Source organism: Onychostruthus taczanowskii, unplaced genomic scaffold, assembly GCF_017590055.1.
Source record: "Onychostruthus taczanowskii isolate IOZ18803 unplaced genomic scaffold, ASM1759005v1 scaffold96, whole genome shotgun sequence".
In the NCBI taxonomy this organism is placed as follows: Eukaryota; Metazoa; Chordata; class Aves; order Passeriformes; family Passeridae; genus Onychostruthus; species Onychostruthus taczanowskii.
In genome coordinates this window covers 1,347,052-1,464,902 of record NW_024507657.1, presented here as the reverse complement: position 1 = coordinate 1,464,902, position 117,851 = coordinate 1,347,052, and the positions used below count along the sequence as shown (strand labels likewise).

The following is a 117,851-nucleotide window of genomic DNA, read 5'->3' as shown; positions in this document are numbered from 1 at the left end:
AAATCCACCAGACACCTTTCTTAGAATTCCAGCAAACACACTCAGAGTCTGATTGCTCTTTGATGTCTAGGAAAACTGATACTAAGGTCCTTGACCCCATCTTGTCAGCAGCTCCTGTAGTTTATCCCATAGAGCAATAAGAGAGTGCTGTCTCCAGCCAGGTAAGTGGATGATTTTTTAGCTTGTCTAGCAGCGGAATTTCCTGGAAAACTTTTGAGAAAAGTCTCCTGAATTTTTTCTCTTTCTTGTTCTTAACACTTTCTTATTAGTAGGAGGAGCTGTGAGGAAGGGTAGGAGGCCAAATACACTCTTAAGAATAATTTCCTTAAAACTGGTGGTTTTAAAGAGGTCATAGTCACTCCTAATTGAGACACAAGAGAATGTAGTGTCCCTTCCCTGACCACTGTTTCAGTTCTTCAGTTTCAGAGCATGATCTGTAGCTTCAAAGGTTTTGTGATCACTCCTCCATCCAAATTCCTGTATGAGCTTCTCTCAACAGGCATCAGCTCTTGGGATCTTCACTACATAACCAAGGAGAAATGTGTAATATTGTTATTGTTGGCCTCTTGGCAGCACAAGGAGCCTGTTTCTGTGGGCACGTCCACCCTCCCTCCCCCAGCCTGCTGGTAGATACAGCAGCTTGCTGCAGCTCAATTAGCATTAGCAGCCTGCCAGCTGCTGTGTCCCTGCTGTCTCACAGGGTTGGCTTCACTTCCCCCACAACTACCCCCTTTCCCATTTATTTAGACTTAACTATTACAGCAATAGGAGAAAAAAAAAAAATCCTCCTGTGAGCTCTGAGTAGCCTGCTAATGAATATTATAGGTTGCCTCTTTGTTTTATTCCAGGCATGTGGGTTGGAATCCTCTGACCACAGTTCAAAGCATTAACTTAAACCAGTAGATACAACCTTTCTCTGCTTTTACCCTAGTCTCCTCTCATATCCCCCTCTGCCTTTGGGAGAAGGGGATTTCTTTGCAAAATACTTTGCAGGCAGCAAATCAGATTCATCAGCCAGATGAAGGACATCAAACCCAAGACCTGCAGCAGAGGATCCAGATTATTTGTGACATGAACCAAAAGCCAAGCCCTCTAATTTATCTGTCCCCTTGGTATCACCCTGAGTGAGATACTGGTTTTGACACTTTGACCAGCTGGACCAGCTGCGCTCTAGGGACCTTCTTCCCCTTAAGTATTCCCCAGCTAAGTATTCCTCCATGGTCCAGTACTGTACTGCTCCTCCCCACCACAGGTTTCACCATGGTCTCAACAGCGAGCAGTTTCTAATGTTTTGTCTGGTTGAAGTGTTTTCACACCCAGCAAATCCTTACATGTCCAGTACATGTACCTGCACCCCCCTCAAATCTCCACCAATCCTCATTGCTTGTTCTTTTGATCTTACCTGTGATTCCCTTAAAGTTCCTACTATGTATATCACATTCATTTGTTCTCCTTTTCCATGTCTCTGCCCTGCATCCACATCTCAGTGGTGCAAGCAGCTTGGGGTGCCAAGTGCTTGGGCACCCTGAGGTTTGAGGACTGTGGGTACAGCTGAATCTCAAGATGCTCAAAACATGTATTAGCAAAGGAAGCTTGAGGGAGGGGAAGAAGGTACTCTCCTCTTTGGTGCCCTCTCCTACCTGCTGGCTTTGAGCAAGGTCAACAATAAGACAAGTTGGGAGATAAGCTAATTCAGAGACCAGTGCTGTTCAGGCATATGCTTGTCTTCCCTAGGAAGACACGCTCTATACCGAACGCAACAGCATGAAAAATTAACAGAATGTCAACTAACTTGGCTTAACTTTCCTTCTTTTCTCCTTCCCACTCCAGGAAATCTAAGACTTGATTATTTGCCCCCTTGTATAAATCATGTTGCACACAGCACCTGTTTTTTTACCTGCTTGCTGAATTACTCTTAAAAAAGAAGTTTGAAGCAGCATCTAGGAGTGGAACTGGGCCCCAAGTAGTCAAAGCCTTTCAGTCCAGATGTCTGCAGCCATGTATGCTCTGCTGTGTTCGCCATCGCCTGCTGTGATGCAGCTGTCCACATTTAAAAGGAGGAGGGGCAGGGAAGTCATAAAGCTTCTTTTGATCTGCTGCTGCTTAAATGTGAGCTCTGATGCTAAGAGAAGAGTGTGGATGTGTATATCTGCATATTAAAAAAAATAGCTTTGTGTTCTACAAACAAAAAAGCTCTGAGTTCATCCAGCCCTGCTCCCTGATTCTTGATTTGATGTTTGATGCAAGCTCACAACCCAATAAGCACTTTCTCACTAGGATGCTCTCAAGCTTTTTGAAGCTTTTCTGGTTCTTGCTGTCCTGTTTCAAACAGCTGTCTAGACCTTTACATACACGAATAGGACTGGCTAAATACTTCCTGGAGGGGACAGACCAAAATGTTTCTTAGTAGTAACACTAGCTCATATTTTTGGAACATCTCTCCTAGAAGTGTTCCTTCACATCCTGTTTTCGTTTGACTACCACTGTGATTAGGATTAAAGCTATTGCAGTTTTTCCCTTGTCAGTGTATTTCTAAATCACAGTAGTGCATCTTTCTTCTTGCAAGTTTTTGAATAATTTCAAAATTTCCTCATTCTCCTGGTGTTTTTGTTGCTAAAGGCTGGGGAAAATCTCCCATTGCTATAAGCAGTAGTGCATTGCCTAGTGACTGAGCTGTGATGAGCAGCCCAAATAATACCTAACTGATAGTGTGCATGGTACAGCATTGCCAGACTTGTACATGCCAAGCAGTGTGAAAAGCTCTCCCATGTTTTTCCAAGTCTGGGAGAGACCCTTCAACAATACTAGCCAAAAGAAACAGAGGCCAATACAAACACAAAGCCTGCTTGGTATGTTGGTAAGAATTTGGCTGCTCTTAAAAGACAATAAGCAGCATCCCAATTCAAACCCATGGCAGACACCAAATATGCTGCTGCTGAGGCAAGCAAATAAGTAACTCTTCCTCCCTTGAGTGTTACTGGCAGAACAGTTCCAGCAAAGCACTGAAGGTCATTATCCATTATTCACAAGAAGAAAATTACATATTTATACAGCTTGAGCTTGCAGCTCAAATAAATGTTGCCAGAAGCCTTGCACAGATGGGCCATATTTATGGTAACACCTGACCTTGCCAAGACATGGTTACAAGATGCTTTCAGACTGGGTCATATGTTGTGTTCTACACACAGTGCTGGTGTCAAGCACCTGTTCATTCCCTAAGTGGCCTGTCCCAGCTGTTTGCCTGCCCATCCCAGAGTTCTCTGGTCACCGTTAAATGATAGGACTAGGATGATGACGCTTGCCAACTTTGGGTGAAGATTGACTGGTACAAGGGGATTTCTAACCTGAGCAGTCATCACTGTGCTGTTGAGACAGACAGAAGACAGCCTGGGGCACAGGATGGCAAGTGTCCTCTCTTCCCCTGCCTCCTCAGGAAGCTGGAGTCAACAGTTACAAAAAGGAGTTGCACCACTGATTTAAAAGGATGCAAGATCTGGTCTGCTAAACAACATCCACTTTTGCTGAGGTTCCTGGGTCAGTTTATGTACAAACTACAATTCAGCCCTGCAAAGTATATTTGAATATTTGAGCACATCTGTGGAGAGTAAATTTACCTTTCCAGAAATTTAATGATAGGAACTGTTGAGATGAGGAAAAGGATTTTCAACTGTAGAAGAGAAACTGCTGCTATACTGCTGACAACCTGAACTTTTGACAGTGACTCTTTCACAATAAAATCATGGAATATGAAGTATAGGTCAAAAATTAGTGACAAACCATTAATTCAAAAGTAACTTTAGATGCTAAATGTGGTAGAAATCTGTGCCACCTACTCTGCATCAGTGTCCTCACAGAAATCAAAGTGGTCACTGAACTCAGCTAGCAATTGCATAATACTGAGTCATGCTACTCTTAAACCTTTCTGATGAGCTCACGTCCATTCTACCCATTCCAAATTGAAAATGCCCCAGGCACAGAAAGAACCGTAGAATTAGAGCCCCAATGACAAGCACAGGGCAAAATTCAGCTTCCAATATGTCTTGCTTATTGCAAATCTTGACAATTCCTCCCTTAAGTGATTTGGGCAAAGAAATTTTCAAGTCTGTTCTGATCCTTACACAGGGTTACTCCTGGTATAATTTCATGTTTGGAAACTGTAAATTCTCTCTGGGTATACTGACTTGCACTCTTGACGAGGGTTCATATTAAGTATTTAATTGGCTCAGTGGTTCAGTTTACCTTCAGCTGTTAGGAAAGTAACACAGGTGAGCAGAGGTAAAATAACATGAAGTTTGTAAAAGCTCAATCAAAATTATTTTCTGGACCTTAACAGGTACAGAGGATGCAACTCGAGTGCATATAGGAATTGTTATGTATGTTTAGCTTTGTTTGTATTAGAGCATATGCTCCAGTTATTTAAATTTTTTTTTCTGTGTGATTCACAAGCACAGGTGATGGACCAATCTGCAGTAGATGTGTAAATTATGCCATGCAATTGTTTTAGCAGTGGAGCTGGCATCAGATGCACAGTCAACCTCCACCTTGCCAGCAATTCATACTGGGGCTGGTAATGCAGGAATTGTTGAAGTGTAGAGAAGCAGGTGGTAATGATCCGTGAGGACCAGCGAAAAATGCTTGTGCAGACTATAGTACCTGCTGATTTAGTTCTGCATTTTTCCTCTGGATTTCATATCTGGTGGAAATGATGCTGAACATAACAGTCAGAAACCAGCAAATCTTCAGCTATCATGAGGGCAGTCAGCATTATGCAGCTTCTGGTAGTTTTAGACTCAATGTGAATCACAGAATCACAGAACTAACTAGCTTGCAAAAGGTTTGAGAAATAGGCTTTGAGATTAGCAAATCCAATGATGACCTAATACCATCTTGTCCACTAGACAGTGGCACTATGTGCCACATCCAGTCTTTTTTTGAACATCTCCAGGGAAAGTGACTCCACAACCTTCCTGGGAATTCTAATGCCCAATCACCCTTTCTGTGAAGAAATGCCTTTTTATGTCCAATGTAAACCTCTCCTGATGCAGTTTAGGACTCTGTCCTCCTGCTTTGTCACTGGATGCCTGGGAAAAGAGCTCAGCTCCCACCTGGCTACACCCTCTTTCAGGGAGTTGTAGAGAGGGAAAAGCCTCCTCTTCTCCAGGCTAAACAAGCTCAGCTGCCTCAGTTGCTCCTCACAGGGCTTGAGCTCCAGACCCTTTCGCCAGCCTTGTTGACCTTCTCTGAACATGCTCCAGCACCTCAATGTCCTTCCTAAATTGAGGGGCTCAGAACTGGATGCAGGATTTGAGGTGCAGCCTCCCCAGTGCTGAGTACAGGGGACAATCCCTGCCCTGCTCCTGCTGGCCACACCATTGCTGGTGCAGGACAGGATGCCACTGGCCTTCTTGGCCAGCTGGCCACTGCTGGCTCATGTTCAGCTGCTGTCAGCAGCACCCCCAGGCCCCTTTCTGCCTGGACTCTGTCTCCAGCCTGGAGCTCTGCCTGAGGTTTTTGTGGCCAAAGTGCAGGACCCCAAACTTGGTCTTGTTAAACCTCAAATTGTTGGTTTCTGCCCATCAATCCAGCGTGTCCAGGTCCTTCTCCAGTGCCCTCCTACCCTCCAACTGATTGACACTCGCTTCCAGCTTGGTATCATCTACAAATTTGATCATGGTAGGCTCAATCCCCTCATCAAGTTCATCAATAAAAATACTAAACAGAACTGGGCCCCAACACTGATCCCTGTGGGACACCACTAGAGCACAACTGGATACAGCACCATTCACCAGCACTCTCTGGGCCTGGCCATCCAGCCAATTCTTAGGAAAGGGTGCACCTGTCCAAGCTGTGGGCTTCCAGGTTTTCCAGGAGTGTGCTGCGGGAGATGGTGTCAAAGAAGGCACACATAGCACAACAGAGGATGGTGCATGTTAGTGCAGACTAGTCACATCTGTGGAAGATGAACAGTGATTACAACAGCAGGCAGTGGTCAAAAACTGCTTGCTGAATGAAGGACATGGGCAGTGCTTACCAGCTCAGAGATGCTTTAGAAAGCATCAAAGGAGTTTTGTTGCAATGTTGGGCACAAGCTGGATCTATGGCTTATCACTGTAGTTGTTAATCAGAGACTCCTCAACACCTCTTTTTTGCCACATCCTGGGTGTCATAGGTTGCAAATGCCGGATGTGGCTGGGGTGTGTATTCTATTGCTGTCTGTTAGAGGTGGGGCAGTTATCTTCTGGCAATTGGGCCACCTGTTAAAACCATGTGGGCCAGTTTTCTTTATCTCTTCCACAACCAATCCTTCCTGATATCTTCTGTTAATGGGCCCTTGAGTGCCACTGCATGACTGATAAAATTACACCATCCCATTGTGAGATGCTCTGCCCCAGGGGAGGAGCCAAGCATTCCTACCTGGATATAATCTGACATTTGGAACACCACAGGCAGTCTTTTCCCACTGGATTCCCAGAGGCATAGCTGTCCTCTCCACTGGATTTCCAGAGGAAGACCAGGCCCATCTACACCACCACTGGACCTTCAGAGGAAATGTACTCCCTTTCTATAGGCTCATTGTTTCAACAGAGTGACATCTGTCACTATAGGAGGACTGGAGCCGACATCTAATCAGACTGCTACCAACACCCTGGTCATATTTTGACTCTGTCAGTGTTGTTTTGTATTACTGCTTTTTTTTTTTTTTTTTTTTTTTTTTTTTTTTTTTGTTTTTTTTTTTTTTTTTTTTTTTTTTTTTTTTTTTTTTTTTTTTTTTTTTTTTTTTTTGGGGTTTTTTTTTTTTTTGTTTTGTTTTGTTTTGTTTTGTTTTGTTTTGTTTTTTGGGGTTTTTTTTTGTTTTTCTAATAAAGAACTGTCATTCCTCCTCCCATACCTTTGGCTGAGAGCCCCTTAATTTCAAAATTATAATAATTCTGAGGGAGGGGGTTTACATTTTCCATTCCAAGGGAAGCTCCTGCCTTCTTTAGCAGACACCTGTCTTTTCAAACCAAGACACTGGGAACAATGAAAAGCTAAAATTTCCTCCCATCCACAGAACACTAGAAATCAAGAATGAATAGTCTACTAGTCTAGGATGCCACAAGACAGAACTCCCAGGTTTTGTAGACTGAAAAGATCTGAGGAACCATCATGTTTCCATGGAATCTGAAATAATACCTCATAAACTGATTGAATTTGTTAAGCCGTGTTGAAGAAAGGAGCTTTCATGTGGCATCTAGAAGCAGCAAGTCAAACACCACACACCAGGCAGGCCTGGCCCCTGTTAGACCTAAGCAACTCCAGAAACTTTGCTAAGCTGTAAGTACATGACTGGGATTGAAGCTTGACCTGGTCTTCTTTGCACAATCATTTTAATATATTTTGAGTAGCATCAGTTACTCTACAACAAAGTTTAGAAAACCTTGATGTACACATATGCAGAATTATACTTAGGATATAAGATTTGCAGCACTTGACTTCCCTCATCTAGTCATCATTTTCCCCTATTTCACCACGCTCAGTCCATTTCAAGCAAACTACAGCATTTCTTATTGTCATAAGAAGCTAGAAAGAAACCCTTGGACTTTGGAGATGAATAAGGGCCTGCAAAAGAAGACTGCTGTCTGAGGGTGAAGGAAATCCCACAGGATCTCTGCTTCTCCTGGGAGTGAGCACCCCTTGCATTTTGCTGCCCCAATCTTTACCTGCTTTCATGCCATCACCATTGACTGTGGCAATGTCAGTACAGCAGGCATTGTACACAGCAAGCAACTACAAAGGCAGCAAGCCTGATGTTACAGCATCCCTCAACAGCAGTAGAAGAATTTTAACATTTATAGAGTAAATAACTGAACTGAGGGCTCAGCTTCCCCACATGCTTTGTCCCCTCTAACCAAGACGAATGGGCAGTGATGGTCAGGAAGGGTCCATGACTACTGGAGACAAGCTACACACTCTTGTGGAACTGCTACAACTTTGGAAAAGACCTCACGGTGGGCTCAGTTTGGTGTTACTTTACTTGGCATCATCTGTGACTGTGTACTTACTGAAAATGAGGTGTTTTCTCATTCTGCTGGATGAGAACAACAATGAGAAGCCATGTCATGGTACATCATGGTAATGTTTCACACCACAAGATAAAAGTATCCTTCCACATTTATTTTCCAATTACTAAAGAGAGATCGGGGTTTGTCTGGCATTCAAATAATCACTCATCTTCAGAGAAAAACCCCCACAGACTAGGTAATCGTGACTAAGAGAAAGGGAGAACTTAAAAATACACACATACACAAAGACAAGAAACATGTCAACACCACTTTACCACTTTTGTATTTTATTGTGGAACTGAGTTTGATTCCTTTACATCAAATATCCTCAATGGAAGAGGGGATATTGCACACAAATATCATAAAAGCACTACATATTACTTTCACTGGAAACTAATTTTCTACATTAGATATGACTGGATAGAATAGAAGTGATGCAGGATTATAAGACATAATACCATACACAGCTGCAGACTGACACAAACACCATTCAGAACAAGAGAGAGGAGGTGTGTGAGGTGCTTCTCAGCCAGCCACAAGACTTTCTTTCCATAGTTTGGAAGATAATGGCTGCATGCAAATGCGTGAAAGCATATTTCAGATTTTGTCTTTTACACTGAGATTACAGCCCAGTCTTGAAGAGGTAGCTCCTGCCTTCTGGAGCGCTTAGTTAGCCTAGTAGAGAGAAGCTGTTTCTTAAATTTTTTTTCTTTCTTTCTATATTTTATGCCATTGTTTTATCTAGTTACTCTTTTTTTAGAATTTTTTTGTAAAGTCACAACAAACAAGAGTTTTTTCTTTTTTTTTTAAATTTTAAATAGCAAACATTTTTAAACCAGGTGAATTATATAATTGCATTCTAAGAAATGCTTACCTCTAGTTGATTTTAGTGTTTTGTTCAATTATTAAGTGAAAAGATGAAAGCTTTTCTTTCAAGTGTAAACATATTTTTTCATATTCTAGTAAATCCACACCAAGAAAATTACTATTTCTCTCAAAAACATCACTACTGAGCAAGAACCTCTGGCGACAGATGAACAAAGAGAAGCGCATGACAGAAATGTTCCAAATGCACAGCAAGTGCTCTTTGGAACTCATTTGCTTGTGTTGGGAGGGATTGAAAATTCAATTAACAAATTTATTAAATCTTAGTAAAAGAGTACCAGAACTCTCCTAAAATGCATAAGCTATCATAGACAATTAAAAAAACCTCAACATTCATATACACAGTTATCTCCATTCACCACAGTATGTAAAATAAGTAAAAAAAAAATCAAAAGTGATTTCTATGAAAGATGGGGTGAAAATAGAGGTCAATGAGTCAGGCCCACCACAGGACTTTGAAAAGGCATGCAAGAGAGGCCCTGTCGAAGTTCAAGAGTGGGATGGGATCCCCAAAGTTAATTCTTCATTGAATTATATGAAGCATTATATTAATAGCATAAAGATCATGACTGGGAATGCTGTTATGGGTAATACCATCATTGAAATGGAGTGTTCTTTGCACTCAGATATTGAATCTTTACAATTAGAGTAATCAATAACAAACCATGCTCCTAGAAATCTATGCTGATCAACAGCACTCATCGTTAATGTACACAGTACATTTTGATGACTGTTACACTAAACTAGTTGTGTAGTACTAGGATTAGCACAGGTAGATTAGATCCACAGGCAGGAAAGTCATTAAGGGCAAGAGGAGCCAATGGAGGAGCTCATTGCTGTGTTGAATCTAGGTGCCATTGCCATTTGGAAGGGAGTGGATGGAACAGGCATTACAATACCTCAGAAGTGCCAGACCATGGTTTTAATATTCTTGTAGCAGCAAAAAAAGCAAATGTACATGTAACTGTCTAATTATTATTATTATTTCAGAAGTAAACCAAATGTTTCAGCCATCATAAACTTGCTTGGGCATATTTAAGGCTTGATTCCAATTTAATTTACAGTAGGATCAGATGACTGTAACTTCCCTGACAGTAGTGAAATTGCTCCTGATTCACAGGAGTAAGTGGCATATGTGAGATTAGTCACAAAACCACTGCTGTACTTAAAACAAGTTTCTACCAGAGCAGAGATACAAACCATTTCAGGTGTTGTCAGAAAATCAGAAAATCTGTTCCCACCCACTCAAAATGTTTGAATTCTGAACTATATAATAAAATAGATAAATCAGAAAGAATTCTAGAAACAGTACAACTGTTCTGCCAAAATTTTTACAGAACATATCTGCAAAATTATACAACAGTCTGCAAAGATATCCCATATCTTTGTAGACTGTGTATTACAAAAGCATTTTAAGTGAATGATATGAGCCCAGCAAACATGCTTGTCTTCACAATACATTTCCATCTGCCTTTTGTGCCATAGTCACTCTGAGTTATTCTTAACGACTTAAAAGGTATAGCAATAAATAAAACAGGATTGCTAGAGAAACCTAAAAAAGAGAAGACATTAAAAATAAATCAAAACCCCAACCACTGACAAACAGAAATTCACAGCATTAAATGGGCAAGAGAAGCCCACATTTACAAGACCCTAAACCAGTATTAAAAACCCTCATAAAAATTAGGAGTGCAAACTTACACCTATTAAACAAAACTATCCTAACAATGTAAAATTGAAATAAATTATAGGTAGAGAAAATAAAATGAGGTCATAGTTCACTACATTGTAAAACTTAACAGCCATAATGGTGATTCATACAACCAGCACATAACTCCGTGCTGTATGCCTTCGCACCTTCTTAAATTCAGATTTGCAGACCTTCTGCCATACAACAAGACTTTTTAATTGGGGTAAAATTTCTGAGACTAAAAAATCCAAACTGTCTTAAATCACAAAGCAGTTGTGCTGTTCTTCTGCAAGCAGGCTTAGAGAAGGAAAAGAAGGGAGACATGAAGAAGGAAAGGAAAACAAGAAAAAAAGAATAGTAAAGGAAGAGGCAATGAGAGGAAGAGGAAAGGAAGTGAAAGAGTAAAAAAAAGAGGAAATGAGAGGAGGAGAGAGGAGTAAAGGAAAGAAAAGGAGGAAGGGAAAGAATAGAGGAAAGAGGAAAGCAAAGGGGAAGAGAAGGGAAAGGAAGTGAAGGAAAAGGGAAGAGAAAGGACTTTTAGCTTATTGCTTGTTCTATCCTCTTCCAAGATCTTGTGAGGGTTGAGAATGTAGGTTATAACCTTTAAGTTGATTGGACAATCAACTTCTCAAATCCCATTTTCTGTCACCATCAACAGAATAATTTTATGAGGGTATCCTTCCATATCCGTCTCCTGAAAAAGGTATTGACAGTTGACTGTTTTCAATAAATTTTACCTCAATATCAATTCTCACTAGAATCTTAAACAACACTACTCATTTATCTTACAAAACTACTAAAAAGAATGCCTTCACCTGAAAAATTTTTCTTTGCATTTACCTGTAAATGAAAATGTTTGTTACAAATCATGTATTAAAAGTTCATGCAGCACTAAAAGGAAAAGCTTCTGTACATTTGTTCCCATGTTCACTCTTTTGTGATTACACAAATAAAATCAGCTAAGACAAAGGAAGGCTGAATACTGTACAGGCTCACAGGTAACCTTTTCCATCATTCTGAATGTTTCACTAAGTTTTGTAACTCTGATACTAGACACCACTTCAATCTTGCTTCCACAGTACAAAAGGTGCCTTCACAAAAAAGCTCATCTTGCCTTGTTGAGCTGTCCAGGTGCATCTATGAAGTGTTCACATAACTGATATATGTAATTCATAGCACCAAACCATTTGACCAGTCAGATAAGTTCCTAATACCACACATGCACACTCGTGCTTCTTTACTGGTGTAACTATGATCCACAGTTGTTTTATAAATTTGCTGTCTCAGCATTAAAAAATAAGTGCATCAAGTTTCTTTGTACATTCAAGTCACTTTCTAAGGCAAATTGTCTACTGTATGTACTCCCGACCGCTTTGGTATTTTGCTTCATTTAATCGACAGTGGACATGGGTGTTCAAGCATGTGGACTGGTCAGTTCTGGCTGGAGTGAGTGGGCTTTCGCTGGAAGCATGCCTTAGACCAACAATTCTGCATGTTGTAAGGTTTTATACTTCTGGATGGGGTGCAGGCTATATGCATATTTGGCCTATGGTTGTTATGGTGTGTTAGTATGCAGAGTTCAAATTAAAGTGGAAAGCTGCTGATGAGTGATTAGGTCATACATCCCTTCCTAGCCATGTTCTCTTTCATTTTATGTTTGAGCTAACTTAATTCTTTAAAAAAAGGATCCCCATAGTGATAGCTCATATTGATAAAAATTTAAAACTTTCTTCTCATGTGAGAACATAAGCAGACTGTACTAAGCGATACATCTATTGCCATGAGACTAATGCAGACCTAATTATTTACTACTTTCTCCTCCTACCCCGCTCTCTCTTTCTCTCTTTGTGTTTCTTTAGAGGGCAAATGCCTCTACCTGGCAAAAGTCAATTGGGGTTGCTAGTGCATGGTTTCAAAACGTTCAGTGGAGATGCAACTGGATCTGTATTTTCGCAGTAATTTGTACTCTACTATGGGAAGACTGTTATTTTCCCTTAGCAACCAACAAAGACTGAAAAATATATTAGTGATTTGCATCACTGTGACACAGTATAGCATTTGGCAGGTATATAGTTCAGCAGTTGAAATAGATGACTTGAATTTTCAGGAAAGGTGTTTTTATACTGAAGAATTTCTGGAAACAAAGCTTAATCTTGTGATGCTCGGTCTTGATCTTACAGCTCAATCTTGCATGCAGGAAAAGACTCATCTTGCATAACAACAGTGCTGCTGCTTGCCAAAACCATGATGTTGAGATCCTGCTGTTTCTCATGGGTCTCTTGATACCATTCCCTCATCACTTCTGAGTCATGGGTTGGGATTAAAGTCACCTGCAATATGAAATAAAAGTCCTATTGAATGGACCACATAAACAGTTGATATGCAAAATGTCTTTTTAAGAAGCCCCAAAAAGTATATTTCCCTTTTGGAAAGAGTGAATTTTTATGCAATAAATACTTGAATAAATGGATGGATAAAAAGAAATCAACATGTAGGTAAGGCAGAATGACTGAAAATAAGGTTTATGAAAATAAAATGTGGGTTTTGTAAGGTGCTGTTATAAATAAACATGTAGTTCTTGGCTTTCACTATTATGTATTGGCTTTTGCAAATTATTGTTCATCATTGCGATTTTGATATAGTACAATTTGTAATCACTTTTAAGTGCATTTAATATAGTATAATTTCAGCTTTTTCTGGCCAGTGCCTTGGTCCCTGTGTAACTTGTATATTTTAGTGTGATAAACATAAATTATAGTTTAGGCTTTTGCAAAATATTAAAGTGGATGCTACGTGTTACTTTGGAGAAGTAACTGTAGTTGCGGAAAAATAATTAATGCCTTTACAGAAGTGAGAATAAGACATGAATTTGTGAAATAGGTAATGTTGATTTAAAATACTTGTGGAAATAGCTAAAATGGTCTGCATGGTCAGATAACATTTGAGGAACAGATGTAAAGACCCCTGCCACTGACCCTTTGACTATCAATCACTATTGCCTGCTGAAACCACAGAAGTGAGACACAACTCTCAAACTCACATCCATGATTACTGCACAGACTCTAAAAAGATGGGTCAGGGTTCGAACCAAGCTATAGAATCCCCAGAACATGTAAACAAGTTTAAAGAAATGTTTGAATGTGTTTAACCTTTACAAATATGTTTTTGACTAATGCAATGAAAAAGTACATAAGAAGACTTGCTATGATTAGCCAGTGTGCCTCTAGCTATGGCTATGCACCCATCACTGTTTACTGTCCCTTTTATCCCTCACTAAACTTTTAAAAATGTTGAAGAGTGGAGCTCGTTTCTCACAGTGCTGAGATGCAGCTTTCAAGAGAAGTATAATGTTGTAATCTGCACTGATAACTCTTCAGATTACAGACTGATATTTTGTTCACTTATTCATCATAATGGAAAGGCATTACATGCATTTTCACACATTTGGAAACATCAAGTTTCCAAATGCACGTAATTACTCTATAAAATGTGAAACATTTCTTCCCTCCTTAAAACTGCAACAATGCCAAACTCAGATCATATATGTGGTGCAGTAAAATTATGAGATGTCCAGCTGGCCCTATAAGCCAGCTCTCAGCTGTTTTATAAACCAGGAACTGGTCTGAACGGAGCACAGTACAGCTCTGTGCTTCACACATCGTCAGTAGTTTCACTGGTGCCCAGTCTGGGGGTCTGCTGGGGTTTAGGATTCTTCCTTTTGTTTCTTTCTCTCAAGGAATTTTCTCCCACACATGTTGGTAGGAGACAATAACGATGGGGTACTTAAGAGAGGCAAAAGAAGTTGCCATTCCTCAGGGGAAGAGTGCAGCTAGCTATTCTCTTTTTACCTGGGGGTTTAGCTGGGAAGGACAGAGATACTGGGAGAATTGGTCTGGGTGAAAGGTGTGTGCAGGTCCTCTTTCCTGTGATCATATTCTCCATTCCAAAGGAGGTTCCTGCCTTCCTTGGCAGACACCTGTCTTTCAAACCAAGACAGGGCCCCATTCTCTGGCATCTGCCATCCCTGCCAGAGGTGCTCTAGTTTCTCATAGCTGAGAAAGGTTAGATTTCCAGGTTGAGATGAAATGAAATAGAAATGAAGAGCCTACCTGCATGTTACTCTCCCACTGCGCCTTGCCCTCCAGCAGGGAGTCCAGAACAGCCCTACTTGGCTCCTCAGCCGCAGCATCATTCCCGCTCACCACATAGTAGGATGACCGCACCCTCTTGAAAAACTCAACATCAACATTCTTGCTGTTGCTGTGGTTGGGAATGTACACCATATCCAAATACACTGGAGGTCCTGGAGGCACTGCTGTAGATTTTGCCACCTTAGTATTCCCAGGTCCTTTGGAAACCAAACAGCAAAAGAATATATCACAGGCTGGTTAAAAGCATGCATTTATTAATTACTGTTATAACCACTGAAGTGAGATGTGACCAATTATGGAATTACCCTCCTACATATAACGACATGTTACAGCTTTGTTGTACCCCAATTATGATTGTAATGGAAGGAAAAACCTGAAAAACTGGAACTATATAATACAATAAAAAATCACTACCATATAACAAAAATTTGGCTGAACCTTTTCCAGTAATATACTACTATTATGCAACAATTACTATACAGGGCTGTGATTATTGAATTACCATTCAGTAAATGGTGCTATTATTTTCCTGATGAAGAAGTGCAGCTTTTTGAAAGTCTAGGGTATGACTGATTATAAAATCTAGTATCATACAGGAAGCCATGAAAATCTGAAGCTGTCCTGAAATCTGAGGTACACAGCAAGACATGATAGCAATTGATGTGCTCAGGCTGCCTTAGAGATGCATCAGAAAGCTACTACACATGAGCACCAAGAGGGTCAAGGAGGAACTTGGAAGGAGAAAGTTGCCAAGCAATTCAAGAAACAGAGTCAAGTATTTGTCTGCCTGCTGTATCCTGATTTGCATACACAAATTAGCCACTTATTGCAAAAAGTAGGGGGAAGCATTCCTTTGCTGCTGTACATAGTATATACAGTACTTGCTCTAAGAAGAAGAGCTTCAGTCAAAATCAAGTGCAACACGTAAACACATTAAAACTATCACACAAAAAATTACATCTTTTGTTCTAAAATCATGGTGCAAACTAAAAATCAGGCTTCAGCCAGTAATTTTACCCAGATGATCAACATTTATGGTTTTTTAGCTTTCTCATGTTGATTAAGCTTGGTAAACAATTATCTGAGCAATATGATAAATTTAGGGTTAAACAGCTGAAGTGCTGCAGAAATGCACAGCATGAATAACTACATTGCTGCTTTGAAATGTATATTCTGACAGACAAATGCAAATGAATGGTGTGAGAAGGGAACAGTGGACAACCAAAAACGGGAACATAAGGACAGTTGAATACTGGCTTGTTTGTGCTGAATCCTAGAACTGCTCCTTGTAAAGAAGCTTTCAACAGAACATCAGTCCTCACAGCAGAAAAATCAAAGTATCCCCCAAATAGTCCCCAACAAGGTCTGCTGGAAAGAACAGATCACTGCAATACCTCCTTCAGTAATCTAATTCACACTTTTTAGCTACTTAGAATGTATAACAGACATTCAAAATTACAATAACTTCCTGTATGTTTAGTCTTCAGTGATGGCATAAAACCAGATTATGTGATGTACGTGCCTACTTCACTCAAAATGCTTTTACTAATGTTAATTTTTTTTAAATGCTGCTTTTAAAATCAATCCAGCAAAGTAATAAGAGCATCCAAAGAGAGACAGTAACTTTGCCTCCCACAATATTAAATTGCATTAATTTATGTTAAAGAGAATTGTATCTACTTATTTCTCACAATGAATAAAGCTCCACCTTGCTACTGATTTTACTTCACCTACAAAAGTGGTACTTTCAGTTCTACTAGGTGGTTAACTGTTTAGAAGCTTGTATTAAATTCTTTCTATTTCATGTACTCTCTGGGCAAACTGACATCAATTGTCTTAGATTATAGAAGTAGAACTAGTGACTTTCATGCATTTAAATGCTGGATTTGTACTTAAAACCTGAACTTTCTTTGAGGATATGACACAAACCACACTCTCAGCTGATATAATGGCAAACTAACTACGCTGCAACAACTAAGCAAACAGGGCATTACTATTTGTCTTTACCTGTGGTTGCAGTCTTTGCCGACTTGGATGTTGTTGTATTTGCTGCATTCTTGGTATCCTTATCTTTCTCTTCCACTCGAGACTTCAGCTCTGGATTAGAGATATTTTTGGTTGCCTTCTCCACAGATTCCTTCTTTTTTGGAGAAGCTGTTCTGGAAATTTTGTCTAAAGATTCTTTTGTAGCTGGCTTTGGTGAAGCCACTTGTTTTGATTTACCATCACTTTTTTTAACAGGAGAAGATGACTTGGTCTTGGTACCCTGCTTTTTTGTCTTTGTCTTTTCTTTGAGGTCCTTCTTCAAAGGTTTACCTAAATTCTGTTCAACTGGCAGAGCCTCTGGATCAACCATGGTAACATCAGGGTGCCTGGGGGAAGGGCTGCGATCCTGCATTGGGACAGGTGGTGGGTCAATGTGTTTGTAGGTAATTGTCTTGTCCGTTGGAATGGTTTCTGACTCATCTTCTGAGTCAATGTTAGCATCTGCAGTGATGGAAGGGCACTCCTCAGTCTCCGGGGGAACATCCGAATCGGTCTGAGATGGGGCAGACTCGCTCACAGATGTGGGAGGAGTTTCATCACACTGCCGTGCTTGCGGCTTTCCCCCAGAAGGAGGCTGAGCTCCCCCAGATTGAGTTAGTGGCTTCTCTTGATCTTGAGACTGTTCTTCACTTGCAAACCACTCAAGGGGATTTGGGTTGATAAATGAAGGTGAAAGTTCAGTTTTGGGATGTTTATATTCACAAGAAGACACAAGGCATAAGTCAACATCTTGACGGGATTCTGCTAACAATTTACTTGGAGTAAAATGTGCACTTGCTTCATAGGAATAGCTGGTAGCTTCAGGTGACCTCCCAGGGGTAGCTCTCCCAGTTGTCTCAAACGAGTAATCTGTGGCTTCAGGTGAACTGGAGGCTTTCTCAGTTGTCTCATAAGAGTAAGTCATGGCCTCTGATGACCTGGTGGTTCTCCCAGTTGTCTCATAGCAGTAGCCAACAGCTTCTGGTGACTTAGAGGCTTTCCTTGTTGTCTCATAGGAATAATCCATAGTATCGGGTGACCTGGTAGCTTTCCCAGTTAACTCATAGGAATAATCTGTGGCTTCAGGTGATTTGGTGGTTTTCCCAGCTGTCTCATAGGAGTAATCTGTGGCCCCTGGTGACCTGGTGGTTTTCCCTGTTATCTGATAAGAATAATCTGTGACCTCAGATGACCCCATATTTTTTGCAATTATCTCGTATGAATAGTCTGTACCCTCGGGTGATCTAGTAGTGTTCCTGGTGATCTCATAGGAATAATCTGTGGTCTCAGGAGACCTAGTAGTTTTTCTGCTTGTCTCATAGGAATAATCCATGGCTTGAGGTGATCTAGTAGATTTTCCGACTGCCTCATAGGAATAGCTGATATTCTCTGGTGACCTTGTACTTTTCTCTCTGGCCTCATATGAATAACTAAGTTCTTCTGGTGACCTGCTGCTTTTCTCTGAATCTTCTTTATCTGGGCTGAGTAAAGGTTCTGGACTGTGCTTTGATAGGGGTTCCTGACAACCAAAGGCTTTGACAGAAGACACTTGTGACAGCAGAGGTGTGTGACTAGCTGACACTGCTTCTGTGATTGCAGGAGGTGAATCTGGAAAAGTAGGAGAATACAGGGGAGAAGATTCCCTTGGAGTTAGTGGAGACAGGTCAGATTTTGGTGACAGCTTTTCTCCCAGGCTCTGCACCTTTTCTGAGGTAAAAGAAGAATGCAGTGACATCTCTCTGGGTGTAACACCACCTGAAAAAGCTTCCTCTGGCAGTGGTGAAGCTACCTGGGAAGGTGTGTGAGCTGATGAAGTTGAGGATGAAGCTTCAATTTGAGAAACTGAAATAATTTCTGAAATATCTTTCTCTTGAGAGTAAGATGACTGTTCCACAGGTGAAATCTTCTGCGCAAAAGGAGACTCCTGTGTATCTGAAGGGCTATAATCTACTTCCGTTGGTCCGTTTTCAGAGATATGGTGTACACTAGTGCCTAGAGCAGGATATTCTGGAGACTGCCTACTAAAATCCATTGCTAAAGACTGCTCAGGTGACTCCTGACCATATTCTACTGACATAGCTGACTGCTCAGGAGATCTGTGATCAAGCACTGGTGTTCTTGATTTTGCAGTTTTAGGTGAGAAATCCGGTGGAGAAATTGACATAGGCCTTGGGCACTCTTCTTTAGATGGAGACATTTCTGTTTCCTGAAAAGTTGTTGGTGTTTGTACAACTGACACGGAAAGGGAATCATCAACTTCAGTAGAGTGGGGAGAACCAACCTCAGCGTGCAAGGAAGGAGATACATCATCAGTAGTTGGTTCTGGAAATGAACTAGTGGCAACAGATGCTGTAGAGACAGAAGCTACTCCTTCTATATGGGAATAGGTGTCTTCTGCAACAACCTCATCAACAGGAGTTGCAGACTTGTCAGAGACAGTGCCTTCAGAAATTGACATTTTAGTATCTTCTTTTAAAGAGCCAAACTGACTGATATCTATTTGAGTTGGTGAGAGATCACCTGCTAACTTCCGCTCATCCAAGACCAGTGAAGACTGGGAGCTGCTAGGTTCTGTATCCTCCATTTTCCTTTCCAGGCTGAAGCCTTCCTTAATTACCATAAACTCCATGCTTTTTTCATCTTGTTTTTCTTGGAAGAGGCCCACAGAGCTTGCTTCAGAAGCTGGGCTCATCTGAACAGGTGATTTTTCTTTTTCAGGTTTCCCCTCAGAAGGACTTCCATAGTCTCTGGTGGGAGACTTTAAATCAGCGCTCAAAAATGTATCGTAAGCGGTCTCTGAACCTATCAGTGGAGGACTCCGCAGAGGTGAGAGAACCTTTTCAATGGGAGATTCTGAATCTGGCACAGGCTCATCCATAGGGCTTATTCTGCATTTTGCAGACTCATCTTTGTCTTCACTGAACTCAAAGCTAACAGGGGCTTCTGTTGACTTTTCACTGGTTTCAGAGGGAAGCTGACTGGACTTTTCATCAGTGGGAGACTGATAATAAGGTGTGTGGCCAGCACTACCAGCAGCAGACTGTGATGGAGATGCTACTTCTAATGTTTTATCTTCAGGGCTCGTGCAGTGCTCTTCAGCAACTTCTTGGTGTACATCAGGCAATTTAGCAGTAGGGACAGACTCAGAAGGAGCCTTGATCTCATTGGGAGTGAGTGAAAAGTTCACTCTACGTTCACTCAGTGGTGTTTTGGCAACAGGCGATGGAGGGGACAAACTGTCAGCTGGACTCTTGGCTGAACTATGTTTTCCACCATCTTCTTGGTAGGGTTCTCTGATTTCTAATTTGTCAGTGCCTTGGATTTCACTTTCTCTTTGCCGGTATACATCTTGGAATGCAGATTTGCAGAATTTGTCTTCTTCTAATGAAGAGGGTGGTGAGATGGTGGAAGCTGAGGCATTATAATCCTTACCTTCTGTGGCCTCTGTCTTGGATCCTTCAGATAACCCATTAAAAGCATCTGGAAGTGGAGAAAGTTTAGCTCTGCTGAACTCTTGAGAGTAGAGTGATGTCTCATACTTGGTAATGTTCACATACTCCTGAGAGGGTGACTCGCTTTCCTCATTGTTAGTTTCATCACTCATAACATCTCGGGGTGTTGACATTTCATCCATTGGAGTTGGTTCACTGGATATTTCAATGGTGGACTGTGTGTAACCTGAAGTAGCAGTGAATTCCTCAGGTTGATCTTCTCTATTTTCTTCATCAGAAACAGTGGCTTCACTTTCTGAACCACCAGGCAGTGTCTCATCATGGATAGAAGAAGCTGGTTCAATCACAGGAGACTGAGACTCTGAGCGTTTGGTTGGTGTAATTATGAGTAGGCCATACTTATCCTCAGTTTCACCAGATTCTGCAGCTTTGTCTACCACAGCCATCACGTAATCTTCTTCAGCTTCTGTTTTTTCAGTTTCTTCTTCATCTCTGATGTCTTCTGCTTTGTCTTCCTCATCTTCTTCAGTCTCTTCAGTTTCTGCCTTTTCTATCGCTTCTTCCCTGTCTTCTTCAGCTCGTTCATCAGATGCCTCATAATCTGCCTTTTCAATATAATTTTCATCTTTAATGTTAGTATCTACTTGAGTCATTACTTTTTCTGAGCCACCTGGAATTTTTCTTGATTCTTCCACATATGGTTTTGTGGCATCCAGTTGTGTTTTTTCTACTTCATTTTCATCTCGTTCTTCAGCTTCTTCTGTTTCTGCCTTTTCTTCATAATCTGCTTCAGATGATTCTTCCAAGCCAGTTCCCTCATCTTCAAACTTTTCATTGTCATCAACCTTGTGTTTTCCCACAGGTTCCAATTCTTCAGGTGTCTGTTCACACTCACCCTCAGCCTCTGTGGTTGTTATGCCTTCATCAGATGACTCAGCAGGTCCTTCATTATCCAGTTTTTCTTTTTGTACTTCAAAGGTGTCTTTTTGTACTGTGCCAGTGAGCTTCAGATCATCCTTTATAAGTGCAACTTCAGATTTTGTTTCTTTTATTGTTTCTACTTCTTCAGCTTTTAATTCCTCAAAATCCTTTGTTAAATCCTCTGGTGAAGACATAAGGGATCTTTCTGCCTCAAGCTCCTTTCCACCGGCTGTAATTTCTGCAGCTGCTACAGTTGTGGCTCCAACTGCTGCAAGGGCAGCTTGTGCTCCACTGACTTTGAGGTCCTTCTTCACACTTTTAACTTTTCCTTTTTCCTTTGGCTTTCCAGCAGGTATTGCTTCTTTTTTAGCAGGTTCCTCCTTCTTTTGTGGTTTAGGCTTTGCTGCTGGCTTTTTGGCTTCATTTGAAGGAGTAGCTGTCTTCTTTGTTTCTTTAGGAACCTTCTTGATGTCCTTTTTGGCTTCTTTGTCTTCCTTCTTGATCTCCTTCTTCTCTTCTTTTTTAGCTTCTTTTTTAGCTTCTTTTGTTGAAGCTTCTTTCTTTATTTCCTTTTTAGCTTCCTTCTTGTCTTCCTTTTTCACCTCTTTCTTAACTTCTTTCTTGATCTCTTCTTTTTTTGGTTTTTCCTCTTTTTTGATGGGTGTTTTCTCTTCTCTTTTAGAAACCTCTTTCTTTGGTTTTTCTTTGTCCTCCTTCTTTTCTTCAGGTTTTGGTTTGACTTCCTTTTTCACTGTCTTCTCCTTCGACAGTTTTGGTTTTACATCTGTACTTTGTTTTTCAGGATTTTCAGATTTCACTAGTTGTTCTTCCTTACTTGCTATGTCTTTTTCCACCACTATTGGTTTGGTCTCTACTTTTGCTGGTTTTTCTTTTTTAACTGGAACTTTTTCTTTGCTTTCCAGCTTCTGAGGCTTTTCTGGTACTGGACTTGGCTTCACAGGCTCTGGTGTTTCTTCTTTAGATTCCTTTCTGACAGGCTTACTTGGTGGTGTCTTTGCAGCAGGCTTCAGACTCTCCTTGCTATCTGTTCGTTGTTTCAATTTCGCTTGTTTCACAGCTGGACTAGCAATGTTCCCAGTTAGGTCTTTTTGTGTAACCATTGGCTGTTTAAGGAAGTCTAAATGTTTGAGTTTTTCTAGTCCCTCTAGAATATTATACTGGGTGCTGTTTCCAGGAAACAGAACTCTGATTATTTTTTCTGCAGGATTAGCTGGATGCCACACAATCAGGGACGAGACAGAGGTGAAATAGGATAATGGAATGTCTAGCTCTTGGCCATTTGGTAGCAGGAATTCAGCTTTATCTTTGTTAGTACCACTCCACTGCTGCATAAAATATTGCATTTCTTTGCTATTTTTGACAGGATTAAGCACATACATCTCAAGTTTGCCAACTCCCATTTTCTGAAATAAAATTATAGGGTCAATGGTATTTCCTGTATTTCTGAAAAGAGGTTCTGGTTTCATAGACAATTTATTTAAATATTGGAGAGTAAAACAAGCTTCTTCCACACTCCTTTTTACTCTAAAATTAGGATCCAGGTTCTTCAGGTTCTCAGGTACATTAAGGAACACAACTCCTAAATCAGGTGAGATCAGATTTTTCATCCAGTCACTGTTGGTAGTAGACCCTTGAGACTGTTCCTCTTCTAGTTCAGCTATCTTTCGCTGAAGCATGCTATTGATTCCTGGCAGATTGTCATCTCCGATGTGAGTGAGCAGAATAGAATCCACCCTGTCCAAGTGCCGGATAAGTTTCCAAAAACAAGATTTTCTTTCAGATCCTCCATTGATAAGCATATTGAATCCATTCACTGCGAACAATGCAGAGTCCCCTCTTCCCCCTGGGAAAATGTAACAGCAGGGTTTGGAGAGCTTCAAGAAACCTCCTGAGGTTGGAGGTTCCAAAATGTCGAAAGGTGATGGCACTTCTACTGATTCTGACAGATACTCTGTGAATTCAGAGAGTCCTTCCATCTCAGGCAATATGGAAGCTGAGTTGAGTTTAATATTAATGAAGTCTTGAAGGTTGTGTCTGTCAAGGTTGGAATTTTTCCAGTCCCCTTCCTCAGGGCAGAAAAGAGTTAGGCTGGCTTTGTTGGCAGGATGTGTGGTGCTCAACAATTCACCAATCTAGGGTTATAAAACAAAAACACAAGAAGATGCACACAAATTTATTTTTTAATGACAATTAATGTCAACAAATGTTTCCTGATCAGACAGATAAAACCTTTTTCATTTGGTTCTGCACTGGTGAGTCTCCATTCTACACGCTAAAGTAAGCTGGTATCACAATTATTTCACTGCCTTATTTTTTTAAAATACAAAGGAGGACCTTTTTTCTGGTCAGTACTGCCTAAAGGACAACAGGATACAAGGTTCCCCCTTCCCTCCTCCATACTTTATAGAAGGATGGTCCTAACTATTACACTGAGAGGGTATGAGGACTGTGGGGATAATGCAGCCTGAGCTGCCGCTGTATGTCTACCATGACATACAGGCTCTCCCAGCTGGTCCAGTCCATCCAGAAGAGACAGCCAAGTATCTAAAGGACAAAGTACAACCTCTTAACAGGCAGAGAGCAACTGCAACACAGAGGAGGCCAGCATCCTCCCCCAGGCAGTTGCCATCCTTTCTGCTTCTCTCATGGGATATATTCCACCACACCACTGTTTGTGCGGGTCTTTTTGTGGCTCCTGAAAAGCCAGTATTGCTCCTGGATTTATCAAGTTTGGCTGCAGGAGAGTTTTTCAGAACAGTGATCATGAGATGGTGGAAGTCAGAATCTTGAAGCAAAGCAGTAAGCAGGACTAGAATCCTGAACTTAGACCTCTTCAAAGAGTACTTGGAGGAATTCCATGGTTTAGGGTTCTGGAAAATATAGGGATCCAAGAGAGTTGGTCAGTATTCAAGCATCCTTCCTTCAAGCTCAAGACCAGTATATTCCCATGAGCAATAAATCAGCCAAAGGAGTCAGGAGACCTGCATGGATAAGCAGGGAGCTTCTAGTAAATCTCAAATGGAAGGAAGAAATTTATGAGATGTGGAAAAAGGCACAGACCACATGGAAGAACTATAGGAACATTGTCAAAATATGCAGGGATGTAACAAGGAAGGTCAAGGCCCACCTAGAATTGAGTTTGGTAAGGGCCATCAAGGACAGCAAGAAGGACTTCTACAAGTACATCAGCCACAAAAGGAAGAATAAGGAAAATATGGGTCACTGATAAATCAGATTGGTCTCCTGGTCATGGAAGACTTAGAGAAGGTGGAATTACTGAATACCTTCTTTGCCTCAGTCTTTATTGAGGCCAGCCCTCAGATCTTGGAGATAAGGGAGGCTGGAGGAAAGGAAGAATTTTCTTGGTTCTAGGGGGTTGCATTAGAATCAGCTGGGCAGACACAACATCCATAAAGCCATGGGTCCTGATGAGATGCACCCACAGGTGCTGAAGTAGCTGGTAGATGTTGCTAAGACACTCTTTGAAAAATCATGGAGAAAAGGAGAGGTGGATGATGACTGATGACTGGAGGAAAGTCAGTGGTCCTCCTCTATTCAAAAATGGGAAAGAAAAAGGATCCAGGAAACTACTGGCCAGTCAGTCTCACTTCCACTCCTCGGAAGGTGATGGAACAGATCATTCTGGAGGTATCACCAAGCAAATAAAAGAAAGAAGGTCATCAGGAGCAGTCAGCAAGGATTCCCCAAGGGAAAATCATGCTGACCAATTTGACAGCCTTCTATGATGGCAGGGCAGGATGGGTCAGTGAGGGGAGAGCAGTGGATGTTGTCTGCCTCCACTTCAGCAAGGCTTTGGACACCATTTTCCATAACATCTTCGTAAGTAAAGCTCAGGAGATGTGGGTTAGATGAACCGACAAAAAGGTGTATCAAGGACTGGCTGAATGGCAGAGCCCAGAGAGTTGTGATCAGCTGAGGAGAATCCAGTCTTATTCAAACTGTTTATCAACAACCTGAATGAAGGAATGGAACGCACCCTGAGCAAGTTTGCTGATGATACCGTGGGGAGCGGCTGATACACCTGAAGGCTGGGCTGCCATTCGGCATGACCTCAAAAGTCTGGAGAACTGAGTGCAGAGGATGAAGTTCAACAAAGGCAATTACAGGGTTCTGTACCTGGGGAGGTATAACCCCAAGTACCAGTAACAGGCTGGGGGCTGAATTGCTGGGAAGCATTCCTGCAGAGAATGACCTGAGAATCCTGGTGGGTGGCAAGTTGACTATTTGCCAGCAAAGTGTCCCCATGGCCAAGATGGTCAATTGTATCCCTAGAGGATACCATTCCTGAAAAGCCAGCACCATTCCTTCCATCAGGAAGAATATAGCCAGCAGGCTGGAGGAGATGATCTCTACTCAGCCTTAGTGAGACCACATCTGGAGTGCTGTTTACAATTCTGGTCTCCATAGACCATGAAAGACAAAGATCTACAGAGGGTCCAGCAGAAGCCACAGAGATGATGAAGGGACTGAAACATCTTTCTTAGGAGGTGAGAACGTGGGAGCTGGGCCTGTTAGTCCAGAGAAGTCTGAGAGGTGTTCTTGTCAATACATATTAACTATCTCAAAGGCAGGTGTCAAGAGGATGGTGCCAGACTCTCTTCAGTGGTGGCCAGTGACAGGACCAGGAGCAATGGCCATAAGCTAAAACACAAGTTCCACTTCAAAGTGAGGAAGAACTTCATTATACTGAGGATGGCAGAACACTGGAACAGGATGCCCAGGGAGGCTGTGAAGTTTGCCTCTCTGGAGATATTCAAAATCCACTTGGACATGTTTCTGTGTCAACTGCTCTGGGTGACCCTGCTCTGGCAGGGGGCTTGAACTGGTAATCTTCAGACATTCCTTCTAACCCCTGTTCTGTGATTCTGTGATTAAGAAACAAGTTAATACTTCAGATATGAAAACAACTGTAAGTTTTTGGGCCCCTCTCTCCAAGGAAGACACTGGGGAGCTTGAGCTTTTCTTTGAGAGAAAGACAACAGAGTTGGTGAAGGGCCTGGAGGGCAAGTCTGACAAGGAGTGGCAGAGTGAGCTGAGGCTGTTTAGCCTGGAAAAAAGGAGGCTCGGGGGATCTCACTGCTCTCTGCAATTGCCTATAAGGAGGGTGTAGCCAGGTGGGGGCTTGGTCTGTTCTCACAAGTTACAAATGACAGAAGGATAAGGAATGGTTTCAAATTGCACCAGAGGAAGTTCAGATTGAGTAAGAGGGAAAATTTCTTCCCCAAATGGGTTGTCAAACACTGAACCAGGCTGCCTAGGGAAGTGGTTGAGTCACCATCCCTGCAGGTATTTAAGATCTGTTGATGGTGCTTGAGGGCAGAGTTTAGTGTTGAATTAGGAAGTGTTGGGTAAGAGATGGACTTGATGATCTTTGAGATTTTTTGCAACCCAAACAATTCTGTGAATTTGTCTTTTCCAATCCTAACAATTCTATGAATCTATGATTCTAAGTTTTGTACTTCTGAGATTCCAAGGTCCAGAGCCAAAGAAAGATCAAGGAAAAGAAACAGGATTAAAAATGCTCATCACTAGTTTGATTTAAAATTCATGGACCACAAAATTTGAAATCTAGAGTAATTCTATTAATTTTGACAGTATTACTTAATATTCTAGTATCAAAACCAACTGCTGCAATAAAGGCACAGAAAATACAACTTTCCATGCCATAGTACAAAGAGCCATTTTTTATTCCAGGGTTCTGAACTAAAAACCAGTATTTGATGGTCCAAGATACATAGACAAACATGAAAAAGTATGACATATTTTACCTTATCTCAGTGTCACAGATACTTTCATTTGACTTTTTTAAACTGACAATTCAGTTAAATGTAGCTTATTTCTGTTCAACTTGCCCTTAAGAAAGAGACCACCAAACTTCTATTAAGAAGTAATTCAGATATAAAATGTCAGTGGAAAATGTGCCAGCATATCATCATGCAAAGTATCATAACCTTCTTTGCAGAGATTCAGTTGTCAGTTCAAGATTTAAACAAGATTTAAGAACATTTTTCTTAATGATGATATAGATAACACTACAGCTGAATAATTGGGAATTCTTGGACCACAAGCTGTATCAACAGAGGAAACTAATCTATGAAACATTAATGATGGTCAGTTGTGTTGGATCTCTTTGGGCCTCTCTGTGTGTAGGTCTCACTTTTTTCTTTGTGTTATGTAACTTATTTTTTAGCATTTACCAAACATAGAACTCAAAAAAGATGCAGTGGCTGTTTTAAAAATACCAGTCCAACCAAGAGATAAATAAAGCCCAAAACAAATATTTTCTACCTTCCTGTATCCTTGTTATTGAATAGCTAAACCATTTGATGGGAGTATAAATAAATCTCACCCATATGTCAGGTATGGCCCTATCTGCATGACAGCAAATAAAAAAACAAAGCAGAAAGAATAAATGGAGAAAAGGCTGAAAAGGCTGAAAAGGATAAGAACAATAAGGGAACCATTACTGTTGTTTATTGCAGAATTAAGAAAAGAGGGGCAGCAAAGATGATGGCTTTGAAATGGATTTAGATTGTCAAAAGTACTCCTTATGGTATGTCTCTGATCAGGGTTGAAAGCACATTATTAGGGAGAGCCAAATGTAATAAAAAAAATCCTTTCCTCTGAATAAATAAATCCAAGTCTGTTGCATGCATAAGGAAATAAAACTGGAGTACAGACGGTTTCTCATAAAGAGCTGATTTTCTGTCTAGATAAAAAAAAACCCCTATATGGTAGCACACTGGGCTAATGAATATACTGTGTCAAGGTTCGGGGTGAGTCCTCTCCAGTTTCCATTATACCATATTTAGTTTTCTGCTTCATACTTCTAAATTCTGACTTTTTTGCTCCTTAAAGTTGGCATGCAGAATACAGATGGTGTTAAGCCACTGGAAGTCCAGGCTAATGAAAAATTAAAGGAAGTTTATTCCAGGCACAGATTTTATCTGTTAAGAATAGCAAATTCAGTCATGCCTCAGGAAAGAAGTATCAATGGATTTGAATTTCAAATGATGACACTAGGGATAAACAGTAACACAAAGATGTAGCCACTCCTCCAAATTCAAAACTGTGTGAGCAAAGAAATATACCTGTAAATCTGAATAAACTTTTTTAAACATTGAGAGACATCTGTTGAGGAATGCTTGAGTTTTAAAGGTGTCACAGCCAGTGAAGACAAATAGGAAGTTGGCTGCCCAGAGAAAATGCGGTTATTACTTCCTGCCCTGAATCACAAAGGTACAAAGAAAGACTTTCCTGTTCTAGCTGTTGTTGCAGAAGCAGGGGAATGGGACATTTCCACCTTCCCACATAAGAAAAATTGAATCCTCTTTCAGGCTTTTCCTGAAGAGAGTTCCTCATGCTAGAGACAGATTTCTGAATTAGACTTTATACAAGTATCTCCTGAAGTGTATTTACTTATTTGCAAGCACTTTCCTTGACCTTAGTTAAGGTTTGGCTCAGTGAAGTAAAAATGGGCAGAGGCCAGAAACACTTACTCCCACCCTACATGGTCCTAGAATGGTAGAATTGTTTAGGTTGCCAAAGACCCTTAAGATCATTGAGTCCAACTGTAAATCTGGCACTGCCAAGTCCACTAGGATCAGGACAGTACAGTAATTCTTTCATCTCATCACCACATAGAAAACCAGCAGCTACTTTTTCTAGACCCTTTTCCTAATTATTTTTTTCAATTTTTAAAAAATGTTTCACACATGAACTGCAGCATGACAACCATGATCTTTCTTTGGTTTTGTGAAAGTTTGCAGACACACTGAGACCCCAGAGCTTCAGAAACAATAGGCTGGAAGCCAGCATTTGCTGAGAGCCATGGCAGCTGGCTGGTGAGCACGCTGCCAGCCACAGAGATGAACCAAATGAGCCTTACTCATAGCCCATGGGAGTGTGTCCTGAACACCCACTACTGCAGCAATCCCACGGCATCTGCAACTCATGGCCAACCCCCCCCTTCCACTTTCCAAGCAATAATTTTGTTTCCTAATGGTAATGGTAGCATTTGCCACTAGTTTTTCATGTAGTCATAAAGTAATTATGTGTCGCTAATTAGGCAGACATAAGGAACTTGAATTTGTCATTTCAAAGAAAAGTAACTCTGAGAAGTGCCAGTGAATTTTAGGTGCCAGGACTGCCTCAGAGAGCAGGAATCCAGCTCTTTCCTCAAACCCTTGCTGAACAAATAGGCTTTGAGAACAGATCACATGGATACAGTAAGGTCAAACTAGAGCTCATGCAAACTATGCTATTTCAGTGCTGAACTTTCAAACCTCAGTCTACTGACATGTTTCTAATTAATTGTGGAAACTAAATTTGTATGGATGCAGCCATACAGTTTATTTAAGTATGTACTTTACATGGCAGCCAAATTAAGTATGACAGCTTGTTTACTATGGATTCCTGCCCTATGGGAGCTTTCAGACACAGTACATTAAGGAAGAGAACAAAGTAACAAGTCATGAAACAAATGCTAAATACTGGTATATCTAATGCTTATCATTTTGGATGTAAAAACCACAAGTTTTACAGATTCACTGGCCATATTTTAGACATTACTATAAAAAAGTTAAGCGGGTAGATGGTGCAAAAAAATACAGTTCTTCTAACAACCACCCTCTGTCTTATTAATGCCACTTGCTAATTAGCCACAGGCAAGAACCTGGTGTCAAGTTCAATTCAACTACTTTATTGCACCTTATATTAATAACCTGTGTATTTTAAACACAGCACTGTCTCCTTCCATTGTTAAGCGTTCCTTGATTTTTTTCTTTTTGAAAGCTGTAATTTAATTTCCCAAATTAATATTTAATTATTTTGTTAGGCAATTTATATTGACTCCAAAGTAAAATAAATGAATGTTTTGCAAGAAAGCCTATAAAAAAGAGTAAAGAGCAGAAGCACCAGGCTGCCTATGGTAACTCTAACAAGACAATTTTAGTCTTCTAGGAATCTCTGCCAGCATGTAACAATGCATGGAAGACATTCTTCTAAACATACCTCTTGATCCGTGAAAATCTCAATGAAGTTCTGGAAGGAGAAGGACCCTGACTGAAGAATGAGCTCTCCTGTGTTTTCAAAGCACTGGCCAGTTAGAACAAGGAGCTTGTGCCTTGCAGCATCTGTGATCATTAAGCGCACCTTGAGTGAAGAAGAGAAATACATCAATAATGGGAGTGACCACATGTTTCAATAGTCCACTGAGAACACACACTTTATCTCTCCTAATTTACAACCAGTCTTTGGAACAGGACTCTCAAAACTCTCAAAAGACAATGAGAAGGGGAAAACATGAAAAAAAAGGAGGGGCACAATGCAGTTACAAGATCTGAAGAATAAAACAAATTAATGACATGGAAAAAAACAGCAAGGAGCAGAACAGAATACAACTTGAATGAAGAAATAATTATTTTAGCAACAACCTTATTCATAGTATAGTTCTTGGCATACTTTTATGGAATTGTATCAGGACAACCTTGGTAAACTATTTAAGAGCACATGCTTGTTGCTTTACTTGACCCTCACTACAGCTACTAGTTGTTCTTGCTTACCACTCCCAAGGGAGAGATTTATGTGCATGCTAAGAGAATGCCATATATTCTAAACTTAGGAACAAAACTAACAAAACCTGTGTAAGATTCTATACTGTTGAGTAAATGATTTGCAAATACTTCAAAAGTCTTACCAAACACTGAAATACCAATTCAGTCTATGGTAAGCTATGAATTTCAAGTACACTAATTCCTCTATTAAGGAAGAATGAAATCAAACCAGAACAGTGATTTCAGAACAAGGCTATCCACATATTAAACTAATGGAGTAAATGAGCAGAGTCCACCTGGGACAGCTCCACATGATAATGCACCAAGCTCCATCTCCATGGAGATGACACAATCAACTCAGCTCTCCTAGCAAGATATTCTTTTCAAGGTTTATATTGATTGTTAAGCAATCAATTTTTCTAAATAACCCTTGTGAATGCCGGGAGGCCGAGCCAGGGAGGCTTAATTTGAATCTCTGCTGAACAGCTCACGTTTCCAGTACAACGAGAAAACACACACTGGAGAGTATGTATCTCAAAGAAGATCCCAACTCTATCATGTCTTCACTGTTATTTTATCAAATAATGACCCTAATACTGAGAAGAAGAAAGTTCCTTTAACTAAATGTAGGACTAATGCTGGTCTGCCACTAATTGCACTAAATAATTACATATTCAGAAATATCATGTATGGATTGAATGTATCTATTTCTATTTCAGACAAAATATAGATAAATGCAAACATTTGTCTGACGTGCATTACTCAAATCTTTCACTCTATTAAAACGGTATCAGAACTGGCTTCCTCTTCTGAGTTTTCTTTTGTTGCTGCCAGCAGTGCTTATCAGTCCGACAACTTTTGTGTAAACTCATCACGTTTTCCAACAGCAAAACTACTTCCTGACTTGTGAATCACTGATATTTGACTGTCATATAATTCCCCTTCTATTTTATTAATTGACAATAAAGCACATTCTGCAGAGTTAGCAAACTATGCCAAGAAAGTAAGTAAATAAATATTTGCAGATCACAGATCATAATGTGTACACATGGAAGACCATAAAAGACTCATAAATTCTGTGTATTGGTACAAATAAGTTTTTTTGAAGGATGACCAGAAATTTGTCTCCTGATTTCAAGACCACTTAATTTTAGAAGAAATTCTGCAAGGTGATGATTCCATTCAGTTTAACTGCTGGGTAAAGTTCAAAACTTGCTGAAGGAAGTGCACAGCAAGATGTAGGCTCAGTCAAAACAGAGATTAAGATGGAGTGTGAACAGAGACCAGCACATCAGCAGAGCAGTTGTTTCCCATGATATGGTACATACGATATGGTACAGTCACAGGAACATTAAAGCAATGAGTGGGAACTTCCTAAAAAGGAAGTAAATGTTCATCAGGGTTTTCTTCAGGAAATAACACTCTCTCTTTGGGCCTCTTTCTTATGGGAGGTGTTTGGCATTTGATAGGACATGACAGGAGCTTTGGCCACCATCATGTGTGGACTACCACCAGGTAAGGCTATTATCAGCCAGGTTACCAGGTATATTGTATTTCTTTCTAATTTGTTTTTGTTTGCTTGTTTGGCTTGGTTTTCTTTTTTATGCTGTTGTTTTACTTTTGTTTGTTTTTTGTTTCTTTGTGTGTTTTGTTTTTTTCCTGAGTGAATAGATTCCAGTTCCTCTTCTGGTGAAGTCAGAGCTTCATGGTATACGTATATCTCTGCCTCCCCTAGATCCACCCTGGAAATCTCTGGTATATGAAATTAAGTTCTATTTGCCATAGTGAACAGACAATGTCTGCTCCAACCTCTGATTTAATTCTGCCACCTCTTTTTGGTGGTCTCTTTCTGAATTGTGCCTATTCAGAGCCTTGCTTAGCCAGCCAAGTTAAAGCTCATCTGTCTGACTGGGACCAGTTTGGCAGGATGAAAGCAAAGATCACCTCCCACAGTTTTTTGAGATGAAATTTATGGTAACATAGCCAAACATCTTCCAGAGCCAGCTCAGTAAGCCCAGGGTTCAGAAATCATTAATGGGTGTCACATCGTGTTCTTCCATGTAGTCATCCATCAAAGGAAGGACAAGCAGCAATAATAGAAATAGTATTTCCCAGCTTTTGGCAGTTTTTCATCTCTTCCACCCCTTCACACATGCACACACTTGATGGCTTTTTACTTAGAATGAATGCATAGAGTTGCTACCCTGGTGACCCCCTTGTCCTTACCAAGCACCTCTAATGCCTTGTAAGAGATTTTCACGCACTGTATTTTAGTAAGTTCCCACTGACTAAGGTGGCTTTTAAACTTCTACAGGTTCAGAAATTCTGTTTGTTTTGGAGTACTTTCTTCTGTTTGTGTTCAACATCATTTAACAACTGACAGCAAAATAGTTTTTTCACCAGTGACCACCAGCAGAACTGCTTTATCTCCCAAAAGAAATTAGACTCTGGCAGTGCTTCCCAGCACAGACCAGCAATGCAATTATCCCTATTATTTCAACCTTCTCATTAGCTAAATAAATTAATTTTGTCTTTGAGCTACACAATCAGTTCTTTGATTCTGCAGAGTTCATAAGGAATTGGCAGTCCTCTTATGGGCACTCTCCAGGGTTCACTAATCATGCCACATGCTTGTTGAAGGACAGACAGATCAACCGAGTCACCACCACAGAGCTGGTAATTCTCTCAGACCCAAATTTGTCCCTGGGCACCTTCAGACATTTTCTTCATATGTAAAATAGGCACCTAGAGCTACCAAACAATGGCAAAGCAAACGAAAATCTTAACCACAGCTGCCTCCACTCCATCAAGAAGAGAATTTCATGCATTATGAGTAATGAAACACTGGGATCAGAGGCATGTTTCTGTCCCATGCTTCTGACAATTTGTTAGGAGTCTGGGAAACCAGGGAAAAGATCAAGGGATGGGTGACATTATTCATAATATTTATTCCAAATATACCCTTTCATTCGCAGTCAGGACCTGCTCTAATCATCTGCTAAGACTTTGAAAAATAGTATTTTCTGAGTTTGTCAGCCTCTAAGCTGGCAGGCAATGACTGATGCTCCATAATCACCTCAGCTACATCTGCCTCAGTGCCCTCATCATGCCTATTTAGTGCAGCTTTCATGAAATGTTCAACAAAGTATTTCTTACTTACCTCAGTACTAACTGCTTCATCTGAGGGATTGATGAGGACTACAGTTTCTAAGACATCACTTCTGTGGTGAAGAATCTTCTGACCTGCAAGTGCAGAGAGGAAAAAAGAAAAAATAAATTCAACCATCATAGGATAGACCAGGATGTTCCAAGAGTTTGCTGTATCACAGCCCTCCGGCTGACCTGTCTGAAGGAGTATCCATAACTCACATTGTTTCACAGAGCTGGTGCTGGTAAGGGAGTAACCATCATCAGCTGAGCATCTGGCCCTGACATATCAAGTGGAAACTAGAACCCACGCTGCCAAAATGCTCCCTTTAGCCTTCCACTGGCATTGATTAACTTTGGGACACTGCAAAAAGTTCCCTATGGGGATGGTTAGACATTTGCCATGCTGCCCTACTTTATCTCACTCCTGCTTACAAAAGCTGTAGCAAGCAAAGTCAAGCAACAGGAGTGACAGAGCACACAAATAACATCTAGATCCTGAATTAGTAAAGTCTGGGCAAGTCTGGAGCAGCCTCACAGCCTACTGGCTTTCATACTTACTCTGTCTCTGTATTTAATAGTGATATTCATCTGACTGGGAGTGAATGCCAGAAAAACAAAATAGGACTGTTGATTTTTTCCCCCCCTTATGTTAATTGGCAAGTTCTTATCAGGGTCTCTTTCTGTGAGAATTGCAGTGAGATTAATTAGCGCTGGATTGTCATTCAGAAATCCAGACTAGTAATTAGTCAAAAAACCAGAAGAGCTGTCCCTTCTGAGCAAACTGATTGGCGCAGTATTAATCAATTAAAATAATTAATTAGGCTTAAAAGGGAGTACGGGACACAGACCTATTTGCCAACTTAGAAAACCTCCCCTGTAAAAAGACATAATTTAACAAGGCTGAGGACAGTCAGGCTGAAAGGAGCTCCACATGCCTGAGAGCGTCGTGTGAGAGAAAGGGCAGCCAGCCATTCCCAAAGTGTCCCTGGCTGGGGCGGGCTCGGTGCTGCCCTACCTGCCCCAGCGATGTCCTCTTCCTTCCTCACTGACCTGCCTGCACCAGTCCTGTCTTCTTCCTCCTCCTTGACCCCTGAGCTCCCATTGCGCTGCATCTGTCACTGTTGCTCTGGGGAATATCTACATTTATAAGCATGTGAGCATAAAACCAAATGATGGAAAGTGATGGAGAAGGAAAGTAGTGCTCTGAAGTAAAATATGAGATAGGGTTGTAATCTATTCTCTTGTGCATGACAGTGCCTAGACACTTAGGGATAAATATCTACTTAGTTTGAAGAAACCTAGTTTTTTTTAAACATATATTCTTTCTGCTATACTTCCTTGAAAGAGGGATACAAATTTTATATTACAAAAGTTGTGATATTACCTTTTGCAATTCAATTTATTTTTAAAGTTTTGCTTCCTTGCCTATCAGAAATGCACATATAAAGCTACAGTCAATAAAACATCCGGATGGTTCTGTTACCACATACTCCTTCAGAAGATGCTCTGTGCTCTGATATTTTATTTGTTTGTCAAATTTCCCTTAAATTAAGAGATTAGGTGGAGTTTATTGAATCTTATCATTAAGGAAATGAAAGGAACCCTTTAGCAGACACTGAAATTTCTTGCTTAATAGTTGGTGAGCACATACATTGCTTCAGGCTAGACTAAGCCTCATATATCATCAGCCATGAACACATTAAACACAGGTAGAAAAGAAATGCAATTAGCCACACGCAAATTTAGACAAAAATCCACAGCTTTAATTGGGCTCAAAGCACATACTTTGGACTTAACTGAAGCTGCTCCAAGTGGTGTGTCTGTGTAGCTAGGAATGATTTTACCTGAGGAGTCACAGATCCTGCAGACCAGCCCCAGCGGTGGTTACTTACATCCTACCAGACACCCTGCTCTAGTGCTTGTGCAGGTTCATAGGCCCTGAGACTGATCTCCAGAGGCAGGCAAGCTGTCTGCACCATGTGCATGGTGCCCACTCAAAGATGCACGTGTGACTTTCTCCCTCTTCAGCTCCTTGAGATAAACATGTTACTGATTACCATACAGGTTACTGATTACCACCTGGCACTGACAGGGTGTGAGTCACTATGAGAGCTCCCATCCCAGGAACATCTGGGAAGTTTCCAGATACTTGCTGATGTCAGCAACATGATCCCATGTCACTACTTGACAAATAGGAAAGACTTTGAAAAACTATTTGCAATTTTGTAAGAGTAATGCAGACTCACTGCCCAGATTGATATCCTGAAATGCTCAGCTGAAATGAGGGTAAGTCTCCCATGGGAATAGTTTTATCAGACAGAAATGAACTATCACAGTGTGGGAGCAGAAAGCAGCAACAGCACCTCATAAACTGGCAAAAGACTATGACTTACTAAATTACAGATGAGAGTGGGAGAACCTGAGACTTGTGTACATCTGGGGTTGCTTTACTGGATTTCTGCAGCCACTCTCTACACATGACAGATCATTTCTGTGATTTGACAGGAGAAGAAAGGAAGAAACTTCCACATTGCATGGAAATGCTCAGGTAGATAGATTTTACCTGCTTGTAGTTGCTAGGAAGCAAGTCAAAACCCCTTCTAAAGACTTTAATATATAAATATTATTTGTGTTTGGAAGAAATCCAAGCATCTGCCTATCTTTTGACTTTATTAATTAAAGCTTCAAATTAAAAACTGATATGAGCAAAGAGTCTGGCAGCTGTTTGATTCAGAACAAGAACAGAGAGAAGTAAATAGCATGTGAAATTTGCTTAAAATTGCACTCATCAACCCAGTTTCTACAGCCATAGGATCCTAATGCCCCCCTACTCATCCAAATATCAATGACATCTATTCAAGATGGGGATGGTGTTATTATTGAGATGGGGATGGGGTGTTAGTCACTTTTCCTAGAAAAGTGACAGAACAGTTTTCTTAACTTACACAGTCATTTTTTTCAGGTCAATAAAGCAGCATGAACATGAGGGGCATTTTTAACAGTAACTATGTAAATTTGTGCAAATGAATGGCAAATGAAAGAAATCAAGTCCTCATTCAAGATTTGTTTAACCAAGCATCACTGCTGACATGCTTTTTCCTGAGCATACCTGCACAACTCAGCCCCATGGTTGTGCCTGCTGTAACAGGCTACTCAATACAGGGGTGTCCAGCAGCTTCTCCTGTCACTCCAGGTAGAAATCAACATTCACTTACTCCTCATCAATACAATTCCTGCACAAAGTAAACACAGAGGAAGCAGGCAAATCCTTCCTGTGGTCATTCTTGGCAGAAGGGGTGAAAGGAGTATTCTCCCTGCAAGTGTGTGCCTTCTCCCTGAAAATGGTAACCTGATCTGGCATTCAAACACATTTCTCTGGCAACTTTAAGCATCTCTCATTTTTCATTGTAAAGAACTTCAAAGTCTCGTTTCACTGCCAGAAGACATGACTGGCTGTGTTACATCAGCCACCGTGCTGGGTGGTATTAACAGATGGCACAGCCTGCAAGGCTGGCTAATGGAGCTTCCCACGCCATGAATATGCAGTGACCTCTCTGCAGCTAGGAACCTGCAGTGCTCTGCATTGTAAGGAGCTTCAATGCACAGGTCCCCCCAGCTGCCCCTGGTCTTGTGGAGGAATTCCCAGACATTGAGGGGAGAAATTCTCCAAAATGAACCATAAAACATCCATCCCTAAAATTCTAAGGGAAGCTTAGCCTCTTGAAAGACAGTATTGGAGCTTGTCAGCCACTGTGCTAGGAAGCAATAACTGATGTTCAAGAATGATCTCAGTTACAATGTGTTTCAGATTTACCATGTCTAATGAAGGTTTTTGGAAGGTTATCATATCCCTTGCACAGTAATCTAATAACTCATACAATTAAGGTAACTTCAAACTGCTCACTATTTCATCTGCTATTTCTAGTCTGGACTTTAAATTTGTCCTCCAAAACCAGATGTGTTAATGCTGGGCTCTTTGTGCTTGTTCTATATTAGCAACAGAGTACTCAGAGTCTGGACAACTGGTCATCTGATGGTTACTATATATTGCATTAACAAATCTATTCTCCTCTGTTTTCAATGCAAAGATCAATGGGTACAAATTGTCAAATAATACTGTAATTGTGACCAGCCCCAAATATCCTGTCTGCCTGGAGGCACTACATTGCAACAACAATTTCAGACCATAGAGAAAGAAACAAGATACCCTTTTATAGCAGACTATCAACTATCTGAAGAAATCTTGCATAAATGATATGGAACACTCTGTCTTCTTCACCGTCTTTTTTGAGAAAGGGATACCAAAGCATGCTAAGCTTCCTGCTGAACTAAACTGCAAGCTGGAGAAATAGGTAAGTGTCCAGCACTGAGCAAGGTAGTGATTTTACAGAGTCACCAAAGCAAATTCTGATTCTGTAAAACTCCGGAGTTCTGTATCTGCAAGTAAGAAGCCAATTATTTGCAGGCCTGATGAAGAAATAGCTATCTAATATCCAGGCACTGGACTACAAGAAAAAGACTTCAGAAAGCTCCTTCCAGAAAAGGTCTGAAAGCCCTGCAGGTGATGCCAAGGACTGTGGAGGGCAATCATTCAGTCTTGTAATGAGCTGACACAATGGGGCATGCATAACACAGGCATAACTTCATTTATGTCAGAGAAGAAGGATTCACTGCCTCCAGGGCTCAATTCAGCCCAATGGCTTCTTAAATTTAGGCTGTCTTCAAGGAAGGTATAATATTTTTTTTCCAGCTATAACTCCTATATATGTACAAACATCAGAATATTTTACACATTTCTAGGTGAAAATAAAATCCTGCTAGGATGTGAGCTGATGTGACAGCTATGAACAAATCTAATAATGAGTTAAAATTGCTGAACACTCTGATTGAGGAAAAGATTTGGAAAAATAACACTAACTACAAATGTGACTATTTTCCTTGCCATCATTTAAACCTGCTTGCTCTGATGGACATGATGGTAGGTTCAGATTTATATCTAATGTTACACGGTTTTTATAGGGAATTATGTGTTATCTCTGCAAAGTTAGGTTAATCTTTCTTGCATCTGATCAGCTGGAATATTGAACTGTGTTGTGACTATCCAGAAAGCATAAATCTCTAGTTTATTTTCTCTGTCTCCCTGCATAAATGGAATTGATGTTTGAATGTCATTTGGCTCAGCTGCAGCCTGGTTATGATAGTTAAACATTCTTCCTACCCACATCTGACTTGGAACAATTTATTAACTACAAATCCTGAGAGGCAATGTCCTGCATCCTCCTGTATTGTATTTTTTTCATTTTTAAGCTCGTATTTATTTAATGAAATAAAGCCCATTGCATACAATTTCATTTTTGTTTTTGGGTAACTCCTTATCTGTCAGATCTCATTTGGGTTTATACCTCCAGATAATAACAGAGTCCTGAAAGTGGGAGGCTAGACAGAAGATGATTATGCAGTCTGAACAGTGACTGCAAGATTCAGCTTCCAGTTACTGTGCACAAACCCAGTTAACCAATCCTTGCTCAGGACTCTTAGACAGCAGTGAGAGAACGCAAGTTGACCTGTTTGCACCAATTTTCATAGCTGGATTCATATTTTCTGACTCAAACTTTAATCCCTAATACTTGCAGACTTATGAACTGAGCTGTGCAAGGAGCTGTTGCAAGAACTGCAAGTGATTGCAGGGACCTCACTGCTCTGTGACCATTCTCCCTGAAATATCCTGAAATTAATCCAAGACATTACATCACCTTTTTCACAACCTGTTGATCAACAGACTAATTGTATCATCTTTCCACACTAAATATTGATTTCTTCCATGTCTGCCAATTTTGTGTGACATCTAATCTGCTGTCAAAATACAGTCATTTATCAAGTAGAAGCAAATTGCCCTTTCACTCCCACCTGTTAGTGTTGGGCAAATTAGTACTCTCATCTCTCATTTCTCACCTTCAGAAAATGGTATTCCTCACATAATTCTTGATATTTTACAATTTCAGGACATTATGAAGGACTTGTAAAGCATTAAAAATCAAAGACTACCCTGAAAAGTTGAAGCAAATAAGTCTAAGTAAAATAACAAGAAAAGTTTACATATTATAATTTTAATGTCTACTAAAATAGATTTTTCTCCCAAAAGAGGGAAAACTGAACCAAGTAGCCTAGGGATTTCATTATTGTTTTCACTGAGTCTCTGGACAGAAGTGAAATTTAAAACCAATATTTCTGAATACCTCAACAAAATCAGAGTCAAAAAAAAAACAACAAACCCACTTGCTGTTTATACGCTGAACTTGCAACAGTAGTGGAATTCAATGCCCAATAAATGGGTTCACCCTCAACTTTGCTTAAGAAAAATATACCAAATAATCAGAAAACAGCATCAATTGATTCAATTAGTCCAGTGACAAGTTATTGTTGTGGAACATTACAATTCACTACCAATGGGAAAAAAGACCAGTCTCTGTGAATGAGTGGCAATCTTTGATTGTTGGAGTACTTCTTGGATTAGGAAATCAAACATTCCTGATCTATCCTATGACAATCAATTATTCCCAATATATAAGATTTTATTTTTCTGGGGAAACTATGCAATATCCTAACCAGCTGCAGAGACAACAGATCACTAGCAACAGTCTTTGCTTTTTCATATGACGCCACAGCCTTGCATGGCTGTCCTGAACTCTGTAATTTCGCTTCCACTGACCTGTGTAATGTACAATTCACATGACAAGAAAAGCTTAAATCCCAGTAGCCTTGTACACAAGTATTTAGTAGCACTGTGATTTCAGCAAGAGGATAGCAAGCACAGGATATAAACATGAATGGGAACAACTGCAATTATGCTTTCCAAAAGGAGAGTGCAGCTTTATGATCCTACTCCAAGAAATTGATCTTCTGGGCTTACAGAAAGAGGAAAAATAGAAGTGTTTAGAGAACAGAGTAGTTTAATCTCAGGGCAGAAATAGAAGAGTGATGGGTGTTTATTAGAGGGCTGTGCAATGCTCCTAGTCAAGAACTGCCTTAACCAACATCATGGCTGTAGTCAGTGTAGCTTTGAGGAAACACCATTTTCCAACTCAAGTGTCTGACATGGGCTTTCACCATGAATTCATTTACCTGAAGCCACTATCTGCCTCATGAATCACTCCTCCAACCTTGAAACACGCAGTTTCAGAGATGCTAGAGGACTGCTCAGTTCATAATTGGTTTGCCCTTTGATCCTTTCTATATGAATTATATAGCATTTTCCATTATTTTCAAGGCAAAATATAGCTCCTATTAATGCTCCAGATAATTAAAATTTAAGATCTTCCTCCAAAATATTCACAGTTTCAGAGTGGCTTCCTGAAATATGTATCTTAATTGTGTTGTAGAATACTTCCACATACTGGTTTTGTACATATGACTCTATAGACACTGTGGTCTCTAAACAACTACAATTTGTTTTATCTTTAGAACAGATCTGGTAAGTGTGACAGAATTTTAATCCCATAAAATACATATAGGGAAACAATTTCCAAGGTCATATGGAAATAGAAACATGAAGCTTTAGAAGCCAACTAGAGTGCTGTAGCTAGACAATCCTTTTGGCTCTGCAAATACATCACAATTTCGTGCTTTCAAAAGTACTGAATATTTAAAAAGCTAAGCTACACATAATGGATTTTTTATTTAGTGGGCCCTGTTAGCTACTTCCCAGAGCTGAAATTCTTCCATAAACTACTTTCCTGACTGTTAAGATATCGATATTATTTAAGACTAACAATGTTATCACTGCAGACCTTGAAACCCTAGCTTCAAACGGCAACAGAAAACAACATCCAGTGAACTTTGTGAGGAATCTGTCTGGGACTATCTAGACAAAAGCCAAGCAATTTCATGTTTTCCTCTTGCAGATTCTCCATGTCACAAAATTGAGGCAGGCAGGTAGGTAAATGTGATATTCTCTCCAAGCATTTGTCTTGGGTTACATACCTCTAGATTACAGAAGTAATAATCTTAAGAAGCTCTTAAGAGCAAGATAGTAGATTACTGGCATATATACCACGGTCAGCCCTATATTTTTAAGCTTTTTCATTGTCTCTCTCTTCTCTCCTATCCTTAAATCTAAATTACATAGAAAACAGCATTGCTCTAGGATGCACTGCAGAACTGCTCTGGAGATGTATTTTTGAGCAGCACAGCACAGTGCCCTAGTGCTGCATAGAAACTGGCAGCCAACACGCACCGTGATGGGAGACTGCGGTAATGCAGAGCTGACTCATGAGTCCTGAAGGTCAATAAAAGTCCTCAACTGAAACTGCATTTGGGAGGCTTACTAACCAGGGAAAGACGGAGAGGTGCGCAACATCAGATATCTTCCACAACCCTCTCTGTCTAGAAAGAAGGAAAATTTCTTCTTTAACTTCCAGAAAACATCTTGGATCTAGGAACTAAAATAATCCTGAGCACATCTATTTTATTTGAAATAGTTACTGCAATGTGATATTTAACTTTGGTCACTTATTCAGAAAAGGTATCTCTCACTTCTCAATTGTCAAATAAAATCTTATTTAGGAAAAATGCTACTTCTTTCTCAATTCCCCTATCTCATACTTCATGGTTTATTGAACTCATCATATTTCATAATTCACAGGACTGGTTAGAAGCTTAAGTGTTCCTTTGTTATACCAAGTGACCAGTATATTCACATTACAGACAAAACTGTTTACTGGGCTGTTAAGCAGGTTTTTTGCACCAAACATGCTTGGCACTTTTTCCAAGCGCTGCTTTTTATGGGAAAAAACCAAACCCAACCAACAAAACTAGCGGACTTATTTTAATTACTTCTTAAAACAAGGTATGATTATGCCAATCCATTAACTAGCTTAGCATTGACCTCAAATCCAAGTGTACTCCGTAGGAATATTGCCATTGAGGAATGGAAAAGGTTCTTTGATTATAAAGATCTGCTTTTGAAATCAAGATAGGAAACATTAGCAGTTATGGTTCTCCTTAGTAGTATTTAATCAAGTAGTCAAGACCCTTCCTATATCTCAAAAGAATACTCAACAACTTCAGTGAAATTTATTTTATTTCCTTTCAAATGTTGCCAATATTAAAACTCTTCTTTTTACATCGTTTCACTTTACTTCCCTGTGCTGCAGCGCCTGCCTGTACTGTTCAGCCCACAAGATCCTGACTGCCAGGGGAGGGAGGCTTTTTCTTTCCTCTGCAGCACACTCTGCAGATGCTTCCTTGCACTTCACTGCAACTCCCACTTTCATAAGGAAAATGGAGCACAGCAGCATCAGGGAAACTATGACGTAGATTTAAAATGTGTTGCAAAGCTATAAATGCTGAAATAAGTATTTCAGAAAAAAAATATTTCAGAAGTTTGCCTTTCCTCTTCCGAGACATCTCTATCTGAGTACATTTTTAGTCTTTTGCATCTCCTTAGGGAGAAGTATCTGAATTTTGATCACTTCAGAAGGTTTCTGTTAATGTTTCTAAATTGCTACAGCCTTCTTACTAATGGGTTTTCATCCCTATAGCAGCTGAAGCCAAACCCAAAGCTCCAATTAGAATCCTCTGGGGAATATTTCTGGGTCTTGGTATCATTACCTTACATGCAATTAAGTTTTAAGTTCATCTGCCATTCCTGTTGAACATCTGACAAGTCAATAGAATCTATAAAGGCTTCACACACAGGGAATCCATTCCTTCCCTAGAGCACATTCTCTTCGCCATGTATTTATCACAATTTCTCAGTTTAGATACAATTTTTATTCTTCCTCCTAGTTCAAATCAGAGACGATTTCCTCACCTTGACAGTCCATGAATAATGAATGACAGATTCTGTTTGCAAGCACTGCAGCTGTTCCAGGAGCCTTGCCCTGCAGATTAGACACTTTACTTTGCAGTATTTTAAGATTACTTATGTTCAAATTTTCCTATGGTCTGGGAGTCAGTAAATTTTCTTGGGAAAAAACCCCACAGTTAATAATCCACCCTTGATCCCTATACTGTAATGTTTATTACGTACCAGAAACCCCCTACGTTGTTTGTCAAAGTATCTCCTTAAACATCATTTACCTAGTGGTGCTCTTTGAAGAACTGCAAAGTTCTTCTTCCTCAAGTAACATCACACCTTTATTCTATTCCTGAACAAATCATAGAATCATCACAGCTGTATTCCAGTGGAAAATTTGTATTTTTTTTTTTTATACTTAGGTTTATTTTTGTGCATTTTAGGAAACTGGCATCCTATTGAATGTAGCATTACTATCAGCTAATTCACCAGCTGTGGAATATCCCTGAGTCTCTGCAACCACTACAAAATATAACAAGACGCTCTGGTTGTAAGCCTTCAATGAGAACTAGGTATAAGCTTTTCCCCTGGCAACCACCCAGCTTCCCGGCTCCATAGCAAAACTTGCCCAAAGCTTTTATTCTACTTTACATATAAACAGTGTTGCCAATCAATTTCTGGATTAAATTCACCGTCCCTTTCCAGCAGCAAATGCTTTCCTGGTCGGAAAGAGCGAAACAACTGTTCCACTCCAAGGCAGAGACAAGAGAGAGCCTCTTAAAAACCTCCAAACTCCTTCCTCCACCGATTCTTTACTGGATGTGTGCAATTCTTCACTGTGATGGTTTCATACAAACTGCAAATATAATATGAAATTGATTGCCTCTGTGTACAATACAGGCAAATACTATTAATTAATGCTAGATTTTGCAGAGAAGAAAATGAGAAGGCACACCTGTTTCAGCACAAAGGGAATATTCTTCTGGGTTTCATTTCTGGAATTAAAACAAGCCGTAAAGTAGTCCCTCCAGTCTTTGGCCTTCAATTTTTGGGTGATGTGCTTAAGTACAACAAATTGAACTACATTATAAAGCAGAAAAAGACAATACTGTCCTCAAATTAGATTATCAATTATTATTAAATTATTAAAAACAGGGAGAGGCTTTTTGTTTATCAAAAACAAAAAGCCAGCATGCATCTTCAGGAAACACAAACCCATATTCAAACATTGCATTGCAAAGGCAATGTCTTTCATACCCAACCCCTTAAAATTTCACCAACCAATTACCCTTACCAGTGGTTGAAACTGTAACAACAAAAAGCAATGCATAAACAAGAAATAGTGATAGCCAATATCCACTGATACAAGAAAAAAATAGCCACCAACAGAGGTCAGAGGACTTGGAACCAGAAATCAATGAACCAGCAAGTGTGACAGCAAAAACTGGCCCTCTAAATGACATAGTGGAGTGATTCCAGAGACCCATAAAGCAATAGCTTGGATGTTTTTATTTCTTTACTGGCCCTGTACCCTCTCCCTACACCAAATTTGTACAGAAGGATGAGTGAGGATCTAGCTCTGAAAACATCTATTTTAATCTTCAAATGTTTAACTTGTTAAATATTTTTCTCAGGAAGAAGTAGATGCTCCCAGAAATAGTTCAGGCAGCCTCTGAGCTGAGGAGGAGACGACTACTGTTGCAGACCTTAATGGGAGGATCCTTTTTGCTTAAGCAGCCACAGCATTTACAGGAGGAAACAGAACTCACACCTGGTGAAAAACCATTTACACTTCTATATGCAAGAACTGCTGTGGAGAACTGTGTCCTCTCTAATCTGATAAAGATCTATCAAATTTCCAGAGAAGCCATGACAATGTTCAGCATGTATCAAAACTAGTTACTTTAAAATGAAAAAAGCAAAATCTCACTCTGTCACAGAAAGCAAAACATTTCATTAAATATGAACCTTCCTTAGGTTCTGTCTCTTGCAGCTAAGTCTTCTTAGCCTTTACTAAACCTTCATTATTATTTTGGAACCCCTAATCACCTTTTATGCCTCAAAAAACACAAATCTCTGAAAATACTTAACATCACCCAGTAGCAATACAATTTTGTCCTGGTCCTTTGTGAAACTCTTGGAAACCTCTAGCATACTATGATTGCTTAAACTTCCAAGCTTTATTCTTCCTTTTTTCTGTGTGTGCTTAACTCCCGTTAATGCCAATGAGAATTATGTGCATACAACAATGAAAGATTAAACTCTTTCATTGTCTAAGGGGTGCTATCAGCCCTGTGCTGCTTCAGTGAAAAACACCCTCAAGGATATTGCAAATACTATGGGGAATTAATCTCATTACACACTACTAATAGCATTTGTGGCAGTGTTTGGTTCTTAGATCAACCATAGGTGACCACCTGGTGCCTGGTAACCAGAAAGCTGCTTCCATAACACATGCACAGACCAGGCTCTTCCTGGGAGACTAATCTGTAAGCTGCTATGGCTCTAGTCTCCTTACACTTTCTCTCCCACTGAGAAGAACATGTATTTTTATTTTCAGTTTGAATATTTTGAAGTGAAGGACAGTGCTTTGTGAAAAAGTGGGTTTTTTAAAAGAATAATGGGTTCAAACACAAAGATGTTTAGCTGTGAATTAATATATTGTGATGCTTTTCAGGGCAAACTTCACAAAGGCTTGTCTTCTTGAGTTACCAAATGATAACATGATCAGCTTCACCTAGTCTGTTCCAAAAGTAAAATTGCTGGAGGGCTGATTTTAAGTACCTTCAGGAGAACTACCAGTGAAAATAAAGACATGTGTAATAGAGAAACTAGGATACTGAAAAACACATGAGATGTCGCTTTTATTAGTCAGTAAGTCTGTAAGTATTATAGAAGATAAGTATTAAATTTACAAAAATATTTTTAACTAGGTTTTCTTAGTGTACACCAATTAAATCAGCAGGGTCATGCTGACTTAAAACAGCCAGTGACCTAGCACGCAAATGAGTTTTACTGCAGATTTGAACAGAAAGGACACAGTCACTAAGCAACTGTTTGCAAGCACCAACTGAATAATTAAAGCTGGTTTCATCATACAGATGACACATCATGCTGTGAAAAAAAATTACCTCTGGCAACTCCTGTTTCTGTATCTGAAGCCTAAAAAACTTAGGGTTAAAGCACAAAGAATGGTGATCACCTACCTTTTAAACAAATTTCATATTTCTAATTATATTTGGCAATTGATACCAAGTAGCCTCCAGCAAAGGACTGCCAAGATGACACATTTCTAAGTGTCAAAACTGAAATCTATAAATGTGTTGGGACAGTGTTTTTACAGGCATACAACAATGAGGGCTGCAATTAAAATACAGTTCTTTAATTTCATGTGTTTTAAAAGATGTCTTGTATCCGTATTCCACCTGGGGATTTCATAAGGACACTAGTAATTTATTTAAGTGGTATCTCTTTAGCAATACAGAGTGGATACTGGAGATATAAAGGTTCTATTTAAATCAGAGGATTTGGAACAGTTTTTGGGCCCCCTACCCAGCAAGCTTCAGGCTTTGCCTTCGCCTCTGTGCAGAGACTGCACCTGCAAATGCGCTTCTGGATTTCTGAAGTCTGAAGGCTCTCACCTGTAGCCCCAAGGGTCTTACTGTTGAATTATCTTAATGATGTATACCCCTGATTAAAAAAAAAAAAAAAAAAAAAAAAAAAAAAAAAAAAAAAAAAAAAAACAAAAACAAAACAAAACAAAAAAACCCCAAAACAACTAGGGAACACGAGAGCCAGAAAAAAGAACAGGTCTTGGAAGTTTCTTAAAGGACAAAATCCAGATAACATTGAAAAAATGTTCAGCTCTCACATAGCTGAGAATGAGAGAATGGTAAATTCAGTAGATAAATGGTAGTTTTGTGGAAAAATTTGAAGTACAAATTATCTATCAATAACAAATATCTACACTATCTAAGCCTCAAAAATTCTTGCAGGCTTTCCTCTTGAAAATTCTGCAGAATTTAAAGTGGCAAAAGTGAGAATTTTGTAGCATTAGGCAAGATTCCATGAGGATATCAAGAACATTTAATCATGCGGCCTTGGATAGGCATGCACAAAAGGAGGTCCATTTCAACATACTTTGAAGGAGACCTCTAGAAAAAGCAATGGAAAAACATCTTCCTGACTCAGATATGAGTATATGATTGTGTATTTTCCCAGAACAGATGAATACATGATAAATAAAGGACGTCAAGTATAAAAGTAGCATTAGGGAAGTCAAGCACTGTACAAATTCAGAATGCATGTGCCTCAAGCTCTATCTGTCTTACAGTGAAGAGTATGCACTAGGTCTGCACAGGTGGCAAGGCACAAGGAAACATCACCTTTGCTCAGAGGGTGAGATTTCACTGTGTTATCTGAGTATTCTATGTTTCTTATGGCTTTCTTAACCTAATGGTCATTTCTGGAGACCTCTTCTTCAAAGTACAGCCACTGCACAGGTTTTTATTCAGGTTTTGTTTTATCCCCAGCTGATACATAAAATTATTGTCACTCAGTTTCTAGCTCACACTCTGCCACAGGATGTGCTCCGTATCCCACTCCCCTCACTTCTATGCAGTCCTGCCTAGGCTGACAAAAACCTCACGCAACCCAGATAACCTTATTTTCCTCATTTGCAAAAGAACTGGCACTGAAACAGCTGATTTTTAAACACCCAGAAAATGTAAATCCCCAGTGATCATAAAAAGAGCCATTGATTACAGTGGCTGTCCCCACATAAGCCTAGCCAGGTGGCTAAATCCCATGTGCTGCTACCCAGTTTTTAGTAGGTCACTGGGCAAATTTTCATTCATTTTTTATGAACGCTAAAGTTAAAACTAAATATGACTGCTAGTAGGCATGGGTAGGAGATGGTAAATTGCCATAAAGAGGTTTATATATTCTCTGCACATAGCTAAGGAAGACAAAATGAAAAAATATACATATGTATCCTTTCACTAGGACTGCAGTGCTGGAAGCATTCAGTGCTTATCCTAAAGCTGCTTGTATACACCCAGTTAAGAGGACAGAACCAGAAGACCCATTTACCCATCTGCAAGTCATGGGGATTTTAGAAACACACTAAACCTTGATGACAGCAGGTACCACTGAGACAAGAGAGGTCTTTGGTACTCTCAGGATAGTTTACATCGGGAATCCACGGGAGGTTGTACCCCAGTTTTGGGACCCATCCTCTGTGACAATCAGCAGATTTGCTGAGGTGAATTTACTTCCCCACAGCTGCCAGGAAAAACCTGTTGGGCCAGACCCATGCTTTCCAGTGCTTTAGGAAATCGCTAACAGGGTATGAATAAATCAGATTTAGATTTCAAAACAATGTCTCTGACCCCCTCCCTAGCATCCCTTAATTCACGCTTTGAGGGTCTCGGCAAGATTGCTGGATTTCTAACAGGTCTTCTTTGGCCTCTTTTCTCCAAATTATGTGAGAGACTCTTTGCACTGTTTTTTTTTTTAAATTTAGGTGACAATGAAGCATGGAATATAGTCCAATAAAATTCTAAGCAAAAAAATATTGTCTGGTATGACACTAATATTTGACTTGTTCATCAATAGAACCCTCATAATGATATTTACAGCTGAGGGAAAGGTTCCTCTCTTATATGCCAAAGAATAAAAAAATAATATGAAAGAATCTCCAGAAAACTGTCACATTTATTTGCAAATAAAAGATTGTCCTTGGACTGGTTGTTATAAAACAAAACCACATGTTCTTTGGCATAGCTCTCATTGTTTATGGATTTAATCTATTTGCTGTTCATGAGTATTAGATCTTGATCTGCAACTTCAAACAAATCCCTATTTTTCACTGAGGTGAAAGCATGGGGACTTACACTTTATATCAACAAGACTCAGCATGTTTGCTCTTATTTCAAAATATTTATAAAACATCCCATGCAACTATCCTTTGAATTCTATTAATTGCTTTCATTTACTCAGGGATGCTGAGAATTCAATTAGCTCTGCAATATTTCATTTAATGCAAGAAACTCTCAGAAATCCCTTGTAATATTCAGCTGAGTCAGAGGAGAGTTCTTAAAACATTGAGGTCTTATTTATATCTTCAGAGCCTATGTCAGTTTTCAAGTCACATGAATTGTATATGCACACCAAGTGCATGGAAAAGATATATTCATGAGCAAAAAATCAATTAGTAGGTCTGACCTTAGGTTCTAATTACACTGATGCAGTACTCTTTTCCCTCATTGGACTTCTGTGTATTAACATTCCTGTGTATTAACAAATCTATGAGATGGTGCTTCACTCTCATTCATTTCTGTGAATGTTGATCTATGCCAACATTAATATGCTTACATTTTTCCTACCCATTTCTAGCATCTGGGTACCATCTACTCCAATATTATCAGACTTACTGTATATGCCATTCTTCATCCATATGCAATCTTACAGTTTCTATAGTGCCTTTCTGTTATTTTCATCTCCAAGAAAAACATTCATTTCTTATCTCACCATCAGATAATATATTAAACAATAGGTTCATTTAAATTTAAATTACAGATTGCAGTACATCTCCACAGTTTGTGTGGCAGTAAATTCTAAACCCTTCTGAAACACAAAAGATCTTAATTCTGGCTCTGAGCAACTTAATTCCAGTGTTTGAATCTTTCCTGTTCATAAACCCAAGATGTGAACACTGGTCACACAAATTGCAACACTGAAGTACAGTCTGATGTCTTGCAGGGATCTGTCTTCATTTGGCCAAATCCACTGCTGGATACATGCAGCTCCTGGTGGCTTGGAAGGAAATAGGAAAGCAGTAAGAAAACAGATCTCCTGGGCAGGTTTGGCTCTCTGACCTTTTGATGAGGATGAGGTGTCCTGTCCCACTTCACACCATGGAATTTTATCTCCTTTGCACCACCACCATCACAAAATGTTGAATATGTTTGTGCTGATTAATTACAAAACTGCCCTCATTTCTCTACTCACTCCTTGCTCTTCTTGATCCTTACCTTCTTTCTGTTCAAATTGTAATTTTCACAGACAAGAACTCACATGAGAGGCAAGAGAACTGACACAAACATGCAATATAAACAAGTAACACAAAAGCAGCATGAGCTGCCTGTGAGCCCAGCATGCATTAGGCGTGTTGAGGCTGAGGAGATATCCAGGACATTCTCTACCTGTCAGTCCCCCAGTGGAGTGGACAAGGGCAGTATCAGCACATCCAGGCCACAGCTACACTACGCTACTACTTATGGCCAGGATAAGTTTTCGTGCCTCAGCTGTGGAGACCTTCCTCCTTCTACCCACTCTGGAATACAGAGTGAAAGGAGGGAAAGGAGACCTTTGTGAAAATGTCCCTGATAAAGCCAGTCTTATACTTTTTTGGTAAAAGCTTTTAAATGGAATTAATTTTTTACACTATTTCAATTTGGAAATTGTGGGATCAACAAAAAAGAGGTAAGATTTTACATGGTTGCTTGCATCTGAAAAATCCTGCACCTAAAGAAAAACAACACATTTTATCAAAATGTGAATTCTATTGAAAGGGCATTTTCAATTAAAATATGTTTAGCTAAAACCTTTGAGCAGCTTTGCAATCTTTATTTTCAGTAACAAAGGTCAAAATTATACTTTTGGTTTCCTTCAAGTGTGCCTTCCAGCTCACTGCCTGAGCTCCTGAGAGCACTTGCTTGCTTTATTCCTGACAAAACCCCTCCAGGCCACAAGGACAGGGGGCTAGTCCCAGTGTGTGCCACATTTACATGTGGAGTGAGTGTCTCACAGCTGCAGCTGCTGGCCTACTGTTTCTGTCATTATTTGCATTTCAAACAGAATCAATGGAAGTAATGAACTACAAAACAAACTGAAGTCCTACAGAGAAAACTAATGCCTTTTTTTTTTTCTGAATCAGCCGCTGGAATACTGAAAGACTGAGAACTTGGTAAGACTGCACAGTCCCTAATACTTAGTACCACATCAGATGAGACCAACAGTACTTATCTGTCAAAAACTGTAATTTAAAAACTCCTACAGCTGGTGGTAACCTAGTTTTTAATAGGTGATCACCTATGTGATTAAAGCCTAGCTTAAATACTTTAAAATATGATTCCAAAAATAGTATAACTGAAAAGAAATTGAGGCTAACTAACTCTTTCCATTTTCTTCCCCCAATACCTTATGCTGCTCTATATTTCACATGCTATAAAGGTTTGTATTTCCTGCCTGGAAGTTTGATTTGTGGTTCCCAGACTAATATCTATCTCAGCCCTATTGCCATATCCTTTAGGTAATTTCTCACTTGCATCGATCCACAATCTGAAAACTTGCTTGGGAGGCTAGTGTCAGATATAACCGAGAAACTGCAGGCAGCTATAAATCCAGGTTCTGCAGGGAAATGGAAAAGGCAGGAAAGTCACAGAGAATACCCCATAACAGCCGCAAGTGTCTAATATTAATCCTGTTCATTCCCCCCTACTTCCATGCAGCACTGTCATCCATGCCCTGCTGTACCTCCAAATTATATATATCATGTCCAAATACTAAAGAACGTTTCTGACAAAAAACCCCAAACCACAACTACTCCCTGGTGAGCAGGGCAGTGAGGGAGCAGTAGGATTTGAATTGGCCACAGTGATCCTGTGGGTATGACATCAGGCCTCTAAAGCTGATGGCTGGGACACTAATAGCAAGAGTACTCTGTTTCTTAATGGACCTCTGGGCTCTTCAGCACACCCTTAGTACAAATAGTTCAGCATTAGTCCTTCCCTTGACTCCTTCCCTTTTTTCCCCCTCTTCAGAGCTGACACAGTGCTAGATAAATAACTTTTGCAGAAAGTGGCAGTGCCAAGGTTACTATTTTATCTTCCAGTCCTTGATAGCAAAAATTCAAAGGACGGCTAGATCCTACCGGGAGTCATCTCTTCATGCAGGTCTTACAAAGATGTCTGGATGCACACGGAAGTGTGGTGAATCAGTAAGACACAAAATGAAGGTTCTGTCCACAGAGCATCTCTTGACATCTCGTGGAATAGTTTGTGTGCCACAAATTCCTATCCATAAGCAATTTGTTTTCTGCCTACTTAGAATCTCCCTGGTTAACATGTTTGCTAGTTTTTGTTATGATTTTCTGGGTGCTGTGAAAAAAGCTGTCAAACAGCTTCACTTCAAATAGGGCAATATCTGTTTACTGTTTACATTTCTGTTTGTATCGTTGTTTAATGAGTGTTTAGGTAATACTTGCCTTTTATAACTTCCTATGCAACTAGATCTTTGTTCCAGTTATAGTTATTGTACATTATTTGCAATAAAAAGAACAGAAATATTACAGAAGATAAGACTATAGAAACATAGAAGGATGTAAGATAATAGAATCATAGAATAGTTTGGGTTGGAAGTTAGTTGTGACTTGATTCTTGATCTAATATTGTGAATTCAGACATAAATTATTCACCCATTCTCATATACTTCTATATCCCATTGCAAGTTACACAGAAATTACCCCCACACCACTCAGCTAAATTGGCACACAACAGTAGGTTCACATCCTATGTTTAGCCTGCACTTAGCAAGAGGCCCAAAAATTTCTGCTTGAGAATGTCTTTATCAACTAAACAGCCCCTGTGTACTGAGTTCTACAACCTATGTGTACAGTGGTGGTCCCAGCAAACTCTCTGGTTATATTATCAGATGGATTAAGAGCTATTGGGAACAGTGGAAAGGAGAAACAGTATTTCAGTAGAATGCTTAAAGCAAAGTTAAATTAAAGGTCTAGGTCTAATTCTACTAATTTAGGTCCAGGCACTTGTTGATGTGCATGTCCTTTTTACCCATCTCATTCAAGCCCTTCTCAACAAAATCAGATTAAGAAGACAAACTGGAAAACAGAGGGAAAGATTAAAAAACTGCACACTTAAAAGTGCTATTTTTTACATCTCTGTAAAAAACCCCCAAACATGAAAACACAAGCAAGCGTTTACATCTTTGAAGGACAGGATGGAGCCACATTTCTATGACCATGGAATGAGTCACTTGAGTAAGAAGTTTAGAAGTAGACCCAACCATGTAGTAGTAGAACTTTACTAGAGTAATAGGTATAATTTTTATAATAAAGTAATTATGAAAATTTCAGAAGACAATCTCTTGATTTCATACCTGTTCATTCTATGTATTAGCTTTTTACTGTGTCTTAGGTTAATGTTGAAAATATATTTTAAGGAAAAATGTTTGTCAAGGTGCTAATTATTTTAAAACACTACCTTTAAACTCTCATAGTTTATTTCTCTAAGTGTTTGTGCAAATCAGAACCCAGATTTGCAGCCTTCTTTGGCCCACAAATGCTACTTTCTAGTTTGTGCTCTCTTCTGCTGTTGAAGACAAATCCAATCATATCAGATACTTATCCAGTGACAACTTAAGGACAAGTGAAAGATGAAAAGGAAAGTTATTTCCCTTCCCTCTCTTACCTCCTAGCATGTCTGATTTTATTCATGCCTGTCTTTTGTAATCTCCTTTTGTACCACACAGAGCTTATAAACTGACAAAAAAATAAATGCTTAAAAAATATTTCACAAGACCAGACAAAGGGATTTGCTAAATATAAAGAAGCTGCCTGGTCAGACTTCTACTCTTATCCCTAAGGGTGAATACTGTTGCTTCTGACATCTCTCAAGTTTTTGCAATACCATCTCAAGTGCTACTGGCAACCAGTGATTAGTCTAGTTCTCAGACACCTTGAGGGTCAATAGAGGGGAAAAAGGCAAGAAGTCCTATAGATTGTCTTAAAATCAAGTTGTGAAACTGGAATGCTGTAATGGATGGCTATACACACTTCAGGAGGGATAGGCAAGGAAGGAGAGGCTTTTGGGTAGCCCTGCAAGTTAGGAAGTGTTTTGATTATCTTGAGCTTAATGATGGTCACAATAGGGTTCTGTGTTTATGGGTAGGAATCAGGGGGAAAGCCAACACAGCAGATATCCTAGTGAGAGTCTGTTACAGACCCCCAACCAGGATTAAGAAGCAGAGGTAGTATTCTATAAGCAGCTAGGAGAATCACTGACCCTTGTTCTTGTGGGGAACATCAAATTAATGGATGTCTACTGGAAATGCAACACAACAGAAACAAAGCAGCCTAGGAGGTTCCTGGAGGGTGTGGAAGATAATGTCCTGGAGCAGCTGGTGAGGGACCCAACCAAGGAATGTGCCCCAAGGAAATGTGCTTGTCTAACTTGACCTCCTTCTGTGATGAAGTGTCCCACTTAGTGGATGAGAGAAAGGTCCTGGATGTTGTCTACCTGGACTTCAGCAAACGTTGTGACACCATTTCCCACAGAATTCTTCTGGAGAAACTGTCTGTTGTGGCTTGCACTGTTTGCTGGGTAAAGAACCAGCTGTATGGCCAGGCCCATAGAAGAGTGGTGGTGCATGGCATTACATCCAGCTGGTGGATGGTCACCAGTGGTGCTCCCAGGGCTCACTACTGGGACCAGTCCTGTTTAGTATCTTTATAACTGATCTGGATGAGGGGATGGAGTACACCCTCAGTCAGTTAGTGGATGACATCAGGTTGGACAGGAGTTTTGTTCCACTGGAGGCTGTGAAAGCTCCACATCTGGACAGTCTGGATTGATGTGATTGATGCTGAGGCCAGTGGTGTGAATTTCAACAAGACAAATTTCCAGGTAATCCTTTTCAGTCACAACAACTCCAGGAAGCACTACAAGCAGAATGACAGGCAAAGGACCTGGGGGTGCTGCTGACAGCAGCTGAACATGAGCCAGCAGTGCCCAGGTGGCCAAGAAGGCCAATGGCATCCTGGCCTGCACCAGCAATGGTGTGGCCAGCAGGAGCAGGGCAGGGATTGTCCCCCTGTACTCAGCACTGGGGAGGCCACACCTCAAATCCTGCGTTCAGATCTGGCCCCTTCACAGTAAGAAAGACACTGAGGTGCTGGAGCAGCTCCAGAGAAGGGCAACAGAGCAGCTGTGAAGGGTTTGGAGCTCAAGTCTGATGAGAAGTAGTTGCGTTTTTACATTGTTATCTCATGTTCACTCAGTATCATATTTCTGCATGATTCTTCTAAAAAAATCCTGGCAACCTTGTATAACAATACATTAAATAGTTTTTAAGTATGGCTTGCACGTGGGCCTATCATGAGCTGCCATCTCTGCTTTCTGTGTGGAGCAGGAGCAAGTATAAGACAACATCTGGATCCATGGCAACATACGTGAAGTGGTCTAGCAAAGGAAATCAACTGAATGGATATAAACATAATATAATTTCCTAACAAAAAACATTGTTTTCTTTTATTTCCTCCTGGGATCTGGCTATATTTCTAAATCAGAATCCATCTGACATTCTAAGATCCTTTGTAGTGTACCTGTCCAAAGCTAGGTCATAACCATATCATGGGAATGGCACAAGAGTTCACACACAAGACATTTTCAGGGTTTTTATTCATAAGCTTGTTCTGAATGTTTTACCATTTGACTACAAAGTAATTTGCTTCCCTCAGAAAAGCATATGGGAAGTTAAAAGTCTATAGTCTATACCATTTTGAAATGCAAAATTAAAGTTCACAAAAACACTGGTTTTCAGCTACATTTCTAGTGCTCAAATTGTTTTTGTTTCTTCTATAAATAAAATAAAAAATGAAGTCTCATTTAAAATTAACCCTCTCAGCTTAAAATTTTCCCGTGAATCATCTAGTTCTGGCCTTTACAGTAAACCAGTGGTCTTTATGTATTTCCTGTGCTGATGGGTTTAGATTCTAACTAGATGGGAAGCCCTCAAAAGATGTGAAGTAACGTGAAAAACACATCAGCAAGACCAAGCAAGTGTGACAAAGGCAACAAGGGTTTCCAACAGATCAAACATACACCAGGGGCTCTGTGACTCCCTGACCCACACATCCAGAACAAGGGCACACCTGGATGCTCCATGGGGGAAGCTCTCTCTATGCCTTCATCTCTGTTAGGGTGCATACACTGTGGTCCACATAACCCTATGGGCCACGTAACCAATGCGGCAGCACAGAATTACCTTTAGATAGAACAGCTTGCAGCAGCACTGACTAGCTGTATTTGATCATACAATCTATATACAATCTGACTATATGAGTTCCTCTGATATTAATGAAAATTTTCTCAGTTTTCTTTCTACAGAAACTCTGAATGGAAATCTGTTAATATAATGCACAAAGGTGTGGCTTCTCATCTCCTATGTTTCATTAAAGAGGAAGAAAATTTAATACTAAAATAATTTGTCACAAGGGTCTTGTGTCAACTTTGGCTCCTATATAATTTATGCAAATTATACATACATGTATAAACTGCTAGCTGTTCATGCAGACTAAGCATTCCTGTGCACATATGGTCTCCCACTTGGGACTGATTCCATATTTGTGCATTTGATTACTTTGTTAATAAATGCAGATATCTTTGTAATTAAACAGACTATTTAATGTTCTGAAGTATGTGACCTTGTCAAGATTTGCTGCAATTTATTCCCAATTACCAGGTACATACTGTAGGAGGGAGCTGTTAACAAAGGAATGAGATAACAAAAAACCCCAAATCCAAATATAAATAAACACAATAATGATGAACCTCTCTTTATCCTCATATTTTTTTTTTGCTGATGACTGATCTGAACAGGTTGTCTGAGTAATGAAGAGCCACTCACCTGGTAAAATTAAAGGTTTAAGCTTTGCAAGAATTCTCCTTTAGTACTGATTAATCTGAAATTAATGTTTGAAGACCACTGTAACATGAAGTATATAAAGCACTTTTTTCTTTTCATGTGAACACAAAACCTATTTCCAAGTCTGATTTTCAACATAGACTATTAATAAGAATTGTCTCCAGGGGAAAAAATACATTACTTCAGAGATAGAAAGATTTCCTTTGGACTGATATAAGATAATAATGGGCTTTTTAAAAGTCTAGATTGAATTTTTTTACTGGCTTTAAAAAAAGTAAAATTAAGGCAATACTAGTTATGCTGTGGTTTGATATAATCAATAAAACATTTTTGCTAGTAGTGAATAAAGCCCATTCAGTAAGCCTTTGAGTAGCACCAGGGAAAAGAAAGATTCCCCTAGTTTCCCACATCCCCTCAGTCAGCATTAGAGCCTTTCTCTTCTAGGGCTGGCTGCAGGGTGGATGGATGTACCAAATCCAGCACTTTGGGATGGCCGTGTTTCAAAAGCCATCTCAAAACAAAGTTGCACAAGAAACAAATCCAACCCTTTTTTTGCAACGTCCAGAGTGACTCTGGAGCTCTTTTCTTGCAGCCTTACCTTGATGATTTTCAATCAGAAAATGCAGAAAAGTAGTCAGGAAACTTAGCTCTCAATTTAATGCCTGTGTCTATTTTGGCTTCTGTGTTCTGTACTTACAACTGAGAGAGCAAGAAAGTAGCTGGTAGCTGTGAAAACCATCTTAGGGGGTTGGCCATTCTTATTCAATGCTTGAGCCTGTCAGAAGATAGGAGCAGGTACCACAAGAGATCTGAGCAGACCACAGCTCCAGCCCCATGGATTGGTGCCTGGGTGCATTTTGATGGAAAGAGCACACTAATGGAGCAGAAAGTGAAGGAAAAAAAGAAAAAAAATGCCTCCCTCCCTCTTGAAGGCTTCTTCCAGCAGCAGCCACAAAACCTGGACATAATTAAACCTTAAGTAACTGAAGGACATTATTTCAGCCCATGCAGAAGTGAATGATATTACAGTAAATTTCTGCCATTTTATTCTTTTATAGCCAGGGGTGACATCCAGAGATGGCATAGAAGGTGAGCAAAAGCCATCCAGTCTGTCTATTTACCACTGATCTCCCCCTTGAACGACAGCCTCTGTCGTTCCTCCCCTGAGAACTGCTGTCACTAACACATCACTGCTACTCTGCCTGAGAGGATGGTGCCTGCAGCCCGAGAGGCTGCGCTAGAGCTGATCTGTTCATTATCTGGCAGACAACGTTCTCACAGGCAATTCCATTAGCAATATCCATCTGAATGACAAAATACATCTTTTACGTGTCTGGTTTTCAACCATATAGATCTAAGTGTTATTTGGGGTCCTTTTTTTTGACATTGGAAGTCACTGACATAGTGCAAGTTGTGTTTATTTTCTCTTTCTTTCAAGATGCTGGGTTGACAGAAGTTTTCCTTTAAAAAAATGCCCTATATACTTTGGTGGTAAGGACACTGCTCTGGCTGGACTAAGAGAACTAATAACAATGAACTTTCCACATAAGGCCCACAAAAAATAAAATTAAATTTACCTTTGATATGTGAAACTGCATTTCAAAAATATTCATATTTCAAAATTAGGTTAAGAATGTTGGTAAAGGACCCTTGTAAGTTATTTGAGCTCTGCACTTAACTTCACATTATTATTGTTGTTTAAATGAAAAAAGTAATCCAGTGAAAATTAAATGAGCAATTTTCATGTGAAGGCCTCTGGGCAGTATTAAGATTCACAGCAAAAAGTGTCGTGCTGCTTCATAATAAATCGATCTGAGCAAGGGACTAAATATCTACTGCCTTTATAACTGAGAAAACATTTTGCATTACTGGTTTCTGAAACAGACTGACAACCAATTTTTTTCTTAAATACACAGCCACAGGTTACGTGCTCCAGCATCTTCCAGTGGCAGCATCTATCCTCCTATACTTTGGCAGGTAAAATAACCCTGATTAAATTAATTAGTGTCTTTAACTACTGTTGAGCTCATTAGCAACCCTCTAATACTGTATGTTCTGAAGATATATGCTTAAGTGCAGTAATTGTAGGTATTGGTTCATTAGCAAGTATGATCAACATGGGTTATCAAAAACATTTTTCATGCATAACAAATAGAGCAAATTGCTAAAACAATAAAAGAAGTATCTAGGATCTACAGCAGGTTCATCTACATGATGTAATAATTTGCTAACATAATTAGAAGCAGATTTATAATAACTTATTTTTCCACCTTCTTTAGTCTAAAGGAGACCAGGGATACTGTCCTGCTTTCTGCAGAAAGTTTGCGCCCTGGCTGGCAAAATGTCAGGTGAAATTAAGACTGTGCAATGAAGAAAGTGCTCTTTTTGATGTGATAGTCTCCCTTTAGAAATCTTGCTGATTGCACAGAGGCTCTGTAATTATGGGCACTTGTGAACTGTACTTCATTTCAATGACAAAGTGTTGGCACTGGTGAGACATGTAACCCTCCCAGTACTAAATAAACACAATTCAAGTACTCTTTTAGAACCACCATAATAATTTGAAAAAAAAAACAACAAAGGGGCATGCTTAAGGAACATGGTAACAACATAGTTGCACTTTTCCCCCCAAAGATTAAAACAAGGTAGTATTTATATTCCCCTTCTAAGGCAATAGAAATCTCATAACTTTTAATATTTTATCTTGACTAAAGAAATGTAAATGTTGCCATTAACATTGTTGTTCCACTGGAAGCTTCTGTTCTTGTGTATTATAGGCAGAGTTGCAGTATTTTCATCTTTTCCATATGAACTATGATACAGTTTAAGTTTGGCACACAATTTTCAAAGGGAATTACACTAAAAGGAGAACTTTTACTAGATGTCAATGAATGGACCTATGACTGATGATAGTTCTAAGTTGTAGAGGTGTGCAGGTATTCTTTCTTAGCTTAAGACAAAGGTACTTACCTATGGAGAAGAGAAATAAACAATGGAAGGGTTGACACTGCCTTCATTGGGATCAAGTGCAAATTTCTGACTGATTTCCAAAAGGAAAAATTTCACACACAAGACTTGCTACAAATTCAGTCTATATTTGAAGGCTCCAACAAAGGAAAGAAAGATTCATCTATGCTATACTAATCAAATCAGATGTATCTGCCAGTTTGAGAATACTTTTTAACTTTCTGATTATGATCTTTACTATATTTTTTGGAAATGGCTACACTTACACAAAGTTACATTACTGTGTAGTTCATAACTCATTAACTGGAGAAATGCAAATTTTAAAATAGAAATATTTCTAGTATACATTATTACAAACATACATTAAATAAAGCCATACATAAGGAAAATGCACAAAACTGTAAGTCTTTCACTTCGACATTTTCTGCTAAAAAGTTGTGATTTATGGCTTCTGTTTCAAGACCTTTGTGAATGTTCATAAATGAGCAGAATTTGCATATTGTTCTAACATGTTCCTCAAAAGGAAAACTGCTTCCCTTGTAGAAAACACTAAAATTAATTTGAGAAGAACAACTATGAAAAGAGAATGAACAATGACCTGGTCATGCAAGCTCTCCTCATGTGGCATTTATTGCATGGTCTCTGTAAACCCAGCCACTCACGTAAGTGTTTAGAATACTAGACTATGACATACTCACTTTTCACATAAAATTTGGATAATCAGAAGAAATTTAATGGAATTACGTAGAAACTTCTTCCCAGCACAGTGCTTGCAAATTACTCTATAGCTACACATATTTACATTTGGGCTTGACAATTTTTAGCCAATGCCTTGACCCATTTGACATCCTCCCACTATGCTCTGCAAGGAAAGGACAGCAGTCCCCAAACCCAACTCCCTCTCTCACACCTACATATTGGATAAGAATAGCAAAACAGAGGAATGCAGATGAAACTAGAGAGAATACATGGTCAGTCAGTTTTAACCCCTTTTAATATTCCACTTCCCACCAGAGAGGATTTAATTGTTTCTTAAATGGCTCTAGGGCCTCTGAATGAGCAAACCTGCTCCAACAGAGCAGACATTTCTTTGGAAAAAAATCTCTGTAATAAATATAGATCTATCATAGATCATTCTGGAGTCACGGCAATCTTTCCTTGCCTAATTAAACTGTGCTAATATGAAAATGTGGGCCAGGCCCATAAGGCACAACAGATCTGAGGGAGTGTGGAAATGCCTGGAAGTCGCAGGCTGGGCAGAGAGGCAGAAAGGCACAGGAACTGTGCCTGCATGCTAATGAACTCCACCAGATCATAATCCATACAGATGCAATTTAAATTCCCTTCCACATCCTCAGCCTCAAATTCTCCTAATTAACCCACAGCCATGAGATAAGCAGCCATGCAGAGGGGAGGATGGCTCAACAGAGATGACAAAAGGCAAAAGACTACTCTTTGTCACTTTTCTTTCCTCAGGATTTGAAGGTTGTGTCAATCATTAAGCCAAACTCAGAGGGCTAATCAAAATGTCATTTACTTAATTTCCCCATGACATTTTAACTTTTACCTTATAAGCATTTCTGGATTTAGACCTGGCAAAAAATGTTAGCAATCACAAAACACACACTTCTACAACCACGTGGCAGCTCTTAAAAGCATCTCCCTCCCACTTGACAAGGAGCTTTGTTAAAGATGGCAGGCAGTATTTCATCAGCTTGGCTTACAGTTTTCTGTTGAGGTACTTAGCTTCCTACAGAGGTTTAAGTCTAATAGAAGTCAATTTATTTCCAGCTCCAGCACCATGCAGACTGGCAAGGACACCAAAGAGAAGTGCTCTACTTTATTTCGACTGGTGCCACAGTAACCCAGCAGTGTTGCATGTTACCACACGCAGAAACCTGTTACAAACCATAGTTCCCACAGCCATTACCCTCAAACTCGCTATAGATGGGATCTACAAACTGCAGTCCCTCACAAGCACTCCTAGGATCTACAAACTGTAATTCTTCAACAGCAGTCCAATGCTGCCTTAACACCTAACAGGGCAGATCCAGAGAGACCTGTCTGTTTTCAGTAGAATTCCTCATAAAGTACACTCATTCAAAAGCAGAATTTGTCAAAATGTTGGTTTTTTTTTTAGTAATCACAATAAGACAAACTGCTGTCTATGGTTTTGGTATGGTTTTGGGCATTTTCTGGATTTTTCTTTTGGGGTTTTTTGTTTGTTTGTTTTTGGGGGTTTTTTTTGTTTGGTTGGTTTTTCTGAGTTTTTCTTTCTGTTGTTGTTGTTGTTGTTGTTGTTGTTGTTGTTGTTTGGGTTGTGTTTTTTTAAATGAGTGGTAACAAAGAGCAGCTTTCAGTAAGCATTGAGTGCCCTGCTACTCCACCACAATTAAATGAGATGAAAAGCATTTGATTGTCCATTTACCAGTATTTGCATATATGAAAAGATTTTGCCCATGCAAATGTATGCAGGTGTTGTTTAATAAATAGGTTCTCATGCGTTCTTTTTTAATACAACTCAGATATCTGAAGGAGTTACACAAATGGAGTTACACAATTTCACAAATGGCTAATCTCAGCTTTCCATCTCTATTACTGTTATTTTCAAATCAGTTTTAGCGACCCCTTTAGTATTTACATTTAACATCTGGCTAGTATCTTACTAGCTTACTTGAAGAGAGTTGGTGTCCTCATTTTGAATTTTAATGAAGACCACAGTGCATAAATCACTGATATTAGATTCCATACTGGTACAATTGGCCTTGATGGAAAGGTGAAGCAAGACAAAAAGAATTAAATGCCATTACATTACTGCAATTGAATAATCCAAATCATGGGTCAGCCACAGCACCTGTGTATGACTGCCACAGTCAGTCTTTACATAGTTCAGGAGCAAAATTAAGAAGTAAATTTCAGGTCTCTTGATTTATGATATGGCTCAATTTATGATTTGAGATATGTGTTCTACAGTCACTTAGAAAGCTATGATTTTTTTTCCATCTCTGAGAAAGGAAAAGTGCCACACTGGAACTTAACTTGTATGAACACTTACAAGTATTTTTAGATGGACAATACTGATTTGCTTTGTCAAACTACCTGCTACTGTACTCCTATACTCCTAACAGAAAGTCACAGCACAGACAGGGAAAAAAACTGAGATATACTAAACTTGACAAGTGAGTCAGACTCTACTCGCTTAGGTCTCAGGTCGTCTATTCCATGCTGTGCTCTGAGAGAGAGAAAGGTACTACTCCAGGTCTTACTGTGGTTTATATTGCAGCTTCTAAACAGGAGACGCTCAGACCTCTTTGAGACACCCAGAAAATACAGAGAAAACATGATCTGTCGGGCTGATTTTCTTACCTGTATCTAGAGGTATGTTAATTTATGCACAAATCTAGCTGTGTGTAATGACCTTGATTTTTTCCCTACCAGTTTTGCAGAGTTAATGTTAAGCCTTTTCATAAAATGATCACTATCTGTAGTCTTCAACCTGAGAAAGTTCTTGACCTGAATGAGCCTTTCCTTCATTGACACTGAGAGATATGAATTTTGCTGAGCTCATTTCACATTGAGGTATTCGTCTTTCACAGTCAATAGAGCTGAAGTTTCTGAAATTTAAACTCCCAGGAAGATCTCAGAGAAAAATAGAAACATGTCTCACATTAAGAACTAAGACATAAAAACATTACAGTATTCATACTGACTTCAGAATGTGATCATTTACCGCACAGCAGTGGGCATGGGCATTGAGAATGCCATCTGCTGGCAAAAACAGCATGAGAGCACAATTCCTTGTAAGGCAACTTCCAAAAATGGGAAAGTTTAAGAAATATTATGTGGATGGTCAGTTGTTTGGTTTGGATTTGTTTGGTTGCTTTTTCTTTTTTTTTTTACTGCTAATTTGAAGGGGTTTTTTCAATAAGTTAGCTTTAACCTGCATGTTATGATGAATTTTATATAGAAACTTAGGTGGGAATGGATTTTGAACTAGAAGAGTATTACACCTTTATTTTGCACTGGAAAAGACTGACTTTTAAAAATTGTAACAATTTAGAAGACATCATACATAACAAGGAAATATCAATAGAGCCAAAAGACTGAGATTGCTTGTACTTTCTTGTTCTTCTGGAGGTGAAGCCATACGAGGAGCAGCTGAGGACACTGGGCTGTTCAGCCTGGAGAAGGCAAGACTGAGTGGAGACCTCACTGTGGTCTTCAACATCCTTGTGACAGGGAAGCAGAGGGACGGGAACAGATCTCTTCCCTCTCATGACCAGTGACAGGGCTCAGGGAAGTGGCATGAAGCAGAGTCAAGGGAGGTTTAGGTTGGATATAGGAAAATGTCTTCCACATAGAGGGTGACTGGGCACTGCAACAGGCTCCCCATGGAAGTGGTCACAGCATCAGCCTCATGAAGTTCTAAAAGAGTTTGGACAACGCTCTTGGGCACATGGTGTATATGGTTCCTTGGGTGTCCTGTGCAGCGCCAGGAGTTGGACTCGGTGATCCTTGTAGCTCCCTTCCAACTCATCAAGTTCTACGATTCTGTGATTCTCCTATGTCACAGGATCTCAAAAGTAATTCTCAAGAATTTATGAACTATTTGGTGAGAACATGGAAAGTCTAAATCTCTGCAGTAAAAATTGAAAACAAAATCAAACTCAGCAGTGAATCTATTTGTTAATGTGCCATCACATAGAGCAAGTGATTCCAAGCTTTCTGTGGCCAGTTTGAGATTTGACCACAAACAGTGGACAATACCTGTTTGATATCTTCACTTACAATAGAGTGACTGTTGTCATAGGACTACAGCAAGGCAGATCCACAGAAGCTATATCTCTGCTGGTTTCAGAACTGCCTCTGCTGAGTTGAAAACATCTTTTCTTTCTCTTTTTTTCCCCCCCTTAATGGTAATTGATGAAGTGCTTTATTGTGTCCAGTTCCACAGCCAACAACCAACTAAGTTACCTAAACTATCTAGCAAAAACCAATCAGTCTAATATTGGCCTAGTGTTTTCTGAGTATCCCATCTTTGCAAGCCAGTCAGAAACATAGGCATAAGACTTGGTGGGGTTCAGCAAGGACTTTGGTCTAAATTCGACTTGATTATTGCTTAGACTAAGTTAATCACTGACAAAGAGATGCTCAAAAGTAAGACCAGCAAAAAAGTTGGAAGAGACAGATGCTAACTCCAACATATTTAATAGCAGAGAGAAGCTAGGAACAAAAGAAAAAAACTACACAACATATTTTATGAGCAGAGTCATCCCTGACCACAGCTTTCCTAAACTCATCTCTTAGAAAGCACACATGTATTTATTGTCAGGTGTGGTGTGGCTCCAAGAAAGGCAGCACACCTGGAAGATCCAAAACTGACAAGATGCCATTCACATTTTACCACTAGGTTACCATGACTTACTCTGACATATAGGAAAGTTCCAAGAGGAAGAGCAAGGGTAAAATAAGATATGTGTCATCTTGGATGAACACAAGCTTCTCTCAAGTCTTGAAAATATCTGCTAATTTGAAAACAATATTTCACCCATTTTGGAAAGAAAGGAACAGGATACAAGGTTTAAAATAAGCTTAAGAAATTTTAAAAAATAAGGAAAATAAGAAAAGTAGTTTTAAATGTTAGTGTCACAGAATAAAGTTTTTGATCTCTGCTGTGTCCAGCAAAAACTGCCCTTGCAGGGATACCAAAGCTGTCTCTGAAACGAGGCAGTAGACCCCTGTTAACTCAGAGCTGTGGTGAGGGTAAATGCTGGTGTGGTAAGACTTTCCTGATGGATCTTCTGAGAGGCCCATCACTGCTGAGATCATTCTTCTTCAAGGGACTGAAGTATGGGGCTGCACTCTCCTGGCTGGAGGAACCAGCTCATCTGCGGCTGTCAGGCTAGCTCTACACAGGACTGCCCTGCATGCCACTCTTTCATTTCCAGTTGTGAAAGAAAGATCTTAGGGTGCTCCCTTCTTATAACATCATCCCTGGCGAATTTTTGTGACTAAAAGTCTAGTCACAAAGGCAAAAATTGTTAAATCTGCCAGGACTGGAATATTGCCCTGAATATAACATGCTGAATACAACACAAAACTGATACCCTTGAGAGCAGCAGGCACTGTGTTAAAAACTCACTTGATCCTCAGAGCACTCTAGGAACGCATGAGGACACAGATAATTACATAGATTTCCAGCTCCCAACACTGCATGAAAACATAGTCCAGTTAGGAATGAAAGTCAGAGGAGCATCAGCTCTTCAAGTATGTAACATGCTGTGTGAAACTCAGAAAAGTAGAGATACACAAAAATAAAGTCAATCTTTAAGTGTTTTCCAGATTCTCTGCAAGAAGCTGATTCCTTGGCCCAGAATACACTTCCAATTTAAGGCAATTTAATTACAAAGGGAGCACACAGCACATGAAACAGTCCAGAAATTAAAACAATACCTTTTTAGGTATGCAGGGGTCTAATGAATGGTTGCATTATACCGTTCAAGAGACTGAACACTAAGTCTATAATGTTTAAGGAAATCTGCTGTCTTGGTGTTCTTGGTCTCCTTCCTCTGATTACTGTCTACAAATGGCTGTGGAGAGCCCACAAGCCACACCAATTAGCACAACTCAGTAAATGAGCTTCCCCCACTCAACAGCTCCCAACAGATTAATACTTTAAGATCCTGCTATTCATCACAAAATGAGTATGTTGGCAAAGTCTCCTTTAACATGATAATCCACTGCTTGACATACAATAACACTATCCCACCAAAGCTGAAGACAAAATGTCATTATTGTTATAATTGCAGGCTTTAATAGGTACAGGCTTTAATAGATACAGAGGGTTGTTAGGTGCAGAACAAGTATTCTTACTAGGGAGTTTTCAAGAACACAATCAGTGCACCCAAACTCTTTAGGCCATTGAGATGGTCCTATGATCAAATACACCCATCCCTATTTTTTAAGTAGTAGGTTTTGACAGATAGATAAGATAGCAGATTGAAACATAAAAAGAATGGAATTACTGAAAGAGTGGACAGGAAGATTAAAATATGTAAAGTTGCTGGGAAATGGTAAATGGTACAAAAAGCCTAATTAGTATTGAAAAATATTTAAATCTTCCATGTCTAATGAACTTTTAGAATTTGAGCTTTGCAGCTAGAAATGCTAGGTTTGAAAAAATCAATAGCACTATATAAATTATTACATGCAATACCATTAAATTATTACTTTGAGACAAGCATTAAATCATATCCCAAGATACTCTTGAAGGCTTGCCTTCTGTATCTGTTTAAAGTACTGGCCACATACAATATATATATATATTTTGAAGTTTTTCCAAGTGCTGTGCAAGTTCTAGAAGACCAGGAAAACTACAGGACACAGTCTGAGGTTAAGAAAGCATGCTGGAAGGCCAAAATACCCATCACAAGATGTGTACTATTTCCAAGCCTTAAGATCAGAAGCAAAACTCCTGTAGTGGGCCTCTCTTAGGGCACTGTCAAATTTCATCCCCTTTACTCTGAGGGGTTAAACAATGGTGTCAACAAATAAAAATCTGACTGGAACACAAATACTTGCATGCAATGTCATGCTCAGCAACAAAAGCTAGAGTAGAGGAGGAAGGTGGGGTTTTTAGTTATTAAGGTGGAGGCTGTTCAGAGACTGGTTGGGCATTATTTTGCCTATGTGAGGTGCTGAGCAATTTTCTTCACTGTTCTAATTGGTTTGGTTTTGGTTGTTTCTTTGGTTTTGTCTTCACCTATTGATCCACCTTTACCTGGACCAATTAGTTTTCCTGCTTTTGCTCTTTCCAGTCTCTCAGGTGTGGGGGAGATACTCAATCCACCATAAAGAGTTTACAAGACCTAGGAAAGCTTATTCATTACTCAGGACATAGGAGCCAAACCTAGGATCAGTCTTCTTTTCAGAAGAGACTGAAGAAAAGAACTGCCATAACACTGGCCCAGCTTCCAAAGCCAGCCTTTGACAGTGGAGAGTTGACTTCCAGGTGAAAGTCTGCATAGTTCCTTAGAATCAATCAGAGATTATACAGTCTAAGAATGTGGCTAATCTTTTACATGAGTTTTTTTTCTGTTTTGCTTTGGAGGGTTCTTTTGTGAGGTTGATTACTTGTTTTAAATAACACCCCAAGCATTCCAGAGCTGTAGATCGGCATGATGTCCCACACATAGCAATGCATGAGACAGGGGCAGAGGGACAGAGGATGGTGACTTATCTCACCATTACAGACAAGCTTTGAAGTACTAAAATACATAAAATTGCAACATCAAAACAATACTGAAATTCACACAAGTTTGTTTATGAATTGGTTATTATTTTAATACAGTTTTTACACTCAATCTTTTATTTTATCAGCAACTGGTTTTGAATCACAAACAGATTAAAATCTGCAAATCCAGGTCACCAGGAGCACTGCTTTTCTTCTCAGCTCTAAGAACAGATTACCACCAGCAACTATGACCCCCATCTTGTCTTTTTGGTGAGACCATCTCGGGGGCTGATGCAAAAACATGCACCTTTCTTACAGAACTATCCAGCTTTCTATTTGGGACTGACTGCAGTGCTTAACTCATCTACTCATAGGGGCTGTGAGGTACTGTGGAATACTCCTGGCAGTCAGGATCACACGGCTTTGCAGCCAGCATGGATGCACCTCTTGTACCTGTCTCTACAAGGCAGACGACAGCTGGAGCATGTGTAAGGCTGTTATCAGTAGCCACAGTGTCAACTCTCATTCTACAGATGGCAGTGGAAATAAACACGAGCTCCCCATTCCACCCAGTCTGGAGACAGGGAGTGTCTCAACTCTTCTTACTCAGGTCTGGTTCTATTTCTGAATACAGTGGTAGGCAATTAACTTCAAATGAAGTAATATTTTTATCTTTCAAGAAAGAAGATAAAATGTTCACTTTTTTGCTAATTATGGGGTATTTTTGTCTTTGTTCTAACTTCAAAATACTAGATAGTACCTGCTCTAATCCAAAATCCAATCCAATTATTTGAGGTCTTTGGATTAAGTCTCTTCTCATTATAAAGGCCAATTAAAACCTTTAATATTTCTCTCAAGTAACTGATAAATTATATGAGAAAGTAACAAATTCCACAAAAGTAAAGTATCTAAGACTTAACAAAATTAAGAAAAACAGACATCTGACAAAAACATTGCACATGACAAAAAGAAAATAGATTTTAAAAGTGGCAATGGTATTCTGGTTACATATTTATCATAAATCCATGATGGAAGAGATGAGAGGTAGGTCATCTGTAAATGATACTGGGCAGAGGTCAGAAATAAAATATTGTTGAAATTTTCAGTTTCAGAAATCCCACATAGACAAAATATTATGAAAGAGATTGAGGAATCTCACAAGCAACATACTAAGAATTCTATCAGATAACCCTTAACAAAGTAACCTTTGTGAATATACCTGTGAATATTATAAGCATATTAGGTGTGCTTAATTTTTGTTCTAATAAAGAGGAATGGGGATTCAAATTTCATAATGCAGTTAAAATGCTATAATTATTCATAACTAACTTAATCCCATGCCTTTGGTAGCTGCCTCACACAAGCCAAAACCTGTTTCCATAAAACAGGGGCTATTCTATGACAACTGAACTTACTGTATGTAATTTGGATATAAGGCATTTAAAAATAACCTCTCACCAATTTTGCTGATTCACACTAACAGCTTAGCATCAGCAGGTACCAGTGTTTTGGCAGCAATGCAAATGCATGTTAATTTTCTTTGAGATCTTTCCTAAAAAAAGCAGAAATGGAAGTCAATGCCAAAATGATTGTCACATAAGTGCAACACCTTACTCACTGTAAAAAAGATGATAAAGAGACTTATTAGACCATCTCTAGAATTTTAAATAGTACTAAGAAAAGAAGGCTTTGACAATTCTTGTATCCAAACAAAGAGGCTATTACACTGTAATCCTCTCCTGAACCACCAAAATCCTAGCATCTCCCCACAAAAAGCTCAGGAGCAGTCCAGACCATATGCTCCCATCAACACCCTCCAACAGGAGCCAGGGGCTCCTAGCTTTGTGCTGCTGGGCAGCTCCATGGCTGCAGCCCTGGACCACTGGCAGCTGCAGGTCACTCTGCAGGGACACCATTTGCTGCCACTGCAGCGTGAGTCAGCTCAATTACCTTTTCAAGTCTGCCTCCATTTTCTTTCTTTCAATGTGCAAATACTTTGAGACACAAATCAAGTCTAGCAGCCAACTAAAATTAACTTCCCCAAACACATAATGAGCTAAAATGCTCCCACTCAATAGCTACTCCAGCTATGATCACAGCCTCTAAATACCTGAAGAATCATATTTGCAGAATGTCCCTAAATGTGCATACCAGGCCACCTGAGATCGTAAGCAAAATTAATTCCTAGGCAGTTATGGCATTCTGGTAGTGCCTGAAAAATCTGGTCTCGACTTCCTGTCTCTTTTCCCTTTCTTTCATTTCAAATGATAGGTTTAGCTCAAGTACCTATGTCCTGACTTGCGGAATTTTGATGAACTGCAGTTTTCAAGTAAATCAGCACAAAACCCATGCTGTTCAGGATTTTTCTAGTGATCCACAAGTTCACATGGCAAGCTACTAGGCATGATGTTAACTGGTTTTAGATCTGCTTTAACAAAGGAAATGAGACTATACACCACTTTGTTGAAGTACAGAGCTGTGCACAGCTCTGACCAAAATTCCCAGATCCAAAAATTCTCCACAGGTTATGAGCAGCCCGAAACAGTAACTTTTGAAATGGTAACTGTCAGAAGGGAAGTTGTTAAGGCTTTATGGCACAATGACAGTATCATAAAGCAAAGACTTCTTAGGAAGCCTGAAGGAGGCAAGCCCACTGCGGCTGCAGATGCTGCTAGCTGCCAAGAGTAAATAAAATATGTCTTGCACTTTGCCAAGATCCCCTTTGGCTGCAAGCAGGCTGGCAATAAAATAGTCCTAGGTACAGGTAAGGAAGGACTCACTTAAGTCAGCAGTTAGCCCCTGCACTGGCTAATGGGCAACAGGAGGCCTCCTGGTACTATTCAGATAGGAAATACATAGACCTTCTTGATAACCACAGGACAAAGTACAAAGTAGCCACAGTGCATAGCTTGAGTAGTATTTATTAGAAGGCTGGGGGTGAACAGCTATTTAAATAAAAAGCATTTTATCTAGACAAAGGCTTGAATATGCACCAATGCAAGAGTTAAGTGTCTCCAGATGGAAACTGACAGAAAAAATACGACCGTACAAGTCTTACAGAAGGGCCCTCAACAGCTTCACCCCACCCCACCCAAAAACATGGTCTTTTGTGAAGCTGCTTTATACAGCTGAAACTTTCTTGTTAATTAAGCAAAGATTGGTAGGTACAGCTGCAATTTCAAATGAGCTCTTTCCAAGACTCTCCACTTGTTCTGCCTCACTACCAGATGCACATTTCCTTTTCCAGCTTGTACATTGTTTGCATTATTTTTTGTCCTTTTCATGTTACCATAAGATGGAAGTTATCAGTACATGACAAAGAAAACAGAGGCACCACTGGAATACCCCTTTAAAGTCATGTTGCCTGTTGTCATGGCAACCATTTAATTAGTTGTGTTACTCATTTTTCACCAGCACCTGGCAACATCACCTCTCCAAGATCTGTTATTACAAAGGAGTCTGCTAACTCAGCTGCTTTAGAAGGTAGCAGAAAAGATGTGCAGGAATTTCCACTCTGAATCTTATTTTTAAGGAATTGCAAATCACTCAAATTGCCCAACAGCTGAATACAAGGTGTATCTACATTGCTATTCACTACACAGGGAGGGGCATCAGACCTTAAATTCTTTAAGTGAAAAGACACAAATGCTTTGACAATCTCTTGCACCTTTTTCTTTTGACATCATAGGCATCTGGCATGGGGACAGGATTGGCCCCATTTCCTCCAAGCTTCCTTTTGCAGAAAGATTGCTACCCTTCACAATGTTGCTGTCCATATCCTCAAGCTGTTCTGAGAAGCACACAAGCATGTACTGAACCACCACCACAATTACCATAATTAAACATGATAATCAAACAGGCTCCAGTCAGCCAGCCGTCAGACCTGAGAAAACCAGGAGCCTTCCTCAAGAGTAAACTGTGTCTATATGTGAGCTGAACAGAGACTTCAGACTCAAAGGGCTGGAAAAGAAGAGGTTGATTAATTACATTCCACAGGCAATCGCATCACCTTGGATGAATACTTCCCTTGGACAAAAGGTCACCTAGTTACCTAAATTCCATTTCGGAGTTTGGGACCATGAAGGAATACATACTTACAATCATCTTTGGAAGTCCACTGTTTCAATGGTTGAACACCCAGAGTTTAATATTTGGGTGCTGTTACAAAGTAAACATTCTGACATTTTATTAGAATGTGGAAGCAAAAAAGCCTTCTCTCTGCTAAACAGCAGAGAGGACACAAAGGAGCCTCATACAGAATTCAATATCAGAGAAGAGCAGAAAGAAACTAAAATAATTCTCTGATCTGTACAGTGGGATTCTGAAGGTACAAATGCGCTTCTCCACAAAATTTTAGGTGGGAAGTTGGTTAAAATGGATAGTTTTATCCCTTGATATTGACTTTATTCAAGTTTCAGGCTCCCTTTGTGCTTTGTAAATGCAGACTCTGGCAGTTTATTGTTTAAAGATTGAGCAGTAGTGAAAAACACATTCATTTCTGCTTGTCAGAGATGTTGATGAATTCCAGTCACATGCAATTAAGCTAGAATTTAACACAATGACAGATTAACAGCGAAGTCTAGACAAACAAGGGGGAAAAAAATCAATCAAAAATACAATTCCCAGAGAAAAATTCCTAAACAATTCTACATTCTTTCTGCTGAAAAGGGGGTGCAGAATCTTATCTTATTTATTACATGAAAGTAGAGTATTTTTTTAATTTTAATTCTTGCAGTGGTATTAGAATGTATCATCTAAAAGAGGCAATAAAAATACTAGTCATGCTGTAATATTTTTGCTACAGGAGCAACGTAGGATCTTTAAGTTCTTAAAGTAAAACAAAGATATTCCAAAAATAGGATACACTGCATTTTCCATTTCTTAAATTCCCTCTCTGTAAAGCAAAGCAATGTCACTGAGATGTTGAATTGGCTTCACGACATTTAAAATTCAATGAAAGACAAGTATTCTAGGCCCCAGTTTACATCCACGTAAATAAGGGGCTACATGTCTTTACTCAAAAATCTTCATGCTGTGTATTGTTTTATTAGTTATGCTGGTTTTCAAACCCGAGGACGAATCATAGAAGTATATAATTTTTTCTTAACCCTGGCAGTGCTTTACTCTCTCTAGATATGGGGAGATACAGCAAAAACTGCTTTAACATATGCTGCAAGAAGAAAAACATAGTTACATAACGCATTTTTGTACATTATTTAAAACCATCAGGTCAATGTTGTCATGCTAGCAAGGCATCAGGGTCTCTTTGTCAAAAATGTATAGCAACTGACATCAGGAAGGTGACTTAGTAGCATGATACAAAATGTCATAGCCCTTTTTCACCACACATGAGAGATGTTCCAGAAGCTGGAATTTTTAACACTAGTCAGTAGCAGGTTGTACTGTATGACAGCACCCAACATGCATATGGCCACAATGATTTCACCAATGACAGAAACCTCTACTACTTTGAAAAGGTCATATATGTTCACATGAGAACCCTGATCGAATTCATCCAGACTCATTCAGCAATGGTATTAAGAGTAATGAGATCTTAGAAAACTTACCGAACACTTGATTCTCATGAAACCAGACCAAACCCAAACTTTACACCTCACAAAACTGGTAAACAAAAGATTCAATTTATTGAATGAATCCTCTTAAGGAAGAATGGGCTTGAAAAAAAGGCAGCAAAAGAGATTTAGTCTTGTTAGCCCTATACATGTCTGATTTCCTCATACAAGCCAAAGAAAGTTCCTGGGAGTGAAGGCAGACTCACCATAGCTCAGCTTCTCATACCAAGAAAGATAACTAAGTTCAAGTCCTTTGGGAAGAAACACAGGGCTTGAGATGCAGTAGTACAACAGCTGTGACATCAGTTCTGGCTCTGTCCCACTATAGAGCTAACCTTTCCAGTTATTGTTTTTTATGTACACCACCTACCACAATAAGCTTCCGTCACTGAACTACTAGATTGGTGCCACATGAAGAAACTGTTCAATCCAAAGGTGAGTTTATTTAACTTTAAAAAGGCCCTAAAACTAATGGGCCAGGCAATTTCAGAGTGTAATTTAGCAGTTCTGTTCTTAAAACTCACCTCGAACTTCAGGAGAGAATCGAGCTGAATGGCGAGAAACAAAAAGTTTCAGTTCTTGATCCAAGTTGCATTCGACCAAGTTTGTGTCCCATGATCGGATTCCTAAAATTCAAAATACAAAACACATGCAGCTTGACACATGAGCACTGGAAGTTTTAACTGAGTACTAGTTCTATTTGCATTCAAACTATTTGCATATTTCTAAATTCCAAGGCCAGCCTCACTTTCTTCCATGGCATAAAGCTATTTTTTAAAATGCACTGAGGAGGAGTCTGACAGCAATCAGAAAAAAACCCATCTGCCTTTCCAAAGGGTGACCATTCTTCAAGGCCCCAGCGCAGTAGTAGCCACTTCACAGTAAGTTACCAATGTCCCTGACATGACTTTAAAATCCCAGCACACAGATTTACAAATACAGAAGAGTGAATCACCCAGAGGACACTTCAGTCATGTTGCCCTTTAGAGAATAAAAAGACAGCATTACCTAGCATGTCGCTAATTAATATTTAAATACAAAGTATTAAATTGCTGACTTCTTCATTCAGTATCTTTGAAGCATACCATATTTTAAATTAAAATTCAAGTGATCTTTTATTTATGAAGCGTCAGAACTCTAGTTTTAAAATTTGAAAATGCTGTGCTTGATCTTTTTTTTTTTTTTAAATCAAACTGCACATCTCTGTTCCCTACTGTTTTTCCCCCAGCTACTTAAAAAGTGAGACACTTGACACTTATATGACCAAAAAATATATTACTCTTATAATATAAGAATAATATATTTATATAATAATATAATACATTTCAGGGACTGAAATTTAACCAGGAAAAAAAGTAATTGCAGCCAAAAGGCAAGTTTGTTGTTTTCCTCCATAAGATTTCAATGAACAATTTGGGGAAAAAAAAATCAGATTTTTATATAATTTTGTTTCAAAATTGTTCTGAAAATCTACTTTTGAAATAATGAGCAAGCAGTAACACTACAAGTAAGTCCAGGCACTGCTGCAATTTTGAAAATCAAAATTGCACTCTTTTTTTGCCCTAAAAAAACCATCACTACATCTACAGAAATGAACTGGCAAACATAAAATGGATTGCTGGTGAGGAAGTGTCTGGTGGCTCCTCCCTACATGACCATGCCTTTGCATGGAATTATTGGATTAGACCACTTTGGGGTTTGACAACAAGATGAAGAGGTGCGTGTCCAACCCCTCAAAATGCGTGTAGAATTAACACTTCTCTCAGGGTTTCAGGCTGTGGATGGTACTGCAATGCCACCTCCCATGCTATATGTATTTTCTGTTTCAACAGAGCAGAAATGTCAGAACTCAGACTGGCAGAAGCCATGCCGCATGATGAAGCATGAGGAGAAAAGAGGGAATAGCAGAGAAACCAGATCTGCAGTGCTAGTCTCCCATTGCAGCTCTGAGTAGGTTCTCCATGCAAATATGAACATCTGCATTTCAAGAGCCTGAAGCCTCTGCAAGAAGAATGCATCCAGGGCTCTTCCTTGTCAGTATCCAAGTAAAGGTAGTAGCAAGATAACTGTAACATGCTAACAACAATTAAGTAGCTGCCTTTTGAATCTCAAGAAAAATTTGAAAATGCAGTATTGCCTGTGTGTTCCATAACCACTTGAGAAAAATCACTGAGCTATAACCAGCCACCTCCACTTCCTGACTGACGCATCACTGTTCAGAGGCATAAGCAGCAAGACTCTTCTGCAAGTCTCCTTACTTTGTTTCCTCAGAAAGCACTTGGCCATATGGTACATTTTTGGGACAAGTTTTGGCAGGCAAATACATCTAAACAGGCTTTAATATCTTCCAGGTGTTGGAATATTTGAAAGCAAGAACACCAAGATGACATAATACCATACAAATAGAGCACATATGAAAACAATAATTATTAAACTGACATTGATCACAAAGCTGAAGTACACTGAATGAATGAGGGCTGAACTTCAAGAAGCTTGAGGAGAAACAGCTCCCTGGCCTGTGACACCAAGCTTGGGCAGAGAAACTACGCTTTCTGGAGGTCGGTTAAACAACATGGACTATGATTCATCAACACTGCTAATGAAAGGACTGGTCCACCACCCCTAGCTGCTTTAGATGTGATCCTAATTTGCTGTAGGGATAAGATTCTGTAGAGATAAGATAAGATGTAGTCAAGATTGCTCAATCATTGCCTGATTGAGCCAGGCAATGTCCAAAATACAGGACTCAAAATAAATAGGAAAAACAAAAAGCCAAGGGCATAAGAGCCTTTATGGTCTATGCACGCAAGTTGAAGCTGGAATTTGGAGAGCCTATCCAAAATATGCAACTGCATGATTCAGCAATCTGGATGCAAAAATTATGCATGTGTATTATAGCGGAGAAAAATGCATTAAATGAATGATATCACTAAATCAGGTCTTGGGTGGAACAAAGGTAAACCTGGAACTAAAATCCAAGGTCAATCCAATGATGGCTTAGCAGTGTGGACATAACTGCTGTAAACATGGCTGAACTGGAGCTATTTCTTTCTTTCTGCAGTCTTAGGAGTGCAATGCCACTAGACACAGGACTAATCAGACAGCAGGGAGGGCACACCCAGTACCATCTGCTAAATCACTGGAAAAATCTTGAAGCTTTCTCTTCACTCCCCTCTTCTTTTTTGGAGGATGGTGGGCTGGAGAACTGCCCCCTTAGCAAAGTCACATCCAAAATGCAATTAATGAAAATGCGTCTTGCCACACCATTCCCTCCCCACGATATTTTAAGAAATGACTCTGCATTCCACCAGGTTGCGTAGCATCACGCCACTGATGTGTTATCAGCAGATGTTTTCTTTGACACGTTGCTCTGCAGTTTGGTGCATGAATCCACAGTTTTCAGTGATGGTACTCAGGAGATGTACCAGAGAAGACAGCAAAGCAAAGTTATCAAGAACCAAAATGCATTCAAAGCTCTATTGAGAATAAAGGCAGGAAGAAGTGATTTTTTTCCAGTCTACAGCAGACTTACCAAACAGAAAAATATTAGCTGAGCCTGCAATTGCCTCACATAGACAAAGCATCAGACTCCCACTGTATTCATCCAGAAAAACGTACCTCAACATTTCACCAAGGAGTTTTCTTAGCAGGCAAAGCTAAGAAATTAGCAGGCACAATTCTCAATTAGATGGTCTGATACTAGAAGCAGCAAGGTGACTTCTAATCCAAAATGATTAATTAGAAGGCCAAAGACTCCCTCTGAGCACCTAAACCTGTAAGTGGGTGTTATGCTTAGTGGCAGGAGATAGCAGCAACTGAGCTATGCAGCAGTGACTGTACAATAGGAGACTGAAGAAGAGACTGGAAAGCATTTCTTGAGGGGAAGGGTATTAGCTGTCTTGAGGGAAGAAATTTTATCAATTTGCTTTATAATCTTTGACAATTTAATTAAAATGCAGCCAGTTCTCTTCTAATACAATTGAAAATTAGATAAAGTTAAGGAAGTGCAATGCTGAAGAAGCTCTGAATGACAAAGCACCTGCCTCAGTAGCTCTCCCCAAGAGACAATGGTAGCAATAAAGATGAACATGTTATGATGAAACTGGTTAGCTGAGATGAGGATGCCTTTTACCTCAAACAGTAATGAAAAAGGATTCAGAGAAATAACCAACTAAAGCAACAAGGGTTGAGAAAGCAACAATAGAGACGCAGATGAAGTCCTAACTGGACTGCTGAACCACACCTACATGACAAGGCTGCTACCAATTCCCCCGTTCCGGGATCTCTTCTCCACTCTTAACAATGGCAGTTCCTGAAATCTTTGTTTTTACCAGCCCAGAACAAAAAAATACATATCATAAAATCAGCTATCAACTGAGTTTAAGTGACTGTAAGGTCCAACAATCATTTTCTTCGTGCTTTATTCCACTAATACTGCAACAGCTTGTTGGCTTTTGTTTATTTTTTTTTTCTCCTCTCCGCATATACACTGCAATCTATTGTATCAGAAACCACAACGAAAACTTATAAAACTGTCATTTCACCTGCAATACCACCCTGCATGGCCGTCTTAAGAAAAGAACAAATAAACGCCGAATCAGAGGAGCCCGCAGTCGGACAATAACGAGGCTGAGCCCTCGGCTAACAGCCTTGTTACTCATATGGGTTTTCTTTATTGGAATATATACGCGTATATAGAACTTGGGTCCTGAAAAATTGTCCAGACGACAGAAAAGTCCCAGCGCCCAAAGTTAGACACAAAGGCGCGGCTGCGCTCCCGCCCGCGCAGCCTCTGCTGCCGAGAGGGAAAACGCCCCGAACCGCGCCGGCTCAGCGTGGCGCTGGGGGACGGGGGACTGCGGGCGGCAGCCGCCTCGCAGCCCCAGCCCAGCCCATCCACCCCATCCCCGCCGCCCTTTGTCCGCCCCGAGCAGGCACCGGGACCGCAGTGCGGACCGTGCCACGCCCACCCGCCGGTGTCTCCGGGCAGACGGGCTCGGCGGCGGGCGCTGCGCTCCCGACCCGGTCCCTCCGCCCAGCGATGGCGGGGAGGGGGCTCGCTGCGGCTTTCCGCAGCCCCGCTCCGCAGTGCCCGCACCCCGCGGGGGAAGGTAGGTGGGTGGGTGATTGCGGCGGGACCCCCCGGGGAATAAAGAGCCAGAGCCGCGGCTCGGCGGGGTGCGTGTCGGGAGGCTATCCCGGCTCCCGGCCGCGCCCAGGGAGGGGCAGGGCGCCGGCGGGGGGTGTCGCGGCGCTGCTTGCGGCGCCCCGGCTCCCGCCGCCTCACCTCGCTCGATATCGGTGATGGCCCGCCGCAGGTGCTCCTCGGTCACCAGCTCGCCGATGACCACCAGCAGGTAAAACTTGCTGTCTAGGAAGCGGTGGGAGAGACTGGGCGAGGTGGAGGTCGGGTTGGGGATGCTGCAGGAGGGCTCCGAGTCCACTTCCACCACTACGGTGGCCATCGCCTCCGCCCCGCGGCTCCGGGGCGCTGAGCGCAGAGGGGCCGCTCGGCGGCAGCTCCGCAGGCGGCAAGGAGGGAGTGAGGGCGGGTGGGGAGGCGGCGGCGCTTTTATACGGAGACGGTGCAGGGCAGGGACCTGGTGAGGAGGAGGAGGAGGAAGGGGGGGAGCCAGCGCATCCTCCGCGCCGCCGCCGCCGCCGCCTTTCCAGCATCCACAGCTGATGTCATCTGCGGCAAATCCTCCCCGCGGCGGCCCCCGGAAGCAGGAAGGACGCGGGGGGCGAACAACGCCCCGAGGGGACGCCAAGGGCTGCGCCCCACGCCTGGCTCCCGGCCCGGCCGTGGCACCCCTGGGCCCGCGCCCCTCGCGTCCCTCGCTCCCCGCGCCCGTTCCGGGCGTCACCCTGCCGGCCGGTTACCCCTAGGCCCGTCCCTTAAAACAGGGCCATGAGGAGCCGCAGGTGATGGCCTGGCAGACCTGGGGAGCTCATGCGGGAAAGCCGTCATCGGGACTCCATCAGCGCTCCAGAAGCAGGTGAAAAGCAGTGCCACTGCCCAAAGCCAATTGTCTTCTCCTACATCTTGCTGTACCACTGCAGCAAAATTTGAGTCATACTTAAATACACACCCTCACCCAGAAATCTAAATATTCTTGCTAACTTTTTAAATTTGAAAGCAGTTTATTTGATAAGATACTTCACACATAGCTCTTCTGCACATATTCAATACCCATGGATATACGACACCAGAAAAACACTGGTTTTGGACAACATGTTGAAACCCGTAGTCTTAGCTTATTAAAAGCTGCAGAAATTCAAAAGGGCTTTGATAAGTAGTGTTGACTGGGCTCAAGCATCTCCAGGGAGCAATGATAGCAGAAAACTTGTACAATGATAAAACCAAAGGTTTCATATCTCTTCTCATAGATATTAGTATCTACACCCCAATACTCAGTGATAACCACCTCTAAAAAGTGTATTACTCTCTCCTAATGAGGGATGGAGAAGTCAAATCTGGCTGTGATGTTCCTCTCACTTTACTGACATACGCAAGCCACTTGTTTACACTAAGCCTCTTGTTTATAAGGCTCAAGTGATGGGAGATAAATTTCACTGTGACATAGGAAAGGATATATACTTTTATAGCTTGCTTTTTCAGATAGCCTCCTTTCCCTGACTGAGAGGACACTTCCTCTGTCTGCAGCTTCTTTCAGTGCTGGATGTGCAAATTCTCTGCTTGCTGCTCAGAAACAGAGTGCTTGCCTGGGTGAACCAGTATATCAGCCTTGTCTTCTTCGTATTTTGTTCCAGGGCACAGTGGACTGATTTGCATGCATTTCAGGTTGTCAGTCCTAAGTTTTTTCTGTCTTACTAGCCTAGAGGCTACAGTTTCAACCCACAAAGATTAGAAGTGGATCATTATACGTGCTGGTCCATAGTGTTGTATCTGTCTATAGCACCTAGTGGTTTTGATATGAATAGTTCCTCTGCATAAATACAGCACTTAGAGTCTTGGCTTACACAGTGTGGTGTGTTTGGATGTTGCATCCAAAGTAGACTTTTTCTGAACTGCCATTATTCTGAAGGTTGTGGAGTGCGGACAGGCGTTTTCACAGCCATGTCAGGCGGCTGAGATGACACAGTGGTAAAGAGCAGCAGTGCTCATTCTTCACTGAAGCTGACACTGCTTATAGGACAAATATAATAGTATAGATGCAGAAGAACTAGCAGCAGTTTTAAGGTTTGCAAGGTATTCAAAGGGGCAGTGTGTTCCTCTTGGGACATCCCTGTTAATCTGGGCCCCAGTGTGACTTTGCTGTTTCCTGTCAGTTTCCATAGGATGGAGTAGATGCCTACTTAGAAATAATGTCCATCCCCTGTAGCCTTTTCCTATATGACCCCCTTCCTCATAACTTATTATAATTATAGATATCTTCAAGACTTGCCATGTGGTACCCACTGGAGAAAGCCAGCTTCAGGCTTCTGTCACTGCAGTCTGTAGATTTGGGGTGTGCCTTTATGTCAATCACTAGCAAGAGCAGCTAGTGTCTCAAGCATAGAAGGGGCTTGCCAAGGGGTCTTGCCAGCTAGTTGCAGAATAGACAGATGCTGGTTCCTGGACATAAAGGTAATACAATTACTTGCCTTACAAGCACAACAGGTTAAATGTGATAGTCAGAGAAATGCATGCCAATACTCAAAAGGCGCTGTTATGTGCTTTTAAGTACTTTCTTATTTTAAGGAAAAGTGGAAACATCCATAGCTGGAAAGATGCCTGTGAATTTGAAAAGAGCTGAAAAGAAAGCATTTTATCAGAGAATAAAATGCTTACATACAGGTAGGTGATACAGTTACATTTGAAATAGCCTGCTCAGGTAGTCCTCTATTTTGTACTACAGCGTAAAATAGCACGCAGTTAGAACATGGTATGATAAAAGATGAACTGTTGCAGTCAAACTTTCTTGTGATGGGTGATGTGTCACCCATTAAAACCCTAAGGACAAGAGGTTGTCTTTGGGAAAAAAATGGTCCTGTGCTAAACTCTTCAGACCCCTAGCCTTGTCTGTTCACAAGCTGCCTCATCTGAGATGGAAGGTAGACGAGAAATGTTCTGGAGGATAAAGCACCTATCTGTGAGGAAGCTGCAGGGTCCCAGCTCTGTAACCACTGTTCACACTGTGTCTTGCCCTGTCCATATCTCAGTCAGGTAGATGTGTTTGTCATCATCTTTCCCAGATGTCATCAGCTAATTCATATTCTGTAATATGGAGCATCAGGTCCACTGCTGAGTGAAATGTGGAGATATGCTGCAGAAAGCTGACTTTATGTCCTGTGACCCCCACTGTCTGAGAGTGATACCACCTGCCTATCTGCAGCTAAATCACATAGATGTGCCCCTTCAGTAGAAGAAACAGCAACATTCATGGACTATGGAATATATCTGACTGTTTCAAAGAGACAGTGATTGAGATCCTCACCTGTCTGGTTTTTAGTTGTCTTGGTTTGATTTAGTTGTTTTATTATGTTCAATACCAAATTGGATCCCCACAGCTGAATGTGGTCAAATAGCATATGAAAAGCTGTATTTTTTAGATGTTGTATTTTTTAAAGAGGCAGTTTAAATAAAGTGCTTGAAATTTAAAACATGCTTCTTGGTATTATGTGCCATTTGTTCCCCACTAATATTCAAGCTTCATTCGAGTCCAAACTTCAAATTTTAAATTAAGTTTCAGTGATGTGCAAGCCTTTAGACTGGCCCTTTGTCTCAGGTCAAGTGTCATCCCTACTGTAAAAGAAATACATATCCATATGGATTGCTTCAGACCAATTGGCATACAGACTGGAGAACAAGAGGTTGGAGAGCAGCACCGTGGAGATGGACCTGGGGCTGCATATGAGTCAGGCAGCCAGGAGGATCACCCATGTCCTGGGAGCATCAGGCCCAGCATGGCCAGCCAGGCAGGGGAGGGCATTGTCCTGCTCTGCTCTGCGCTGGGGTGACCTCACCTCGAGTGCTGGGGGCAGCTCTGGGTGCCACAGTGTAAGTGAGATACAAAACTATTGGAGAGTGTCCAAAGGAGGGCCATGAGGATGGTGAAGGGCCTTGAGGGGAAGCCATATGAGGAGCAGCTGAGGTCACCTGGTCTGTTCAGCCTGGAGAAGACTGAGGCGAGACCTCATTGCAGTCTACTTCTTCTTCTTGTGAGGAGAGGAGGACAGGCAGGCTGATCTCTGTGGTGACCAGTGGCAGGACTCAAGGGGATTGCATGAAGTTGTGTCAGGGGAGGTTTAGGTTGGGTATTCAAAAAAGGTTCTTCACCCAGAGTGTGACTGAGCAGTGGTAGAGGCTCCCCAGAGAAGCTGTCACAGCATAGAGCCTGACAGAGTTCAAGTGTTTGGACAACACATTCAGGTACGTGGTGTGATTCTTCGGGTGTCCTGTGCAGCACCAGGATTTGGACTTCAGTGATCCTCATGGATCCCTTCCAACTCAGGGCATGCTGGGATTTTTTTTTAATTTAAGAACTTTACTGAAACAGAAGGGTGTTCATTGAGAGAAATGCCAGTCTGAGGATTGCACAATATGTCATGAAGGGCATTCCTTGTGTCAGTAGGATTTCTTAAGGTTAGGCAGGAAGGCACAACCTCTAGAGATGCAGATTTGCCGGCCTAGGCCTGAGGTGACAGATTCACAGAATGGCTGGTTGGAAGGGGCTTCTGAAAGTCATATTGTCTAATTCCCTGCTCAATTGGATGGTAGATTTCTGAGAGCTATGTCCAGTGGGGTTTGAGTATCTCCATGGATGGAGACCACCACCATTCTGGGCTACTTCTGATGCATTGATGAAGTCAGGAATATGCAACCAGTATTACAGCAGATAATAACTATAACATTGTGTACCTTACCTGATGCCTTCCCAATGTGACCATCATTCTCAATAACCCCACTCTGCCTCACCCCCCATTTTCTGCAACCAGAAGCTCTACCATTCCCACATGGTGCAGCCTTTACCTCTCAGAGTCTCCTCAGTGCATTGTTCCTTTGGGAACTCCGCAGAGTGTGCAGCAGCAGCCCAGGTGCAGAGGGACAGTCAGCATGTCACCCTGGCCCCAGCAGGGCAGAAGTGTCACCCTGCAGCTGCTGGCCATGGTGTGATTAGTCATGAGCCCTTCCCTGCCAACACCTGGGCATGTAGTTCATAAAGACAACTCCTCCTGCCTTCCCCCACTTTTTAGGCAAGGAAGCATCTTCATCTCGAACATCCTCAGGCTGGTGCTGCCAGAGGAGCTCCTCCTGCCGCAGGGATATGGCAATAGCCAGGGTCATCAGAGAGAGCTGTACCTGCATGAGCAGACAGAGACTTGAACTCCATGAGAGACTCTGGGAAAATACTTGACATTTTAGGATGGCAGACTTTAACTACATGGAAAATAAAAATTACTTGACCAATATTCATTTCAGGTATTTTAAAATTATTACTTCAATTTTATTGGTTACTTTTTAAATTTAAAAGGAGAGAAAGCTTCTCTTTGGTTATCATGAAATATCCATTTCCATTGGTATCTCATCTGTTTCCCACTGCTTCCACTTTCTCCACAGAAAAGGAGAAGTTACATATAAAAAAAAAAAAGTGAAGAAAGCAACACTATTGCTTTTAAAAATAACACTTTTTCTCACTTTTAGCTTTCTGTCTTGAAGTGAGAGAAAAATAACACCAAGTAACATTTTGCATTAGTTCCCAGTGGAAAAATTTATTATTTTTATCAGAGTAATTTCCCTCTTTTTCTTTAGTAGAAAAAAGAATTAGAAGTGAAAAAAGAAAAAAGTACTTTATTTAACTGCAGTGAGAACTAAATGAAAAGAAAAAGATTTTCCACTGGACTATTAAAAAGAGACAAATTGAAAAATAATTTTGCGTAATTTTATCATGACATTTGCTATGAAAAGAACATGTAGCTTTTCATTAAAATAAAATGATTGCTTCTCCACTATTGGAGGGAAAATACAGCCGTTTTAAGTAATTTTTACTAATTAGGATGGTGCTTTAAATTCAGCAATAAATAAAATAATAAAATACTTGTAAATAAAAAAAAAAATAATTGATAATAAAAGTATTGAAGGCACTGGTACCCATTGTACCAAAAAGCTGGATGGATAATTAAAGAATCATCAGCTGCAAAAACAATGGTAAGACAAAGTGGTTGGCATCAGGCAGTAGTTTTGAGCATCCTTTGGGCGCAGGGCTCAGTTGTCAACTCTTCTGAACAAGAGAGAGAATGGTCTGTTGGTGTGGGATGTAGTTAGGGTTTCAGGAGCTGAATTTGTCAGGGTTTAAATTCTTATTGAAGGACTGCAAGTTATAGTATTTAATTTGGGTGCTAGGGGTAAAATACAAGTTATCTCGTGTCACACCAGCCTGAGGAACCCTATGGCCCAGAGTCCCCACATGTGCTTCCTTTCAAGCCAGTTTGGGAGCTCAGTCTTGACTTATGAGGGGAGACAATTCAAGCCATGGGTTTGGAATGGCTGTACATACACTATCATCTGCCTCGTTTAGGGGCAGCTAGAAGCTGAGAGTTCCTGCACTGGGCTTGTGGCTGTCGTGACCCCCATGTTCAGCCTGGCCACAGGCTGCCCAAAACCTGTCTGCCTTGGCAGCACACCCTGTCCATGCTGGAGGACCATCAGCCAAGCTGTTAATCCCTTAAATCACTACAGGCACAAAGGAAAAATTATCAATGAATATGAAAAATATAAAAAAATAAAATTGTCAGCTGTTGGCCACATGCTGCTCCATCCTAGACACTCAGGTGGCAAAAGCACAAGGAGGTGCTCTAAAGAAAAGGGTGGGGTTTTTGTTTGGAGTTTTTCTTAAGTTTTTTGTTTGTTTGTTTGTTTTTGTTGTTGTTGTTTTCTCTCCAAGCTGAATTGTCTAAAGCTGCCTCTGGGAACCAAACGGCAAGTAGATATTTTACATAATATTTTCATGTCATTTTAAGACATGCCTTACAATACTTTCCAGAGGTTACCTGGAAACTTACTTTCCAGATGTTATCTGGTTACCAGCTCTGCTACTTCTGTAGGATTTAGAATTGCTTAGAAATTATTATTTTACTAGGGTCCTGTTCTCTCAAGTACACTAAAATAGAAATGATAAATCGCTACTGCACAGAGAATAGAAAGCAAGAAATCTAGACAAGCATAATTTCATACAGAGCACTGACAGACTTCCGAACACAGAATCTGGGAACTGTTCCATCTTCCTACTGGAAAGGTCCAACAGACCCTGATCCTACACTGGAGGCATCACAACTCGCCAAGGCTGCAGCAATTTCATGTATTGCATGGCTGCAACCAGAGTAGTGCATCCTTTTGCACCCTTGCTCAGGACTTTTTGTGCATGCAAGGATGTAGTCTTTCATTCCAGCGCTCTTATTATGTTGAAAGCTACAATCAGCCTTATTCCTGAAAGAGTAGTTTGTGACTCTGATACTGCCTAAACAGTGTTTAGCAATTCTACTGATGTAGCCTGTAGTCTTACTGTTACAATCATCCCATCCTTTAAGTGTTTCAATACTACAAAGCCTCATACCCTTACAATAGAACTTGACACTCGAACAGCATAAATGGTAGAAATGGTTAACTTAATTTTATATGTATCTCAAAACAAATTCCAGAGTTGGAATTTGTAGGAGACCACCTACATGACTGACCATCTGGTTCCTTTCCCCTTTTGTGCACTTTATTATTTTGGCTTAATAGCTAATGTTACTATTTGTATGATTTTGCAACATAATTTTGGTGCTTTTTTGTTTGTTTGTTTGTTTCCCTTTGTTTTCTGGGTTTTTTTTGTATTTGTCTGCCCCAGGCACTCCAATAGGCTGACACAAAGTGCAGATGATTTAAGGGTGCTCTTTAAATAAATAAGTCATTCCTGGTCATTGGTATTTTGCAGTAGGTTGGGATGTGCTGACTAAGAGTTGCACTGCAGAATTTAGTGAAAGGCCTGAGTGGAGGGTGTGCAGCAGGGGTGCCAAGAGAGCTCAGTAAGCTGAGCATTTTGCTAAGGGGCTCCTGTTTCAGGAGTGGACAGGGACCACCACCACTGGGCTTTCTAATATAAGGGTTCACCATCAGGGTTTGCTTTGTGCCCAGGGGTGTGCCTTTTAGTCCTGCCATGGCAGTGCCCCAAGAGTCCTTGTGGAGCTGGAACCATGCTATGGGATAGACAGGGCCTGCCATGATTTCCTCCTAAGAGGATATGTCCTGATTTTTGGTCAGGTTATAATGCAATTTTATTGCCAGAAGTTGCGTGATAACCTCTTTGGGTAATTCTAGAGTGATGCTATATTTTTGAAATACAAAGAAATTTTGTTATTTCTCATTATTTGCAAAGGTAGTAGAGCAGTGCTGAAAAGTACAATTTCCAATGCAGGAGTATAGATCCATGATCAAGTACATTACAAAATGCAGGAAAGAAGCAATTTTTTAAAATGTTCTTTTCCAAATATTCATAGTCTGGTTTTTGAGGTTGTCCTGTGCTGGGTCAGGAGTTGGATTCAATGATTCTTGTGAATCCTTTCCAAGTTAGGTTATCCTATGATTCTGTTAGATATTCCATTCAACTTTCCCTAAGATAGCTTGAACTTCTTTAATTGTGTTATTTTTTTTCTAATTTATCCTTATGCTGGTTCCAAAACCATTTTGAATTCCAAATTAGTTCTTCAAAGTTCAAGGAAGGCAAGATTTGTATTAGCCTGACTTATTTTACTGCAGTCATCCTCAGGCATACTTTAGAGATAGCAGCTATTATATTGTCATTATGTGGAACAATAGTATATACTTGTGTATATCACATAAATGATACAAGAAAAACCTCTTTCTTCTCCCAGTAATACTGGTAATACTACTTTTTACATCATCTACCACAGCAGCACAGAAATGTTGCTATTTCGGGGATAACACAAACTCAGTTTTATGAAAAGGCATGAATTAATATATCCTTTCTAAGCAAAGTCATGGATATACATTGCATATATAGAATGTAATCTCCATTTTTGAATAATACAAAGGCACTGTATTTTGGCAGTACATGGTCAGAACTATTTTTTCATATTTCCCTGAGAAAATCCTGGTTCCACAAACCACAATGTGTTGACTCTGTAATAGGAGGGAACAGTTTTATGTATCTGGATATCCTTACTGCAAACTCTGTACGCTTTCTTTGGATGATTTGTGTTGAGTAGGTTCAGTCACAGTAGATTTTGTCATCACTGAGAGAAAGCACTCAAACAAATCCCTATGACCCGTGGGTTATAAAATTGTTTATTGCTATATTCGTGCATTTATACATTGTATTTTTAACAGCATTAAAGTCATTATAGATAATTCATTCAATGAAAATGTTGATTACCTCTCGCTTTTTTGACATCTCAAGCTATTGGCTCAGTCTTCCAGTTTGGTCACGTCATTTTCCTCAGGTTCAGTTAATGTCTCAATCTGATTTGATAGTAACAAACTCAGTAGAGAGCATAAAGCAGCTGTCCATGGCCACTTTTATAGAAAGCTAAATTAGAGCTGTGGTAGAAGGACCAGTAAATCTCCATCTAGAAGAAAACTGCTAAAGCCACCTTACAGTGCAAAGTACTGCGAAGAGGAATTAATGGAAGAAAAGATTGGGAGATGCTGCTGGTTTTGGCAGAGATAGAATTATTTTTTTTCACACTAGCTGCTATGTGATGGGTTGTGGTTTGGATTTGTGCTGAAAACGGTGTTGACAATGTAGAGATATTTTCATTATTGCTGAGCAGTGCTTTCTGCCAAAGCCTTTTCTGCTCCTCACACTGCCCCACCAGTGAGGGGGCTGGGGGTGTAGGAGCTGGAAGGGGACACAGCTGGAATAGCTGACCCCAACTGACCACAGGGATATCCCAGACCATATGGCATCATGTGCAAGAAATAAAGCTGGGGGAAGACAAAGGAATGGGGATATGTTCAAAATCATGGCATTTGTCTTCCCAAGACAAATGATGGAGCATGATGGAGCCTTGCTTTTCTTGAAGACAGCTTGCCCATGGAAAGCAGTGAAAACAAAGCAGTGCTTTGCTTGTTCATGAGGCTTTTGCTTTACCTATTAAATTGTCTTTATCTCAATGCACAAGTTTTCTGGCTTTTACCCTTCCAATTCTCTCCCCCATCATGCTGGTGAGGGAGCGAATGAGCAAGTGTGTGGGGCTTTGTTGCCAGCTGGGGTGAAACCTGACAGAGATGAAGTGCTAAGAACACTGATAAAGTTATAATAAAATGAACAGAGACTTAATTTCTTCCTCATAATATCTTCTGAAGTCTAGGTTTTATGCCCCTGGTTTTTTGGGGTTTTTAAGGATGATCAAGGTTGATGGTAAGACTTTTTTGCCATTGGCTTTCCTAATTAGGAGGCTAGCATGGCAGTCTGTCTCCAAACAGAATTGCTGGCAGGCAAAGCCCATGTTCTCCTAGCATACAGCAAGGGGTAAATATCAAGTCAGAAATATTTTTAGGAGAAAAAGTTTCTGAATAAGAACAACATGAAATCAGGAAGAGTCATGTTTACTTTGGCTGAAAAAGATGCCCCAGATGCTGTGCAACCAAATGTTGAAAGACATATTAGTTCCTCTTTTCAGGCTGCTGCCACTGGAGGAAAAGTAGAGTAAGAGCAAAGAGGTGACTAGCAAGTGGGCCATGATATTGTCAATTGAAATTGGAAAGTAATTAAAAAAATAAAGGATGAGATGATGTAGGAAGAGACTTGGACAGATACAGTAGGTATTGAAACAGACATTAAATATGATCACTTCTCTTCCCATGCATTCTTCTTGCAGGTAACAGTGAAGGAATTCATCATTTGGGGAAGAAGAGGAAGAAGGTTGGTTCTGGTACAATTCCCCTTCAGCCCTGCAAAACCCAGGGCATTGCACAAAGCGTAGGTCAAGGTGTGCAATCCACCAAGTAGAATGATTTCTTGCAGCCATGGTTATCTGTGTTCCCCATGGAGCAGAGCAGTGGACATGCAGTCAGGCCTGAGAGGGCACCTGAAGATTCCCACGTGGCTACAAGGGACACAGAAGCCCATGCTGGAACCAGCAGAACTGGTTGCGCAAAGCAAGGGCACGGCATCATGTTGCAGAATTTCTATACAGCCTCCTGCCCGACAGCTTCTCTTCGAGCAGTGCCAACATCCTCTGGGTCCAAGGCCAAAAGCTAATGGGGATGCTCTTGTGAGTAAGCATTTCTAAACTGAGTGCACTGTGATCTTCATGAATTGCACATCTCTGGGGAGAAATTTCTCAAGATTGCTTGCAGACCCCTGCCTCCCTCTATCTCTGCATCGTGTCACTGGTGGCTTAGCCTGTGCATCCACTACTGCAGCAGCAACAGCAAGTGCAGAAGGACTAATGGCAGGTGTCTAACATATCTCCTCACTGGGGCTGTCTGACAGAGTAGCCACTAACCTTTTCATTCCATGAGAATTGGTTTTCAGTGTCTTCAGCATAAATTCTCATTTAAAAGTTTTTCCTTTTTCCTTTTTGTTCTGTTTTGCTTGGGGTTTTTGTTGTTGTTTTGTTTGTTGTTTGTGTTTTTCGGGGTTTGTTTGTTTTGTTTTCTTGTTTTTGGTTTTTTTTTTTTTTTTTAAACAAGAGTAGGAAAGCATACACCAGAATCTAATAAATACTGAAAGCCAACCTGGGCTATTTTGGGTTGATGCATCTATAGTGATATTTTGAGTATTTAATTAACATTATCATAAAGTTTGCTTTATGATAAATAAACCAGAATAAAACCAGCTGATCTTCCAAGAATTGAATTTGTCCTCTGCTGTTATTGGCAGTAAAAATTGATAATGTATTATTTTAGTGTGCAGTGTAAGCTTAAATAATTTTCAAAGGATGAAAAGAGCCCACCTGCCAAAGGAAACTATGTATTTCACCTTTGTCCCAAAGATGTATTTATATTAAGTAATATAGTTGGCCCTCATTGTTCTGTTTTTTCGTGTATAAACCACAGATTTTCTTGGCTTTGGAAAGCTGTTTGAAAAGGTGGATATAAATTCTTCAAGAACAGCAAAGTAAGATGTGCTTTTTCTCTAGGTTTTTGTTTACATTAATTTTCTTCCACTCAATTTCCTACATGTATATCCTGATTTTAAGGAAGTTTCTGCTAGTGTTGCTCAGTTGTTTGAGGGTTTTTACCTTAAGTATTTATGCTCTTGGTGTCATTGACTGGAAAAGCAGGGAGATGTCCATATGCAAAGGAGTGAAAGTGAAATTATGTAACATGAGAAGATGATCATCTTCCTTTTGCAGTCTCCAAACCTGAGGGGTCGTCTTATCTACTCTCTAGATAAATTCTAAGCAGGCTGTGATATTATTAACAAAACTAGTTTATCATATTGTGAGTTTATAATTCACACAGACTTTAAGATTCAGGCATGCTGAAGAAAATTCTACCTTAAACTGAGTGTTTTTTTATTTTCCTGAGAGAATAAAAAATTTACTCTGTTGGTATAATAGTATATCCAGTAAAATATAGCAGAATAGCTCTCTTTTTACTTGTGATACAATGCCTCTGGCTTAGTATAAATTCAATATGCAGTACGCCCAGTTTACTGAAATTCTGGAAGCTGATAACAATAATTAAAATACTACATGACAAGTAGTATTTTATTATGCAATCCCACAATGCCTCAGTGAGTTATTAGGCACACAGCCAATGGCTGTGAACCACCTGGAATAATTATTTTTACACCTATCATGGATAGTGTTAGGGAAGGATCTGATGGGCTTGCAGATCTGTGGTTATCACACACTAATCACACTGGTAAGATTTCATCTCCTGAGTAACTAAACTGATATTGAGTAAGTGATAATGACCAGGGGTGAATATTGCCACTGCCTTAATGACTGATGGAGCTAAACACATGTCCCGAGACTTAACAACAGGCCCTTAGTCAGCAGGCAGAGCCCCAAATGCAGCTGTGGTTGTTGTTATAAGCTAAGACAGGCTGCAGGTGTTTCAGGAGGAAGGGGAAGAAAAAAGCAGCATTTTTGTATAGGCATAGGATATGCCTAAGGAATAAGGTGTGCATGTGCCAGATAGATGTTGTAAATGTGCATAACATTTCATAGCTGTAAATATGTGTAAATTTATCTGAGTAGCTTCTAGTCTTTTTTAATAAAACTTTTTCAGCCAAATTACTTAAACTATCTTAAAAGGTACATTTCCAGATGATGGGATATCCTCAGTCTGTATACTTCATCCTCTGATATCCAGTTTAATCAAATATTGCCTTGATTTTCAAATTTATTTGTGTACCTTTCCAAGCCTTTGCTCACACTGTGACTAACTTGGTGCATGAAGAAGTCGCAGCAAAAATCAGTTATTCCACTGGGATGATAATTCTTCTGTGGTGGTTTTGTGGCTTCAGGATACTGCCAGGTTAAAATTTGTAGTATTTCTCTAGTCAGGACCACAATAACTTAATTTCTTTTCTTCATTGCAACCTTAAGAGCACAATTACCAGTCCTTTTGTATTGCTACTTTACATTCATGTGCATTAGGTAATGAACACATCAGGATTTCCCAACAATAGCCATGACAAGTTTGAAAATACACTGAGTATTGGGAACAGTCATATTCTCTGAGAAAGACACTAAACTGCGGTTTCTAATAAGGAATGATTTTTTTATATACTCCAAATAAATCCTTCCTAATTTCTGTGCTGTGTATTGTCAGGAGAGAAGGAGATGGTGTTCAAAGCAAAAGCCTGACTGGGGTGCTGTGAGAAGCACAGCGCAGGAGGATCCCTTTTCCTCCGCTTGTTATAGTGGGAACTGAGGAAGCTGAAACATTTAGGACAGTAAATTACATGCCAAAAAAAGAAAAAAAAGTAACTTGAATAAAAAATATAAGCTTATCATGTTAAATTTTTTGCTGTATAGGGAAAGTAACTGAATCGCTAGTTTTGCATGAAGGCTGAAGTAGTTTTGGTTGCTCAGCTGATGACAACGCATGGTTTCTTAGAAGATACTGAATATTATTGCTGCATGTCATGATTTAGGAAGGATACTCCCCAGTTTAGTGCTTCCACTGAGATTCCCCAAACCATGTTGCTTCTTGCTTTCTCCCCTTCCTCCTCCCCCTCTCCTGCACTGGATGAAGAGGAGAATTGGAGGCAAAAAAAAGTAAAGGGTTGAGGTAAGAACAATTTACTGGAAACAGCAATGAGATAAGAAAACAAACACTGACAGCAACAATATTAATAAAAAAGTGTACAAAAAGAGTGATTCATTTGCAAAATGCTCACTGAAGAGCTTGACCTGACCAAGCCACACCACCTTGACCATTGAGCTCCTAACCCGACTGTTCTTCTGCCATGCCTCCTCAACAGGAAAGAACCCCTTCTTCTCAGAAGAGAGTCCCTTTCCCCTGCCCCTGGCAATGATGTGGTGTAGAATAACCCCCAAGTCCTAGATGTGCCCCCTCCAGGCTACTGCAAAAATTAACCCTGTCCTGGCTGGAACTGGGACAGTAACTGAACTGAACTGAAGAGCATGAACACTTTGTCACTTGTTCAGTGTGTTTATTGCCGAGTTTCATCTAAACGTAACTGTCCTATAAGACGTTTGAAGGAAAATCAATTTTCTGTTCTTAATGAGTGAAGGGCCTTTAAGCAGTTTTGCCTTGAGTGTTGCCTCTGGAACCTCATTTTGTACTACATTCTCAACATTTCACAATGCAAATTCAGGAAACATATTAACACAAAATTCAGACAGACAGTGTGATCATGACAGTCCCACGCTCTTTGAAACCCATCTGGAAAGAGAGCTCAAATTCCGCAAGTCTTTGCCATTTTCTATAATGCAAAAGGGAATTTGAAACATGCAATGGCAATTTCAGCTGCCTGGCTGACTGGTAGGCTGGTTTAGGTGCTGTCTAACAATGGCTTGCCCTTGCACAAGCCTTGGTCTCATTGATTACAGCAGAGGGACCACGTGGTGACAGAAGATGCCATTTGATTTCTCACTGTGACCATAGGGTCTATCATAAAATTAAAAAAAAAAAAGAAAAAATTGGGATAACTGATCAATATCTGAGCTGCAAGAAAAATAGGTAAGTGCTGCAGGCATAGAGTTTGTGAGCCTGCACACAGGTTGGAGGTGTACAGTATTAACCTGCCATTTAAATCAGTTGTGTGAGAGGAAAACTTGTGGAAGATGTTTGGGAAATCATAAACCTTCTGTGCAATGATTAGTAAGGAGAGTGTCTGAATATATATTTAAATGACCTATAAACTCTCCATCTCAGAGAAAACACTTAGCAGAGATCTTTGGGCAAACTTCATTCATGGAAGTTGCTGACAGCAAAGTGAAAGGCCAAATGGCAAAGGGCATCATCTCTATAGAAACACCATCACCAGAGGCTTATGAACTGTATTTCCAAGAGCAGAGCTGCACAAGATAAGTGGAGTATCACAACTCTCCTTTTCCCAGCTTTAGACCTGTCATGAATAGCTATGCTGCTTCTTGCTTCTCTGACAGCTTAAAAGAAATGCAGCCTATAACTATACTGCTGCCAGCCCAACGTGACTTCTCTTTGTTATCAAAACCTTTGCCACAATCTGTACCACTGGAGAGCACAGACAAAACCCCCTGCTTTAAGTTTCAATTTACTATTGTAACCCTAAGGGGAAAATGCTATCCGTGAATTTTTCCATGAAACATAATATGAAAATGGGTTGGGGAAAAAAAAAAAAAAAAAAAAAAAAAAAAAAAAAATTTAAGAGTTTCCTGCTCTGCTGCTCTCCTTGGTGGTGTGATGGGCTTAAAAGCTGGTTTAAAACCAGAGCTCTGCAGGTGGCTGCAGAAGACAAGCACAGTCTGTACCACCTGGCTCTGAAGAAATTTCCACTTTGATTGCTTATAAGCAAGTTGCCTTGAAAGGTGCTATACCATCAGCAACTACTGCCAAAAGTGCTCCTTCTCTGGAAGTTTCAGGCTTTTAGCACTAGGACCCCATCCAACTGAAGGCTCAGCAGTGATGATAAAGCAAAGCTAATAATCAGCTCAGCTAGACAGAGAGTAGTCCCTTTGATGTAGGTAAGGAAAATTGCTTTTCTCAAACAGCAGCATTAAAGATTTCCTTTGCATTTTTTGTTTTTCTTGCATTTTACCTAGATCAGAGAAATGGGGGGGGGGGCCTTGAGACTTCTAATGCATACCTTGTTATGAAAATAGGTTAGTATTGCATTCCAGCATCAGTCTTGTACAAAACAGAACACTATCTATTACAAAATTCCATTCCTTCACCTCCTAAAAACTCATCAATATTTTCACTTTTTTCTGCTGTTGTGCTTTGAGTCCTTAGACTCCTTTAGTCCTATCTCTTATCTGAAGGCAATGCTGAAGGATGGCTGAACTCCCTCACACAGCGCAGGGAGTTGTGCCAGAACAGATTGCAAGGAGAGTGATGCAGCACAACTCCCTCCTTCTCTCAAGATAGAAACTGGGCTTTGAAAACAATAAGCCTCTCCACCAGGCATGCTCAGAATCTCCCCACCGACTGCTGATTACTGTCGGCATCCACTTACTGCCTGGAAGGAGTAACAAGCCAAGCCCCAGCTCTTTTCTGATGTACCACAGGGTGAATCACTGGTTTTGTAGTTTTGAAAAATATAAATATTTGATGAGCTACAGACTATTGTTGTCTCCCAACTCCTTTTCCTGCACTGTATTTTTCACTCAGGAACCAATTTAATATCTGTGTCCATAGAAAGATCATATATCCACCCCTGTGAAATGAACTGTTAAGGTGAATTATCATCTAGGTGCACCCTAGATGATAATTTAAATCCTATTATCCTATACTTCAGATGACAGAAGGACTTTGCCTTGAGTTACATATTTTCTCCTGCAAGAGCCAATTTTTTTAGCAATTTTCCTTGGATGTTTCAAATGTCATAATTTTTCAGTGCTATTAGTTGAATTCAACATTGGTTAAAAAAAAAAACAAAACAACAAAACACTGATAAATTTTATTGTCTCCACCTGAGTATTGATCTGAGATTGGACAGTAGCCCCCAGTTACTTCTGAACATAGCAGTATCAAACTGGCAAAATAGAAGTCAGACTAATGTAAGGTCACCAATAAGCTGAGAACAGAAATATTCTATTCAGAGTGATGCAAAAAGAATGAAAGCCAAATAAGTAGCATAAATTTTCAGGAAAGAGTAAAGATTACCAAATTAATATAATTTTTTTTTTAAATTCAGTCTCATCTTTCTGTGACAGAACTTGGACAAAGGGATTTTTGAGAAGCCTGATGCAAGGAACTAAGAGCTTCCCTGTACTTATTAGCAGAAAGGAATATTATCTGTTTATTTCAACACCTGAGAAAAATCAAAGCAATCCTGAAATCAAGGTCACCATAAAAAGAGGCTTGCCTAGTAATTCAAACCATGAGTTTTGACAAAGAACATTCACAGAGACAAAAAACATTCACAGAACCTGTTAGTAAAGTTTGTTCCTTGTTTTCTCTATAGCTAGAACAGTTCTCATAATTTACTGCACACTAACAATAGTTTATTCTCCAATTTTCAACAGTCCCCAGTTTACATTACATTAGAAATACTAGCCCAAGTCTGTTATGTTACTCCCTGAAACCCAATATCCTCATGCATCTTCACAGCTCACACACTTTTAGACTGAATGCTTTTATTTGGATTATTGCAGCTACAACAGAAAGAATCATTACAACATCTCCTTGATGAAACACAGAACCTGTAAGATGCACACAACAATATAATTTGCCTTGGAATGGACCAACCCCAGAACAGGCTGTGGCCCTCACTCTATACCTAAGGAGGCGCAGCACAGCTTTGACATGGCATGACTGCCTTGCTACTCAGCAACAATAAAGATACATGTTCAAGAAGTGTTCAAGGCCAGGCTGGCTGGGGCTTTGGGCAGCCTGGTCTAGTGAAAGGTGTCTCTGCCCATAGTAGAAGGGTTGGAATCAAGTTTGATCTGTAAGATCCTTTCCATACCCAATCGTTCTGTGATGGTTAATATTCCAGACAAAGGGTTACGTGCAATTCCCCCAGCATGTTAAACAAATGTCAAATCTGTACACTCCCATCCAAAAAAGAAGTGCATGAAGCCCTAGGCCTTCACTTGGGAATACTCTGTTTGGGACAATATATCTCTTTTTGGTAATGTTCTTGTATCATTGTGAACTTTAAAGATTAATTACGTGCCAAATTCCACCAAAATGATTAGGAAAAAGAGGGAAGATATTAAGAAAGCAAGAGCCATGCAGCTTCTTTGTTTTGTATTGTCATGGACTCTTTCAACACCAAAAGAGAAGGAATAATATCTCTAACTCTGATCTCTCATCCTGGATTATTTCAGTTACTGGGTATTTTTTCATAATCAAAACACAGCAATTTCTTTCATGAATTAACTTTTGACAAAGAATCAGCTTTGGTAAAGTAACAGATTTGAGTTTCTGAAACAGTTACTTCAGGCTTGGGAATGCACATCTGTAGATGAGGACCAGAGCTATTTCCAGGTCCATTAGAGAATAAGAGTGATGCCATGGTGATCAATGCAATTATTTTGCTTCAGATGGAAATGGTTTGGCAGGGACATTGCAAAGGGACATTAAGAGAAATGGGGTTTTTATTAGAGAAATTATGACGATGGTTTCTATATTGTTTTAAATGCATGTTTGTTCTCTTGTTCTCTTGTATTTTCCAGTGTTATCTGTGATCCAGTAAATTTACAATCTTTTTAATAAGCATATGTCCAAGAATAGTATTTGTTAATCAGGACACATGATGTACAGAATAGCAATTTAGTAGTCTGCATCTAATTGCTTAAAAATACACCTGAAAGTGGAAAATACATGGAATGATTATAGAAGGTTAGGTTTAAAAAGACCTTTAAGATTACTAAGTCCAATGCTGCAAAGTCCTCAGGTAAACTAAATCTCAAAGTGCCACATCTACACATCTTAAATACCTCCAGGGATAGTGACTCATCCACTACCCTGGGGAGCCTGTTCTAATGTTTAACAGCCCTTTCAGTGCAGAAATTTTCCCTAGTATACAATCAAAACCTCCCCTGGTCAAGCTTGATGCCATTTCCTCTTGTCACCTGTTACTTAGGAGAAGAGACTGATCCTCATGTCTCTAAGTCACATTTCCACCCCCCACCCCAACCCTGAGCCTCCTTTTCTCCAGGCTGAACACCCTCAGCTCCTCAACTGCTCTTCACAGGACTTGTGCTCCAGACCCTTCCCCAGCTTCATTGTCCTTCTCTGGACGTACTCCAGCACCTCTTTTCTTCTAATGAGTTGCTGAAACTGAACACAGGAATCAAGCTGTAACTCTTTCCCCCCCCACGTCCAAAAAAGAATGGAGATTCTCCTTAGCTCTCTTTCTGTTGTTAATGCATTTATAGAACAGAATATAGATTTATGTTACAGTAACAACATAAATCTAGAAGAAATATTCTATTCCTTCTTTTGTTACAAACAAGGGAGATATGCCACAAACAGCGCTTTGCTTTCACTTAAGCCCTTCATAATTATTATTCCTTCTTTTCAACTGAACCAACTCCAGCTCCGCTCCCTGCCCCCCCAATAAAAAAAAAAAATATATATATATGCTAGTGATGCTAGCATCACTAATGCTAGCTAAAATGTGGTTTAAGGCTGTCTGCATGCATGATATATGTGTACAACAGCATTCAACACTTGAAAGAATAAAGTGAGATGCCATGAGATAAGATTTCATGAGATATTTGACAGTTCCCTTTAATTTGCATGCTGGGTAATGCTGGAGAAGTTGAATGGATGCCATGAGTATAACTCTGAAAAAAACTATCCAGACCATTTTGATTTTGTCCTCCATCAGTGTAATTATATCCCAGGTGGCTGATGGAATTTCTTGTTTGTGGCATGATGCTCCTTGCAATTTTGATTTTTATACACAGCAATCATGCTCTTATGAACTGAGGTCCTGGAAAGGAACATTTTCATATCCCTGCCTTTATGGGTACCTTTTTTCCTTTCCTTTTAAGAAAGGAGACAGGCTATTTGTTCATTTTTCATGATAAATTTGAACCATGATGAGATCATTGTATTTATCCTTTTTCCTTATTTCTTCACTTGCTATATTATGGATTTGTTTTCTTTTACTGAAAAGGAGCCCATTAATAGACTCTTGAGTGATATGATTCGTTATTCAGTACAAATGTAGTAAAGTCTTTCATGTAGTTTGCTAAAACCCAGAGGTCTTTATTTCCCAGGTTTCACATTCCTGTTTCAGCTGGCAATGTTGGAAATGCAATAATAACAAAAAAAAGTTGGATGCATACAGTGATCCTCCTATAAATAAGAGATCTCACTTGGCTGTCAAAATGGAGTATCATATTGTGTTCTACTGATAAATGGTATTTATCTTTTAGATTTAATGCATATTTTTTAAAAAATGCTTTAACTCACAGAACGGAAACATCTACAAAGAAGTGGTGCTTTCTTTCAAGGCACAGGCACATATGCTTCATATCTCAGTAGTAACACACTGATTCACAATAACTACATCTTCTGTGACATGTGTTTGGATTAAAGTAATAGAAAATAAATTAAATGTGTGGATTCCAAAATACTGGCCAGATCTTTTATTTATTGAGTTATGTAAAAGAACTTGCTTTTCAGTAGATGCAAGAGGAGGCAGGGAGCAGTTGGATGCACTGGAATGAAACCAATTTACAGAGCAGTCTTTATTCTGTCAGAAAAAAACACAGCCACTGTCTTATTGTCCACAGCCAATCACATCAGTGTGAGACAGGGCACTGCTTTCAAATGACATTGGACTAACATATACTTATTTACTAATCCCATCCCTTGAGCAGGCATTATTTAATTGCATACTCAGACAAAGTTTAGTAGCAGTCGGGTGAGAAGATTCATGAAAGAATCATGATGAGACTGGATTTGATCTTAATATCTACATCACTTGTCAAATCTTTATTCATGAAATAAGAAACAGTGCTGAGTTTCCACTTTGTGGTGCTATTCTGAGACTACACTGAGCTTCCAGAAAAGGTTCAGAAAAATCTAGGATACAGGGCAGAGAAAATCCATCTGCCAGAATTTCTAAAAAGGGGCTCTTGCAGGGTCTGAACTGACTCTGAGATTTCTGAAGAGTTGACTGATCCCTGCTTTTCAGAATTTAAGGGCTTCAAACAATAATGGCCTTTTGAACCAAGATAATATGCATTTAGTGTCTGCTATGTTAAAATTCTTCTTCTTTGGGAAGGAGCCTCTTCTACTCAGTGCCATCTTATTTCCATGCATACCCTCCCTCCAAAAAAAACCCACCCAACATTCTGGAGGTTGCAGTACAGCAGGTGCTTAGTTTTTGCTTTGATGATGGCTGTATCTCCCAGAGCAGACAGCTCAGGCTGAGGTGGTATCCAGAAGCAGGTCTGGCTGAGAAGCTGGCAGAGCAGCTCTGTGTAGGCACAGAGGTCCCACCAGAGGCGTGCAGCCTGTGAGCAGCATTGCACATATGCAAAGCCTGGGCCCAAGGACACAGAACTGCCTAGGATGGCCCTGCTGCTCCTAAGGCTAAACAATATTGTAGAAGCAGCCAAAAATTAGTGGGTGATGGCTGGTAAATAAATGAGCATGCTGCACCCTTAGGTAGCCATTGCCATGTGTTGACATCAAAGCTGGTGGAGTTATTCTGGGTGTGTACAGGTAGAGAAGACATCAGCATCCTGCCTGTTATATTTCTGTAAATATAGAATAGCACAGCATATTAAAATGAAATGTGTGCCAGCCTTTTATATACGGTTTGATTAACTTCAAAGGGGCTTCTATAGCACAGAAGCCGTCTCATTTACAAAAAAACAAAAAAACAAAAAAAACCAAAAAAACAAAAAAAACCCCAAACCCAAAACAAACAAAAAACCCCTTCAGAACTGAGATCATTTGCCTGCTTTTTATATTCAGCGTACCTACTTACAACAGTTGCAGTGTGACTCTAATGGTAAGAAAAATAGCAATCCTGTATTCACTTTTTTCCCACTGCACATCCATCTGCTGTATTAGACACATTTTACTCTAGAGCCTTTCAAGATCATCCCCTTTTCCCCACCCTCAGAGTTGCTGTGTGTCTGAAGTCAGGCTTGTCCTTTGCTGTACAGACTGAGAAGGGGAAGATGTGGAAACATGATCTGTGTTATCACACATCCATACACACAAGCCCCACACATGTCTGGGGGCACAGGAGAGTCCAGTGGCTGTGCAGCCCCCTGTCCATCCTCCTTGTACTCATCCTGCAGCTGCAGCCAGGCTGGACAACAGCCTTTTTTCCCCCCCCCCAACATGACCCATGCCGAAACTCCAACAGTGTGAAAAGGAGAGTGCCATCCATGACATGAGGTGACCGCTGATACATCGTATATTGCAGACTCCCTGGATTTTGCACCCAGGGATCAGTGGGAATTTGAAGTCTGACCCGTCCAGGCAGTGTTTTTCTGGGTTTTTTTTTTTGGAAGGCATGAAGCCAGTTACTAGTTTCATGTGTATATTTCTGGGGATGCTGCCCAGCCCATGATCTGGGAAAGTTCAGAGAATACATCTATTGCAAAAGAACTGGGAATAAAAAATTCCTGTGAAATTCAGCCTATGTTCATAGCTACACAAATCATAAACCTCTTAATTTCCCAGTCTTCAAGAAAGTCTGCCAGGATAAAGAAAATATGGTTTACTGATGTAAGAAACAAGCACATTGTGCTATATTGAGCAGGGAAACTCTCACACAGAGGTCACAAGCCTTTGTTTACATTCCACCTGGCTAGAAGCATGCAGCTTCCTTGGGAACAAAATACATTCTTGTTGAATTATTCATTTTTACTTCATTATACACGCAGGTATACTTTATGATTACTATCATTATTCATTTGTGTTGTTTTGTTACCCACTAGCTCACTTCCAGGGTGAATGATTTGGTGGTGGATGTGGCAGAAATCTGAAAGAAAACAACAGTGAAAACAACAGTTTCACACAGATGAAAATGCCCTTCTCTGGCTCACTCCTGGCTCTTCCTACAAAAGCATGAGCTATGCAGTATTCAAGGCCAACATATTTCTGCCAATAATAGAATTAAACAATTGCCCCAAACAAATAGATGCATGAGGAAGAGAAGAAAGCAAGGGTAACCTGAGAGGGTGTTCATGTAGATTAGCTGTGTTTAATCTCAATTTAACTCACCATCTGCCTTCTCCTAACCTGCATGTTCGAGACAGCACTGCGTTTAAAAAGGAGAGAGAATTTGCCTGATGCTGAAACTGCTGCTTCCTGTACAGTAGTTTGTTCATGATTCTCTTTCTGTTCCATCAGCGTGCCTTTGTTTTAGCCATGCTAAAAATGAACACTGTATACTTGCACTGTGGTTCTTTATGTATATTTTTATATGTGCCACTTAGAGAAACTAATATGTGTGTATCTGCATGCATGTGCTATCTCTATGTGTGTGCACAAGTATACACACACACACACACCCACACATGCACTCACACCACATTTTTCTAAATGTATTCATCTACATGCAGATGCTTCATAGGAATAACAGTATTTGAGAGGTATTTTAGAAGTGTATATCTAGACATTCATGAGAGAAAGGGAGTAATAAAAATCCAATCCTTGGTTTCAGCACATTTGTTATTAATTATTATAATAAACAGCTTATCTATAGGGAAAATAGAATTTTCACTGGATTAAAGGAAAATTTTAAAGTCTTAAAATATTTAATGCGTGAGTTACTTATTTGGATTTGTGTTAGAAGAAAACAAACACATTGAGTAATCCCTCAAATTATATTTTCTAGTAGATGCTTAAAATAAAATGGTGACTAAAAATGTAACAGATTATGCCATTTTTCCTCTTATACAGCTCCTGTTTTCAGACTTCAGAACTGGACTCACACTGCTCTCCCAGGAGGAGCAAGGCTTATGGCTTCCTGGGCAGCTGGCTTCCAGAGGAAAGGGCTTGTCCTGCCCTGAACAGTCAGTTTGCCCTCTGCCAACCCACACATCTCTATCACCCCACCAAGATTTCATAAAGGCTATTCCCTTTCAAGCACAGAGAAGCATCATCTAAAACATTCATGAGCTGGAAGGATCACAAGCATGTTAGGATCTCTTGGTCCTGTAGATAACCAAACCTGGTAGCCCAGATTTGTCTCCAGTTGCACAGGAGCAGTGACAGTGAATGGTCTACAAGAGCCTGTGGTATCCCAGCTCCCCATTTGCATTTTCATAGCTTTAGGGCTTTTGTAAGCAAACATGATGCTTTGCAATGAGCTTCAAAAGCAAAACACAGAGCTGAATAATTCAGGCCCCCTATTTTAATTACATTTCAGAAATGGCCCCATCTATATGTTTCACTGCTAATTTATACTCCACAAGTACTCCCTTTGGCTACACAAAGGTCCTACAAAATGTAAGGTCACAAAGATGCTGCTTCCAGTTTTTCTGTTATTAGCAATCAAAGGTGTCCTGCCCCTGACACTATTCACTCCCTAAGGTATTCCTCCATTTAAAAAAAACAAAAAACCAAAAAAACCCAAAAAACAAAAAACAAAAAAAAACCAAAAAACAAACAAACAAAAAACCAAAAACCAAACCACAAACAAACAAACAAACAAACAAAAAAACAAACCATGACAACAAAAACCCCAACTCATTTAAAATCCTGGGTGGGAAAAATATTAAGATCTGAAAGACTACAGGAGACATAATATTGGCACAGGCCTGTGTAGATTTCAGGTGAGAGCTGGTCCCCTTGTTCCTCACTTAATAACAGAGAGGAGCAGAATTCATCACTTGCATATAAATAAGTAGGTGAGCTCTGTGATGTATTGCAGGGACCACCCCCTTTGCTCCAGCAGCCTCCTAGCTGGTCTCTGCCTGCAGGAAAGCCTCAGGTTTGATAAGTGCCACCTTTCTCATCTCTGCTGTTTTCTTCTGGCTGGCTGTGTTTGAATTTTAAATTTTGTTCAATCCATCTTTCATACCCTCTCAGCACCACTTTCCTCTCCTCCCTCTGTTCTCTTTCGTAACTAGACACTTTTAAGTGTCTTCACCATAATTTCCAACCATTATCTATTTCTTTGCATGTTTACTCTAGACAGAATGTGAGCACAAAAACATTAGTTTTCAGTCGATCAGAGACTTTCAAAATTATCAAACCTCTTCTCCTCATTTTGTAATGATTCATATAATATTCCCATTTTGCTAAATGAGCTTTTTAACGTACTTTTTTCTGCCCATGCTTTCTAATGGCTTTCTAATTACCAAAATTTATAGAGCAATTTATATTCAATAAAGCTGATGTCTATTTGCTTAACACAAGAGAATTTTTGCTAATAAGAGGGCACTTAAATAATCAGCTACACAGCCCTCAGAAGCAATGCAAGAAAGTAGGAAACTGCAAGTCACAGTGGATCTATAATGAAACAATGCCCTCCAAGCATGAATGTGAGCCCAGATTTGAGACAGGAGCACCTGAGCTCTACTGAATCAGCTAATCAAGGCAATGGAGGCCCCACTTGTATGAAACAAAACCAACAGATAATTAGTATCTCAGGACTAGCTTCAAAAACAAAATAATAAAACAGGAGGATCTTAAGCCTGATGCTAAAGCATTTTCCAAGGTAAGGGATTTTGTACTGTAAAAGTTCAGAGCAGGCACTGCCCAGGCAGTTTTCACTCAGGGCCTGAATGCAGCAACACAAGAATGATTCCTATTTCCTGCCCTACCCTCTAACGTTTTCTCAGATGCTTCTCTCATTTCAGAAGCACTGCACTTAACTTTTGGTGTCCTAATTTCTTTGTCCGTCAATATATTTTGTGTCATCTTCCAGAATCTTTGATTTGCTCACTTTCTATTGTTGGAGAGTCTTACAACTGAAGTATTTTTTCCAAGAGTATGCCTCACAAAGACACATTGAAAGATAGCAGAACAGTTTGAATCCTAACATGCCTAAAGTACATTGTTTACAAAATTTTCTTACTTTTCCATTTACATTGTCTTTTCAGACATTGCCACCCTCCTCAGAGCCCTTGGCCTTTTGCCATCACTTTGAAAGGGAAACTGCCACAAAAAGTCAATGGGAGATTAGCGTAACACTCAGTGACAGTTTTGGCACATTGCAGCTCTAATACTGAATTTGCTTGAAGGGTCATAAGGCTTAATAAGTGTTCATATCAACCCCCTTTGGCCATGTAATAATACACTCCTTCACTGATGCAGCGTTAAAAACCTGAAATTCATTACACACTGAACCACCCATGGTAATTTTGCTATCACTCACCCTGATGAAAGTCAGCTTTGGTACCATAGATATTGTTTCATGACAGCTCTACAGTTCTTTTCAGTCATCGCGTTAGGTCCTCTCCATCCTCTTGCTGCTTCCGCCTATCTTAAGGTTCAATTTTCACTACTAGTTTTTAAATTCCTGCCTCTAAAATTGTGCTTGAAACATACAGGCATGTTTTTGCATGCAAGTCGGTATCCATCCATTCATTCAAATTCATCCATTCATTGACATATACTTCCTCGTTTGCCTTTGCTTACATACAGAAATGCTAATTCTGTATGAAACCAGACATAAAGGAAGGTTTAGCATATGTACATTTGAACTCAAACACCAGTTTGAATCTTCCTGGCATTTTGACCTTTTCTACTCACCGGCTAAGACTCAGAGGCAGAAATGTGCAAAAATAAGAAGGGGGGAAATCTCTGTTTTCATCCAATATATAAGCAATAAGGGACACTATTGAAATGGGGCAATTGTTTAATCACTGAGAGAATGAAGCTAATTCAGATTGATTTGGGATGAAAACACAAAGTATTAGTAATCCCAACTGAAACAGAGCAAACACAATTACCATTCATTTGGAGAAGTAAAACTGAAGATATGCCAACATTCTTTTACAGACCAAGAACAACTAATAATTCTACACTAAACTTTTTCAGCTGGGTCTAAATGCACACTTCATGGTGTCCAACCTTTAAAAAACAGCAAATAGCTTCTAATAAAGAGCAAGTAACCTCTCAATCAATTTCAAATAAACTCTAACCTTGGCAAGTGAGTATCCCCAATTAAAACTGGGACACTAATCAGGACCTTCACCAGTGCCTTTCAGCTGTTGTCTGTGGGCTGCTCCTGAGAAAGCTGAATAAGAAAAGCAAGGGCACACACACACATGGATGTGATATTCCCTGGGGAAATGCCACTCCATCACAAAGCAGCAACAAATGCAGCCGGTCTGGCTCTGTAAAGAGTGGCCTGCAAGCTCATTTTCAGCTCACTACCTATTATCCCATAGCATTTCACCCTTACTCTCACAAAGACCCTTGCTACACCTTCCCTTCTGATTTGCCTCACTGTTCAAAGTGTCCACGACAAAAAATGAGTGTGTGGTGCCTTTCACTGTCTCTGGCAGCATGGAGATGAAAGATGTCCTTTGTAAACAAGAACCCCTGCTGCTGCAATTTCAAACCATTGGGGCAAAACAGAGGCTGACAAGCTTAAAACCCTTTTTCAGACTTCCAGTTCTTCTTTCAGGGTTTTGGTGGCTGAAATGCTCTTTTTCTAGCTTTGTTACTGGACTTGCATCCAATGTTTACATTGCATTACCAGTATCTGCTATATTGCTTCTGTCACAGTGTTTCAGATAGCATACATTTTCATTTTATAGCTCTACTGCTTCCCTTTAACTTATGACCTTTATTGAAAATGAACCATTTGTTTGCAGAATGTCAGGCGAAAGGGTTGAACCACAGGGGCTTGGCATCTGTGAAATGCTTTGCAATCCATTGCAGCTGTATCAGGAAAGTAGTGATGGAAAGCTATACAATTCCTGAAAGTTTATTCTGCAGGACCCTTACTTGCCTTTGGATTGCCAGGCACATTTCACTCAACAATACACAAAAAAAAAGGCCTGTTATGAATTGATATCTCTTGGTGCTTCCCTAATACATTTTTTGTTGTCTCTTCTATAAGTATTTCTGTCATTTTCATCATATCTTTACTGCTCTCAGTATCTCACAGTTTTCCTCAGTGGGCCCTAGGTACTTCCATGAAGTGCTTCAGAAGCCAGATGGGGACTGGGTAAGTTCCAGAACTCAGCAGTGTTTGGCAGCAAGGTCCACACTGCAATGTTGGGACATGGCATGTTACAAAACATAGACAAAATCGCATTTTGTTTTAATTTCAACAATTCATTAAACACTATCCAATCAGCGTCTTACATCTGCATTGTTTAGCAGCCTAAACAATGCTGTAGTCTGAAACATGCATGCATCTTGTGTTTACAGAGGGGCAGGATGAACCTTGCACCAGTCCCTCTGACAAAGGGAAGGATTTATGAGGAGGAGGATGGTATGAGGAGGAGGATGGAACATGAGATTACTCGTGTGCTGTTGCTGCAGATATTCCTAAGAGGATCTCTTCACATCCAGACTTGCAGCTAAGGAGGTTCTACCTGAGAGCACCACTTAGTTTTTCAGGATTTTAGGTGGAACCTGAAACAGGATTTGGTAATTTGTGGAAGGTAACCACAGCTAAGCAAATCTTCTTCCTATTACCCACTACCCAACCGGTACTCTTGCCCCATTGGCAAGAGTGTAGTGGCAAGGTTATGTGGAGTTTCCCCCATCACAGACCACAGATGGGTATCTTCACTCCTCTGGGCACAGCAGAATGGAAACATTGTGGTGGTTTCCCCTAAATGAGCACAGCTTTCAAGACTGGCAAAGGGCTGAAACATGAAAAATGGGCCAAAAGTCAGTGGCACAGCCTTTATTATATATACCTGGCTACTGAACTGGTACTTAGGTTGTCCTGCTAGCTATATGCCAGTTACTGACAATTCATGCAAGTTCTAACGACCTTGGCAGGGGTCAGAACAACAGCATCTTTACTGATCCTGAAGATAGAGGGCTTTGAGGGCTCAGCATTATGTTTGGAACACATTTCTGGAGGAAAAAAATCAAGAACCACAGGGAAGGAAGTGACAGTGTCTTTTATGTGTCATCCATACGATTCAGAGTTAATTTGGCAATCACAAGGAAATCATAGGAAAATCATAAAAAGAAATCATAAAAGTCATGCTTACCAGAGTTTACTGGAGGCCCTGAGTAATCCAGCCAATTGAGGTTAAGCAGGGGTGGGGAGAGTGAGGAAACCCTGTGAAAGAAAAAAATTGAACTCAAAGAAAAGTACGGAGCCCTCGGGTTTTTTAGAATGGTTTGGGTTAGAATGGACCTTAAAGATCATCTAGTTCCAATACCCATGCAACAAGCAGAGTCACCTTCCAGTAGATTAGAGTGCTCAGAGCTCCATCCAGCCTGGCCTTGAACACTGCCAGGGATGTAGCATTCACAATGTCTCTGGGCAACCTATTGCATGCTTTACCATATTCACAGTAAAGAATTTCCCCCTAATATCTAATCCAAATCTCCATTCTTTTAGTTTAAAATAATTCCTCTTTGTCTTATCCCTGTCTGCCCATGTAAAAAAATCTCTCCATCCTTTTTATAAAACCATTTTAAGTACTGAAATGCTACATAGTCACAATTCTTCACAGAATTGCAGAATATGCAGAATTGGAAGGGACCCACAAGGTCCAGCTCCTGGTCCTACACAGGACACCCCAAGAATCACACCACATGCCTGAGAACATTGTCCAAATGCTTCTTGAATTATGGCAGGCTGGTGCTGTGACCACTTCCCTGGGGAGCCTCTACCAGTGCCCAACCACGCCCTGCTCTGGGTGAAGAACTTTTTCCTGATACTCAACCTAAACCTCTCCGACACAACTCCATGCCATTCCCTTGGGTCCTGCCACTGCTCACCACAGAGAAGAGATCAGTGCCTGCCCCTCATCTTCCCCTCAGGAGGAGTTGTAACTGCAGTGAGGTCTCCCCTCAGTCTCCTCTGGGACGAACAAGCCGGGTGACCCCAGCTGCTCCTCATACAAATTTACCTTAAGGCCCTTCACCATCCTCATGATGTTCCTTTGAATGCTCTCTAATGACTTAATGTCTTATATTGTGGTAACTAACGCTGCACACAATTTGCAGGACATCTCAGGAGATGCTTTCATCTGAACCCCACTCCCTAAAAAAAGAAAACACCACAAAACATAACAGACAATTATGATGTAACTTGCCTTGAAGGCACAGGTATCCATACCTCTCAGATCATGAGCTATAGCCTTGAGCATGATAGAGACTAGGCAAGTGACCCACACTGGCACTGATCAAAGATCAATTAAGATCAATTAAGGTATAAGTAGTGGACAGGATTTCTAAAATGTGTTTTATGTGGAAAATTTTATGTTTGTGCAGAAATTTCTTTCTCAGAAATCAGCTGTGCTATTGGGACAAATGCTTGTCTTCCCTTAGGAAATATGTAGATTTTTTTTAAAGGGTGATTTTTCAGTGTTGTTCTCATTCAAATTTTTTTCTGCAGTTACACATTATTGGTAGGCTATAGCATATTTTGTGATCTCTTCTTGATGTCTCAAACAGCTGGATCATTCCATAGCAAAATCAGACTTCATCTCCAAAGCATATTTCCTTGCTCTGCAGCTGAAATACCTAAGTTGTATTTTCTCCATTTTTTGGTCATTGCATATATGATGTGCTTCTGAGCAGGCTTGTATTGATCTAAAAAAGCATGGTAAATTTTCCAGGTTCAGATTCAAGTTACATTAGCTGGAAAAGGCAGATCACTGTAAAATGCAATATTCTCAAGAATCAATAAATCTTGCTATCAGAACAGTGAGGGTTTTCTCTGCCTCCCCTCCACTTTCCAGCCATCTCTTCAGAGGGAAGCAAGACATTTTGCTGTGCAGGAGGAATGGTCACGAACCAAGTCCTCACATTACCAGCCTTGCTCTTCCAATGGCAGCAGCATCCACTCTCTGGCTATTGGACTAGGCACAGACGCCAGAGCAAGAGAAGGGCTGGATTTGGCAAGTTAATTAAAGTGGTGTTGGCAGAGTGTTTCAGGTCTGCCAGTCATCTTCTGCCGTAATAGAATTGAGATGTGCCAGGCCTGCATGTATCACTTATGTGATCCCTTTTAACATCCTTCTATTTATTAGTGTTGATTATAATATTTAATGGTGCATTTCAGTGTTTCCCATTTTAATTCCCACAAATAATTTTTTCCTTGCAAATATATTGAAAATATCAAGAATAACAGAATGGCATTTTGATTTTTGTCCTCCTCCTGCATATTCTTCATTGTAAAATCACTATCATGGACATCTGGTCACAACAAAATCTCATCACAAGCAATGCTTCAGCATTAGACTTGTTGCTGCCTGTTTTGCTGTGGACAGCTTATCACAGAAATTTTATTCTGTGCAGCATTTATTCCAGGTCATGGATCTATTTCCAGTAAGTGGAGATGAAGTTTTCCCACAGTTACTACAGCTACTTCAGTTCTGCCTATTTTCAGTACACAGAAGATTCATGTAAAGACGTTTCTTATTTGGCCAACACAGCCAAAATATCCTGGAAAACTGAAAAATTATAAAAGAACAGGTGGCCTTTCAGGGAGATTAGACAGAAAGAAATCACAAATTCAAGTGTCTGAACCTGTTTCTGGGTGGGGTTTTAATCAAGATTGTTAAAGCCACTTGTATTTTGTTCTTAGCACAAGGAAAATGACAAATTCCAGTACCATCAGCAAGAAGTTAAATATTTAACCTCAGCTCCTTTGGACCCATTAACTTCAGAAGTGGTTCCATGACAACTTGCTTCTCTTGAAATCAGGAAATTCCTTAGAAACTCTGTGCAATCTATTCCTTTGCTAGTCCTATAATCAGCACCTACCCATGAGGAATCATACTTTTTTTTTTTTTTTTTTTTTGATAGATGAAAATGCTGAATTAAAGGCAATGTTTGATTTTACTCTTGGTTGCTTTTATCACCTGGGGTAAGATCTGGCATAATACAGTCACAACCAATCCTAACTGAACATTGGCAGCAGCACTGAGCGGGGCAGCAATGAAATTAACTCACATTAATGGATGGCATGGTGGGACTCACCTCTTCTTTCTCCAGCCATCCCAATGAGGCCTTTACTGAGAGGGGAGACCCCTGCACCCAACAGCAGTTTTGTTGCTTCAAGGACCAGCCAGGTCAACCTTCCCAGGATCCCTGATGCCATGCCATCAGGGTCTTCCCCCATACCTGGGCGTAGCCAGTCTGACAAGTTGATGAGAAAGAACAAAGCAGTTAGGTCAGTGTCTCAAAGGCTGGGATAGCAACAAACAAAGCAAGATGGCTGGGACTCAGTGAGATACCCTCTGTCTATGGGGAACATTGCCTTTCCCTAAAAACCCCAAACCTCTGGCCTCAGCTTTACCAAAAGTGTCCATCTCATGCTGTCTCATTTTACCCTGACTTAGCATTCAAGTGTTCTGGTGCATTTTTCAATGAATAATTAATCTCATTTTCAGTCTTTTTGCTTTAACCTACCGTTTTCAGCCTTGATTTTATTTCCAAGCCCTATATTTTTAGGTTTAAAATGTTATTTATCCCTCTTCAAAATTTCCATTTAATTTATAATTAAACCCAGAAGATAGATCTGATGAACAGATCAAATCTGTTTATTTTGGGAAGGAGGGGGGACAAGAGAAGGAGGGGGGAGTAGTTAATAGCAGCTTTAGCACTAGGCAAAAAGGAATCACAAAATTCTATGGAGTGGCTGGCACCTCGGAGGTCCTCTAGTCCTGATCCCAGCAGGGTCAGGGGCAGCATGTTGCCCTGGAGCATGTCCAGGTGAACTTTTAATATTTCCAACAACACCTAACAATATTGCATCATTGTTCAGAAGATTTAAGTATCAGCAGAGAGCAACAGTTAGCTATGAAATACTCTTCCTAATTGAGTGTGTTAAGAATTTTTGGCAGTATTACCATCTGAGAAAAATAATGTCTCATTAAGAATTTGGGAACTTCCTCTTATGTTACCAGGATATTTTCAGTTGCATCTTTCCATCTAATATAAGAAAATTACTACTGCTTTCATGTTTTCTGATGCTAAAAATTAATTTGTTTTCTGGATGGGGCATTTTAACCACTTGCATGAGGAAAATGTTATGGCAACCAGAGTATTTTATAATCTTGGGTGTCTCTTCAATAACAGGTGTATCAGATTTTCTTGAGATACTTCAGGAAAGAGAGCTTTGGAACATGATGCCTTTGGGTATGTGTACCTGCACCTGCAGGCCAGTCCCATATCCTACAACCTACACATTCATAGCAGTGACTGGACCTCATATCTCTTATCAGTTTATCATCTGATGACTCTTAGCCCTCAGGCTTCTTCTAGTGACATACAACACGGTACAGCAATTACCTCAGAGGGGCCCCAACAGCTCACCTGCATCTCAGGAAAGCACTCTTACTCCTCGCTGCCAGATATAAATCAGTCAAGACAGTGTATACAACCTTCATCTGCCCTCACCTTAAGCAAGTGCTCTTTGTTTTGCATCCCATCTGACCTTCTGGTAAGGTCGCTGCAAACTTATTGCCCCTGTTGAAAGGCCATATTTGCACTGGGTGACATGCAGAGGTGTATTTAATGAGCTGAAAAATCTTGTTATAATTTTTTTCTTTCTCCTGATTTCGGATGATGAAAAAATCTTGCAGGCAATTTTAAATTCAGTTCTACAACAGAGAAGCAACTGAGTTTTCATTGAAAGTGAGCCACTTGTGTGTGCAAAATGAAGCATGAAAGAAGTGAAAATGTAATGGGAGATCCATTACCCTGAGGTGGAATGAAGCAGACCCTTTGACCTTGGGAGATGTCCCTCCCATATGTGTTAGAAATAAGTAGATGCATTTCTAATCAGCCCAGCCAGGGTGAAATAGCAAGAGAAAAACTAACCCAATCCGCCATTTGCCTGGTGAGAGGGACTCAGGCTGCAGTTTGGGAGGAAATTAGCCAGGAAACCCAACTCCTTACAAGCACAGAAAATGCTGGAGTGACAGCTCACTCCCAGATTGTGGAAAGCATGGGGTTACAGAGCTGTCACATGAGTCACAGCAGCAAGGTCTGTCAACAGCTCTTGTCTCTTGAGAAGACTGGATATGTATCAGGAAGGGGATCTCTGAAACAAACATGCTGTTTCACACAAAACCCTGTCTGTGCATAAAAAAAATGCAAGATTTCTCCAAGCTCCTCTCCAGCCTGCATGTAAGTCTCACAAACTCATCTGTGCTCAGGTGAAGTCAGCTGAGGTGATAAACGTTTCAATAAATCACAGAGCTGACTTCTTCTTTAACATATCCACTTACAATCTGTAAACAAATCCTGCCAGGTAGTAAACTAATAAACATTTCTATGAAATTATGAAATTTCTATGACATTTCTATGAATTTCCCAACATTCTCACAACAGCAATAAAAATCACAGAAATAATGTGAATGGCATTTTCTGCTGCTCTTGCAAACAAGCCGGTTGGTGCTAGCAGTAATGTTCAAATGACATTGTAAAGCTAGACTTTCAAAGCCAGCTTGCATTACCTTGATTCTGATCCCACAGAAGGCAATGAGGTCAGCTTTGACTAATACTGAGAATCTCAGCCATGAACTATATTGTTCTTACCCATAAGGGATATTCCTCACTGAGAAGGTGATAAGCCATTCAAATATAAATTACCTTATGCCAGACTAACTTTGGACCTTGCCCTGTGGATGGCAGTGAGAGTGTTGCAGCGCAGACCATGTGCCACAGATCACTTCATGGTGACCCAGGTTAAAGGGTCTGTTCAAGGTCTCAGAGACCGTCCATGGCAGAGTCAGATATTAAAATCAGCTTTCCTAATTTTTGGAGCACTGCTGCAACCACTATTCTTATCAGCTTGCCCCTGATGATTCAGTATTTATGTGTGGACGCAGTGTTAATATATGGTGTTTCTTTATGAAGTGTGTCTAGAGCAGCTGGATTTTTCACAGGTGCAGAAGCAAAATATTACATCAGACTGAAGATGAATTACCGAGACCATAATCTCACTCACAACTCAATCTCCTCAACTTAAAGGCCATTAAGGTCTACTTTGCTAGCACATGTTTTTTTCTTTTAATTAAAACATTATCTAAGTTCAGTGTATGTTAAGAACAACAATTTTGATGCTATTTCTCTTGCTAAAAACTCATCCTGCAATAACTCTTTTTCCTTTTCCAAGCTTTTCTCTTACTCAGTATTGGAATATTAATACATCAAAGCCATGACTGTCCTTCCAAAGACACAGCATAATTGTACTTCATTTTAGTATCAGAACATTATTCAGCAAAAATAAAATTAATTATCACAAGAACAGTTGACAGTCAGTGTGCCAACTTATTTTTTAAAGTATCACTAACAAAGGTATGCAGATATGTTTCTCTGACTGTTCCTTGGAGTACACTCTTTACCTTTATGCTAATTTTCTGTGCAATTTCACTTTTTTTTAATGGCATTTGAAGAGAACAAGTGTCAAATTCACAGGTTTAATACCCAAAGCACCCTTCTCCAAACAAAATCATCACAAAATATATTCATCCAGAAAAGCCATGAAGCCCTAAACACAAGAGAACAGGGCCACATGATTGATGGTCTAGTCAACATGTCTCAGTTTTAAGCACTGAATTCTCAAAATGTATGCCATAAATCCAGAGTTCAGGAAGAAGGGGAAAATTTTACTGAGAAGCTCAAGGATAGGAAATAAGGATTGTCTCAGTCCCATTCTGGGAGAAGAAGGAGTACTGAAAAAAAAATAAAATAAATCATACACCGCTGAATTATTTACTCTACTACCCAGGACATATTTGGAACAGTATTGCTTTCAAAGGGAGGTTAAACTCAGTGCTACTGCAGTCTGTGCTGTCAGGTGAGTCATATTTCTTTGGAGACCAAGTATTTTGGGTTTTTTTCCCGATGACTAAAGTGCTTATATTTGCTGCTTGTCAATCAGCCCCAGGGAATTGTCTGGTGGGTCTTGAAGTGTAGAGTGACAACACTTAAGGGGAACACTACTAATAAAGGAGCAGCCGCTGGGGGGAAAAAGAATTATACTTCTGCTGAGCCTGGCTCTGATTCTCTGTTCCCTAGGAATCAGAGTTCAACCAGGCGTTCATAAAAGTCAGCTGAAAACTTACAGAAGGAGTCAAGAATGTGATTTCTCTCAGTGCTCTACTGTAGAAGCGCGCACATCGCGAAGCAGAAAAGCGCTGCTGTTAAACACCCATCAAATTAAACCAGGGCAAACATGCTGCAAGAGAACAAAGGCCTTGGGGAAAGAAAAACGGAAAATACCACAATCTTTTATTTTTCCTTGAAACTACCAGGAGGTATGTGTCTCTCAAGGTCGGTAGCCGCGCTGTCAGTGCGGGGCAGAGCGCGGAGGATTTCCCGCAGGCCGGTGTATCGCCGCGCTCCTGCGGGCGCTGCTTGCCTTGCCGAGCGGCGCGGGCGGCGGTGCCCGAGCCAGCCAGATGCCAGACTGCCAGCCAGAAGCCAGTTCAGCAGCACGACTAATTTTCTGCTCTGCGCAGCACCGCTGAGCTGGTTCTGACACCTCCCCCTCCTTTCTCTCATGGAACAAAGGCTATTTTATAGGGAGGGGCATTTCCAATTCAAGGGTAGAAAAGCCGTGTATTCAGAATTTCTGCGGGATGGTGGGGGGGAATAATTACACAGGCACAGCCGGTTGCTCTGGTTTTGTCTGATTGCTTAGCAAACTTTCAAAAGAAAGCAAGTAGTCACTATAGAAACTACTACATCATATGGCTGTTCGTGTTGCCTCTGAGATGCAGAATATCTTTTAATAAGACATTCTTATTTTTTTTCCTGCCTTTAGAATACACTGCACAATAAATAGCTAGGCTTTGTTGTGTGTGGGTGTGTGATTTTGTTGTTGTGTGGGTTTTTTTGTTTGTTTGTTGGGGGGTTTTTGGTTTTGTTTTTATTTTTATTGTTGGGTGTTGGTTTTGTTGTTGTTGTTTTAATTATTATGATTTCTTCAGGTTTGCTTTTCCACCACTAAATGGAGTAAAAGAGTAGGATTTACTTCGAAATTTATTTCCACAAGTGAGAAATGACCAGTCATTTCAGTTTGTTTGAGCTTCATTTTTAGTAGCAACATCTTATCACTGTGGAAGAACTTATACTGAAGGATAGGTATAGTAAAGCTGAGCACAAAAATAGCTGTCAATCCACAGCTCATTGGGAAGGAGAGGTGAAGAGATCACATACATAAAAGTCCAGCAGGTCCCAGTTTGATGGCCAGTAATTCAAAACTCAGTGTCTACAGAGAAAAAAAAAAAACTAGCTGTTTGCATTGACTTTGTAGGTAATAGAGCTGTCACATAAAAGGTAAAACATCATAAAAAGCACTGATATGTGCAAAATCCCTTGAGTCAGTGAAGCGCTCAGTAAATACATTAAGAAAAACACAGTGCATGTAACCTTTCAGTGATGATTTCCCTGTAATCCATGGTGACCTATTTCTATTTTATTATCTTCACCACGACAGAGCTGAGAAGATATAAATCATTCAATGGCACAAACCCACTGAACTTTGCCTTTGTTCAAATTTTCACCTCTCAGTTCCTGAATCTGGTTTTTCTTTTATTTCTCTTCACTGAAAGGAATAGAGGACTTTTGTCAGAAGTTTCTGATATGCTGTCTGGGCTCCCTCTTTTCTCACAGTGAAAGGCTCCCTCTTTTACCCCTCTTTTTTTGTCAAGTGTTTCTTGGGACATTTGCATGAATAAAGAATTACGTATTCAGAATACGGGATTATTTAATGAGATTCTCTGGATATTTTCCACTCCTTCAACACAGCTTCCAGCTCAAAACGTCCTGTTCCACCAATCCAGCCTGCTCCCTCAGCCTCATGTCCTGCTGCTCCACCACACAGGCTCAAGCGTTCTTGCTGATCCTCAGACAGTACTGTCACCATGGGTATTGGCTTGTTTACCTTTTCCAGCCCCTCTTCATCCCCAAACTCTCCAGTATGCCAGCTGCCCGTCTTGCATCAGGGCAATTATCTGCTTGGTTCTGCAAGAGCTACCAAGCCTTCAGTTTCACCTGAAGCTGCAGGTTGCCCTCTGCACCCTCTGTGCACGGTGCAGAAAGCAGCAGGCAGAAGGATAAACATTCCTGGGGCCAGGCTGGATCCTTCATGCCCATATGGTGGACCTGGAGGGCAGAGGGGACAGAAATAACCACCACTGGTTGGTCTCAGATATCTGGGTGTGAGCAGTCCCAAGAGCTAGGCAAGGAGCTCAGATCAGTTGGGCATCTGACCAGCTGGTCTAAACTGTGTCTCTGTCTTGCACAGAAAGGCAAGCCTAGGAAGCTAGCATTTCTATCCTCATACCTTCCTCAGAGACACCACAGCTCTTATAATGCCTCCATGCATACTTCATTGTTTAACTACTGGAAAATTACTGCTAACCAACCACAGCTGACTGGCCATGGTCTGAAGACTGGAATGAATTAAGAAATATGCAGATCCTGGATCTTTACCAAGCATTACCTCAGCAGAGTATTCAGGCC

The 117,851-nt window shown here is 40.3% G+C and overlaps 1 protein-coding gene across 1 annotated transcript; it reads right to left on the bottom strand.

The window, feature by feature from the left end:
* Positions 1-12,791: 12,791 nt before the first annotated feature.
* Positions 12,792-79,671, bottom strand: MAP1B (microtubule associated protein 1B). The gene is made up of 8 exons (XM_041426900.1): positions 79,494-79,671; positions 74,731-74,832; positions 33,923-34,005; positions 30,221-30,361; positions 17,624-23,319; positions 16,776-17,569; positions 14,727-14,965; positions 12,792-12,947 (listed from the first exon to the last, which is right to left on the bottom strand). The coding sequence occupies exons 1-8, from the start codon at positions 79,669-79,671 to the stop codon at positions 12,792-12,794; spliced, it is 7,389 nt and encodes a 2,462-aa protein (XP_041282834.1).
* Positions 79,672-117,851: the final 38,180 nt, after the last annotated feature.

What these genes read in the sequence shown, in the direction of transcription:
- MAP1B (XM_041426900.1), bottom strand. Translation starts at nt 79,671, where the DNA reads ATGGCCACCGTAGTGGTGGAAGTGGACTCGGAGCCCTCCTGCAGCATC. An exon ending in ATGAAGCAGTTAGTACTGAG is followed by an intron (nt 30,362 to 33,922) that starts GTAAGTAAGAAA and finishes TCTTCACTCAAG; the next exon opens with GTGCGCTTAATGATCACAGA. An exon ending in AGATTTTCACGGATCAAGAG is followed by an intron (nt 23,320 to 30,220) that starts GTATGTTTAGAA and finishes TTATAACCCTAG; the next exon opens with ATTGGTGAATTGTTGAGCAC.